This window comes from Budorcas taxicolor, chromosome 2 (genome assembly GCF_023091745.1).
Source record: "Budorcas taxicolor isolate Tak-1 chromosome 2, Takin1.1, whole genome shotgun sequence".
Lineage (NCBI taxonomy): Eukaryota > Metazoa > Chordata > Mammalia > Artiodactyla > Bovidae > Budorcas > Budorcas taxicolor.
The window spans coordinates 15378365-15509643 of record NC_068911.1 but is presented as its reverse complement, the minus strand read 5'-3'; the positions used below and the strand labels follow the sequence as shown (position 1 = coordinate 15509643).

The 131279-nt window shown below is 49.5% G+C and overlaps 8 protein-coding genes across 17 annotated transcripts; 5 read left to right on the top strand and 3 right to left on the bottom strand.

The window, feature by feature from the left end:
* The first annotated feature begins 27493 nt into the window (after positions 1-27493).
* Positions 27494-54102, top strand: ITGAD (integrin subunit alpha D). The gene is made up of 30 exons (XM_052661156.1): positions 27494-27539; positions 29148-29253; positions 31376-31479; positions 31614-31684; positions 31821-31935; positions 36299-36429; positions 37331-37476; positions 38257-38410; positions 38509-38659; positions 39213-39286; positions 40756-40885; positions 41010-41152; positions 41313-41453; positions 41528-41737; positions 42560-42690; positions 42810-42967; positions 44219-44373; positions 44603-44734; positions 46762-46835; positions 47072-47213; positions 49471-49584; positions 49696-49775; positions 49882-49965; positions 51891-51969; positions 52127-52234; positions 52334-52411; positions 52607-52720; positions 52862-52963; positions 53374-53484; positions 53908-54102. Exons 1-30 carry the CDS (start codon positions 27494-27496, stop codon positions 54022-54024), a joined length of 3501 nt encoding a protein of 1166 aa, XP_052517116.1. The 3' UTR covers positions 54025-54102.
* A 1248-nt stretch (positions 54103-55350) lies between these two features.
* Positions 55351-56022, bottom strand: LOC128043457 (cytochrome c oxidase subunit 6A2, mitochondrial). Its single transcript, XM_052635801.1, has 3 exons — positions 55864-56022; positions 55576-55712; positions 55351-55479 (listed from the first exon to the last, which is right to left on the bottom strand). The coding sequence occupies exons 1-3, from the start codon at positions 55934-55936 to the stop codon at positions 55396-55398; spliced, it is 294 nt and encodes a 97-aa protein (XP_052491761.1). The 5' UTR covers positions 55937-56022; the 3' UTR covers positions 55351-55395.
* A 13656-nt stretch (positions 56023-69678) lies between these two features.
* On the bottom strand, positions 69679-71625 carry KRBOX5 (KRAB box domain containing 5). Its single transcript, XM_052658123.1, is given in 4 exon segments — positions 69679-70269; positions 70271-70425; positions 70427-70551; positions 70554-71625. Coding segments are annotated over 4 exon segments (1092 nt in total). The 5' UTR covers positions 71101-71625; the 3' UTR covers positions 69679-70004.
* Positions 71626-71783: 158 nt separating this feature from the next.
* On the top strand, positions 71784-79201 carry ARMC5 (armadillo repeat containing 5). The gene is made up of 6 exons (XM_052658111.1): positions 71784-72290; positions 75004-75111; positions 75219-76005; positions 76872-77368; positions 77972-78104; positions 78207-79201. Exons 1-6 carry the CDS (start codon positions 71813-71815, stop codon positions 79021-79023), a joined length of 2820 nt encoding a protein of 939 aa, XP_052514071.1. The 5' UTR covers positions 71784-71812; the 3' UTR covers positions 79024-79201.
* Positions 79202-81568: 2367 nt separating this feature from the next.
* TGFB1I1 (transforming growth factor beta 1 induced transcript 1) lies at positions 81569-87687 on the top strand. Of its 8 annotated transcripts, none has more exons than XM_052636403.1 (11): positions 81569-81620; positions 82958-83058; positions 83183-83235; positions 83330-83472; positions 83745-83832; positions 83948-84053; positions 84171-84365; positions 85784-85957; positions 86237-86318; positions 86631-86779; positions 87004-87687. In XM_052636403.1, the coding sequence occupies exons 1-11, from the start codon at positions 81608-81610 to the stop codon at positions 87268-87270; spliced, it is 1371 nt and encodes a 456-aa protein (XP_052492363.1). In that variant the 5' UTR covers positions 81569-81607; the 3' UTR covers positions 87271-87687. The 8 variants fall into 8 exon arrangements, with proteins under 8 accessions (XP_052492363.1, XP_052492358.1, XP_052492360.1 ...); XM_052636399.1 differs by lacking the exon at positions 81569-81620 and adding an exon at positions 81867-81993; XM_052636398.1 differs by having other exon boundaries at positions 83948-84365.
* Positions 87688-93470: 5783 nt separating this feature from the next.
* Positions 93471-100088, top strand: SLC5A2 (solute carrier family 5 member 2). Its single transcript, XM_052636396.1, has 14 exons — positions 93471-93596; positions 94144-94215; positions 94292-94396; positions 95435-95599; positions 95910-96015; positions 96832-96912; positions 97064-97293; positions 97615-97750; positions 97986-98093; positions 98220-98370; positions 98483-98651; positions 98729-98944; positions 99645-99774; positions 99862-100088. Exons 1-14 carry the CDS (start codon positions 93471-93473, stop codon positions 100086-100088), a joined length of 2022 nt encoding a protein of 673 aa, XP_052492356.1.
* RUSF1 (RUS family member 1) lies at positions 99143-114846 on the bottom strand. The gene is made up of 13 exons (XM_052636405.1): positions 114557-114846; positions 114228-114342; positions 110303-110348; positions 108692-108724; positions 108505-108610; positions 105745-105846; positions 103383-103453; positions 103119-103303; positions 102980-103037; positions 101985-102055; positions 101163-101306; positions 100975-101052; positions 99143-100487 (listed from the first exon to the last, which is right to left on the bottom strand). The coding sequence occupies exons 1-13, from the start codon at positions 114836-114838 to the stop codon at positions 100390-100392; spliced, it is 1389 nt and encodes a 462-aa protein (XP_052492365.1). The 5' UTR covers positions 114839-114846; the 3' UTR covers positions 99143-100389.
* A 97-nt stretch (positions 114847-114943) lies between these two features.
* AHSP (alpha hemoglobin stabilizing protein) lies at positions 114944-120795 on the top strand. Of its 3 annotated transcripts, none has more exons than XM_052635895.1 (4): positions 114944-115097; positions 119881-119950; positions 120108-120182; positions 120436-120795. In XM_052635895.1, exons 3-4 carry the CDS (start codon positions 120108-120110, stop codon positions 120637-120639), a joined length of 279 nt encoding a protein of 92 aa, XP_052491855.1. In that variant the 5' UTR covers positions 114944-115097; positions 119881-119950; the 3' UTR covers positions 120640-120795. The 3 variants fall into 3 exon arrangements, with proteins under 3 accessions (XP_052491855.1, XP_052491856.1, XP_052491857.1); XM_052635896.1 differs by having other exon boundaries at positions 119822-119950; XM_052635897.1 differs by lacking the exon at positions 114944-115097 and adding an exon at positions 118889-119044 and having other exon boundaries at positions 119822-119950.
* The last annotated feature ends 10484 nt before the right edge of the window (positions 120796-131279 follow it).

Here is a 131279-nt window from a genome sequence, read left to right as displayed (position 1 = left end):
CAGTGTAACTTCGGAACTCCCCAGCTTGTGAAGCAATACACAGATGCTTCTTACAAACCCTGGGATGTACTGAAGATGACATCATTTGCATATCGTTGGTGACTGGAGAGCACTTTGAAGTCCTCTCTCAGGCACCCGCTGCCCCCAAATAAGGTCACTCTTATTATAATGCCACCTATCTCAGCATAACGGTCAATGTGGTGCCTGGTGCCGAGCTGGGAGTCAACACACAGCAGGCCATTCACTGGACAGATCCTACTGCTGCCTCCAATAAGGTGCTCGGGCCACGTGGATGTTTTAATTAGAAAAACAGAAGGGGAGGCAGTTGACCATGTGATTTGAGGGGAAGCCGTTCCTTCACCTCCACCCCAAATTATCACCCCATCCACCACAGGGTCCCAAACCCTTTTGAATCTGGAAGTTTGGGGATCTCCAGAAGGACCAGTTATGATGAAATTCATTAAGCTGGGCTCCAATTTAGACCTTATGAGAACTGGGTTTTAAAGTGCTGTCTTTCAAAATGTGCTCCACAAACCTCCAAAGGTTTCCTAAATGCTATTTTAGAGGGGGGAAAAAAAAGACAAGAAACAATTTTAAACCCGTGCATCTCACACATTTGATCCCAGTGACTTTCACAGAAATCCTGCCATATCCTTAAAATTGTGCTCCTAAAGCTTGTCCCTGGGCTCCAAGGACGGTAGTTTAACATTCAGGCAATGGTGCTATTTTCCTTTAATTTTCCTGTGTGTGTGATTGTTTCCCTTCATTATATGTGCAATTTTCATGGTTTCCATTGTGTTGTGTTCTATCCCAAAATCACAAAAATGGATCAATGGCTCAAAAATTATTCATCAAGGGATAAATATTGTGATTAAAAAATAAAAAAGAATTGGTGCAACTAGAACAATGTCATCAAAATCAATACTGAGCGAGATTGCACTTCACATTACTATAGACATGTATGAATGCTGGGTTGAGTGATTGTGAGTTGAGAAATTAAAATGTGTCTAGGAAATATAGCATCTGGAAATTGGATTTTATTGGATCAGGTATCTATTTGTTCATAGGTTGTTGTCCATTATGAAAATTTGTCCAGTCATACCATAATTTTTAAAGGATTTTTTAAGCAACCAGGAATTGGTTTTATTTATTTACTAATTTTATTTTTTGCCTGAGTGGTACGTGGGATCTTAGTTCCCTAACCAGGGATCGAACCTGCACCCCTTGAATTGGAAGCTCCAAGTCTTGACTGCTGGACAGTCATCCACCATAGTAGTACCATAATTTTATCAAAGCTGTTGTGTCATTTTCAAACAAAGTATAGTGGCCTCTCACATAAAGCCACAGAGATTTCTTAGAATGACTGCAACATATGCCCCATCTAAGATCAATTAATTTCATCTGAAGATAGAGAAGACAGAAAAACCCCAGATGCATAAATCAAAGTTGCTGATGTAGCAAAAGCATGTGCAAGTAACATAATTTCCAAGAAGCTTATAAAACCAACCTGTGAGGTTAACGTCTGTATCAGAAAGTTGCTTTTGGCTGCAAGTAACAGGAGCCCACAAAGTGCATAAAGGCACATACTGATAAAAGGACTTCACATAAGAGGTCCAGTAGACCCCTGGCCACTGAGTCTCAAAATCAATTTGATGTCACATGGGAGGGGCCACAGTGCACCTTTCAAATGCTCCCCAAGGCTGCCTGCACAGCCTCACTGTATGTCTTTGGTAGCCCAAGGTCTGTTCCTGTTCTCCTTTCCTACATTAGTAAAATGGGCTCCTTACATTGATGATAGACTATCTTTTTATTGCTTATTTTAAAAATTTTTGATTGCGCTAGGTCTTCATTGCTGCATACAGCTTTCTCTTGTTGCAGCTTGAGGGCTCAGTAGTTGTGGTGCATGGGCTTAGTTGCCTCAAGGCATGTGGGATCTTCCCAGACTAGGGATCGGACCCATGTCCCCTGCACTGGCAGGCAGATTCTTATTCACTGGACCAACAGGAAAGTACCGAGGATAGAGTATTAACAGAGGAAGACTTGTCTCTGCTCAGGACACTCTGCAGATTCTGCTGGAACATGTTTGAGAAAGACGATAGGTGGTGAACCCACAGAAAAGTCAAGGCCAGGCATCAACATGTAGTTCTGGGGAGTCCTTTAGTCAGGTAAGCTTCTCTTGTGGCTCAGCTGGTAAAGAATACCCCTGCAGTACGGGAGACCTAGGTTTGATCCTTGGGTTGGGAAGATCCTCTGGAGGAGGGAAAGCCTTCAGCATTCTGGCCTGGAGAATTCCAGGGCCATGGACTATAAAGTCCATGGGTTGGCAAAGAGTAGGACACAAATGAGTTACTTTCACTTTCACTTCGGTCAGGTAAGGTGCATACTGTCCCAGAAGCTGTGATTGATGGGGAGCAACCCTTTCCAACCCCTAAGAATACAAAGGAGGTGCAAGACTTTGTGGGGGTTTGAGGTTTGGAGGACTTATATTCCCCACCTGGCACAGTGCTTCCATCTCTTATACTGCCTGGTAAAGGAAGGATTGAAGGCAGGAGGAGAAGGGGACAACAGAGGACGAGATGGTTGGATGGCATCACTGACTCAAAGGACATGAATTTGAGCAAGCTCCAGGAGTTGGTGATGGACAGGGAAGCCTGGCGTGCTGCAGTTCACGGGGTCACAAAGATTCGGACACAACTGAGCAACTGAACTGAAAGTAAGGGCACGTATGGGACTGGGGATCAGAGGGATGAGCCGCCTTTGAGAAGGCAAGACACTAGTGAAGCAGATTAAAGCTCTGGGCATCCCCCAAGCAGGGCTTCCTGGGAGGTAGATGCCTCTGTGACTCTGGAAGGTATGAGGTGGGGACAGTCACAGAGACAGCAAGAGGGAGTACCCCTAGGATTTTTGGTCCCGGTTCTGAAAGGAGGCACAAACCCCATAAACCCGCAGAGAGCAGCAGTTCCTGGCACTGCACGCAGCGTTCCTCCAGGTAAAGTCTCTCACGAAGGATCAGCAATCATGGTAAGACCCTCCCTTCCTATTGAGGGACCAGTTGATAACTATGTGTCACCTACCCATGTCTGCTGTAGCACTAACTCCCACTTTGACTAAGGGTCTTACCCCTCTGCAGCAGAGGAGACCCTGCCCTCCAAACTCCCCTGCCCCTAATTCTGCCCCTGTGGCCTGTAGGGAGGAAGTGGGAGAGATTCCCTCTGACGCCTGGTGTACTGGTTGGGGTGACCGGTCTACAGTCACTGTTCAGCTCAACACTGACACCATCTGGAGGGAAACAGGCATGAACCACAGCTACCAGGGGGCTGAACTCAGAGAGTTCGTGAGCTCTGGATGTTAACACTTTGTACTGACAGTTGGACTGTTTTAAAGGAATTCACCCTACAGCTTAGAAAATGGGAAGCTGGGGGGTGGATGATCATGAATAAGCACTGGTGGGGTCAGGATATGTGGAAAGACATCTGGGTTTGCCTGCAAGAGCCTGAGTCAGTTCTCACTGTCCTCCACGTCCCGGCTCAGAGGATGTTGACACCCCTGGCAATCAGGAAGCTGATGCTATAGCCCGGATATGAGCCCTAGCAATGCACAATCAGTTGTGGTGCCCGCGTGGGATGGTGTGTTGTCAATGATGCTGGATTGCCCTTGAAATACACTGACTTGGTTAATGCAGAAACAACACTTCTTGTATGTTTTAAATAACCAAAGGATCCTGGGGCCATCCACTGGAGGGAGCTCCCAGCTGGTGAGGAATTGGCAAATTGATTATATTGGCCCCTCCCTCTGAGTGAGGTCTCAACATGCCTTGGTTTGTGTGGACACTGCATTTAATGTGACCCGAGCTTTCCCTGGTGGCCGCATAAACCAGAAAGTTACGGAATTAGAGAGGCTGAGTACCAGGGACAGGTACCCTCACTGAGTAGGCAGGGATGGGGGTCACATTTCAAAGGTCATGAAATGCAAGACTGGGCGAAGGAACATGACACTGAATGAAGGTTCTGTCTCCTTTACAAACTACAGGCAGAAATGTTGGTAGAAATGGAAGAATGAAATATTAAAATAGCAGATTAAATTACTAACAAGTACCCTTGGACTGCAAGGAGATCCAACCAGTCCATCCTAAGGGAGATCAGTCCTGGGCATTCATTGGAAGGACTGATGTTGAAACTTTGGCCACCTGATGCAAAGAGCTGACTCATTTAAAAAGACCCTGATGCTGGGAAAGATTGAGGGCCAGAGGAGAAGGGGACGACAGAGGATGAGATGGTTGGATAGCATCACTGACTCAATGGACATGGGTTTGGGTGGACTCCGGGAGTTGGTGATGGACAAGGAGGCCTGGCGTGCTACGGTTCATGGGGTCACAAAGAGTCGGACACGACTGAGTGACTGAACTGAACTGAAAACCACCTTGGTCACGTGATTAAAGGACTGTTCCAGCCTTTAATACATTTGAATAACAACCAGTAGGGACTGTCACCCCATCTGCCAGACTGAAGAACCCTGCTGAGACACCCAACGCCTTAAATGTATGGGAGTCATGAGAGATGGACATCACCTCGATTCTCACCGTGGATCATGGGGCGCTGCTGGGACCACCAAGCCGCATCACTCCTGAGAGAGGTGTTATCTACTAGAGTTTGTGATGGGATGCCCCACTGGGATGGGTGGATTGCTTCTCCGCTGGAATCCTGTCATCCTGCTGCAAGCTGGACCAGTTGAAATGCGCCCTCCCTGGCATGGAATGTACACCATGGAAGGAGGGAAGAAGGTGGGGTCCTGGTCTGGCATTACCCACCCAGCCCATCCATCTCCTCACACCTGACGGTGCTGCCTCCCCTGGCAAGTTCCTCCTCCTGCTCAAGTTCCTAAAGCTGCAGCCACATTAACATCCCAGGCTCAGGCCACAGGTGTAGTTCTCAGAGAAGAGGAAGGCCTCCCCACGTCAATTCCTACTATGTTTCTGTCTTCTTGACTTTAGTCTTCTGCTGCTCCTGTGGTTTCCGGTCATGGGATGGGCACCTGATGGAAATACCTTTCTACCGTGGGCCCTCTTGATACCTGGCAAAGGAATCAATCTGCTTGGTGGGTATGTGGGCAGCTGCCCCTCTCAGCTTGTCAAGACTGGCATGGTGAGTATCACCACTCCAGGGAGGGGATTGGAAGGCCCGAAAGCAGTTCATTAAGGAAGGACAATCCAGGACTAGCACTCTTTTCTTTTCCTTTTTATGGAAGTATATTTGATATACAACATTGTGTTAGCTTCTGATGTACAGCAAAGTGATTCAGTTATTTATGTAGGTATATATATTTTTAGTGGAGAAGGCAATGGCACCCCACTCCAGTACTCTTGCCTGGAACATCCCATGGATGGAGGAGCCTGGTAGGCTGCAGTCCACGGGGTTGCAAGAGTCAGATACTACTGAGTGACTTCACTTTCATGCATTGGAGAAGGAAATAGTAACCCACTCCAGTGTTCTTGCCTGGAGAGTCCCAGGGGCGGGGGAGCCTGGTGGGCTGCCGTCTATGGGGTTGCACAGAGTCGAACACGACTCAAGCGACTTAGCAGCAGCAGCATATATTTTTAGATTCTTTCCCATATAGATTATTGCCATATATTGAATATAGTTCCCTGAGTTGTACAGTAAATCCTTGTTTTTTATCTATGTTATATGCAGTGGTGCTTGCATGTATACTCAGTTGTGTCCAACTCTTTGTGACCCCATGGACTGTAGCCCACCAGTAACTCTGTCCACGGAATTTTCCAAGCAAGAATACTGGAGTGGGTTGCCATTTCCTACTCCAGGGAATCTTCCCGACTCAGGGATTGAACCCAAGTCTCTTGCCTCTCCTGCACTGGCAGGAGGGTTCTTTACCACTTGCACCACGTGGGAAGCCTGTACAGTGAGGTAGCAATGACTAACTCGTGTGTGACCTAGGAACTGTATCACTTTATACTTGGATGAAGTCACTGATGTGGAAAGTCTGAATCAGCCCTGGGCTTTTCTGCAGTGCATTTATGGGGGAGATGTGCCTGCTAAATTTGTATCACTGAAAACCTGAGTAACTGAAAATGAGATTCATTTGTTTGTAACTAATATTCATCCTGTTAATTAATGTTTCCTTTAAAACATTAATTAATGTAGGATCACTTCTGATGGAGTGCTGGCCTGAAGCAGGTGGTCTATGTGCACTTGGTTGGCAGAGAGTCGGGGGTGGGGGGAGGCCGGAGAGGGGATGAAGTTAACGAGACACCTTTCGACCTTGATTTGGTGCTGAAGGAAGGAGAATTGTGAATCTGATCACGTCATGGCCACTGTGTTCATCTTTGCAGTGCTGCGAGGAGAGATGGGTATTTCATATTAAAGTGACGTCAGGGAGAAGTATAGTCATTTGAGATTTTATTTTATTTTTTTAACTTTTGGCTGCCCTGGGCCTTCGTTGCTGCGACTGGACTTTCTCTATTGCAGTGAGCTGGGGCAACTGTCTAGCTGCCTCTTTGCTGTGGCTTCCTTCGTCGGGGAGCACGGGCTCTAGGGCACTCAGGCTCCAGAAGCTGTGGCACACGGACTTCGCTGCTCCTCGACCAGTGGAATCTTCCCAGAGCAGGGACTACATCTGTGTCCCCTACAGACAGGCTCTTAACCACTGGGCCACCGGGAAGTCTTGTTTTTATTTTAAATTGTGGTAAAGTGCACAGAAGGTCAGTTTTGCCCTCTAGCCGTTTTTAAGTGTAGAGTTCAGCGGTGTCAAAGTTCTCGCTCTTTGCTGTCCACCATCCATCTCTAGAACTCTTTTCATCTTGTAAAATCAAACCTCAATAGCCATTTACCCACAACTCCCCATAACCCCCCCTCTCCCCAGACCCTGGCAAACAACATTCTGCCTTCTGTATCTGTGGCTCTGACTACTGTAGGTATCTCCCATAAGTGGAGTCACAGCAGTGTTTGTCTTTTCTGTGACTGGGCTTGTTTCACTTAGGATAATATCCTTGAGCTTCACCCATGTTGTAGCAACGGTCAGAACTTCCTTCCTTTTAAAGGCTGAATAATATTCCACTATATATATCACATTTTAGGGACTTTCCTAGTGGTCCAGTGGTTAAGACTCTGTGGTCCCGATGCAAGGGGCCTGGGTTCACTCCCTGATCAGGGAACTAGATCCCACATGCCCCAATTAAAAGATTCCACATGCCGTGACTAAGACCGGGTACAACCAAATAAATAAATCTTAAAAATCAACAACAACAGTAAAACAATCGTTCAGTGGAAAGACAGAGTCCTTGTCTCTCCTCAAGGAATATACCTAATGGTCTGACACATATCTGAGTTGTTCTGCAGAAACTAAGACATCCACTCAGGTAGAGGACGGTGACCACAGGCTGACTAGAAGCATGTAGATTCCAGCTGGTTGCAACCAGAAGGCTGATGATTAAGATTCCTGAAACATCACCCTGCTACCTCACAACCAACCAGTTGGAGGAAAGTGCAGGAGCTGCACCTGTCGCTCCAGCTGTTGCCTTTAAAACCCTTGCCTGAAAGCCATTAGGGAGTTCAGGTCTTTTGAGCACAAGCTGTCCATTCTCCTTGCTTGATGCCCTGCAATAAATGCTGTACTTTCCCTCCACCACAACGCAGTGTCAACAGACTGGCTTTGCTGTGTGTTGGATGAGCAGAGAAATCTATCCAGTGGTGACACAACTTTAGCCCCACTCATATTCGTGTTGAATGTAAGTACACACTGGTGAAGGCATGTTAGCTAGGTTTTCATGCCTTTATCCCCACCCTCCACTCTGTTTTGTTGTTGTTCAGTTGCTAAGTTGTGTCTGACCCTCTGCGACCCCATGAACTATAGCATGCCAGGTTTCCCTGTCCTTCACTATCTCCCAGAGTTTCGCTCATGTCCATTGAGTCGGTGACACCATCCAAACATCTCATCCTCTGTCGTCCCCTTCTCCTCCTGCTCTCAGCCTTTCCCAACATCAGATCTTTTCCAATGAGTCAGTTCCTCATATCAGGTGGTCAAAGTATTGGAGCTTCAGCATCAATCCTTCCAATGAATATTCAGGGTTGATCTCCTTCAGGACTGATTGGTTTTATCTCCTTGCTATCCAAGGGACTCTCAAGAGTCTTCTCCAGCATCACAATGTGAAAGCATCCGTTCTTTGGCACTCAGCCTTCTTTATGACCCAACTGTCACATCTCTACATGACTACTGGAAAAAGCCATAGCTTTGACTATACAGACCTTCATTGGCAAAGCGATGTCTCTGCTTTTTAATACTGTTTAGGTTTGTCATAGCTTTTCTCCCAAGGAGCAGGTGTCTTTTAGTTTCATGGCTGCAGTCATTGTCCACAATGATTTTGGAGCCCAAGAAGAGAAAATGTCACTACTTCCACTTTTCCCCTTCTATTTGCCATGAGGCGACGAGACCAGGTGTTTTTAGACAACCAACTTTTTTTAAAGATTTTTTTTGGATGCAGGCCATTTTAAAAGTCTTTATTGAATTTGTTACAATATTGCTTCTGTTTTATATTTTGGTTTTCTGGTCACAAGACATGTGGGATCTCAGTTCCCTGACCAGGGATTAAACCCATGCCCCCTGCATTGGAAAGCAAAGTTTTAACCATGGACCACCAGGAAATTTCTGATAACCAATGTTTTAATTGCCAGCTCCAATTCTCTGTCAAACTAGTACTCCAAGGTGGGTATCTCTCTGCTCATTGTTGGACATCATGGGCTCCAGAGTGAGTTCCTTGGTATGAGGAAATGACAATTGGCCATCCATATTGATGCAATACTTTCTCTTCCAGTTCTTTCATAATGCTGCAAGCATTTTCATCTACCACCGAGTAAGCAAAGCCCAGTCCAGAATCAGAGTCTATTCTTGTCAGGACCCACCTGCTGCCCCCAGGGTTACCAGCATTCATCTGATTTACCGGCTATGTTTAGCACCTTCCCACCAGGGAAGTTGTCGCAACACTCTCTGCGGTCTCTGGTCTCCTTTGCTGGTAGACAGAACAATCTTTTGGACATTTTATGCCTTAGAAGGTGTGATACAAAGGAGTCCCCAAATGGAGTCATCTTTGTTAGGTTCCCACATCAGCAAACCAAGACTTAATACATAACTAATTACAGTTTCAATCTTCCCCAGGAATTTAACCTTTAACCAGCCAAACTGGAATTTCCTGGTCAGCATTAGGAATAAATCTGCTGATAAACTCCTTCTGTTCCCCCTTAGAAGGATGACCTTGCCTAAAACAAGGCTTTTTCTGATGATAATTTCCTTTTTTCTGTTCCCTCTCTGACTTTGAAACCTTTCCTTATCTGCAGCTTGACGGAGCTCCTTTCTATTGCTAGATGAGATGCTGACTGATTCATGAATTTTTTTCCATTTTAACCGTTTTTAATGAAAGCTATAGACAAGATGACTTTATTCCCGCATCTTCTCAATTGTTTCTTCCTTATATTTACCCTTTTCTTTTGCCACTTGGCAAGATTTGGCTTTATGTTCAAGGATCTTTGTGTGGTCCTTGCCAGTTTTAGACTGGTGATAACCACCTTGCTGGGCTGAATGCCCACATGGACAGTCCTGCCACTGGCCTTCCCCCACTGCACTTGTTCAGTATAGATGTTGTATTTCTTCCTGTAAACCTGGACTACTTTGCCAATTTGCTGCCTTTTGTAGTGCCCTTCTATAGCCTGAACTTCATCATCCTTTCTGATGGGTATGGATTGAACGTTGTACTTCTGTCTCAGCTCTTAGAGAGAGAAGACATCATCTTCCTGAGAATGTGGGAAGGTGCACTGAAATGCCTTTTTCAGTTCTTACTTCTGTCAGAAGTCACGAAGGGATTGAACTTCATTTTGGCCATTTTAGTGAGGACTTAGAAGGGAAGAGACTCATAAATCACTTTATAAAGTCATTTAGATCTTTAAATTTTACTTGTTGGAATTTTTGTTATTGAACAGGCACAAAAACAGGTCTAGATCCAGCCCATCTCTGCATTGATACTGTGCCCTCACGTCCCCTCATTTCTGGACCCAGTGGCCATATCAAGAGGTCACATGGGGATATCTGCTTGTCAATTACAGTCACTTTCCAAACTTGGAAAGTAGTTCTTCCAGTGGGCATAGACATATCCTGATTTAATTCATTCCTCCAATTTTCATAGGATCACACCCCTTATGCTGCTGCTGCTGCCGCTAAGTCGCTTCAGTCGTGTCCGACTCTGTGCGACCCCATAGACGGCAGCCCACCAGGCTCCCCAGTCCCTGGGATTCTCCAGGCAAGAACACTGGAGTGGGTTACCATTTCCTTCTCCAATGCATGAAAGTGAAAAGTGAAAGTGAAGTTGCTCAGTCGTTTCTGACTCTTCACGACCTCATGGACTGCAGCCTACCAGGCTCCTCCGTCCATGGGATGTTCCAGGCAAGAGTACTGGAGTGGGGTGCCATTGCCTTCTCCCCACCCCTTAGGAACATCCCTTTAATAGGCCAGCTTTCCTTTAACCTACCACCTGACCAAATGGACAGGCCATTGACCACTGCCTTTGAGGCATTAAAAACCCAAACGATGGTCCAGTGGCTAAGACTCTGTGCTCCCAGTGCAGGGGGCCTGGGTTCAGTCCCTGGTCAGGGAACTAGATCTCACAGGCCACAACTAAGACCTGGCACAGCCAAATAAATAAATAAATATTTAAGAAAACAAAACAAAAACCCAAACATAGGGACTTTTAACATGGGTCAACTCCTCCATCACTGCCTGGAAAACAGCATGCAATTCAACATACCATGCTGATCTCTTTTTACCTTCTTCAATCAGACTGGTAGCCTTCCAACAAGAATCTTGTCCATTTACCTCGGAATGGACACCCACAAACCAAAGAGCTCTTTGTCTGTCAGTGGAGAGCTGTGTATGGGGCACTGACCAAGTGACAGTGGAATCCATCAGCTCCTCACACAGTTCCAGAGTCAATCCTGGAGCAGGCAGGGTGGGGGAATGTCTCCCTGCTGGTGAGTATCTATTTCTTCCTTGCATTCTCCCCCAAACTGACCCCAGATAAGCAACTTCCATTTCACTATGAAACTATTCCAGATTGGGAAAGGAGTACCTCAAGGCTGTATATTGTCACCTTGCTTATTTAACTTTTATGCAGAGTACATCATGCGAAATGCCAGGCTGGATGAAGCACAAGCTGAAATCAAGATTGCCAGAAAAAATATCAGTAATCTCAGATATGTAGAGACACCACCCTTGTGGAAGAAAGCAGAGAAGAACTAAAGAGCCTCTTGATGAAATTGAAAGAGGAGAGGGAAAAAGCTGGCTTAAAACTCAACATTCAAAAAATTAAGATCATGGCATCTGGTCCCATCACTTCATGGCAAATAGATGGGGTAACAATGGAAACAGTGACAGACTTTATATTCTTCGGCTCCAAAATCACTGCAGATAGTGACAGAAGCCATGAAATCAAAAGACGCTTGCTCCTTGGATGAAAAGCTATGGCCAACTAGACAGCGTATTAAAAAGCAGAGACATTACTTTGCCAACAAAGGTCCGTCTAGTCAAAGCTATGGTTTTTCCAGTGGTCATGTATGGATGTAAGAGTTGGACATAAAGAAAGTTCAGTGCTGAAGAATTGATGCTTTTGAACTGTGGTGTTGGAGAAGACTCTTGAGAGTCCCTTGGACTGCAAGGAGATCAAACCAGCCCATCCTAAAGGACATCAGTCCTGAATATTTATTGGAAGGACTGATGCTGTAGCTGAAGCTCCAATACTTTGGCCACCTGATGTGAAGAAGTGACTCATTGGAAAAGACCCTGATGCTGGGAAAGACTAAAGGCGGGAAGAGAAGGGAACGACAGAGGACGAGATGGTTGGATGGTATCACTGGCTCAGTGGACATGAGTTTGAGCAAGCTCTGGGAGTTGGTGATGGACAGGGAAGCCTGGCATGCTGCAGTCCATGGGGTCACAAAGAGTCAGACACGACTGAGTGACTGAACTGAGCAGAGGAAACTGTCCTGGGCACTGCCACATTCATCAGATTGTTTTAACTCTCTAGGCCTAAGTCCCAGTAGGCATTGCTCATAGCATTTTGCCATAAGCCCCAGCTAGTTTCCATGTAGGGTTATCTCACACAGGGCTATCATAGGGAGAATCCGTCCCCACCCACACTCTGGCTTCTGTTATACGATGTTTGGGCTCAGGGAATCTTCCCGGTTTCCATTTAGCATGTCCAATTAACATTGCTTGAAGGGAAGATTTACATGTCTTCTATTTTACATGATACTAGGTAGGGGAAATACTCCCATGAGATTCAACATGGGAATACCACCCTGGAATATAATCAATAAGAAATGCAACTGGAAAGTTCCCTGGTGGTCCAGTAGTTAAAGATCCACCTTCGATTCGGGGGATGCTAGTTCAATCCCAGGTAGAGGAACTAAGGTCCCACATGCGGGTCAACTAAACCTGCAAGCCAAAACTACAGGGCCTGTACACTCTGGAGGCCATAGGCCACAATCAGAGAAGCCTGCACACTTCAACAAAGATCTCATTTGTTGCAAGTAAGACCTGACACAGCCAGACACATACATTTTTTTTTTAAACAAGACGACTTCCCTGGTGGTCCAGCGATTAAGACTCCACCTGCTAAGGCCAGGAACATGGGTTTGATCCCTGCTCTGGGAGGATCCCCCATGCTGTGGAGCAACTAAGCCCATGCGTCACAACTATGGAGCCCGTGCTCTAGAGCCTGTGAGCCGCAACTAGAGAGTGGCCAGCAATCACTGCTACTAGAAAAAGCCTGGGGGCAGCAACAAAGACCCATCACAGCCAAAAATGGGGGAAAAAAAGTAATCACTATAAAGACTGTTCAAACCCACCAATTCTCCTACAAACTTTTACCCTACATTCCTTTTGTTTTATTATTATTGTACTTCACTGTGCATTGCAAATATTGAAAGGGGTTTTTTTTGTTTGGTTGGTTGTTTTTTTTAACAAATTGAAGGTTTGTGGTAACCCTGTGTGGTATATGTTTATTGGCATCATTTTCCCAACAGCGTTTGCTCACTTTGTGTCTCTGCCTTACATTCCTAACTGCAGCCTCCATTAGGACTTCATCCACAATACTAGATCGGGAAAGCGCTCTCCTGCCAAAGATAGTATCCAGTGCCATAGAGGAAGACACAACTTCTTTATGTAAAGCCTGTTTCAGCATTCCAACTTTCATAATCCTATCAATCATTACATGCTTACATCTTCATCATCTAATTGCTGCCTGTGTAGGGGCTTCACCAATGGATGTGGCTTCCCTCTCAAGGAGCCCTGGAAACTTCTCCACCCTCTGACCACTTGGCCCAGTCTTGTGCCAAAGGCTTTTGGTCATCGGTGAGGGATTGAACCAAGGCCCTTTTGTCAGTCTTTAATCTGATAAACCCATCTAACCACTGTACCAAGCAACGGTTGGTCAGGTTTCTCATCATCATTTCTGCAATCTGACTTTTGCCTTTTCCCCTCTTTTCTCTTTTCATTATTTAGAGAATACTTTGTTAGTTTCTGTAATCAAATCCATGTAGATAAGACCTTACATATTTAATACAGATGGAAAAATTTATGTTTAATGTTTCTAGGCCAGATGGCTGCTGACTTTTTCAATTTATCCAAAATCTCCTAAGGATTTCCTTCTGCTGGGACGAGTCTCGTGACTCTCCCCTTTCTGTTTCCTCTTCATTTGTTTCCTATCAATATTTGCTTATTCATCTTAATTCTTAATAACCATTTAAAATTTTTCACTCTGTTGGGAAGTCCCTTGAATCTCCCCTTGGCCTCTTCTCATTCTCTTGTTAATTAACTTAATATTTTTATTACCATCTGTGAAACTGAGTCTTCCTAATTCCCTTACCAATTTATCGCTTAATGCAAAACTTTATTCCCCATTTCGTGCCCTCTAGGACTTAGTAGAGAACCTCAATTCTGTGCTAACTGAACACAAATCAGCCAGAGTCACATGACTAAAATTTGGCTGCCGTCGATAATGTCGTTCATGTACTTAAATTGTTATTGTAGATAAAATCATCAAGGTACAAACTCCGGTTGTTTCTCTAGGGCAAGATAAGCTAACAGACTCCCAAGTCATATGGACCTCCTGACCAGAGAATCCTACACCAGAGACATCCCAACTTCCAAAGCTATGATTAAGAAGGGTCGCAAGGGCTCAGTGGTAAGAAACCCTGCCACTGCAGGAGACCCGGGTTCGATCCCTGGTCTGAGAAGATCCCACATGCCATGGGGCAATCAAGCCAGGGCGCCACAACTGCTGAGCCTGTGCTTTAGAGCCTGGGAGCTGAAACTGCGGAGCCGTGTGCCTCAGTTCTTGAAACCCGCACTCTAGAGCGCCTGCTCCAAAACAAGAGGAGCCACCAAAATGGGAGGGCTTCACACACAACTAGAGAAAGTGAGCGTGTAGCAACCAAGACCCAACACAGCCAAAAATAAATAAATTTTTAAAATTATTTTTTTAAAAAGATATGTCATAAGAAATGATCGATCCCAGCCTCTTTGTTCCTTACGTTAGGAAATTAAAAAAAACCAAACCCTTTAACTCAAAGACCAGATTGGAGTAGATCTGAGGCTTGTCTGTCATTCCCAAGCAATAAATCCTTACCTTGCTGCAAACGCCTGTTGTCACAGCTTGGCTTTCTGCGCTGTGGGTACCTGAGCCCTTTACTTGGTTTCATCTGTAAGACCTATGAGGGAAAGCTGAGACAGGAAATTCAATAAAGCTTCCTGCACTGTTTTTCGGTTTTGCAACAATTGCATTATATGGGGTGCCCATGTGAAAGGGTCCCTTCTAACCACAGCATTTACCATGACCTAGGTAATGGGCATGTTCATCAGGTCGGTATCTCAGTCATCACAAAGCCCACCCCACATGGGTTACATTCATATATATCAGCTGCTTCATTTGGGGTGTTTGTTTGGCATCCATGGGCTTCCCAAGAGGCTTAGTGGTAAAGAATCTGCCTGCCAATGCAGGAGATGCGGGTTTGATCCCGCCACAACTACTGAGCCTGTGCTCTAGAGCCCAGGAGCTGCAGCTACAGAGCCTACATGCCCTAGTGCTGGTGCTCCATAATAAGAGAAGCCACCACAGTGAGAAGCCCGAGTACCACACCTAGAGAAAGCCCGGGTGCAGCAAAGAAGACCCAACACAGCCAAAAATGAATGAATAAAACAGTAGTGGCTGATCATGTAAGTTTAAGACTGCTTTGCTGGAACATTTTATAAGGAACCGCAAATGGACTTTAAAAGACTCTCGAGGTCAGGAAGGTCAAGACAAAGTCCAAGTAGTCCTTCAAGCTATCGGGTCACAGCTGAGCCTATACTGGGCCACAGCTGAGTCTATGCATCTCTCTCTCAAGTGTACTTATTTATTAGCTAAGCCTTTGGGTGTCTCAGAGCCACACGAGTACCTAAAAGGATATGTATGTCACTTGGTTGGAGATCAGACCGTATTTAACAGCTTGCCTTACTGCATAAAAATTTTCTGGATGTTTTGGCAGGTGACCTACTGTCAAATTAACTCATTCTGTGACCATCTTATGTGTGTTCCTTGTGACACTGGGATCTTTGAGTTAGGGGGCAGGAAACTGCTTGATCTGTTCCCACCATTTTTTGCAACTTTTTGGCTTCTGAGATTCCCAGCAGTCTTTATCTCTTGTGCTCACTAACAGAAACTGACAGTAACTGAAGACCTAGAACTGTGGACACCACCAGTAGTCAAAAGATTAGGGACTGGTGGAGGGGACTTTCCTGGTGGTCCAGTGGTTAAGAATCTGCCTTCCAAGGCAGGGAGCACGGGTTCAACCCCTGATCAGGGAACTAAGATCCCACCTCCCAAGGGGCAACTAAACCTGCTTGCTGCAACTAGAAGACCCAGTATAGCCATTTTTTTTTTTAAAGAAGGATTCTTAAAAAAAAAAAAAAAAGATAGGGACTGGGGAAAGGGTTGAACTAGCAGTCTTCAAAGAATGGGGACTGCAAACAGATTCCAAACAAATGGGGAACTAAAGACTAAACTGCCAAAAAAAAAAAAAGACTAAACTGCCAGCAGTTCCCAGCATGGAGTCTGAGGTCAGAATGAAGGGCTAACTTTAGAAGATACTGCAGGCTGGCCAACCCTGAGCCTCTTTTAATCTCTGGGAAATTCTGGAGCTGTTTGAGCCCAAGTGGCATCAAGGCCATGCCCCTTCTTGGGGGAGGGGCACTCATCCTTCCAACGCTGACCAGTTCATGTTCACGAGCTCCAACATGCAGACATTTCATTCTCAACTCAATTCTGGAAATCTGGACTCAGATTCTCAGCTGTACCGCTTCCTTTCACCTGTGGAAATCAAGGTGACAGAGAGGCACAGAGAAGCTTATGCTGTGTGCTCCAAACCAGACTTTTAGAAAGGGAATTGGATTTCTAACATCAAGCTGGCAAGTTCAGAAGTTACACTTCAAGTGATGGGGAGCCACTGAAGATGGATGAAGATGTGCACCTGGCTCAGTACTGTATTTTAGAGAGGTCATCAGTGGTTAGCAGACAAACGGAGAGTGGAAACTGAGGCTCTCGTCCATGGATTTCTAGGTAGAAATTCGAAGTCAAGTCCTCAGGTTGCACAGCAGGGATCCTGTCCTGGGATTTCCAGTTGGAGCCTTGATAAGACCAATGCCCCCTCCCTGGCAAGGTGATTTGTGCAAACACACTGCATCCTCCCAAAGGCAGAAAGCGGCTGATCCCAGCTCCCCTTGCTTGGAATGCTTCTTCCCCATCAGGCCTGCCTGGGATGAGAGTAAGAAGGCCAGGGAACCTCTCAGGGCAGAGCAGATCCAAATGACAACAGGAGATAGTTTCTTTTTGTACAACTTGGTGGTCTCCTGTTTCATTTCTTAGGACAGTCTGTCCGTTTGCTCCCTTCGTTATTTCCTTGCACTGACGTTTGAAGAAGCTAGCCTGCTGAGGGAGGAAGGAGAAAGAAAATCGCTGGGGTCAGTGTAGGAACCCCACCTAAGGCTGCCCAGGCCCATCTGGAGACCCAGTGACCAGCCTGGCCCCTCCCTGGGTGGCTGGTCTCACTTCTGCTCCACTCACTCCTTTGCCAGCATTATCCAAATTCTAGACCCTCAGAAGGGCTCCCCCAGACACTTCAGCTTGTCCCCTGAGTGGCCCCACCCAGAGAGTCACAAGTCAACAATACCACTGAGCCACAGAGTCACAGGCATGGTGTGTCCCGCTTGTGGGTCTCCTGCAAGCAAGTGTGACAACCCCAGCGCACACGCCAGCAAACAGCCTCCCAGCTTGCACCTGCCTGGGCTGAAGGGGTGTGCAGGACTGAAGGAGAGTGTGAAACCCTGGGCAGGAGGATGTCACCCAGGAGGCCCGTGGGTGGGACCAGCGGTGGGGGTGGGGGGACCCGGGTTAAGCCACCTGGGCCTGTTTCAAGTCACGAGTGCATAGATCTCACAAAAGCAGGGGTTTGCGTCTAGTGTTGATGACACACAATAGGGGCCCAATAACTCTTAGCTGAATGACAAGCGAATTTACAGAAAGTCATCACAGCACCCTGCCTGGAACATAGCAGCTGCTAGGAAGGTATTTGTTGAAGGAAGGTGTCTGCTCAAGCCTCTGACTTGACTCCTTAGCCTCACACACCATGTGCGCCCCTCCCTGGGCAGCACAAAAGCCCTTTTCCTTTCATCCAACTTTTCCCTGATCCCCAACCTCTGCAACGAGCAGGTCATCTCCTTCTGGTGGTTATAAATGCCCCACAGGGTGTCAATCTGTTCTTGGGATGAGGAATCATCCTGCCCGGATGCCAAGGGTTAAGCCCAAAGCCACGGACCTGTCAATGTGTAGCTGAAGCCTCCCCACCTCCATGACAGGAGGCCCAGGGACCCCCTCTCTGCCTCCTTGGAAACTCACACAGCCTCAGGACACAGAACCTCGGGGAAGCCCCTGATGAGATTCTGCCTTATATCAGGGTAACACTGCTCCCCCAATAAGGCTATAAGAACCTTGAAAACAAGGTCACATCTCATGTGTCTTAGGGGACCTGGGACAATCTTGAGGCTTTTTAAACAACACTGATCTATTAATTTGGCTGAACCAGGTCTACGTTGCAGAAGGTGAGCTTTTTTTTGTGGCATGTGTGATCTAGTTCCCTGACCAGGGGTCCAACCCAGGTTCTCTGCGTCGGGACACAGTGTCTTAGCCACTGGACCACCAGGGAAGTCTCATCTTGAGGCTTTTAAGAAAGGCTTCTGAGAACTTCAGCCTCCAATAAATGTAGGATGTGGTGCAGAAGTTAAAGCATCTGCCTGCAATGTGGGAGACCTGGGTTCAACTCCTGGGTTGGGAAGATCCCCTGGAGAAGGAAATGGCAACCCACTGCAGTATTCTTGCCTGGAAAATCCCATGGACGGAGGAGCTTGGTGGGCTACAGTCCACAGGTCGCAAAGAGTCGGACACGACTGAGCGCTTCACTTTCACTTTCTATTGACAATAATTTCACAATTATTATTATCATCAATAGCCCACAATAAGCACTCGATTGATAAGTGCTCCTAGTAGTGTCCTCTACCACTTGAGAGGGTGGCGATAAGACTTAAACTTGGCCGATGTTCAGCTCCTACGGAGAGAAAGAATTCCCCACGCCCCACAGCGTCATGGGCAAGGACCCCTTGGAGGTCGTGGTGTGGCACCTGCTGATCACGGTGTAGACGGCATACTTCATGGGCAGCTCCAGCTGGAAGGTGGCTTGGGGCTGTTATTCTCACTGGAAGAAGACGAGGATCCCAGCTGGCAAGTTCCCCAGGGGAGGAGACTGAGAGGGAGCGGGTGCTGCCCTGGGCCTGGCCCAGCTCACCTGCTCGCATTGGCGGCAAGAAGCAGCTTGTCTCCCAGGGTGGCCGTGGGGGAGACGTGAAAGGTGACCGTGAAGGTGATCTGGGGAGGAGGCGGAAATGGGAGGAGGTCACCAAGGAGTAGGACCGCGTGGGGGCCGGGGAGGAGGAGTGGGCAGAAACGAGGTGGACCTGGGCCACATTTACTTTATTTCATTCCAATCTTAGCCAGTCCTGACCACACATAAAATCTCTTTTCAAATATTTCTTTTTCATAAATCTTTTTTTTTTTTTACTCAAAACACACATCCTACTTTTCTTGCATACAGAGATGTTTTCTTTATTGCTTCTTTTAGCTTTAATCACATATATTAGAATTTCTAACCTTTACAAATCTTTAATTTTTACTGAAAATGAAAAAGTAAGCAATCGTGAACTGTCCGTTAGCATTTTGTGGATTGGCGGACTTATAAATACTTTTTTATAATTTCTAGAAACAGGTGCTTTCTCATAGAAAAGTTCTCAGCATGGCATCCAAATATCATAAGTTTTTATGTAAAAGGAAGCCAAAAGTATATAAACCAGTGTTCGATAATCAGTGTTTCAGAATTTTATCTTATTTGAGAATGATCTAGTCAATGACTAGCCATCACTTAGAGTTTCCCAGGTGGCACTAGTGTTAAGAACCCACCTGCCAATTCAGGAGCCATAGGAATTCCATCTTTGAACTAGGAAGATCCTCTTGAAGAAGGCAAGGCAACCCACTCTAGTGTTCTTGCCTGGAGAATCCCATAGACAGAGGAGCCTGGTGGGCTATAGTCCATAGGGTTATAAAGAGTCAGATGCGACTGAAGCGATTTTGCATGCATCCATCATTTGATTTAACTTAGCATATCTTTAAGGTTTCAGGTTACCAAAAAGATTTGGGGAAACTATTTTAAAAGTTCACCTAGAAACTTTTTGTCTGACAACCATTTAGTTCATTTGTTTAGATTATCTATGTAAATATTGTCGTACCAAGTTATTTTCCTTGCTGACAAATTTTGTGACAGAGAAACATGAACTTTTCTGATTCATAAATCCAGTTGGAATAAAAGTTGTATGTCTACATGATACATGTTGATCATTGTTGATCACTCTAAAGCCATGCTTGTTTTAATTTAACCAAAAACCATAAACCAGCTTTTATTTATTCAAGATTAATCCCAGATCATGTAAACTCGAAAGTCATTTGGGCAAGTTTCTGTTAAATTTAAACTCAAGTTAGTGCTTGTTTGTTTTTAAACCAATTAAATAGAGCTCTTCTACAAATTAATTTTAGTAATACCAACTGCAGGCAAAAAGTAGCACATATTTACAACACATATACATAGATATTTATGAACACACAGAAATGCAAAAAGAGACCTTGCAGTTTCAGTTTAATATTTTAGTCATGAAACAGGCATAAGAATATAAAATGTACTAGTTATAAAACAAGTGAGATCTAAGTCACTTTTCTATCAGATAGAGTAAGTTAAGATTACCAGCTGAGATGGCTAAAGCCTTTCAATAGTATCTGTGGAGAAACACTTAAAAGATTTTTTTATTACCTCTTTTTCATTCTGTCCTCTTTCTGATAAGAAGTTTCTCCCCAGTTTTTATTTCAAAGAATTGGCTCTCTGGTCCTAGAGAAAATGGGGCCGAAAATCTATATTACAAAGGCACAGAAAAAAGTCCAAGTTTTCTTCAAGAAATCTTGGGATTTATTTCCCTGTTATCAAAGTCCTAGAGTAATTATTATTTAAACTTTCCTTCTTTTCTTAAGTGTAGGACACATTCTGTCTCCAGTGTCCCAATCTTTCACAGTATTTGTAAGCATTTAAAGATGACAGACTTCCCTGATGGTCCAGTGATTAAGACTCCACACTTCCACTGCAGGGGGTGCACGTTCAGTCCCTGGCCCAGGAATTAAAATCCCATGGACCACTCAGTACTGCCAAAAGGTCTAAAAAATTAAAAATAAATAAATAAAAATGAAAAAGAAGACTTTGAGGGATGGTTAAGTTTTCTAGAGTTGCATTCACAGTTTTATAAAGATGTGTAAGATAAAGACAGCTTCTTTCACTTTATCAAGGATTTAGCTCAGGCGGTAAAGAGTCTGCCTGCAATGCAGGAGACCAGGGTTCGATGCCTGGGTTGGGAAGATCCCTTGGAGAAGGAAATGGTAACCCACTCCAGTATTCTTGGCTGGAGAATTCCATGCACAGAGGAGCCTGGTGGGCTACAGTCCATGGGGTCGCAAAGAGTCAGATACGACTGAGTGACAAACACTTCACTTCACTTAAATGACATCATAGCTTGATAAGCCCACCCAACTACATTATACCCGACTTGCTCTACTCCCTCTGGCTATATAGCTTTATTTTAGTTTAGGGGAGAAGGCCTAAAAAAAATTCCTATCAGCTTCTGAATATCAGCTTCCAATCTCTGGCAATTTTGAAAACATATTACTTTTAATTTTAGTTCCCACTTGGCTGTTTAAGAGAATAATGTAGCAGAAAAATCTCAGGGTCTCATCAACTCTGGATAGGAGCCCTCCTTCAACACCATTAGCTTGGTGGATTTTTGCTTATGGCCTTGTAGTCTCTTCAGAATGGAAAGACAATTCAGATAGAGGATTAGAATGAGACAGCAAATTAAAGGAGGAAAGGGACTCCCCTGGATGGTCCAGTGTTTGAGACTCCATGCTTCCACTGCAGGGGACACGGGTTAGATCACTGGTCAGGGAACTAAGATCCCACATGCCACTTGGCCAAAAGAAAAAAAAAAAATTAAAGGAGGGGAAAGGGGAGCAGTAGGATCCATCTCATAATCTTTTAAGTACACCTCATTTCTTCAATATTTTATTAGTTTCTTGCAACAAAACTTTCAAGGAAGCTATTTGAGGATTTCAAAGTATTCTTCTGGGAGCGTCTGTATACCAGTTACAATAGGTATTATATTCTGTTTGATTTAAGAACTATTACTTTTTTTAAAACACAATTTTTAAAGGTTGCACTCCATTTACAGCTATTACAAAATATTGACTCTATTCCCTGCTGTGGTAAAATACATTCTTGCAGCCTAATAGCTAGTAGTTTATACCTCCCACTCTGCCACCCTTGTATTGCCATTCCCATGTCCCCCACGCTGGTAACCATTAGTTTGTTCTCTGTATCTGGAGTTTTACCCTCATTTGCAGCTAGTCTTGCTTGAGCAGAAGGCTAATGTGGTCAGCTGACTTGTGTGGTCAGTTGCTCAGTCATGTCTGAATCTTTGCAATCCCATGGACTGTAGCCCACCAGGCTCCTCTGTCCATGGGATTGTCCAGGCAAGAATACTGGAGTGCGTTGCTGTTTTCTCCTCCAGGGGATCTTTCCCACCCAGGGATGGAACTCATGTCTCTCGAGTCCCCTGCATTGGCAGGCAGATTCTTTACCACTGAGCCACCATCTCATTACTTCCCTGTTGGCTCAGAGGTTAAAGCGTCTGCCTCCAATGCGGGAGACCTGGGTTTGATCCCTGGGTCGGGAAGATCCCTTGGAGAAGGATATGGCAACCCACTCCAGTATTCTTGCCTGGAGAATCCCATGGATGGAGGAGCCTGGTAGGCTACAGTCCATGGGGTCGCAAAGAGTCGGACACGACTGAGCGACTTCACCTCACCATCTCATTACATAGACATGATGGATTAAATCATTAACCATTGGTGATTGAACTCAATCTCCAGCTCTTCTCCCCTCTTGAAACTGAGGGATGGGGCTGGAAGTTCCAAACCTATAATCACGTGGTTGGCTCCACTGGCTACCAGCCCCCATATTTAGTTGCTTTCCAAAAGTTGCCTCATTAACATAACTATCTTTATCTCTCACTATCTTAGCACCCATAGCATCAGGCCTGGCAGAAAGTACTTCCATGGCAACGTGTGGGTGGCAACTCAAACAAATACTTGACTATCTTTTTGCCAGTTGCCCTAATTGTTGTTTAAAACTGAGTGAAAAACAAAAGGCTTCTGCTGATACAAGGGAGAATACAATTGAAGCAAAATTGAAAATTTTACAGTTGTTGGAACAGTCAATTAACCTCAAGCCTTGCTTGTGAAGAGAAGTCTGAAATTAAAGGTGACATACAAAATGTGATACATTCAAGAATGTTTCTAAAACATGAGGTGTGGTGAAGGTAGGGGAAATGAAGAGAACTTTAGATTTTTGGATTGAGGAGAATTGTCAAAAAATCATCTTTGGACTTCCTTGGTGGTGCAGTGGTTAGGAATCTGCCTGCCCATGCAGAGGATGCAGGTTCGATCCTTGGTCCCAGAAGACTTCACATGCTGTGCAGGGCAACTAAACGACAGCGCCTGCACATGCTGTGCAGCAAGTCACTGTAATGAAAAGCCTGCCCACGGCAACTAGAAAAACCCTTGAGCAGCAACAAAGACTCAGTACAGGCAAAAATAAATAAATTCATTTGAAAAACTTAAAAAAAATTAAATTATTTTTGTGGTTCCAAACACAGAGAGAAGTTCCCAGATCTGCAGAAGTGATGACGGGGAGCTGTTTATTACTGACCCCTCAGCACAAGAGGGAGAAGGCTATTGCTCAACTTGGCCTTGATCATCTTTGTAGGAAGTAAGTAAGTCAAGCCTCAAGTCAGCACTCATGATCTTCAGCCCCATTCCCGACAAGGGCATCACCAATGCCCTTCTCAGCATCTAATTAATTTCTTCTGACTGTTAAATGTCAGCTCAAGTAAATAAAGCTAATATTTTGTTTTGAAAACTATTTGATATTGTCTCTACAGGATTCCTCATATCCCTGGGGGTTCTGTTCCAAGACCCCCCCATGGTTGCCTGCAACCTTGTAGAGTTCTGAGTTACCTGTATTGTAAGCTTTTCCTACACTTACATACTTGTTGGGCTTCCCTGGTAGTTCAGATGGTAAAGAATCCACCTGCAATGCGGGAGACCTGGGTTCTGTCCCTGGGTTGGGAAGATTCCCTGGAGAAGGGAACGACTACCCACTCCAGTATTCTTGCCTGGAGAATCCAATGGACAGAGGAGCCTGGCAGACTACAGTCCATGGGGTCACAAAGAGTCAGACACTGACAGACTTTCACTTTCACTTTAGTACCTGCGATAGAGTTTAATTTATAAATTAGGCCCAGTAAGAGATTAACAATGTTTCCCCTACTATATAGACAGGACCTCATCAATCTTGTGCCCAGTGTTTATGGGGGTCTGTCCAAACATTAGATTTTTAATCTTTGATAGTATGATATTACAAAGAAATTGCTTTTCTTCTGTTATTGTTGAGCTCAGGCATCTTCACATATGCTTAAACCGCACTAGTCATTTGTGTTATTTCATTTTCTTCTGTTTTTTTTTTTTCCATTTTTCTTCGAATAGCAATATCTTTGTTACTGGTTTCTAAGAACTCATTTATTTATTTTTAGATTTTTTTAATTTGGATCATTTTCTAAGTCTTTATTGGATTTGTTACAATATTATTTATGTTTTATACTTTGGTTTTTTGGCAGCGAGCCATGTGGGATCTTAGCTCCCCGACTAGGGATCGAACCCTCACCCACTTCATTGGCAGGCAAAGTCTTAACCACTGGACCACCAGAGAAGTCCCATAAGTCCCACTTATGACTGAGGATGTTAACCATTTGTCATGCAATGCAAATGAAATACTGTATTTTATTGCCATCCAAACAGAGGTTAACAACAGTAACTAATAATAAAACAGAACAATTTTAAGTTTACTGTAATAAAAATTATGTGAATATGGTCTCCCTCCCTCTCTCAAAATACCTTATTATTAAGATTTAATGCCTTATATTCCCAGTGATAATGTTTACTGCAATGTCACTTATCCTGCAAAGGTGAGTGTAACTTCTTTATTGTGGCTTATACTTTTCATCTTCATGATCACTTTTGTCCCATATTAATGCTTTGTCTTAGAACTTCCCTGCAGGTCACATGATAAAGAATCTGCTTGCAATGCAGGAGACCTGGGTTCGATCCCTGGGTCAGGAAGATCCTCTGCAGAGGGAATGGCAACCCACTCCAGTAGTCTTGCCTGGAGAATCCCATGGACAGAGAAGCCTGGTGGGCTACAGTCCCCGGGCTCACAAAGAGCTGGACACGCCTGAGGGACTAGGCACACAATGCTTTCTCCTACGGTAACAGAACTTGTATTTGTTTGTTTCCACTTACCAATTTCTTTCCTATAAGTCTTTTGGAGTCATTTTATTTGGAACATAGCTTTTATAAAGAAAACATAATGGTAAAGCAATTTTTAAAATTCTTTTTATTTATTTAATTTATTTGGCTGCACCAGGTCTTTAGTTGTGGCATGTGGGATCCAGTTCCCTGACCAGGGATTAAACCCGGGCCACTTGCATTGGGAGCATTGGAGTCTTAGCCACCGGACCACCAGGGAAGACCCTAATTGCAGAGTTTTTCAAAAGCCTTTTCCATCTTAACTAGGGACTTACCATGCACCATGGCCGTAATTTTTGCAGTTGGAGGTGCAACAACAAAACTAACACAGATTTTTTTTTCTTTTTTCACAATTTCACAGGTAGAAGAGGTGTACTTGTTGTAGGTTTTAACAGCCTCAGCATATGATTTTTTTTCCTCCTTTACTTAGTCAAGAATGTTTACCTTTTCACTTAAAAAAGTACTTTACAGCTTCTCTTTGGCACATCTGAATTGCCAGTGTCACTCCTCTTGCACAATGGGGCCATTTTTAGTAAAAAAAAAGGTCACTTGAACCCAAGCCCTGGGATACCTCATCAATCTGATAACCGAGCTGGCTACTATTAGTAAGTGACTAATGGGCAAGATACGCTGGACCACTGATGATTCACGTCCTTTGCGGGTTGCGGTAGATGGTAGGAGAAAAGGGTGCAATTTCAAACATAAGAATTATTTCTAAAATTTCTTATTTCCTATTTTCTTGGAAATCGAACCAAAGGTAAGGGATGTACTACTGTACTCGACATTCAGTCTACATTTTAAGTGCTTCAAATGCCTGTCACATATATACATGAGATAGTATGCCCCAGTTAGGGATTTTTGTCACATATTTTAACCTTCTATGTCTCCTCCTGGGCTTTTACACATTGTACCTTTTGAGAGATATTCATTTATTGTGGAATATTAAAGACACACACAGGGAGTTCCCTGGTGACCTAGTGGTTAGGATTTGGTACTTTCTCTGCAGAAGCATGAGTTCAGTTCCTGGATGGGGAACACAGCCTGGCCAAAATACAAACACACGCACACACACGCAGATTCGGTTACCAAAGGGGAGAGGAGGGGAAGCAATAAAATTAAGAGTTCAGGATTAACATGTACACCCTACTATATATAATATAGCTAACCAACCAACAAAGACCTATAGAGAACTATAGTCAATATTTCATAATAACTTATAAGGAAAAAAGAACCTAAAAAAAATAGATATCTATGTATGTATAACTGAATCATTTTGCTATACCTGAAAGTAACATAATATTGTAGATCAACTATACTTCAATGAAAACACACGAGAGAGGGAGAGAAACCTACACAGAAAATAACAACCACCCATGTATTTAACCCTCCCCAGTATGGGGTCGCACAGAGTCAGACATGATTGAAGCGAGTTAGCAGCAGCAGCAGCAGCAGTAGCAGTGAAACAGATGTTAAAATTTTGTGTGCTGAATGTTAAATTTAACACGTTAGACATCCCCACCCCTCGAGAGGCCATTGCTCTTCTGATTTCCAGCTTCCTAGATTAATGTCACCTGTTCCTACGAAAGGATTCATATTATACAGTTCTGGTGTCTGTCTTCTTCCACTTATGACAAAGTTGAAATCCATCCACGTTGTTACCCATATCTTTGGTCTGCTCTCTTTTATTGCTGACTAGTAAGTGCTCTGTAGGAATTTACCAGTTTAGTTGTCCATTCTCCTCTTGCTGGGCTCTGCTTCTTTATTCTTAAAAAAAAAATTTTTTTTTAAGTCTTTTTTAGCCGTGCCACCTAGCATGTGGGATCTTGGTTCATCAACCAGGGATCAAGTCCTCACTCCCTGCATTTGAAGTGTGAAGTCTTAACCACTGGACCACAGGGAAGTCCCTGGGCTCTGATTCTTTAAACAACACCCTCAGCCATGCTCCAGCCCCCCACCAAGTACCCAGGCAGTGGTCTGCTCCTCTCCAGGCTCATGTCCATGCAAGGGGCCTTCTGCAGCCTTCTGTCCTGCCTCTTCCACTCATATGCAACCTGATTCCTGAGGCCCCAGAGAGCTCCCAGGACCCTGGGCATCAAGCAGGTCTCAAGGGCCGGGGGAGGGTGGTCTGGGGCAGCCAGGGAAGCCAACTCCCTGGACGTAGAATGGGAAGGAGTATGGGGGCTTTTCCCCAAGGTGTCTTTGGCCCCCGCCTTTCTATAAATAACCAAGTACTTCCTCACCGAGCCTTCCTCCTGCCACGTCAAGCCCTGACTCGTTATTTTAACTCCCCCGGAGACACTGAGCACCCTCCAGTGCTCTGCTGCCCAGCCCTCCCCTTTTTCTCTGATGAGCTGCTTGGGGATGGCCTTTGCAGTTGTGCTGTTCCTGACTGGTGAGTGGGGGTCCTCGGGGCTGTGAGAAGCCTTCTGTGGGTTGGGGGAGCGGTGGTCTCTGCCTGGTAGGGCAGGCAGGAGGAGCTGAAGGAAAAGGAGAGGACTCCTGTCCAGTCTGGTGTGGTGGGAGGAATGGCCTGGAATCTGGGGAGGGGCAAGAGCTGGGCAAAGCTGAGGGACGTGGGTTCACGGGTTATGCTTGGGTGGAAGGTGAGCTGCTCTCCAGGTTGCCCATGGCTTCTCTCTCCCTTCCTTTCCTGGGGGCCCTGGGGTGGGTGCTGGGAGTGAGGGGCGTCTGCCCCAGGGCCCCTGGGAGGGGAGGCCACACCATCCACAAGAGATGGGAAGACTTTAGTTCAGACAGCACTTCCTTGGTCCTGCACATCTGAGTCTTTCCAGCTTCTCTTGAGAAATGGGAAGGTCTGGCTGCTCTGGGTACCAGAGTCTGGGAATGGATGCCGCCTTTACCCCTGGGGCTCAGACCCGCCCACTTCACTCTTTGATGTCACCTGCCTGGCCCCTGAGGCGTCTGGGTCTGAGTCTCTTGGTATCCTCTACCTGTCAGATCACAGGGGCTGCTTCCAGACTAGGAATAGAATCAATCTTTGTGAGAAAGATGTCGGACGTGAGGTCCCCTTGCATGTGGACCCAGTAAGGACCAGCACCCTAAACATCTGGCCTCTGCCCAGAGCCCCAGGGTTCAGGTGTCTGGACCGTCCTTGTCACTGCCTGGCCTGATGCCTGGTCTCCTTAAAGCTTTCCTACTCTTGGGGTTGGAGTCAGCTCCTCCATCCAGAGACAACCAGGCTTCTAGGAGGGTTGGAGAGGAAAGGTGATTGATTGGTTGGGAGAGAAGGGATTGGAAAAAGCTCTTGAAATGTAAAGTGTCTTTCCCTGGGGCTTTCTAGCTTAGCCACTGGGATGAGTCAAGAATCGGGAGAGTGAGTTGGAATCCTGGCTGTGCCAGTGACCTGCTGTGTGGTTCAGAGTCAGTCAGTAAATGCTAAAGTCACCTGCTAAGGGATGGGCACTGTTCCAGGCACCAAGACAAGGCAGGTGGAGCTGTCCTTGTCCTCCTAGAGCCTGGCACCAGGAACGAGGACACGGAGAATACAAAATGACAAGTAATAAATCGCAGAATTCTAAGTCTGTTTCCCAAGCCTAATGGGAAGATGCAGTAGGACAGATTTAAGTGGAATGACCACACGCCCTAGTCGCCTGGAGCCAGTACCAATGTTCCTGGTGTAATTATTAATAGTGCCCCCTCCCCTCTTGGGAGGCCCAAGTTTAGACAATAAATTGTACGGTCACTTTATCTTTAAGGGATATTCCTGCTCTATCTAACCTACCAGGAGGTGACTGGCCTAATTTCAGGCTGTGGGTGAGGGGCATTTCTCTGGATGGTTGCCCTCTGTATTGTGATTAGACTATTTTTAAGGGAGGAGGAGACATGGGAACCACACAGGTGGCAATAATAAGAATGCCTTTCTCCCGGGCAGACGGGGAATCAAGGCTGAGCGTGGTGGGTGTCATGACCCCGAGAAGTCAGGGGTTCAAAGGAGAAGGGGCTTCTCTGACTGTTCTCCCCACCTCCCCGTATTCCTCAGGCCTGGCTTCTTATCATGGATTCAACTTGGATGTGGAGGAGCCCCTGGTCTTCCGAGAGGACATAGCCAGCTTTGGCCAGAGCGTGGTCCAGTTTGACAAATCTAGGTAGGCCCCGCCCACTTTTCCCAACACCGCCCCCTTGGCCTGCAGGCTGGCATTCTGATTGCTACCACCTGGAGGAAGGGCAGCATGGGCTACAAACCTGTCCACCACACCTGCATGAGGCGGGCAAGGTTAGGGTCTGCTGTACCTGGCTTGCCCAGCCTCTAAGGATCTGTGCTGTATTCCTGGTGTATGAAGGAGTATGACACTAAATAGCAAATAGGAAACACCAGGACAGCAGAGAGGGAGGGCCTGTAGAAGAAAGGGAGATAAAATCTTTTTTCCAAGAACAGGAGGGAGGCCTCATAATTTTATTTTGCATTGGGATCGGCAAATTATGTATCCACACTGCCTCCAGAAGGGCACATTCTTGGGTCCCAGAGACCGGGACCCAAGGAGTTGAAGTCACAGTGTGATGCAAGCATAACCAAAGTCTGGGAGCCACAGGAAGGGAGACATCAAACCCAGGAGAGAACTCCAGGAGGACTTCATGGAGGCGGTGGCACTGGCAATGACCCTGAGAGCACAGGAAGTTTCAGTTAGCCAAGACAGAGCACACAGAGGTCACTGAGTCCCAAATGTACATCCCTTCCTTCTCCCTCGACTGGCAGGCTGAGGACATGGAAGCAGACGTCAGGCCCTAGAGTTTTATTTTCTTTGTTTTGAAATATAACACAGAGATTGATATGCACGAATCTAGAAGGTCCAACTCAATAAATTTTTCACGTATGTGTATCCAGGTAACAGCCACCTAGAACAAGATGTAGAATCTCTCCAGCACTTCCCCCCACTGGCTTCCCTGGAGCCCCACACGACCACACAACACCCAACAAATCCAACAGCTTCTGTCCCACTTACCGTCAATTTGTGTTCAGGCCCTATTTTTTTCGAAAATGAAACTCTTGATTGCTGTTCACCAGTGCTTTAGTCCATGGGGTCGCAAAGAGTTGGACACAACTGAGTGACTTTCCAACCAAGTATATAATATATATTGGATGTCATTCTGATTGCTACAAAGCTACTGTTTTTCCTGGTTTCTGCTGAGTGATAATGAAAAGGTTGAGCTGACATGTAAGGAATGGGTTGGGGTAAAAAAAAAAAAAACCCTTGTAGGTCAATAGTTTAAGACTAAAAGTTTACCCGATTGTGCCAGAAGACACCAAATGGCTACATCTCCAACCACCTGATTCAGTGTCATCCTCAAGTCTTAGACAAACAAGGATTTCAGGTTTCCATAAGGGAATGGTCCTCTAGAATGAATCTTTAAAGGCCAGTTCAACAAATCTTGCATGGCTAATCAGTAAAATATACTAGTATTTGTCTAGTTCCCTCACCTGAATAGCGCGCTTGTTGGTAATGAGGACATTTTTCTCAATGAGAAATGAAAAAATTCTCCCCTCTCAAGGTGTTTTGCAAATAAACAGTTGCATTTATAAATGAATAGAAATGATATGAAGCAGTTTCTGATACAGCTGCTTTAAATTAAATTGGTTATCATATTTAAATTATCCAATTTGGGAATTTCCTTGTGGTCCAGTGGCTAAGACTTCATGCTCCCAATGCAGGGGGCCCAGGTTCAATCCCTGATCAGGGAACTAGATCCCACATTGCTGCAACAAAGACCCAGAGCAGCCGAATGAATAAATAAAATTGTAATTGTAAACAAATAAATAGTCCAATTAATTACAGAATTATCTATTGGCTTCAGAACATTTTTCCATTTAACTTGAGGTGACCTATTTCTTGGAATAATGGCTCTCTCAGAATGAGGGCTCTTAGGAGACAAACTGCACTGACTTGTGGTTGGGAAATGCTATTTTTTGTTCTGAATAGTTTTATTCTGAGTGAATGTTAAAACACGCACACACAATCTCCAAAACTATTTGCATATACAAATACACGTATATTTATATACGCACACATGTACCCAAACAGACAAACAGAAAGCCCAGCATGGCCGTTCAGCCTCTGTGGGTTACACTCAGGCCCTGATTTTGAGTAGCCTCACACAGGTCAAGGCCGAGGGCTCCCGTCGTGAAATCTCACTTCCCCATGACACTTCTTCACCCAAAGCACCCCATGCCCCCACCCCTCCTGCGACTGTCTGTCCTGGTTGTACCTCCAGACTCGTAGTGGGAGCCCCCTTGGAGGTGGTCACAGTCAACAAAACAGGACGTTTGTACGACTGCATGCCTGCCACCCGTCGGTGTCAGCCCATCTCGCTAAACAGTGAGTGACTCGCCCCAGGGATTGGGTCCTTCAACCTCCTACACAGGACTGCCCCCTCCTCAGCCTCCAGCCCGGACTGTCCCCCCAAGTGAAGGTGTACCCATGGGTGTAACCCTGTGTGTCTGCCCTCTCAGCCCCGTCAGAGGCTGTGGACATGTCCCTGGGCCTGTCCCTGGCGGCCTCCACCCATCTCTCCCAGCTGTTGGTGAGTGTTTCTGGGTCCCTGGAGGGTCTTGAGGGAGAAAGAGGTTGATGGGGTTGGGGGAGAGGAGGCTGGGGGTGAGGGAAAAGGAGGGGGAATGTTCTGGGGGCCCCTCACCCACACGGGCCTTTGCCCCCAGGCCTGCGGCCCGACCGTGCACAAAGCCTGTGGGGATAACATGTACATAAAAGGCACTTGCCTCCTGCTGGGCTCCCACCTGCAGGTCATCCGGACCATCCCCACCGCCCTACCAGGTAGGTCCCCCGGAGACGCCCAGTTCTGGGTGGAGCGCGTACTGGAACCACTCATGCGAGCAGAGCATGAAACTTGGGTCCCCACCTTCTGGGTCTTTGTTTTCCTGGGCCTCTTTTGCCCCAGGCCCCCTCCCAGAGGGCTCGGCAAGCTCAGCAGGGGCTGGGGGCACAGTCTGGCCCAACAGGAAGTGTAGTCACAGCAGGACCCCCTAAGCTGGGGAGCTGTGATGACTCTGACCGGGCAGGAAGGAGCCTCGGGGTGCTGCTGCAGGAAGCATGAGGGTCCCACATCAGCCAACAGGTGCTGGGGTGCCTCCTGGTTTCCAGAGGAAGGGTTTTGGGTGGTGAAAACATGAGGTGAGGACCATAGATCCAAGAATCCAAGAGGGAGGCAGTCCTGGGGCATTCTGCTAGTCTGCCAAGATACCCCCAAACTCACACTTCCCCTTACAAGGGCAGAAAAGGACCCGATCATGGCGAGTGTGAGGCACAGTTTTGCCAGCACTGATGTCTCCCACAGAGAATGGTGCCTAGGCGGGCCCTGCAGCTGTCTCTCTCTCTGAGAGTCGGTCTTTTTTTTTTTTCTTTCTTTCTTTCTTTCCTCTTTTTTTTTCTTTCTTTCTTTCCTCTTTTTTTTTTTTTTTTGTTTTCTTTTTTAAAAATTTATGGCTGTGCTCAGTCTTCATTGCTGCACACAGACTTTCTCTAGTTGTGATGAGCAGGGGCTACTCTCTAGCTGCAGTGGGAGGGCTTCTCACTGTGGGGGCTTCTCTTGTTTCAGAGCATGTGCTCTAGAGTACACACGGGCTCAGTAGTTGCAGCTCCCAGGCTCTAGAGCGTATGAGCTTCAGTAGTTGTGGTGTATGGGCTTAATTGCTCCGAGGCATGTGGAATCTTCCCAGACCAGGGATCGAACTCAAGTATCCTGTATTTCAAGGCAGATTCTTAACCATTGGGCCACCAGCGAAGTCCTCTGAGGGTCAGTCTTTACAAGTTCATCTTCTGTGTCCTTGGGCAAGTGGCTTCATTCCCTGGGCCTCAGTTTCCTCATTGGTAAAATGGAACTTAATAATTGAGGTGGTTATTGGGATTTAAAAGATTTAATATACATATCTAAGTGCTTAGACTCCAGCCTGGCGTGTGTATGTGATTGCCTTTATGACTAATTTTCTAACTGAAGACTATCTGTTTGGACCAGGAGGAAGGCACAGGAAGGAGATAAACAACCCCGTGTGTGGCATCAAAGGAAACAATGGGCCCCCAGTGAGAGCCAGGGACTGCACAAGGCACATGTTTTGTTGTTGTTGTTTACTTATCTGTTTATTTATGGCTGTACTGGGTCTTCGTTGCTACACAGGCTTTCTCTAGCTGCAGTGAGTAGGGGTCACTCTCTAGTTGTGGTGTGCGGGCTTCTCCCTGCAGCGACTTCTCTTGTTGCAGAGCACGGGCTGTAGAGCTTGGGCTCAGTAGCTGTGGCACACAGGCTTAGTTGCCCCACAGCATGTGGGTCTTACTGCCCTGACCAGGGATCAAACCCATGTTCCCTACATTGGCAGGCAGATTCTTAACCATTGGACCACCAGGGGAGTCCCAAGGCATGTGTTTTGGCCCAGAGAAAATACAAACCCAGACTTTGTGGGCTTTTAGCCAGAAGTGAAGCAGCAGCAGAAATAGCCCCCAGACAAAGTTGTGAGAGCAGAGTCTACAGAGGGGACAGAGAGAGTAGCAAAGACTCTAGTGAGTCCCAGGCCCCACTGGGGATGTCTGTGCAGCAGGGCAGGAGAGGTAGCTTTGAACACTAAGTGGTAAATGTCTTCTCTTAGATGTTTCTGGGGCTCCTGAGGTGTGATGTCTGATGAAAATGGGACATACATGTGTAAAACTGGTGCAGACAAGGCAGGTTTGAATAGATATGGAAGGACTGTGCGCCAGGCAGTGCTGGGTACTGGGTGCTGGGTGTGCATCCCCTTCTAGGTCCTCATAAGATCCTCATGGAGGCCAGGATGATCCCCGTTTTATAGATGAGAAGACTGAGGCTCAGAGAGGTGAGTTTCCACTTTAGGAAGTGGCAAAGCCCAGAGCTTGAACCAACCTTGCCTGATTGGCTTGGTTCTTTTTCCAGAAGGCAATCAGCTACAGCCAGGTGCCTGCTGTGGGATACAATAAAAACAGCAAGAAACAGAAGTGACATTGTAAGGGCACTGGCCACAGGCCTGGTCTGAGAGAGCATGTGGAGAGGGAGGGTGATTTTGTCATGGAGCTAAAAAAGTGGGTATGAGCACAAAATGTGGTTACAGAGAACACCAGCTACCCAGCTTGGGAGCACCTGAGCACACGCTCAGCCTGCCGTGTGGGTGGCTGGATTTCCTAGGAAGACTAGGAAGCAGGGAGGAAAGTGACCTTCCATTCTTCCATTTCTTCTCAGCACTGGTGATACTGGTTGAGCAGGCAGGGTAGGGGAGGAGTGAGGAGCTGGGAGAAGGCATTTTTGCTTCAGTGACTTGAGGCCGGCTGCCACAGCTCAGCCTCACACCTCAACGTTGTTGTGGCCTGATCTCCCAGCACCCCGAGACCAACACAGGATGTGGGGTGCTGGTAGAGGCATCAGCTGGGTTTTGCACCGAGACCACAACCCCCTACGTAAGTCTGGGGACAGCCTGAAATGTCTTATTTCTTCATATGCATATGCTGTGTCTCTCTTCTACTGTGTGGACTCCGCAAGGGCAGGAATGAGATTTTTTATAAAACTTTGGTCTTCAATCAGATTTCCCTAAAGATGGGCTCTGAGGCTCCCTTGAAAATATTCTCAGGAGCAACCCCCATGAGAGTATGAGGGAAGCAGGACTGAGTAGATGGACAGGGTAGACAGTGAGAGGCCTCAGTCGCCCCACTGGGAGCTTGGAGCATGGCTGGGTACAGGTTGCCCCCTGGAGCAGAAAGTGTAACCTTGGTCAAGACACCTCCCTTTTGAGTAGGGTGACACCTAGGGAGGAACTCCACTGGGAGCCATTGACAGCCAACTCCCTACAGCTGAGAATGAGCACGTCCATCCTGATGGGGGAGAGGTCTTGGGAGCACACCTTAGCATCTGTTCCAGGTGTGTCCTTGGGCACAGAAAAATGCCTGGTATATGGTGATGATGGTGATAACAACTACCCCTTATGGGGCGCCAAGGCCTGTCTTAAGTACTTTATGTACATATTCATTCCTTTTTCAAATTGGAGTAGAACTCCTTTACATTGTTGTTAGTTTCTGCTGTACTACAAAGTGAGTCAGTTGCATGTAATCATATATCCCCTCCCTCCTGCGCCTCCCTCCCGCTCCCCCATCCCACCCCTCTAGGTCATCACAGAGCACTGAGCGGAGCTCCCTGTACTGTCTAGGACACAGCATGGGAAGGAGAGGGTGGGACGAATGGAGGGAGGAGCGCTGACATACTCATTGTTTTCATCCTTGCGAAAATCCTGTGTGGGCGGCCAGGTGGCTACATGGTAAAGAATCCATCTGCCAAGCAGGAGACAGGGTTTCGATCCTTGAGTCAGGAATGTCGCCTGGAGGAGGAAATGGCAATGTTTAAGTATCTTGCCTGAGAAATACCATGGACAGACAAGCCTGGTGGGCTACATTCAGTCCATAGGATCACAAAGAGTTGGACACAACTGAAGTGACTTAGCATGCGTGAGCGAGCGCGCGCGCGCACACACACACACACACACACACACATGCACGCAGGCCACAGTATCCCTGACATGTGTAATCAATAAAAATTTGTTGACTAACAGAGTGAGGAGCCCACCCGGCCCCCATACTCTACTTCTTTCCCCCCTTCTGTAAGCCTTGTGGGAGGAGGGGAGAAACAGGGACTCTGCTAAAGGGAAAGGGGCTGAGACAGCAAATTTGGACCTCCTCTGTGGATAGTGTGGGGATTGGTCCCTGTGCCAAGAATGGCTCCCCGACTCTGTGGAGTAGAAAGGGTTTCTGGGCCCCAGGAAGTGGCTGGGACCCACACATGAATTTCTTTGCTTTTGACTGATCTGGGCCGTTGTTGCTGCTCACGGGCTCTCTCTAGCTGCAGCAAGCTTGCTGCGCGCGGGCTCTCTAGCTGCAGCAAGCAGCGGCTTCTCTTCGTTGTGGTGTGCGGGCTTCTCACTGAAGTGGTTTTTCTTGTTGCAGAGCACAGGCCCTAGGGCGCATGGGCTTAGTAGCTGTGGTGCACGCTTAGATGCCCCGAGGCATATGGAATCTTCCCGGATCGGGAATCAAACTCATGTCCCCTGCATTGGCAGGCAGGATTCTTAGCCACCGGACGACCAGGGAAGTCCCCTCAAACATGCGTTTCTGATTCCTCTCTCCCTCTGGGCAGAGTGTCCAAATCAAGAGATGGACATCGCCTTCTTGATTGATGGCTCCGGCAGCATTGACCAAACCGACTTTAAACGGATGAAGAACTTTGTCAGAGCTGTGATGGACCTGTTCAAGCGCACCAACACGCAGGTGAAGACTAGGCCCTCTGAGGCCTGGGGAGTGGGATGGGGGAGGGTCTACCTCTGGGAAGGTCAACTTGGGAGGCTGCTGGGCATCACTGGGGGCTGGATCAATAGGCCTGTGCCTTGAGGAAGCTAGAGTCCAAGGTCAAGTCATGGTTCCCATGCAGGGCCAATTGGAGACCTGACCTGGGAGGAGGTTTCCCCATCACATTTACTATGTCCCCATGCGCCACAGGAAATAGGTTTTTGCTATTTAAATACATTGAAAGGAATATAAAATAATTTTGCTGTGAAATTTGACTGAAGGTAACTTGGCCAAATAATTGATGATTTCTTTATCATGTTTTCCATATAACTCATGATTTCTTTATCTTATTATTTTATTTCCCAGTAACCAGTGTGTGTGTATATATGTGTGTGTGTGTGTATAAATTCTCGTTGCCCCTCTGTCCTTGGGATTTCCCAGGCAAGAATACTAGAGTGGGTTACCATTCCCTCTCCAGGGGATCTTCCCAACCTAGGGATCAAACCCACGTCTCCTGAGTCTCCTGCTTTGGCAGGTGGATTCTTTACCACTGAGCCACCTAGGAAGTCCATAAATTCTTGAGAAACAAGGAAATATAGACTTCAAATTGATTTTGTATATTATAAAAATTTTTTAAATCTAAATTTAACAAATATGGTAGTTGGCAAGGTTATTCTTTGTAAACCATGAAAGAAGCAATATTTAGCTTTGATTTTCCAGTTTTCTTTTTCTGGGTTTCAGTATATACTTGTCAGGCCTCAAAATCATGTGGAACATGGTTTGTAGGTGCAAAATTATTCCAAAATTTAAAGCTTACTAAAAACACACACACACACACAAAAACAACTCCTGAACACCAGGGCCCTTTTCTTGGCCTTCACAGTTCTCGCTGATGCAATATTCAAACCTTATGAAGACCCACTTCACCTTCAACCAATTTCGGACCATCCGGAGCTCTCGGAGCCTGGTGGATCCCATCGCCCAGCTGAATGGTCTGACATTCACAGCCACCGGTATCCTGAGAGTGGTGTAAGCTCCGACCCCTGCTACCTGCAGATAAAATGCTTCCCTGCCACTGTCTGGCGCTGAGTCGAGGATCTGGAGAAAGGGCTCACGGGGAAGCGAGGGGGCCACAGGCAGAGTCTTCCTGGAGTGTTTCTGGTCCCCTCACTGGTTGCAATCCCCTGAGCCAGGGCGAGGGCCAGACTCCTTTCCCCTTTGCCTGGCTTTGGATTGGCTGGACTCTGAGCCCACTTGGGTTTGCTTCTCGGTTCCCATCCTGGCTCCCGGCTTGCTACCTGGGTCACCGTTGGTGTAATCGGCTTTTTCTAAGTCTTGGAAAACTGCCAAATGAGGATAAATTCACAACTTGGTTGGAAGGATTAAACGAGATAACATGAGCGCAGTGCTTCTGCCCAAGAAGTCCGAGATAAACGGCTGTGGATTTTAATTAAAAAAAAAAAAAATGCAGCTCCTCTTTACCTCCCTGGAAGGGACTCAGGAATTATTGCCAAGTGTCTTCTTTGTGCTTTTCTCCCCACTCAGCTCCTTTCTCTTCCCCATCCCTCATCCATTCTCGCTCTCTACATACTACCACGTGCCTGCCCAATACTGGAGGCCAGGTGGCCCAGGACGAAAATGGCTTAGGTGCTGGGGCCAGTAGTGTCAGTAATGTTATGAAGCCATGACTTAACATGCCTGAGTCTCAGGGTACCAGGCCTCCCCAGTCTCTCCAGAGGAGCTTCTAGTCCTGCAAATGATTGCTTCCCAGAATCTCAGTAGAGTTACCCCCTCTTTCTTCCTTGACAGGAGAGAACTATTTCACAGTAAGAATGGGGCCCGTAAGAGTGCCAGGAAAATCACCATTGTCATCACAGACGGGGAGAAATTTAAAGACCCCCTGAAATACACCGACGTCATCCCCGAGGCAGAAAAAGCCAACATCATCCGTTACGCTATTGGGGTGCGTCCTTTGCTCCTGGCTCCCCCAGACTCAGCCTTCACCTCCCCCAGGCAGAAGGGCTGGCGGGCCCCTCCTCCTCATGTGCCTCTCTGCCGCAGGTGGGAGATGCTTTCCAGGCACCCGCTGCCAGGCAGGAGTTGAACATCATTGGCTCCATGCCTTCGGAGGACCACGTGTTCAAGGTGGACAACTTTGCAGCACTCAGCAGCATCCTAAAGCGGCTTCAGGAGAAGATCTTTGCAGTTGAGGGTAAATGGGGAGTGAGTTTGGGTGTCGGAACTGAAAGAGCCGAGATCCAGTTGTCCCCCACAGTCCCCAGGATCTGTCCCTACTCGTGTTGTTGTTGTTCAGTAGTTCCATCGTGTCCGACTCTTTGTGACCCCATGGACTGCAGCACTCCAGGCTTGCCTGTCCTTCACTGTCTCCCGGAGCTTGCTCAAACTCATGTCCAGTGAGTCGGTGATGCCATGCAACCATCTCATCCTCTGTCGCCCCCTTCTCCTCCCACCTTCAATCTTTCCCAGCATCAGGGTCTTTTCCAATGAGTCGGCTTTTCACATAGGTGGCCAAAGTACTGGAGCTTCAGCATCAGTCCTTGCAGTGCACATTCAGGGTTGATTTCCTTTAGGATTGACTGGTTCGATCTCCTTGCAGTCCAAGAGTCCTCTTTCTGGATCCCTACTCTAGCTCGCCCCAAATCGTTACCCAGAACTCAAGCCCCAAACCACATTCTCCTCTCTCTGCTCTGAATCCTCACCGTCTCTAGGTCTCTGGGAGCCTGAATGACCCATTTCCCCCACAGGAACGCAGTCGGGGACAAGTAGCTCCTTCCAGCATGAGATGTCTCAAGAAGGCTTCAGTTCCATCCTCACAATGGTGGGTGGAGCGTGTGCTTGATTAAGAGTCTCAGGCACCAGCCTGGGGCTGGGAGTCTGGACTCAGAATAAATAAGAAAGCAGACTCAACCCTCAAGCTCACTGTCTAGTCTGGGAGAGACACGCAGGCAGTGAATATAGGTGCTAGAAGCACAGCAGAGAATGGGATAGCTGAGGTCCCTGCTTTCCTGGAATGTGTAACTAGTGGGAGGGGATGATAAAAGACAAAGAAATGAAAGACTTTCAGATGATACTAAGCACTGCTGTAGAGGAAGAGAGGTGATCAGAGGAGGGCTAAGGAATAACCACGGAGGCTGAATGATGAGCAAGGGTGAGGCCTGGAAATATCTAGGGAGAAATTGCTCCAGGTAGAGGAAACAGCAGGTGCAAAGGTCCTGAGGTAGGAATGGGGTTCCTACACTAGAGTGAGAGAAGGGCCAGTGCAGCCGGAGCCGGGGGAGCTAGGGGCAGCATGGAGAGAGAGCTGGAGAGTTGAGAAAGATCAGACCACGAAGACCAGAGAAGTGACGATCAGTTCAGTTCAAAATAATGATAGAGACAGACAGTGGTCTGAAAGGAAGTACGTGTTCAAAATATTCAGAAGGATATTATCCAGAATAATTTTTATTGATATATTTACTTGGCTGCACCAGGTCTCAGCTGTGGCAGGTAGGATCTCATTCCCTGACCAGGGTATGAAACCTGGCTCCCTGCATTTGGAGTGCAGAGTCTTAGCTCCTGGACCACCAGGGAAGCCCCTTACCCAGAATAATTTTGAGGGCAATTGAGGGGGACCGAGAAATGGAACAAGGTTTGTCATAAGTTAATCAGTGTTGCTAGGTCACGGGTACTAATGGGTTCATTACACGTTCCTTTTGACTTTTGTATATGTCCTAAATTAGCCATAATCAAGAGTTTGAAAAGGCAATAAACAAAATATTCAGAAGAGGAAATGCCTAGCACTTTCTGAGGGAGCCAGGAACATCTCACAGACGTAACTTGGAGGTTGACTCCTCCAGAGAGAGGAGCTGAGTCCCAGAAAAAGGAGAGAGGAGTGTCCAGGTCAGAGGGTTGGTGTGTTCTGGAACACCGGGTAACTCCATAGACTTGATTGCGAAGGATACTAAGTGCCACCCTCGGGGGTTTGATGACAGGAAGTCACTTTGGTTTGCCAGCAGGGTAGTGGCCTAACATTTGGGTTTAAAAAGCCCAGCTCTGGACAGTAGATGAAGCAGAGGAGAACAAGCGAGGAGGCAGAAAGGACAGTGGGTGAGAGGCGCTGGGGTGACTCTGGCAGTGGCAGTGGGGATGGACTGAGAGATGTAGGAATCAGGGACACGAGGCTGCTGATGAGAGCTAGAAATGACAAGAGAGACTTCCAGATGAGTGGCGGAGTCAGCGGCAGGCATTTTTCAGAATAGGCTGTCTTCTTCCCACCTGCTCACCATGGAATCCTTTCTTTTCTCCCAGGATGGACCAGTTCTGGGGGCTGTGGGGAGCTTCAGCTGGTCTGGAGGTGCTTTCCTGTACCCCCAAAATAAGACCCCCACCTTCATCAACATGTCCCAGGAGCACGTGGACATGAGGGACTCTTACCTGGGTGAGACAAGGCTGTGTTTGGGGGCTGGGCAGGAGATGGGCTGCCTGGGAAGGACAGGGGCCCGGGGGTGGGGGATGAGGGGACAGGGGTGGGGAAGCTTTGGTGCTGACCCTGGCCCCTTCAGGTTACTCCACAGAGCTGGCCCTTTGGAAGGGGGTCCAGAGCCTGATCCTGGGGGCCCCCCGCCATCAGCACACCGGGAAGGTGGTCCTCTTCACCCAGGTGTCCGGGCAATGGAGGCCGAAGGCTGAAGTCACAGGGACCCAGGTTGAGTGTGCAGGGGGTCTCCAGGGGCAGAGAAGGAGGAGAGGAAGGGGGTGCAGAGCCTCTGGGGGAGGTGTTGGTGTCTGGGGAGAGGCAGGACCTGGCCCAGGGGGCATGTTCCTGGGAGAGGGCAGACAGGATGACTCCTGACTCTGCCCTCCAGATCGGCTCCTACTTCGGGGCCTCCCTCTGCTCCGTGGATGTGAATGGAGATAGTAGCTCTGACCTGGTCCTCATCGGGGCCCCTCATTTCTACGAGCAGACCCAGGGGGGCCAGGTGTCTGTGTGCCCCTTTCCCCGGGGGGTGAGTAGCTGATGAGACCCGGGCTGGGTGGGGCCTGGGTGTGGGTGAGCCCTGACACCATTCTCGTTCTGCAGAGGACTAAGTGGAAGTGTGATGCTGTCCTGAGAGGGGAGCCGGGCCACCCCTGGGGCCGCTTTGGGGCAGCCCTGACCACGCTGGGGGATGTGAATGGGGACAGGCTGGCGGATGTGGCCATTGGGGCCCCGGGAGAGCAGGAGAACCGGGGTGCTGTCTACCTGTTCCACGGAACCTCAGAACTGGGCATCAGCCCCTCCCACAGCCAGGTGAGGCCCCCCAACCTTCACCCCCTTTCCCGTGTCTTAGGTTCACCTGATGCCACCTCCTGTCCCAGTCTCAGCAGTGACCATTCCCCTGCTCCTTTTAGTGGTTTACTTCCCTGAATTGCTCCTGGCCCAGCTAAGCGCAAATGCTCTCTCTTCTCTCCTTTGACTCCAAACAGACTTCAAACTGGGTGGGCAGCTTAGTGGTTAAGAGATCACAGGCCCCAGGTCAAACACCTGACCAGCCCTGTGGTCTGTGTGGCTTTATGCAAGTGACTGACTTAGCCTCTGTGAACCTTGATTTCCTTCTGTGAAACATAAAAGGATGAGCAAATTCCATTGACTTCTTGTAAAGATAACTCGAGGACAGCACTAAGCTGTCCATTCCTCCAATATTTATGAATGAACGTACAGAGGACAAGTAAGTGAATCTGTTATGCTCTCTTCATGATGCTTTGATTTTGTCATTAATTTACATCCTCAATGTCCTCATTGGACCAAAAGTGCTCCCATCTCTGTCTGGGGACCCTGGGGACCTCATTTTGTTTGCTCTCCACTCTTCTCTTCCTTTTTTTAAAATTTTATTTATTATTATTATTTTATTTTTTGGCTGTGCCCTGTGACATGTGGGATCTTAGTTCCCCACCCAGGGATCGAACCTGTGCCCCCTTCACTGGAAGTATGGAATCTTAATCACTGGACCACCAGGGATGTCCCCTCCCTTCTCTTCAACTACTCTATTCAGTGTCCTTTCCAAATTTTCCTTCTCAAACCTTTCCCATCCCCTTCCCCTGACTTGCACTTTTTTTTTCTCTCTCCGGCCAGCGGATCGCAGGCTCCCAGCTCTCCCTGGGGCTCCAGTATTTCGGGCATTCGCTGAGTGGGGGTCAGGACCTCACGCAGGATGGACTGGTGGATCTTGCTGCGGGGGCCCGGGGGCACGCACTACTGCTCAGGTGACAACCCCCCCCTCCCAACTTGCCTGCCCCTTGTGTCTGATTCACCAAGCTGCCCCCTCCCTCGTTTTCCCCGCCGGAGGCCAGAAGCCGGTCCTCAGCCCCTCATGCACCCTCAGGAGCCTGCCAGTGCTGAAGGTGAACGTGACTATGAAATTCACACCCCCGGAGGTGACAAAGGCTGTGTATCAGTGCTGGGATGAGCTGACCACCACCGTGGAAGCTGGGCAAGCCACAGTCTGTCTCACCATCCACAAAAGCTCACAGGATCACCTAGGTGAGCTTCCTCCTGGTAGACCAGACCCTTACCTCCCAGAGGCGCCCTACCCAGCCCTCTCCTCAGGGCCAAATGGAGCCAGGAACCCAGATCTCACCTCCACGTCCACCCAACTGCCCTTCTCCCTCCCTCTTCCCACACCCAGGCCTTTAGGTTCCTTCTCCAGGATTCATGGGAGGTCTGCCCTCTTTTCCACCTTCCCAGAGGACAAGGCTTCTCCATCCCACCCTCTTTGAGCTGTGTCCACAGCTATTCTTGCTCCCTCCCACCCACTCTGCACCAGGTGTAGTTACCTTGATTGGTCCTGAACACAGCTCACCACTCCTCACCCACTCCCATGTTGTATTTATAAAGACTAAAACTCTTGCCCACTGTGACCCCGATGATTTGGCCCCTCTGCCTCTCCAGCCTCCCTTACTCCAAGCACTCCCCCTCCTTTTTTTTTCTGGCCACACCAAGGGTCTTGCTAGATCTTAGTTCTCTGATCAGGGGTCAAACTCCTGGCCCCCGGCAGTGAAAGCATGGAGTCTAGCCACTGGTCTGCAAGGGAATTCCATCCATACACTTAAAATTTTTTAATTTATATTTGGCTGTGCTGGGTCTTCCTTGCTGCGTGGGTTTTTCTCTAGCTGCAGTGTAGAGGCTTTTCTTGGTGTGGAACATAGGCTTTAGGGCGCAAGGGCTTCCGAAATTGTAGCAAATGAGGTCAGTTGCTCCAAAGCATGTGAGATCTTCCAAGATCAGGGATCAAACCTGTGTGTCCTGCATTGACAGGCAGATTCTTCACCACTAATCTACCCAGGAAGCCCTCCTCAGTATAATTTTTAATTAATGTACCAGCCTCCCTCTCCCTTCTGGTCTTAGCCACTGTTCCCCAGATATGGGATTTTCCCCTCCCCACTTTTCACCTGACCCCTGCTCATCCTCTAGGTTAGAGCTCAGACAAGGTCCAACCAGGAAGGCATCTCTGATCGCCAGATCTGAGTTAGCAAGCCCACTCTGGTACCACTGAGGATCTGGCCCTTGCAGGGATCACGCTGTGATGCTATGTCCTTCATGCTGATCTCCATTTCTAGGCTGCGAGCTCAGGAGGGCAGGGACCATATTTCTCCATCTTCTCCACCTGTATCCCAGCACCTGGCACAGTTCGTGGCCCACAGAAAGTGCTCAGCAAATCTCCATTGCATGAAAAAATGAAAACAGAACCTTCGCGTTTCTCTCACTTTTCATCTTCCGTCCCTTCTGCTTCAGGTGACGTCCAAAGCTCTGTCACATATGATCTGGCTTTGGATCCAGGTCGGCTGATTTCTCGTGCTGTTTTTGATGAGACCAAGAACTGGACTTTGACTCGAAGAAAAACCCTGGGGCTGGGAGAGCACTGTGACTCCATGAAGCTGCTTTTACCAGTGAGGACTGTGGGTTCTGGGAGAGGGAGGAAGGAGTCCAGGGCCAGCCTCTGACACCTCCACTCCCTCCTGAATGAGGCAGGAAAGGCGGGGAGTCTGGGGCAGGAGAGGAGAAAGTTGAGGCTGGGGGATCGGGTTTCCACGGTGTGGATGTGGTGGAGGAGAAATCCCACTGGGGTAGCCGGTAAGGAGGAGGAGAGCAGATTCTTTAAAGCCGCTTCTTCTCCAGGACTGTGTGGAGGACATAGTGAACCCCATTATCCTGCGACTCAACTTCTCCCTGGTTGGGGAACCCATCGCCTCATCTCAGAACCTCCGCCCCGTGCTGGCTGTGGGCTCCCAGGACCTCTTCACAGCCTCCGTGAGTCTTCCTAGGAAGTCCCAGGGACATGCTGACTCTTGCTGTGTCTCTGTGTGCTGAAGAATCTAGGCTGGCTCCCAGGTGCCCACGAAACCACATCACATCTAACATGCTTCCGCCCCATTCTCACAGCCTGGCCCAGCTTGGAGCCCTACCCACACCTCAGCTGATTATCCACTTTGCCCCAACATAAACTCTCTGGTTCTCATTCTGCAGACCCTTCGAACTTTTTCTTTTATTTTTTTAAACCCACATTTTAATTTATCAATTTTTTTTAAATTTTGACTGTGTCACTTGGCCCATGGGATCTTGGTTCCCTGACCAGGGATCAAACCTGCACCCCCTGCAGCAGAGTACGGAATCCTTTTTTTTTTTTTTTTTTTTGAGGTATAGTTGAATTGGGCTTCCCAGGTGGCTCTAGTGGTAAAGAACCTGCCTGCCAGTGCAGGAGATATAGAAGACGAGGGTTCAATCCCTGGGTTGAGAAGATCCCTTGGAGGGGGGCAAGACAACCCACTCCAATATTCTTGCCTGGAGAATCCCATGGTCAGAGGAGCCTGGAGGGCCACAGTCCATGGGGTCACAAAGGGTGTGACACGACTGAAGTGTCTTAGCACGCACACACACACATAGTAGAATTACAGTGTTGTGTTAATTTCTGCTGTATAGCAAAGCGACTCAGTTATACATATATATACATGTTTTTCATTTTCTTTTCCACTATGGTTTATCACAGGATATTGAGTATAGTTCCCTGTGCTATACAGTAGGACTGTGGTGTTTATCCATTCTGTATATACCAATTTGCATCTGTTAATCCCAGACTCCCAATGCAACCCTCTCCTTTCTCTCCCCCTTGGCAACTACCAGTCTGTTCTCTATAATCTTGATTCTGTTTCTGTCTCGTAGATAGGTTCACTCGGGTCATATTTTAAACCCCACATATAAGTGATATCAGGTGGTGTCTGTCTTTTCCTGAGTGACTTCACGACCGTCTCTAGTCAGATGCAACTTTTTAAATTGGAGGATAATTGCTTTCCAGTGTTGTGTTGATCTCTGCTGTATAACATGAATCAGCTGTAAATATACATATATTCCCTCTCTCTTGAGCCTTCTTCCAGCCCTCCCATCCCACCCCTCTAGGTCATCCCAGAGCAACAGAGCACCAAGCTGAGCCCCCTGTGTTATCTAACAGGAGGCATGGAGTCTTGACCATTAGACTGCAGGGGAAGTCCCCCAGCTTTTCTCCTTTCTACCTCTATGTCTTTGTCCATGTTGTCTGTCTTTCTTTTTCATGTTGCAGTTCCTTTCTGTTTTCAAGAGGAGGCCCTGTCAAGTGACTACAGGTACCTGTAATTGCTCATAGTGTTCCTAGTAAGGGCAGCATAATAAACAGATGAAGACATGGTTTGGCATTGATTTCTATATCTTTCCTGCATGTCATATTTCTTATTTAGGAAAACATCTTCTCTCCACCTCAAAGATCTCCTCTCATCCCCAGAGCCCCAGTCTTATCTCCTTCTCTTTTGAAAACCACTGCTCAGCACCTGTCACTTCTTCTCTGGCCTCCTACTGTGTCATGGTGATACCAGGCCAAATACCACGTGACTGGACTGATAGCCATCCGCCTCCACTTCTGTGGACCCCTCGGGGATTGTAGGTTCCTTGAATGTAAAAGCACCACCATGTCTAATTCACCTGTAGTTGCCACCTTTCCGAGTCCAGAACTTGTCTCATTAGCGACTGTTAATAATGTTTGCTGAACGCTTGTTCCAGTTGAATTTGACTCCTCAACTAAACATTACGTTCTTTGAAGCCAAGGATCTTGTCTTCTCTTTCTCTTATGTTCTAACTGCCCTTCTCACACTGTCTGCCCCACCTCCTTGCCAGAGTCTAGGACAGTGAGTGCTAGGACAGCGTCTGGCACAGGGTGGGCGCTCAGTGATGCTCAGTGTTGACGGGTGTTCCTAATGAGACTGGGGATGGATTGAGACACGGATGGGAAGAGAATGTACTTTTTGCTGCAGCTCCCCTTTGAGAAGAACTGTGGGCACGATCACCTTTGTGAAGGGGACCTCAGTGTCAGCCTGAGCTTCTCAGGGTGAGTGAGCTCTGTCTCCTTTCATAGCCATACACTAAAGCTTTGGAGGCTCCCATCCTCGAGGGATGGGAAGTCCCTGTGTTTCCCTTTGCCTCTCCTTCTAACAAAGAAGTGCTTTTGATTGGATGGTCATCAGCACGTAGCTCATGCGTTCCCACAGCCCTGCCCCCACTCCTGATACAATTCCAACCTATTTCCCTGGAGTCTTTCTCCCAATCTTGTCCTTCCTTGTTCAGGCTGGAGACCCTGGTGGTGGGGAGCTCCCTGGAGCTCAATGTGACAGTGATGGTGTCCAATGAGGGAGAGGATTCCTATGGAACGGTGATCAGCTTCTACTACCCAGCAGGGCTGTCCTATCGACGCACGTTAGCAATCCAGGTAAACAGCTCCCTCGGGCTTCAGTGGCTGGGACCTCTCTCCTGCTCCGGGTTATAATAGGTTCCTTTCATTTTTTCTATGATGAAATAGACAACACACACACACAAAGAGAGAAGTGCACAGGGGCATATGTATAGTTTAATAACAAAATATTAAGCAAAAATCTATGCAATTAACATCTAGATGAAGAAATAAAGCATTCCAAAGGATTTTTTAAAATAATAATAAATTTAAAAGATGGGGAGGATTTTCCTGGTGGTCCAGTGGTTAAGACTCTGTGCTGCCAATGCGGGGGCAGCGGATCAATCCCTAGTCGGGGAACTAAGATCCTACATCCTGCGTGGCAAAGTCCAAAGATGAATAAAAAGCAAAAGAAAGAAAAGAAAAGAAATAAAACACTTCTAGCACCTCCAGAAGCCCTTTATATAACTTTCCTCATCCTAACCTCATACTCTCTGCAAAGGTAATCACTATTCTGCCTTGTAATACTCAATTCCTTGAATTTCTTTACCACTCATAAATATATCCCTAGATTATGCTGTTGAGTTTTGCCAATATTTGAACTTTATATAAATGGAAACGTGTTCAGTTCAGTTCAGTCACTCAGTCGTATCTGACTCTTTGCAACCCCATGGACTGCAGCACACCAGGCTTCCCTGTCCATTACCAACTCCTAGAGCTTGCTCAAACTCATGTCCATTGAGTCAGTAATGCCATCCAACCATCCTCTTCTCCTCCTGCCTTCAATCTTTCCCAGCATCAGAGTCTTTTCCAGTGAGTCAGTTATTCACATCAGATGGCCAAGGTATTGGAGCTTCAGCATCAGTCCTTCCAATGAATATTAAGGACTGATTTCCTTTAAGATTAACTAGTTTGATCTCCTTGCAGTACAAGGGACTCTCAAGAGTCTTCTCTAACACCACAGTTTAAAAGCATCAATACTTCGGCACTCCACTTTCTTTATGGTCCAACTCTTACATCCATACATGACTACTGGAAAAAGAATAGCTTTGACTATATGGACCTTTGTCAGCAAAATAATGTCTCTGCTTTTTAATATGCTGTCTAGGTTGGTCATAGCTTTTCTTCCAAGGAATAAGTATCTTTTAATTTCATGGCTGCATCACCATCTGCAGTGATTTTGGAGCCCAAGAAAATAAAGTCTGTCACTGTTTCCCTTGTTTCCCCTTCTGTTTGCCATGAAGTAATGGGATCAAATGCCATGATTTTTTTTTTTTTTTGAATGTTGAGTTTTAAGCCAGCCTTTTCATTCTCCTCTTTCATTTTCAAGAGGCTCCTCGCTTTCTGCCGTGAGGAAACATCTTGTATGTTCCTTTTTTCTGAAACTTTTAAAGTACTGTTGATTTACAATCTTATATCAATTTCAGGTGTACAAGATAACAATTCAGTATTTTATAGATCACATTCAATTTAAAATTGTTATAAAACGCTGCTTATATTCCCTGTGCTACATAATATATCCTTGCATCTTATTTATTTTATGAACAGTAGTCTGCACCTCTGACACCTGATCTGTTTGCTCCTCCCTTCATTCTTCTCCCCACTGGTGACCACGCTTGTTCTCTACATCTCAGTCACTGCAGCGTGTCTGACTCTGTGACCCCGTGGACTGCAGCACACCAGGCTTCTCTGTCCTCCACTATCTCTGGAAGTTTGCTCAGATTCATGTCTGTTGAGTTGGTGATGCTATCTAACCATCTCATCCTCTTCTACCCCCTTCTGCTTTCCCAGCATCAGGGTCTTTTCCAAATGAGTCGGCTTGTCATATCAGGTGCCCCAAGTATTGGAGCTTCAGCATCAGTCCTTCCAGTGAATATTCAGGGTTGATTTCCTCTAGCATTAACTGGCTTTCCTTCCCTAGATGGTCTTAATTTGATTGTGGTTGATTTTTATCAAACTTTTCCTTTGTATTTAGTATTTTATATGTGTATCATGTTTAAGAAGTACTTCCTTACTCTATGGTTATAAAGACCTTCCCCTCTGTTATCTTCTAAGAGATTTATAATTTGCCTTTTACATTTAAGTCTTTCATTCAGTTGGGATTTATTCTAATGTATGGAGTGAGGTAGGGATCCAGTGTTTGCTTGTTCATGTGTTTGCTTGTTTCGTATGGGCCAGTTTTCCCAGAACCATTTACTGAGAGCTTCCCCTATGGCTTTGCAATGCCACCACTGTTTTGCATCAAGCCTGTATATGCATATGGCTAAGTTTTTTAAAAATTCCTTCTCCTCTGAAGCAACCTGGTCAGCGTCCCCTGCGCCTGGCATGTGAGGCAGTGCCCACCGGAAACGAGGCCCTGAGGAGCAGCAGCTGTAGCATCAACCACCCCATCTTCCGTGAGGGCATTATGGTCAGAGCTTCCCCCAATTCTCATTGCTCTTCTCCCTCTTCCTGACCCCCTTTCCTTCCCTCTCTCCACCATGGCCTTCCCCATCCTCAACCCTTCTTTCTTTTCCCTCAGGGCACCTTCATAGTCACATTTGATGTCTCCTACAAGGCCACCCTAGGAGATAAGTTTCATCTCAGAGCCAACATAAGCAGGTGAGCTCAGGCCAGGTAGGGTGTGTCCCTCTCTCTCCTGTTCCATGCTCTAGCTGGAGACTCTTCCTGGATACCTTCCCAACCAGGCACCCTTCTCTCCCTCCAGCGAAAATAATAAACCTACATCCAACAAGACTACCTCCCAGCTGGAGCTCCCAGTGAAATATGCTGTCTACACAGTGATCAGCAGGTACTTAATCCCTGTCCTCCCCTTGGACCTTCTTCCAAACCTAGTACCTCCTCCTGCAAGCCAGCCTGCACTTTTGAGGATGAGTATTTAAGCTAGCCCCTCTGATTTCTCACATGAGAATTCTTGTTGATCAGCCATGTACTTACAGCATAGCACCATAGCTTCCCTGGTGGCTCAGATGGTAAAGAATCTACCTGCAATGCACAAGACCTGGATTTGATCCCTGGGTTGGGAAGATCCCCTGGAGAAGGGAACAGCTACCCACTCCAGTAATCTTGCCTGGAGAATCTCATGGACAGAGGAGCCTGGTGGGATACGATCCATAGGGTCAAAAAGAGTCCAACACAGCTGAGCAATTAAGCACACCATGTCCCATAATTCTCCCCCTTTTTTTTTTACTGCTATATTTATTTGCTATTTATTTCTTTTTGGCTGCACTGGGTCTTCACTGCTGCCTGCAGGCTTTCTCTCGTTTTGGACATCAGGGGCTACTCTCTAGATGCTGCGGCTTCTCTTGTTGCAGAGCACAGACAGATGGGCTCCAGTAGCTGACACACAGGGGCTCACAGGCCCTAGAGCGTGCAGGCTTCAGTTGTTGTACTTCACGAGCTCGAGAGGGCAGGCCCAATAATTGTGGTGCTTGGGCTTAGTTGCCCCAAAGCATATGGGATCATCCCAGCCCAGGGATGTCCCTTGCGTGGGCAGGCGGATTCTTATCCACTGCACCACCATATCCCATAATTCTTGGTTCTCCTCTGATGAACTGACCTGCTGGTGGGACACACACACACCTTGCCACCCCTGTGCATCCTCTCTTCTCTCTCCAAGGTGCAGACTTCCTTTAACATGAAGCCAACTCTAGCCTTTGTGCCAAACACAAAGACGCGGGACTGGATCTACTAGATTAAGAGCTGAGGCTTTTCTGAATACTCTGAAGTGGGGAGCTTGTCGCCAACAGGATATGGTCTGTCACCACACAGAGCAGAGAAAGGTCAGGTTTTCTCAAAACTCAGGGGAGAGCAGAGATGTGCGAAACTGTAGGGATGGTTTGTAAGAGCACAAGCCTCAGCAGGCCACAGGAAAGGCAGGTGAAGGGCTGCTGCTCTGGGCTCTGAAAATGGTGGAGGGAGCAGGGACGGTCCAGGCCGGAAGCAAGACAAAGAGCCTCACCTACCTGGCTAAACGCCAGAGACTTTAGAGTTGGCCATAAGCTTATAATATTGCCATGGGACAGAGTTTGCTGCTGCTGCTGATGTACCAATTTTTAGGGGAACTAGAGAGGGGGGTCAAGCAGTGTCATTGCCCTTCCAAACTCTATGTGTGAATTTCCCCTTCTGTCCATGGGAAAGCACGAAAACTCACAATAAGAGCTTACTTTTATATACTTATGACATGCCAGGCCTTGTTTGAAGTACTTTACATGTATTTACATAATTTAACCCTTCTATTAGTGGCAATGTTAGTCGCTCAGTTATGTCCAACTCTTTGTGAGCCCCCAAGGACTGTAGCCCACCAGGCTCCTCTGTCCATGGAATTCTCCAGGCAAGAATACTGGAGTGGGTAGCCATTCCCTTCTCCAGGGGATCTTCCCAACCCAGGGGTCTTCTGCATTGCCAGCAGGTCCTTTACCATCTGAGCCACCAGGGAAGCCCAACCCTCCTACTAGGTCTAGGATACGGTTATTGTTATACCCCCCTTTTAAATATTTATTTATTTGGCTGCACTGGGTCTTAGTTGTGACATGCAGGACCTTTCAGTTGCACTTGTGAGATCTAGTTCCCTGACTGAGGCTAAAGTTGAGGCTGCACAGGCCCGTGGGGACCATCACTGATCCCCTGGGTCACATGCTGGGCCCCTTCCCCAGCACGTGCAACCAAGGATGGTCCCCGGGCTGTTTTTCACCCATAAGCCCTCTCTCTCTCCAGGCAAGAAGAATCCACCAAGTACTTCAATTTTTCAGCTTCGGACCAGAAGAGCAGAAAAGAAGCTGAGCATCGATACCGCGTGAGAGGCCAGGGAGTATCCACGTCTGTCCCTACCATGGGGATGTAGGGAGCCGGTGGGGGAAGGATGGAGAAGAGCTGGAAGCTGGAGCCAGGAAAGGGGTGGGACTTGGGATGCTCCAGGGACCACAGTCATGTTTTGTCTCTGTTTTCTGCAGGTGAATAACCTGAGTCAGCGTGAACTGGCCATCAGCGTTCATTTCTGGGTCCCCGTCCTGCTGAACGGTGTGGTCGTGTGGGATGTGGTGTTGGTGGCCCCTTCACAGGTGCGTGCCTGCCTTTCACCACTCCCCAGAGTCTGATCCCACAATGCCCATACCCTCCAACCAGCGGATCATCCTGTAGCTATTTCTCTCTTTCCCTAGAGTCTCCCCTGTGTGTCAGAGAGGGAACCTCCCCAGCAGCCGGACTTCCAGACCCAGATGCCAAGCAGTCTCGTGCTGGTGAGAAAGGTCCCACTGCAGGACCAGCTGGGCACTGGAGGCTCCCAGGAAATAGACTGCTTAGCTTCAGAGCCATGTTTATGTTCTCTGATGGTTTATCTATTCCCCATCCCCAAATCAGCTAGATTTCATTCTCTCTTGTGGTTCCTGCTTAAGTGAAGATCCTCTCCAACTTCACTCCTCTCCTGTTCCCAGGACTGCTCCATCGCTGACTGCCTGAGGTTCCGCTGTGACATCCCTTCCTTTGGCGTCCAGGAGGAACTTGACTTCATCCTGAAGGGCAACCTCAGCTTTGGCTGGGCCAGCCAGGTACATCCTTCCTTGACTCAGATGGGGCTTGAAGTGTCTGTGCCCCCCTCAAGCCGGGGTGTTTCTCTATCCCTGAGCTGCCTGCATGCCCCCCCTACCCCCTATAGAGCTAGTTCCCAGATCTCCCCTTTTCTTTTGCAGTTGCTGCAGAAGAAGACGTTGGTCGTGAGTATGGCTGAAGTCACATTCAACAGATCTGTGTACACCCAGATTTCAGGACAGGAGGCATTTTTGAGAGCCCAGGTAGTGACCGTGTGGTAGGCAGTGGCCGGGCTGGTCAGGGAGCTCTGGATGCTGAATCTGTGATGCTGAGTGGTTGGGGGGCGGGGAAGGGCTTGCCAGTTTGGAGAGAGGAAGAATGGATGGAGGCCCCTGGATGGGACAACCGTTCCTAAGCCCATGAGAGCTTCTGTACGTCACCTCTTGAGGCAGAGCCTGATGAAAGAAGGAAGGGAGTTAAGGACTGGGAAACTGAAGAACTCCCCTGGTGGTCCAGTGGTTAAAACTCCACACTTCCAATGCAAGGATGCAGTGGGAGAGGGTTCAGTCCCTGGTCGGGGAGCTAAGATCCCACATGCTGTATGATGCAGTCAAAAAAAAGAAAAGGGAATGTGTTGGCCTGATACTTTCTGACCCCGAAATCCCCAAATCAGGTAGAGATGGTGCTAGAAGAGTATGAGGTCTACAGCCCCATGCCCCTCCTTGTGAGCAGCTCCATGGGAGGACTGCTGCTCCTGGCCCTCATCACAGCCTTACTGTACAAGGTGAGTGTTTTCATCCCACTCCTGAGACCACCAGCATCCGGCCCTGCCCTCCCACAGACAGGATCATATAGAGGGAAGAACTCAGACAATGGAGTCAGGCTCTTACTCCTTGTTTAATGTCAGGCAAGTTGCCCAACCTCTCTGAGCCTGTTTCCTAATTTTTGAAATGATAATAATGCCTATATCACAGAATGGCTGAAACAACACAGACATGAGGCCAGCGTATGCAGAATCTATGAATGATGTGTACAGATCAGAGCTCGGCACACAGCAAACACTCAATCGGTGGTAGCTGTTGTTCACATAAGTATCCTAACACACAAATACAAGGCTACTTAGTTCCCTTCTGTCTCAGCTTCCTCCTACTCCCAACTTCCCATTCTGCCCTCTTATCCAGATTTTCTGATTTATTTCCCTTCATAGTGTGGCTTCTTCAAACGTCAGTACAAAGAAATGATGGATAACAAGCCTGAAGACACTGCTGCATTCAATGGGGAAGATATCCACAGTGAGGCTCCAGATCCACTTCTGTCCGAATAATCCACTTTCCCATTTATTTCTATTCCCATTGGCTGACCTTGGCTTCACCTACCAATCTGCGGGGACAGGCCCAAATAGCTTACCAGGTACCAAGTCATCTTCCCAAGGGGTCAAAAGATTTTTGTGTTTTCCCATATCCACCAGACTTCTTCAGTGATGACCCACTTTTCACAGAAGTGGGCATGATACCAGTATGAATTCTCTTATGTATAAGAACTGTCACATTAAATGAGGATGCTTATAAGATAACTATGCTGTAAGGAAGAGCTCTAATCCAGGAACCTCAGTGCTGTTCTGCAGCCCATGGGGTCGCTGAGAGTCGGACACGACTGAGTGACTTCGCTTTCACTTTTCACTTTCATGCACTGGAGAAGGAAATGGCAGCCCACTCCAGTGTTCTTGCCTGGAGAATCCCAGGGAGCCTGGTGCGCTGCCATCTATGGGGTCACACAGAGTCGGACACGACTGAAGTGACTTAGCAGCAGCAGCAGCGCTGTTCTAGGAGGGTGGGGCTGTTCGTGGGTAGAGATGTTTCTTACTCTCTCAGTTGACTGGGACCTGTGAGCATAAGTGCACTGTAAGCAGTGTTAGGAGAGGAGGCCAAAAGTAGTTCTGTGTGTGTGTGTGTGTGTGTGTGTGTGTGTTGGTCATGGGTTTCCGCTCAGGCTCCCTGGTAATGACAAGTGAGCTGACTGTCCTAGAAGGTGAATGAAATATCCAGAGCTTGAACCCTTGAATGGGGTCCCCAGAAGCTAGGAGAATCAGACTTCCAGAAAGGAAGCATCTAACTTCCCCCAAATAATACAGAAGACCCGTGAACGATGGTGTAGAGCATGACTGAAATATTCCAAATCCGGAATTAGCTCAAGAAGCCTCTCACATGGGGCTGTAGACCGTGTTTGAAATCACTGTTGTCTCCATACAGCAGGAACTCAGAGAGGCCCTCAGGGCGTGTCAGGCAACCTGTGGTACTTCAGGGCCTGCAGCCCTGAGTTCCCACCGGGCCTCTGTGAGCCGCCTGAATTTCAGTCATTTAATCTCTGAGCATCTCAAATTCCTCCTCTGGAGAAGAGAGAACCGAAATTATGCCTTGCTCCCAGGGTTATCATGAGAAATCAGTGTATGTGAAAGCCTTTTACAACCTAGAGCCCTAACCATGAATAGGTGAAAGGGGAGGGGCTATCTCCTACCTGTCCATCAAGGATGCTCTCGTGAGTCCCTGGGGAGTCAGGGTCTCCGGAAGAGCACGTGGAGCAGCCGCTGCACTGTGCGCATGCGCCCAGCTCGAACCAGCCCCGCCCCGTGGTCCCCAAGGAGCCGCGGACACACAGCTTCCGCAATTTTATTGTGTCTGGGGGCATCAGCCAAGCCTCAAGGCTTTTCATAGCCCGTGGGCAGAGGGTTGACCCGGGGATTGTGGAAAAAAGTGTGGTTGCCGTCTCCCCAGGAGAAGGGCTGCGGAGAGATAGGAAAGGGGAGCGAGATGTCAGTTTGGGGGTCCCCCATCCCCTGACTCACCCGCTCGCTCGCGTCCGCAAGGGGTCGGTGTACCTTGGTGCGGATGCGGAGGTGATGGTAGGGGATGAACGCCGGGGGCTCGCGGTGGCCCGAGTGGAGCCAGGAGTTGAGGGTGCAGAGGGCCACGCTCGGGAGCGCCAGCGCGAAAGTCAGGAAGCGCCAGGTGCGGGCTGCAGCGGAGGGTGGGGGAGGAAGGCAGGGGTGAGAGAGAGACGGGGGGGGGGGTCGCCAGGACCCTGGAAGGCCCCAGGGGCAGGGGGTTGGGGGGGAACCGAGGGACAAGGTCAGGAAGCCACAGGGTCAGGCCCCAGCTGCACTCACCTCCTGTCCCGCCATGCTCTCCCTTGGCCGCACTGGCCAAGCCCCGACTCAAGGACTTCAGAGGCAAAGCCATGTCGGTGGCAGAAGCTGGGGACAAGGACACTGTCCTTTCCTTCTCCTTCAGTGAGGCCTCGGTTCCCCTCCCCTCTGTTCCTGCCAATCACCTGTTGAGTCCCTTGCATGGGTGGCTATTTTTGGGGGTTTCTATATTTAAAGTGAGGCCTGACTGGCAAGAGGTCTTTCTCTCCAGGCAGCTTGCTCTACTGTGCCTCTTATTTTGGTAAGGGGACATTTAAAGTACAATAAGCCGTGCTTTTCTTAGTTGGAGGGAAGTAATTTTGCTCAATACTCTAGACCCCGTGATTGGCATACAGTAGGCCTTTAATAAATATTTGTAGAATGAATGAAGTGTCCTTTTGAATCTCAGGGTTTTTTCAGGTGTATACTGTATAATAATTTGTACCTTAAATGATCTCAGTGAAGTTTAAGTAAAGTAACAGAGGAAGTTTTAGTAACTTGTTGAACAGTTGAATGTTATATATAGTATTGCTAAATTATTCTGGGGCCCTCACTGAGCTATAATGGAATTCTTCCTACAGTTGCTTTTTCCCAATCGGACTTTGGAATTGCTACTGAGAAGACAGGGCCTTATTTCAGTTACAATTACTTGATTTCTTTGTCCACAGGCAGTCCAAATCTTAAACCTCCTCCCTACTCAAGATTACGGCTCTTGGTAAAAACAAAAATGGAGTATTTTTACCCGAAAAGGTCCTAGGTTCCTCTCTCTCCCCTCAGAGTTTTGCTGGTCATCACCAAACAATTCCCTGGGGATTCCCATCCCCTAGTCTCACCCTGGACGATCCCACTAAGAGCTCTTCTGTCTGGTGCTTGGCCAATGGCCCAAGGGCTGCTAGCATCCTCTGCTGTTGTCGCCCTCTTGTGGCACACATGCTCAAGTACACCTATTGTAGAAACTGATGAGACCATCCTGGCAATTTGTGATAATCTCATTACTACAGATTCTGGGCTTCCTGGATGGCCCAGTGAGTAAAGAACTTGCCTGCAGTGCAGAAGACACAGGAGACGTGGGTTTGATCCCTGGGTTGGGAATATCCCCTGGAGGAGGAAATGGCAATCCACACCAGTATTCTTGCCTGAAAAATTCCATGGACAGAGGAGCCTGGTGGGCTATAGTCCACAGGGTCACTAAGAGTCAGACACGACTGAGCAACTAAACACAGATGTGTGGGGAAAAGGCACTGGACCCAAATAAAAAGCATTGTTTAGTTGCTTTTCTATGTTATTGCTATAGAAATAACCACTATCTCATTGACTGGCAGGCAAAGCCACTGGGAAGACTTAAATTGGGTGTGGTCACTTCCTTGGTCACTTTGGTTAACTTGCCAAGTGTGTCCACATTGGAATGAGGACAAGGATAAAAGAATCTGAGTTTGGGGACTTCTCTGGTGGTCCAGTGGCTAAGACTGTGAGCTTCCAAAGCAGGCGGCTTGAGTTTGAGCCCCGATTGGGGAGCTAGATTCTACATTCTACAGATTTGATTTGCCACAACTGAGAGTTCATGTGCAACAGTTAAACAGATCCTGCCTGCCGCAACTAAGACCCAGTGCAGCCAATGAAAAAGAGAGAAAGAATCTGAGTCTTAGCATTAAAAAACCTGAGCAACCAGAAGTGATTCCTTGATTCAGTTAATATTTATTGAGCACCTACTGTGTCACACACTAGGCCAGAGACTCTGGGGGAGTCACACAAGTGACCTGATGTCGTGATGATCCCTAATGCCGCTGAAGCAGACGCCACATCGAGTGTGATAGGAGAGTTTGGGAAAACTTTCAGTGGAGCTGGGGCTCATATAATTAGGACTTTAGGTGATAGAAAAGGGGGAAGGGCTTTCTGGGAAGTCAGAAATAAAATAAGTACAAAAGCATGAAAAGCCATAGCCAGTAAAGCTGCAGAGATGGGGCAGAGCTAGGGTGAGGATCTCTGATGTTCGTGCTGGAGCATTTGACTCTTGTGCAGGCCACGCTGGGGGTGGGGCTTAGACACAGATGCTTTGAAGCAGGGGAGTGACATCAGATTTGATGTTGGAGCCTGGGGTTTAAGGGAGCACTATCATTGGTGGATTATACAGATGATGAACCAGAACGCAAGGACTAGAGGCAGGGGAGGCTGATGAGGAGTCTTCAGCAATAATCCAGGCAGGTGGCGACAACAATAGGCATGTAAGGTGGTAGTGCTAGCAACAGCAAGGAAAGGATGGACTTGAGAAATCTTCCCTGAGTAGAACAAAAAGGTTGGGGACTTCCCTGGTGGTCAAGTGGTCAAGAATCTGCCTTCCAATGCAGGGGACATGGGTTCGATCCCTGGTTGGAGAACTAAGATCCCGCATGCTGTGGGGCAACTAAGCCCGCACCTCACAACTAGAGAAGCCCCTGAGCACTGCAACTAGAGAAAGCCCGAGCACCGCTCTGAAGACCCAGTGCAGCCAAAACAATAAATCAATAAAATAAAAAGGATGTGGTGCCTGAAGGCACTTGAGTTGCAGCTGCAGAGCTACGGGAGAAACAGGAATCAAGGACTCGGCTAGTAAGCCTGGAAATGCGATGGGCAAGGCAATGAAGCATTTCTGTGCAGTCTGAATTCTCACCGGCTAACTGGACATTTTTTTTTTTTTATGCTAACAGCACATTGTTAGGAAAGCCAGCAAATAATTTTTATAAAACATAAGGGAAGTCATTTATCACTGATGTTGAGACATTGTTTAATATTATGTTTGTCCATACCAAGAAGACACGCTTTTCAGTAACTTACCTTTGCCTACCGCCTCTCTAAATCCTTCTGTAAACTGTGAAGTTTGAGGGACCAGAGAGAAGTTGTTCCTTTTCGATCTCAAAATGATGTTAGACCTCGGGACTTCCATAGTGGTCCAGTGGCTAAGACTTCACATTTCCCATGCAGGGGGGAGGGGCTCGATGCAGAGTGAGAGATCTCGATCCAACATGCCACAACTAAGAGTTCGCGTGCTGCGAATAAAGATTACACACGCCGCAGCTAAAAAAATAAAATATACCACACGTACCACAAGTGCAACAAAGATCAAAGATCCCATGTCCGGCTCAGCCAAATAAATAAATATGTATTTTTTTAAGTAATAAAATAAAGTAGTGAGTACTTTCTATGGGCCAGGGGCTGTTCTGACAATTAACCGAGAGAGAGGCTTTCCCACTTTACAGATGACTAAACTGAGGCACTGAAAGGTCTTAACCTTGCCAGTGGATCATTCCTATGATAAATGGCAGAACTGGGACCCAAAGGGTCTGGCTCAAGAGAGTTTCCTCCTAATTCCTCTGCTACAAATGCCTGTCTCATTAGGACACTTTTGAAATAGAAACTTCCTTTTGTCCATAAGTCCACCAAGTCTAAGACTAATACCTCTGCATTTTCTTCAGCACGTTTAGCACTCAGCATGTTTATTCAGGCTTTGCCAACACACCTGCATATTTAGACTCTACATCACAGTTTAGCTACTGAACAAGAGAAAACCACCCCAAGCAAAAGATGAGTCCAAGTTTGCTCTCCAAAAAGAATATGTGCAATCCTTTTATTTTTAATTCGGCTGTACCAGGTCTTAGTAGCAGCCTTAGGAATCTTTACTCTTCCTTGCTGCATGTGGGATCTTCAGCTGTGGCCTGTGGGATCTAGTTTTCTCACCAGGGATCAAACCTGAGTCCCCTGCATTCGGAGCACAGAATCTTCCCCACCAGGGAAGTCCTTGTGCACTCTCTTTTTTTAACTCGTGAACATTTTCTGGCTCATTCATATTCTTTCATCACGATATTTTAATGGCTACATACAATTCTTTCATCTCTTTTATTATTGAAATATGTCACTACTATAAAAAATGCTGAAACGAGCATCTTCACACCATGCACAGAGCTTATTTTTTGAAGCTCACATAGGAATCATCGTCAGGAGCATAGCTGATGCCCCATGTAGGCAAGGGCCTTTGGTCTTCATAAGGCAGATGTTCTTATAAAAATATGAATGGCTGCAGTTCAATTTGCTCATGTCTGAGCCTGAGCCTAGCTTGATGACCCTAGTCTGTTCATGGTCTTGGGAGCCCTAGGTAAAGCTCAGCAGCGCTGGGAATGCTCCTGAGTCAGCAGGGACATAGCCAGTGCAGTCAGCTCTTCTGACAATAAAAAGTGTTACAGGTTTGCAAGAACTTTGATCTAGTTAGCCACCTTAATCTGTTACTTTGTGACTATCCCAGCTGTCTCCTCCTATTGGGTTGGCCAAAAGATCATTAGGGTTTTTCTGTACCATCTTACAGAAAAAACTGATTGACCTTTTGACAAACTCATTACATTCCCCATCTAGCTCAGGCTTTCCTTCTCCCTTGCTGGGATTAGTTTGTTTCCTACTTGGCCTTCCTCCCAATTGCCTTACATAAAGCTGTCAAATATATTTCTTACTACAGGGCAGAGCTTCCTTTTCGCACAGCCTGGGACACGTACAAAATGTGAACAGTGATTTGTGAACCACACTGGGATAAAGGGTGGAGGCTGCTCCCAGCTGGAGGTGCCTGGCCCCATGCTTCTGGCCATCCCAGGCCCCACCCATCTGCCCTAGGATATAAAGCAGTGGTCTCAACTCTGGCTGCACAATAGAATTACCCAGAAGTTTTGCAAAATTCTTTTGCGTACATTGCACCGAGCGATCACAATGACACACAGGTGACTCAGACCGTAAAGAATCTGCCCACAGTGCAGAGACCCATGTTCGATCCCTGGGTCGGGATGATCCCCTGGAGAAGGAAATGGTAACCCACTCCAGTATTATTGCCTGGGAAATCCCATGGACAGAGGAGGCTGACGGGAGACCATGGGTCGCAAAGAACTGGACACAGCTGAGCGACTAACACACACATAAGGTTGAGAACCTTTGAACTAAAGGAGTATCTGTTGGCCCTCACTGCAGTGCTTCCCTTCTGAGCCACAGGTCCAGGGTATTAAGAAACTAAGATCATGGTCCTGAACTCGGGTGTGCACAGCTCTCAGTAGCTGGATTCAATGCCACATGATGATAAAATTTAACTTCACCAAATAGTCTAAATCTAAATGGTTGTCTCCTGGCTGAGGGTACCCAGTGGCCTTGTGGAAAGTTGAGAAAGTGGGTCCTGACAGAAGGCGGGTGTTTAGGTCGGTGTGAGGGGTGTGGTGGGTGAAGGCGGTACCCGGCTGGAGACCTTAGGACCAGTAGTTCAGTTCAGTTCAGTTCAGTCGCTCAGTCATGTCCGACTCTGTGACCCCATGAACTGCAGCACGCCAGTCCTCCCTGTCCATCACCAACTCCTGGAGTCCACCCAAACCCATGTCCATTGAGTCGATGATGCCATCCAACCATCTCACCCTCTATCGTGCCCTTCTCCTCCTGCCTTCAATCTTTCCCAGCATCAAGGTCTTTTCCAATGAGTCAGCTCTTTGCATCAGGTGGCAAAAATATTGGAGTTTTAGCCTCAACATCAGTCCTTCCAATGAACACCCAGGACTGATCTCCTTTAAGATGGACTGGTTGGATCTCCTTGCAGTCCAAGGGACTCTCAAGAGTCTTCTCCAACACCACAGTTCAAAAGCATCAATTCTTCGGCGTTCAGCTTTCTTTATATTCCAACTCTCACATCCACACATGACCACTGGAAAAACCATAGCCTTGACTAGACGGACCTTTGTTGGCAAAGTAATGTCTCTGCTTTTTAATATGCTATCTAAGTTGGTCAAAACTTTCCTTCCAAGGAGTAAGCGTCTGCCGGAGTCCAACTCCAGCAGCCAGGGATTCAACCTGAAGAGCTGAATGGTGTCAGCGAATGAGACAGCCTCTCATTTTTCTATGGACTGCCTGTTTATTCCAAGTTTAGGATTCTCTTTTATACTTTTACAAAAACATTAGGCCAGAGGTTTGACATTTTTGGTTCCCCTCTTCCAGATTTATTGTCTCCATAAATCATTGTTGCTCTTCAAACAGAGTTCCTGCTTCAATGATTCTCTCGGAATCAGCCTTATCATCTATTATCTACCTTTTCTAATGTGTCCTATAGTTAACTTGTGATTACATTGTTACTCATGCTACAGTCCTCAGTTTACTACTTATCTTCCTAAGCCTTGTTTGCCCGTAACATCCTGAGCTCACTATCTCTTAAAAACGCTTCTAGCTATAGTGTCTCTAAAAATTCCCAACTTCTATAAGCTATAGTGTTTGCTATGAAGACTCTACACATGGACATCACCAGATGGTCAACACCGAAATCAGATTGATTATATTTTTTGCAGCCAAAGATGGAGAAGCTCTATACAGTCAACAGAAACAAGACCAGGAGCTGACTGTGGCTCAGATCATGAGCTCCTTATTGCCAAATTCAGACTTAAATTGAAGAAAGTAGGGAAAACCGCTAGACCATTCAGGTATGACCTAAATCAAATCCCTTATGATTATACAGTGGAAGTGAGAAATAGATTTAAGGGTCTAGATCTCATAGATAGAGTGCCTGATGAACTACAGAATGAGATTCGTGACATTGTACAGGAGACAGGGATCAAGATCATTCCCATGGAAAAGAAATGCAAAAAAGCAAAATGGCTGTCTGGGGAGGCCTTACAAATAGCTGTGAAAAGAAGAGAGGCGAAAAGCAAAGGAGAGAAGGAAAGATATAAGCATCTGAATGCAGAGTTCCAGAGAATAGCAAGAAGAGATAAGAAAGCCTTCCTCAGCAATCAATGCAAAGAAATAGAGGAAAAGAACAGAATGGGAAAGACTAGAGATCTCTTCAAGAAAATTAGAGATACCAAGGGAACATTTCATGCAAAGATGGGCTCGATAAAGGACAGAAATGGTATGGACCTAACAGAAGCAGAAGATATTAAGAAGAGGTGGCAAGAATACACAGAAGAACTGTACAAAAAAGATCTTCACGACCCAGATAATCACGATGGTGTGATCACTCACCTAGAGCCAGACATCCTGGAATGTGAAGTCAAGTGGGCCTTAGAAAGCATCACTACGAACAAAGCAAGTGGAGGTGATGGAATTCCAGTTGAGCTGTTTCAAATCCTGAAAGATGATGCTGTGAAAGTGCTGCACTCAATATGCCAGCAAGTTTGGAAAACTCAGCAGTGGCCACAGGACTGGAAAAGGTCAGTTTTCATTCCAATTCCAAAGAAAGGCAATGCCAAAGAATGCTCAAACTACCGCACAATTGCACTCATCTCACATGCTAGTAAAGTAATGCTCAAAATTTTCCAAGCCAGACTTCAGCAATACATGAACCGTGAACTCCCTGATGTTCCAGCTGGTTTTAGAAAAGGCAGAGGAACCAGAGATCAAATTGCCAACATCCGCTGGATCATGGAAAAAGCAAGAGAGTTCCAGAAAAACATCTATTTCTGCTTTATGGACTATGCCAAAGCCTTTGACTGTGTGGATCACAATAAACTGTGGAAAATTCTGAAAGAGATGGGAATACCAGACCACCTGACCTGCCTCTTGAGGAATATGTATGCAGGTCAGGAAGCAGCAGGTAGAACTGGACATGGAACAACAGACTGGTTCCAAATCAGGAAAGGAGTACGTCAAGGCTGTATATTATCACCCTGCTTATTTAACTTCTATGCAGAGTACATCATGAGAAACGCTGGACTGAAAGAAACACAAGGTGGAATCAAGATTGCCGGGAGAAATATCAATCACCTCAGATATGCAGATGACACCACCCTTATGGCAGAAAGTGAAGAGGAGCTAAAAAGCCTCTTGATGAAAGTGAAAGAGGAGAGTAAAAAAGCTGGCTTAAAGCTCAACATTCAGCAAACGAAGATCATGGCATCTGGTCCCATCACTTCATGGCAAATAGATGGGGAAACAGTGGAAACAGTGTCAGACTTGATTGTTTGGGGCTCCAAAATCACTGCAGATGGTGACTGCAGCCATGAAATTAAAAGACGCTTACTCCTTGGAAGAAAATTTATGACCAACCTAGATAGTATATTCAAAAGCAGAGACATTACTTTACCGACTAAGGTCCATCTAGTCAAGGCTATGGTTTTTCCAGTGGTCATGTATGGATGTGAGAGTTGGACTGTGAGGAAGGCTGAACACCGAAGAATTGATGCATTTGAACTGTGGTATTGAAGAAGACTCTTGAGGGTCCCTTGGACTGCAAGGAGATCCAAGCAGTCCATTCTGAAGGAGATCAACCCTGGGATTTCTTTGGAAGGAATGATGCTAAAGCTGAAGCTCCCGTTCTTTGGCCACCTCATGCAGAGTTGACTCACTGGAAAAGACTCTGATGCTGGGAGAAATTGGGGGCAGGAGGAGAAGGGGATGACCCAGGATGAGATGGCTGGATGGCATCACGGACTCGATGGACGTGAGTCTGAGTGAACTCCGGGAGATGGTGATGGACAGGGAGGCCTGGCGTGCTGCAATTCATGGGATCGCAAAAAGTCGGACACAACTGAGTGACTGAACTGAACTGAACTGAACTGAACTGATAAGCTACAGTAAAATATGCTAACTTTACAACGTTCCTTAAATCTTTAACTTCTCAGTTCAGTCAAGTCTTCGCATGAGGTGGCCAAAGTACTGGAGTTTCAGCTTCAGCAGAAATCCCATGGCTGATCTACTTCAGAATGGACTGGTTGGATCTCCTTGCAGTCCAAGGGACTCTCAAGAGTCTTCTCCAACACCACAGTTCAAAAGCATCAATTCTTCGGCGCTCAGCCTTCTTCACAGTCCAACTCTTACATCCATACATGACTACTGGAAAAACCATAGCCTTGACTAGACGGACCTTAGTCAGCAAAGTAACGTCTCTGCTTTTGAATATACTATCTAGGTTGATCATAAATTTTCTTCCAAGGAGTAAGCGTCTTTTAATTTCATGGCTGCAGTCACCATCTGCAGTGATTTTGGAGCCCCAAACAATCAAGTCTGACACTGTTTCCACTGTTTCCCCATCTATTTGCCATGAAGTGATGGGACCAGATGCCATGATCTTCGTTTGCTGAATGTTGAGCTTTAAGCCAGCTTTTTTACTCTCCTCTTTCACTTTCATCAAGAGGCTTTTTAGCTCCTCTTCACTTTCTGCCATAAGGGTGGTGTCATCTGCATATCTGAGGTGATTGATATTTCTCCCGGCAATCTTGATTCCACCTTGTGTTTCTTTCAGTCCAGCGTTTCTCATGATGTACTCTGCATAGAAGTTAAATAAGCAGGGTGATAATATACAGCCTTGACGTACTCCTTTCCCGATTTGGAACCAGTCTGTTGTTCCATGTCCAGTTCTACCTGCTGCTTCCTGACCTGCATACATATTCCTCAAGAGGCAGGTCAGGTGGTCTGGTATTCCCATCTCTTTCAGAATTTTCCACAGTTTATTCTGATCCACACAGTCAAAGGCTTTGGCATAGTCCATAAAGCAGAAATAGATGTTTTTCTGGAACTCTCTTGCTTTTTCCATGATCCAGCGGATGTTGGCAATTTGATCTCTGGTTCCTCTGCCTTTTCTAAAACCAGCTGGAACATCTGGAACGGTAGTAGATGCCCGGATTATAAGGCGGGTGTAGCTGGAGTTGCTTGAGGGACTACTGGGAGATGAGCTAATGGAATAACTAGACTCCAGGAAGAGAATGGAGGGTGGGAAGCTGAAAAGGGCCGTGGAGGTGCTCGTCCCGCCTCTGATAACACCCATGTGCTTTCGGGGCTCAAGGCCCGCCGCATCAATGGGGCTCGTTGGAGGCGAGTGTTCAGAATCGCCCCCCTGCTCCGGGAAGAGGCGGCTGCCCGAGAGGCTGATCGTCGCCAGCTCTTATCCACGGAGACACCGCACCCACATGTCTCCTGCATGACTCCCGAGGGTGCAATCAGCTAGGGTTGTTCGACCCCAGCTCAAGGAAAGCCACCCGCTGCGTAGCAAGGGCCCCCTCTCCACATGGCAGAACCCAGAGGGGAGCGGGAGGCAAAGGCTGCGAGGCACGCCGCCAACTCTCAAGGCCGGCAGCCTCCGCCGGGCCTGCTGGGAAATGTAGTCCGCAAGGTGCCCCGGGAAAACGAGGTGCGTTGACCCCCTAGCCCCAAAGACCCCGAGACCCGGATAGGGAGGGCCTCGGGCATCCTTACTCAGCTTCCGGCAGGGGGCGCTCCACCCACGGCCGCCCTGCTTGCTTAGCACCTCCCCCCAAAACGCCCCACCTGTCCCCCAATCTTCCCAAGACCGGCTGAAACGGTCAGAGCAATGAACGCAACACAAAGAATCGCGGAGAAACGGCATCCCAGTCCCTAATTAGAATGTGAAAGGAAACGGCTAGGAGCGGTTTTTCCTCAAGCGAGAGATTTTTAGATGTCACCGCACCACGTTAAGCCATATCACCTCGGCCAGGGCTCGCTCTCCTGGGCGTCCCAATCGCGCGCGCTTTTGTTTCATTTGCTATACAGTCTATTACTGGAATCACTGGTGTAATAAGGTCCGTTCATTAGATGATAGTACCGGAGCATGGATAATTTCCAGACTTTGATAATGTCCTTGTTTTTAGAAAATACACATTATTTAGGAATATAGAGCGATGTTAGCATTTTGAACTGAGAGGAAATAAGAGAAAGGGCCAGGGTATCCTGAATCCTACGGAAGAAAATCGGCAAATCACCTGGGCAGTGATCAGCCCTTCCTAAAGTTGATCTGCCCCTGTCCCATCTGGGAGGCGGGGACTCAGCAGACATGGAGTTCCTGTCCTCCCGGAGTGTGACTAGCTAAGGGAGGGAGGGAGGGGTTGTGGCTTGGGGCTGCGGTGCTGTTCCCATCCCTAGTGCATGTCCAAAGCACTTACCAGACACTGTGGAGCTTCTAGGTGGGCGGGACTCTCGCTGCCAGCCTATGGCACACCCAGTACATAGCACCAGCCTCTGTACCGCCCACCAGGCTCAGAGGTGGAACCTGGGTCCCAGGAGTGGATGAGATCAGAGACAGAACTGGATGGAGTCCGAGCTCATGTCCAGAACTAAGCAGAAGCAGAGCCAGCTCAGGGGAAATGGTATTACTGACTCCCCCTCCCTCTGAGCCCACTGGGTGTCTCCACACTTTCTTGCTTCCCAAAATAGCCCTTCCAGGGATGTCTGCCAGGGGCAACTCCCCACCGAGGCTCACAGGGTCCAGTACTCACCCTCTGACCAAGGCACACGGGTTTGCCTTGCCTTGCCGAATCTGTAAGCTCTGTCCCTACTCCCTCGCAGATATGGAAAGGAGTGTCAATATTGGAGGGTGATATCTCAGATGGGGAGACAGGGGATTCAGAGGAGGAGGGAAGAGGAGAAAAAAATGATTGGGGGAGGGGGCAGGAAGGGGTGACAAAAAAGAGAAACTGCCTCCACTGCATGAAGAGTCTTGGTCACTCATGAAAATGTAGGTCACCCCCAAATGCCTTTCTGTAGCAGTCAGGCAAGTAATACAAATGAAACACACTGATTCAGGGATACAGGGAGCAGTGTGGACTGTCCATGTCCCAGGCAGATATTACTCGGCCCTGTCAATAGCTGTTGCTGGAGAGAACCAGTGTTGCTGAATTTTCTGATCCTCTCCCCTCTCCCCAAACCAGATATCTAGATTGTGATGTGAAATCTCCCGATTTAAATGTTGGCTCATGGGGATTCCCTGGCGGTCCAATGATTAGGACTTCCTGCTTTCCCTGCTGAGGGCATGGGTTCGATCCCTGGTCAGGGAACTAAGATCCCTCAAGCTGCAAAAGTGCGCATATGTGTACACACACACACACACACACAAAGTTGGCTCAATAGTTCACACACACACACACACAAACACACCATGAAGGCCAAAGCTAACGTGTTTGCCGTCTCTGCCCTGAACACTGGTGATGTGCCTGGGCATTATCACTGCCTCCCTCCCAGCTCAGGGCACAGTGAATGCTGAATAAACCCCAATTCCTGTTTCCAAGGCCCGGTCTGCCTCCCTGCTCCAGGCAGAACGTTTCTACAACTGAGAGGATGGAGCGCAGGGCTACTTACATTAAAGTGAGAACCAGCTTCAGTTGACAGAAAGGGATTTTACAAACAGATCCCCCTCCCATGTCCATCTCCTCCATGAACCTCACGACCATCTGCACCTACAATTTTGCAGAGAACAGAATCCAGCTTTGAGGAAGCTGAAGCCTCAAGGTCACGAGTAAGAAAAACAGGAGCTGATCATAACATCCATTTATTGAGTGCTTACTATGGATGTGCCCGGCTCAGGCCTCTCGCTCAAACCCTGGCTTGTGCTCTTTGAAATGCTGTCGGCAACAGGGAACATTCCAGAACCCTTCCCTTCATCACAGACCCAGATTGAGGAGGCAAGTGGCATCCATTAGATGCACCTTCATGAAGACTCTTAGACTTGCTGCAGGTGACGCCCTTTCTCCAGCGCCAGCACTGGGTTCGAGTCCATCTCCTTCATGACACCACACTACCCCAGGGCTGGGGCTATCTCCCTCATTTCTGTAACCTTCAGGAGGAGGCAAAAAGTGCGCTGGTGTGATACCTGCAGACTGACACCCCCAGTGACAGGGTGCTCAGCTGGAAGCAGAGTTGGCAGCCGAGTTTTGCCGAGTTACCTCCTTGACCCAGGTGTTTCAAGTCAGTGATCCCATGGGAGCTTACTACCGTCCTGGGAGGCAACCATCACCCTCAGTTTTACAAATGAAGAAACTGAAGCTCAGAAGAGGCAGACTTGTCCAAGGTCATGCAGTTAGGAAGAGATACTCTGTGCTAGAAGCTCACATCCCTTCCCTTTGGCCCTTATTCTCTGCGGTACAGTTCTATAAGCACCGAGCTGCTAAGAGGCAAGATTTCGGGACAAGGCACCAGAGGCATGGGTCTCATGATTCCTTGGGGCAGGCACTAGGCCTCCCCCAACCTCAAAAGGGCTACGTTCTGTGCCCCTCCCAGGAATACTGCCGGCTACAAGGAGAGCAGAGCCCCACAGTTTAGCCTCTGCTCTGGGCACACATTGTGCTGTGCTTCGAGAAGCCTCCCTCTGGCTCCCATAGACTGTTTTACCAACAGAAACACATTTGTTTACATAGGCAGCCCACCCCAGTGGTCAGACTACAGTGCTGTGCGCAGTCCCCAGTGTCTGGGCACACTAGATTGTCATCATTTCCTCCTCTTTGATGGGTCAGAGAAAGAACCTGGGAAACCTTCGAGGGAAGAGGCTAAAGGAGAGGAAGGGGCAGATGACCAACCTCTGGTCTTTTGCCCCCACCTAGAAATGCCACCAAGCTTCCTGGTCTGTTGCTTTGGTCCTGGGCCCCACCAGCTTCACTTTGTAGACAGCTGTCTTTCAAAGGGATCATACACCCCTGAGCTCACCTAATGGTCCCCAGTTCAACCTCTCTGAGCCCTGTGCTAGGACACACCCTTCCTTCTGGTCCCCTCTGGGGGTGAGGCCCTCCCTGACCTCCTTCTTCTCCACTGTCTTCCTCACGGGGGTTTTCCTGGCATGTGGCCCCATTCTCCTGAGCGGAGGGGGCCACAACTCCTGTGTAATTCGCCCCCTCACTCCCTGGACCTGTGAAGGGATCTGATCAGCGGCTGCCAAAGGTGCTTTGCATCTTAAAGCAACCTGGCCAGTTCAGTCCATCCCCAAACTCTCCCTCCCGCTCGAGTCCCATCTCCAGGGCCTCAGAGAACATGACCAACCCCACTTTTCTGTCCCAATTCCTCCAGCCTGGGCTTCCCTGATTCAGCCCACACATCAGCAGCCCCAGAGGAGCAGAAGAGGCCTGCTGAGAAATTCTGGTCCCCTCAGTCTCCTGAAGGACTGCACCAAAGTCAGAGCTGAAGTTTGGGCTGCAACTTAAGCCAGGGGTGTTGGCAGGGGCTGCCACCCTGGTGCGTCCGCTGTGCTGGCCCAGGTAAGGAGCTGGGGGCAAAGGCCTTGCCCCCAGCAGACAGAGGGCTTCTCTCCGCGGTGCGCCACCCGGTGGATGAGCAGGGGAGAGCTCTGGCGGAAGCTCCTGTCACACTGGCTCAAAGCCCAAGGTTTCTGGCCCAGGAGTGTTGGTGCCGCAGCAGATTTGAACTGTCTACAAAACTCTCGCTGCAGCTGAGTTTGGTGCGCTTGTTTCTTGCCTGTGTGCGAGCACTGTATTTAAGAAGCTTGGATTTGTGGGAGAGGTTTTGCCACATTCTGGGCAGGCGTGGGGTCGTTCGCTCACATGGACTTGCTGGTGCTTGGTGAACTGGGTGCGCTCTTTAAAGCCACGCCCACACTCAGGACACTTGAAGGGTCACTCTCCACTGTAGGTGAGTCGGTGCCTTAGGCAGTCGGAGCTGTGGGTGAAGTTCTTGCTCCTCCTCCGCGTGCGATCGCTGGTGCTTGAGCAGATAAGAGCTGCACCCAAAGCGGTCACCACACCAGACACAGAGGCAGGGCTTCTCACAGGTGTGGGAGCGCTGGTGCTGCGCCAGGTTGGAGCTGAGGCTGAAGTGCTTGCCGCAGTCCCCCGCAGCTGTAGGGCTTCTCCCACATGCGCGTGCGCTGGTGCTGGATCAGGCTGAAGCTAACACAGGAAGTCTTGCCACATTCGGCACAACTGTCAGGCTTCTCGCCCATGTGGCCCCGCCGGTGTCCGAGCTGCGGCCAACAACAGGCTCCTCGCACTCCAGACACTTATGAGGCCGGAGGCCTGAGTGAGAGTGACGGTGTCGCATGAGGTTAGAGCTCAGGCTGAAGCAACAGTCACACTGGGGACAGGGGGACGGTTTCTCGCCGGTGTGTACCCCGTGCTGCTTAACCAGATCTGAGCCCCGTCGGAAGCTTTTGCTACGCTGGAGACAGCAGTAGGGTTTATCACCGCCGTGGCTGCTTTGGTGGATTGAGATCGGGGAGGTAGTCAATCCACACTGCTGGCACTCGAAGGCTCCAGGAACCGCAGGAGAGTTGGTCTTGGCAGGAGTTTCTTTCTCCCCAGGGCCAGAGACTGACCTACCTAGGTACCGCAGGCCCAGCATCATTTCCCAGGCGGCCGGCTGCCCCGGCGACCCCAAGGGCCGCTTGCGTGAAACAACTCCGCAAACAAAAGCGGACCTTGGGATTTCCTGGGATCCAGACAACCGGTTCCCCCCCTGCGCGGCGCCGTTGGAGTCCTCCCTTGCCGTTTCTGGAGCCCGCGACTCCATAGCCGGAAGAGCGTCCCGTTTCCTAGATACCAATCACTCAACTCACAAGCACAACCAGAGCTGAAGACTCTCGGGACCCAGGAATCCGGCACCGGAAACGGAAATGTCCACTAGCTCGTGCCATTCTAGGAAGTGGCAGCAAACGGTCTCTGTGAGTTTAACCCTCTCGTTCACCTGGCGGAGCAAGTGGTCCCATCTGCAGGCGCTATCAGGAACTTGACACTTTCCTTTTGGCTCGAGGTTCAGACCCCATCGGCGCAGACTTCGGTGCCCCGGCCACGGCTGGGGGGCGGCAAAGCGAGCTGTCGTTGCCAAGGACACGCTGGGGGCAGAGTAGACACGTCACCTGGAGTAGCACCTTACTGAGACTCCAAGGTCGGAGGTACTGGTCCACCTGAGGCCCTTTAGTTTCCCATCGATCCTAAGCTAGACGTGTTAAACTTGGCGCAGACTACATATCCCAGCATGCACCGCACGCGCCTCTAGGTTTCTCACAACGATTAGATAGATAACCACTACGCTCCACATTTTTTTCTGCGACTGTGCAAGTCAGAGCACCAGGATCGAGAACTACAACTTCCAACCTGCAGAACAGCGGCGGCGCTATTTAAAAAGCGTCAGAGAGGCGGTGCCTGGCCACGCCCCTCTTTTCCAGTTCCGCTCCCTTGGACGAGCTGCGAGGAGAGGGGCGGAGCCTTAGGCCTGAGCCAAGATGGCGGCTGCGAAGTCAACCCCCACGGACTCGCTCTCGTTCTGCCTCGCGCAGCTCACGGCGGCGGCCGGGGAGGGTCTAGGTGGGGGAAAGGACACAGCTACCAGCGAGACACCCTTGGGCCGTGCGCTCTTAGCCCTCCGTACGCGCCACGTCAAGGCAGCCGGGGGAATAGAGCGCTTCCGGGCACGCGGCGGGCTCCGCCCCCTTCTCGCGCTGCTACGGCGAGCGGCTGCAGCGGGTCCCGCCCCGTCCCAGGGTGGCGCAGGCTCCGCCCCCTCGTCGGTCGAGTCAGCGGCTTCTTCTGGCCCCGCCCCTTCGCAGGGCTCCGCCCCCTCTTCTGCGTCACCAGCGACACCCTCGCCACCAGCGCGCCTGCGCAAGACGCTGGACTTGGCGCTCAGCATCCTAGCCAACTGCTGTACTGAAGGGGCGTGCCGAGCTGAAGTGCGCAGACTCGGAGGCATTCTCCCATTGGGTAAGTGCTCCGCCCTCACTTCCTAGAACGTTTCCACCCATACCTCTGTCTGGACCTGGGCGGAGTCTCGAGTTCTTTGTGCTGCAACCTGAAGGATTGTGCTTTAGGACGGCGCAGCGCCCTCAGTTTTCTTGTTGTCGAGATACGTGACGTCACTTCTCTTTCTATAAATTATATGCTAGCCCTCCTAGATCCGATAATTACAGCTAATTACCTGAGTATTGCTTAAGGATCACCTCTCTCGCATCTGGGCTCAGTTCAGTTCAGTTCAGTCGCTCAGTCGTGTCCGACTCTGCGACCCCATGAATCGCAGCACGCCAGGCCTCCCTGTCCATCACCAACTCCTGGAGTTCACTCAGACTCGCGTCCATCGAGTCAGTGATGCCATCCAGCCATCTCAACCTCGGTCGTCCCCTTCTCCTGCCCCCAGTCCCTCCCAGCATCAGAGTCTTTTCCAATGAGTCAACTCTTCCCATGAGGTGGCCAAAGTACTGGAGTTTCAGCTTTAGCATCATTCCCTCCAAAGAAATCCCAGGGCTGATCTCCTTTAGAATGGACTGGTTGAATCTCCTTGCAGTCCAAGGGACTCTCAAGAGTCTTCTCCAACACCATAGTTCAAAAGCATCAATTCTTCGGCGCTCAGCTTTCTTCACAGTCCAACTCTCACATCCATACATGACTGCTGGAAAAACCATAGCCTTGACTAGATGGACCTTAGTCGGCAAAGTAATGTCTCTGCTTTTAAATATGCTCTCTAAGTTGGTCATAACTTTTCTTCCAAGGAGTAAGCGTCTTTTAATTTCATGGCTGCAGTCACCATCTGCAGTGATTTTGGAGCCCCCAAAAATAAAGTCTGACGCTGTTTCCCCATCTATTTCCCATGAAGTGATAATGGAGGCCAAGAGGTTATTTGGTGACTTTGAAATGATTCTTAGTCTTCATGTTCATAGCAGGCATTCAGTGCCTGCTGTGTCTAGCCTTGTGCAGAGCTCTGAAATCCCATTTGATGAGCTAGACTTCAGGTGTAGTGCTTCAGAAAGTGGGCTCTGCAGTCAGCTAGACCCATCAGAGACTAGGATTGTAAAATGGGGTAATAATAACTACCTTAAAAAATTGGAATAGGGAGAAAATAAAATACAAAGACGGAGCACAGATACTCAACTGGTACTCCCAGTTATTAAAAACTAGCACGTTAAGAACAAATCCTGGAAATCCCTGGTGGTCTAATGGTTAGGACTTGGTGCTTTCACTGCTGGGACCCAGGTTCCATACCTGGTCGGAACTGCAAGCCTCCAGGCACAGCCAAAAACTAGAACAAATCCTAAGCCAGTGTTATAACTACAAATGGAATGTAACCTTTAAAATTTGGGAATCACTATACTGAACTGAACTGAACTGATATTGTACACCTGTAACTTATACAGTGTACATTTGTAACTTATACAGTAGTGCTTCTCAGGTGGCTCAGTGGTAAAGAATCTGCCTCCCAAATGCAGGAGATGTGTGTTCAATCCCTAGGCCCGGAAAATCCCCTGGTGGAGGAACTAGCCACCCACTCTAGTATTCTTGCCTGGAAAATCCCATGCACAGAGGAGCCTGTCACGCTGCAGTCCCTGGGGTCACAAGGAGTCAGACACAACTGAGCAACAGAGCACACAACTTATATAATATTGTGCATTATCTTCATTTCAGTTTTTCAAATAAGAACAAACCCAGAAGATAGCAAGCTTTTCTGTTTACCAGCTAAATTGGCGCCTTCTAGTGGCAACATTGTGAACACAGCGTTCTTCTTCATTGCCTGCCAGCTATAAACTTAGGCCTATTTTTATGAAATCTTTATTTTTTTTGATAAAGTAAAACATTATTTTCAGTTTTCATAAAATGTATCTGGACCATAATGTATTTGACAAGGGGCCTGGCACATTAAGTCCTCAATAAATACACATTTTGTTGTTAGTGTATAACCCCCATCATTCATTCACTGTTCTGTACTTTAAATATCTCCTGAATCCATGCCACTGCTTTGCCTTCTTCCATCACATGCCCAGAGACTGTGCTGGGCTGTGCTGGTATCTGGGTCAGCCCATCTTCTTGCTGTTGCGACAGCTTCTGGGTTGCTCCCTCTGCCTTACCGTTTCCCCCTGTAATCCATTCTCCTCATGACTGCCAGTTTAGGTCATGTCATGTCCATTCTTAGAACCCTGTATGGCTCCCAGTGCCCTCACATTCAAGTCCTCATCTCTTGACCTGACAAGGCGCTTCGTGAAGTCATAACATAAACACTAGATCTCATTTTTGGGCCTTTGCAAAGGGTGCTACCAAACCCGAAATGTCCCTTAACACTCCCATCCACCATCCACCTAGCAAACACCTACCTATCGAACCTTCCAGATCCCGCAAGTGTTAGGCCTATTCTGGAGGCCTTCCCTGACTCTGAGGCCACATTCTTTTTTAAAAAATTTACTTATTTTAATTGGAGGCTAATTACTTTACAGTATTGTAGTGGTATTTGCCATACATTGACATGAATCAGCCATCGATGTACATGCGTCCCCCATCCTGAACCCCCCTCCCACCTCCCTCCCCATCCCATCCCTCAGGGTCATCCCAGTGCACCGGCGCTGAGCTCCCTGTCCTGAGGCCACATTCTTGAGGTGATTAAGGAGAGAGACAAGAAGGAGTAGAACCCTCAAGAGGCCAAACTCTCTTGCAGTGACTATTCTTCAGTGTGTGAAGACAGACAGCATCCAGAACCGAACCGCCCGTGCTTTGGGGAACTTAGCCATGGAACCTGAGAGCTGCGGGGACATCCACTGTGCTGGTGAGCAGGCTTTGAGGGTGGAGCCAGCTGGGGCTTGGGGATGAAAGAAGGGATGGCGGGGTGGGGGTCTGTCCTCACTCACCCTCCATCTCCTCCCTCACCCCAAGGTGCTGTTCCCCTGCTCGTGGAGAGCCTGACGGCCTGCCAGGACTCCCAGTGCCGTCAGAGTGTGGTCCGTGCCCTCCGCAACCTGGCGGACTCACCCCAGCACCGCTTGGCCCTGGCCCAGCAGGGAGCGGTGCGCCCACTGGCTGAACTTCTGGCTGCAGCGCCAGATCCTGCACTGACCTTGGCCTTGGTCCGTGCCCTCCTGGAGCTGAGTCGAGGCTGCTCCCGGGCCTGTGCTGAGCAGCTCAGTCTGGGTGGGGGACTTGGCCCACTGGTCGGCCTGGCCTCCCATCCCAAAAGAGCCGTGCGTGAGGCTACCATCTTGATCCTCGCCAACTTGTGCGCCCAGGGCCTGGTGCGGCCTGCCCTGGGCAATGCTGGGGGCGTGGAGGTGCTGTTGGGTGAACTCCGGCGGCGCCGGGGCCTCAACGGGGCAAGCCCAGCCTCCCAGCAGCCCCTGGTGCGGGCTGTGTGTCTGCTGTGCCGGGAGGCTATCAACCGGGCCCGGCTGCGAGATGCTGGGGGGTTGGAGCTGTTGATGGGCTTGCTGCGGGATCCCCGTGCCAGCGCCTGGCACCCTCGTGTGGTGGCTGCCCTTGTGGGCTTCTTGTATGATACAGGGGCCCTGGGCCGGCTTCAAGCTCTGGGATTGGTACCTCTCCTGGCTGGGCAGCTGTGTGGTGAGGCTGGTGATGAGGAAGAAGAGGGAAGAGAAGCTGCTTCCTGGGACTTCCCTGAGGAGAGGACCCCAGAGCGGGCAGAGGCCGGAAGCTTCCGAAGCCTCCAGTGAGTTCCCACCTGATGCTATGGGGTGAGGCCTCTTCACTACCCTCACTCACCCTGCTCCCACCCATTCTGTCTTTGTAAGACTTTGATTCTGACTCCTAATACCTTGTTCTCACTGAACATGGCTGCCTTCCAGACCCCAAATACACCTCTTCTCTCTTGGAGCCACCTTTGTTTGACCTTGGCTCTCTGCAGATGGCACAGTGATAAACAACCCACCTGTCAGTGCAAGAGATGCAAGAGACCTGGGTTCAATCCCTGGGTCAGGAAGATCCCCTGGAGGAGGGTGTGGCCAACCACTCCAGTATTCTCACCTGGAGAATCCCATGGACAGAGGAGCCTGGCAGGCTGTGGCCCATAGTGTCGCAAAGAGACATGACTGAAGGGACTTAGCCTGCGTGCGTGCATGCCCGCGTGCTGGGCCTCTTTGGTTACTGTTCCTTGTGCCCAGGGCACTCCTCTGAGATGCCTTGATTAGATCTTATATTCATGGGGACTTGATTTAAAACATCAGCTCTTTCCTTACCACCTGGAAAGCTCAGCCCCCCACCCTGTGTTTCTATTCCCTTTTATTTTTTCTCCACGCATATCACTTCACACTGCGCTGAATAGAAACTCTAGAAGGTCTTGACCTTTTTTTGCTTTTGCCTCTCTGTAGTACCTGAAACGCGCTTAGCATACACTAGCCAATAGGCAGTCAGGAATTGCTGGATGGAGGCTGGGTGGGTGGGTGTTGGGATTCCCTTTTTCCCCTGTCCCCCTCAGGCTGCCTTCTCCTCTGGCCTCAGTCACCTCTTGGAGTACCGCTCGTTTGACCTGCTCCCTCCCCTCGGCTCTAGGTTCCATATCCTTTCTCCCCACTGCAGGTCCTGGCTGATCTCCGAGGGTTATGCTGCAGGCCCGGGAGACATCTCTCCCGACTGGTCCCCGGAGTGCTGTCCGCCGCCGCCAGAACCGGCAGATCTGACCAGCCCCACCTCGCTGCGGACGCCCCGCGCCCTGCGCCCGCCTGGCCGCAGCCCCACCGCCTCTGCCGCCGAGGAGCCCTGGGGCCGCGAGGGGCCGGCGCTGCTGTTGCTGTCGCGCTTCTCCCAGGCTCCCGACCCCAGCGGGGCGCTGGTGACCGGCCCGGCCCTGTGCGGCCTGCTGGCCTACGTGACGGGTGCGCCGGGCCCGCCGAGCCCCCGCGCGCTGCGCATCCTGGCGCGGCTCACCTGCAACCCCGCCTGCCTGGAGGCCTTCGTGCGCAGCTACGGGGCGGCGCTACTGCGCGCCTGGCTGGTGCTCGGCGTCGCCCCCGACGACTGGCCGGCGCTGCGCACCCGGCCAGCCCGCCGCAGCCAGCACCAGCACCGGGAGCTGGGTGGGTCCTGCGTGGGTCCTGCGCCCTTCTCACCCTTCCCCTCCCACTGCGCCTCACCTGCTCTCTCACCGCCATCCCTGGGAACAACAGCCACCAAGTGGCGGCCGGGAAGGATTCTCTTCTCCATTGACCCCACACAGTTCTTCAACCTCTGACTGTGTATTGGGGCCCAGGGACCCCAGCACCAGGCTTGGCCCAAACAGTTTAGAATCTGCCTCTCCTTCCTCAGTCTCTTCTCATTTCCCCGTATTCCTAACTTCTGCACTGTCCCTGACTCCACTGGGCAGCTCAGGCACCACGTCTTCCCAGGCTCACATCCTCTGAAAGTCCCCTTCCAACTCTGCCAGGGACTGCCCAGTCCTCTGTGCCCTGTTTTGGCCCTTGAGGGCCCAGAATCATTCCCTGACCATCCTACTTCCTGTTCTGGCCCTTAACCTTCGAGTTCCTAGTGTTGGGTTGCCATCCCTCCAGGGCCTGCGGTCATCACCCTCTGCCTTGCCCTGAGGTCACCCCCTCCTTCCTCTAGGGGACCCAGGGGCCTCTCTTGCCCACCCCTACCCCCACCCCAGCTGCCAACCTGACCTGCTCCGCCCGCTCGCGCAGGTGAAATGCTGCTGCAGAACCTGACAGTGCAAGCTGAGTCGCCCTTCGGAGTGGGGGCCCTCACCCACCTGCTGCTCTCTGGGAGCCCGGAGGACCGTGTGGCCTGCGCTCTGACCCTGCCCTTCATCTGTCGGTGAGAGAGACGTGGGTACCTCGCAGGGGCAGGGGGCGCAAGATTGCTGTTCTCCAGCACTGCCCTTTTCCAGCTTCTAAAGATTCTCTTTTTCCCTCAAAGGAAGCCCTCTCTGTGGCGGCGGCTACTTCTGGACCAGGGCGGCCTCCGGCTCCTCCTCTCGGCGCTTACCCGACCCGCTCCGCACCCGCTCTTCCTCTTTTTTGCCGCAGATTCCCTTTCCTGCCTCCAAGGCCTGGTGTCTCCCACGGGGAGCCCAGCTGTCCTACCTGCAATCCCCTTGGACCTAGACCCACCTTCCCCTTGCCTCTATGAACCTTTGCTGGGCCCAGCCCCCATGCCAGCTCCCGACCTCCACTTCCTGCTGGACTCAGGCCTCCGGCTCCCTGCCCAGCGAGCCGCCTCAGCCACTGCCTCCCCCTTCTTCCGGGCCCTGCTGGCTGGCAGCTTTGCCGAAGCCCAGATGGACCTAGTGCCCCTCCGAGGACTGTCGCCCAGCGCGGCCTGGCCCATTTTGCATCACCTGCATGGCTGCCGGGGCTGTGGGGCTGCCCTGGGGCCTGTCCCTCCGCCAGGCCAGCCCCTGCTGGGCTCCGAAGCCGAGGAGGCTCTGGAGGCCGCTGGCCGTTTCCTGCTGCCAGGGCTGGAGGAGGAGCTGGAGGAAGCCGTGGGCCGCATCCACCTGGGACCCCAGGGTGGCCCAGAGTCAGTGGGGGAGGTGTTCCGCCTGGGCCGGCCACGGCTGGCTGCCCACTGCGCACGCTGGACCCTGGGGCCGGGGCAGTGCCCCCGGAAGCGGGCCCTGGCTCTGGTGGGGCTTGTGGAAGCAGCTGGTGAGGAGGCTGGGCCCCTGACCGAGGCCTTACTGGCTGTGGTGATGGGGGTGGAATCGGGGGGCAAAGGTCCCAACCTAGACTGATGTACCCTGGGAGGAGACCCAGGGATGAGTTAGCTAGGAGGAGGTCTCTCTCAACGAGAGGAGGCTGCGCAGAAGGAGTCACTGTCGCGGGCCCATGAGAGGATGGACCTGGAGCCCGGGTGTCTGAAGACTCAGGAGTGAGAAGCCAAGGCCAGGGTCTGGGCATGGGGCCCTTGAGGTGGAGAACAGCCCAGGGCCCCAGGCACCTGGCCTGGCCCAGCTTTATGGAGTTGAAATTAAAAGCTTTGGAGTCGGCTCCCCCTGTTGTGTGGTGTCTCTGCTTCCTTTCCTGTGGGAGTACCCGCACGTCTTAACCCATCCAGCAGGGTTGTGTCCAGGTGTCTGTGTCTCAGTGGGCTTCCCTGGCGGCGCAGCGGTAAAGAACCTGCTGCTCGTGCAGGAGACGCAGGTTCAGTCCTGGGGTCTGGAAGATCCCCTGGAGAAGGAAATGAGAGCCCACTCCAGTATTCTTGCCTGGGAAATCCCATGGACAGAGGACCCTGGTGGAGCTTGTAGAGAGTCAGACATGACTTAGCAATTAAACAACAACAATTGTGTCTCAGTACAGACCACCCCTGGCATGCAGGAGTTTAATAAGTAACAATGTGCAGGTTCCTGGAGCCCTGGGATATGCTGCAGTTGCCAGGCTGCTCCTGAGGATGTGGTTTTGGGCCCCAGGGGAAGCCTGCTTCCTGCTCAGGCTACTTCATTGCTCAGACAGCCACACAGCTGGACACAGACCTGGATCGGGGCTGAGGGGATGTGTGGGTGGGGATGGATGTCCAAGACCTTGGCACTGTCGTTTCATCACCCATCACCTATCGTGGACCTTCTGTCTCTGGGTCCATTCTCATCTCTTGGACCAAGTGTCCTGCTGTTCTGAGGGAAGACCTATTGTGTTCTTCAAGTCCCTGAGGCCACTAGTCATGCCCAGAGGGAGCTGGAACCCTAGGCTGGCATTGCTTTGTTTGCCCAGGCAGGGTCTCCATCAACCTGGCTCCCAGATCATTGACCACTTAGGTGGCGTTGAACCCTGACTTTGAGGACAGGGCCTGGACTGGGGCTGTCCACTAACTTCTGGGAAGCCCCCCTTGCTACCTCTGAGAGTATCCAGGTCTTTGTTCTCATGATGTCCTTTACAATCACCCAGAGAGCTTTTTTTTTTAATGGAATATATAAATATTTATTTAAGGACTTACTCATTTCTCTCTCCAGCTTTTCTTTCTTTCTTTCTTTTTGGCTGCCTGGCACGGCTCGTGGGATCTCAGTTCCCTGATGAGAGGTCCAATCTGTGCCCCCTGCAGCGGAAGCTTGGAGTCCTAACCACTGGTCCACCAGGGAATTTCCCAGAAAACTTTTTTAAAAGTGCTGATGCCCGGGCCCTTTCTAACTGAATTGGACTGAGGGGAGAGTGCCTTGGGCATCAGTATTTTTTTTAATTTATTTTTAATTAGTGGATAATTGCTTTACAATGCTGTGTTGGTTTCTGCCATACAACGCATATCAGCCATAAGGATACGTATGTCCTCTCCTTTCCAGCAGAGCCCCCTCCCCCGGCATCTATTTTTTTAAAAGCCCCTGAGTTGCCATTCCAGTGCTCAGTCGACCTGTGTCTGAGTTGAGACCCACAGTCTGTCTGCTCCACTGCTGTGTCTGTCCACACCTATCTCTAGTTTCCCATTTCCAACTTGATTTCTCAGTCCAGGGAAGCCTCTTGTTCCTTTGTGGCCGGAGTCTGTGTCTTGCTTTCTTCTCTATATTCATCAGTATCTTGGGAAAGGGCTCTTAGGGGACAGGTCTGGGTCATCTCGGTGCAGGGGACAGTTGGCTGAGGTCTGGCTGCCTGGAAGCATTTCTCCTGAGCCTGCATGGGACTTGGGCCTCAAGTTCTGTATACCTGTGTCTGTATGTCTGTTTCCAACTCTATGGCTTAGAGTCTGTGGATGGGTTCATCATCTCTGTGTCTCAGAGATTTCTTTGTATCCAGTTTATGTGCCTTTTGGGATCTCTGTTTATGTCATTGTCACAGTCTCTTAGGAAAGATCTCTGAACCTGGGACCTGACAGATCCTTAGAACATCACCACCGCCTCCAACTCCAAAATTCTGTGTAGAGCAATCTTCTGGGAATAGCAGGGGGTGGGAGAGGAGTTCTGTCTAGGACTCAAGGTACTAACTTTGGGGATGGGGGGAGGTGGGCTTGGGGGCCTCAGTCCGTGTCCAAGAGTCTCACTGAGCAGAGGATCCCGGGCTTTTTCTGGAAGAGCCACTTCTCTTACTCCGACTCTGGCCGCCTGGGGCTCCTTACAGCTGAGGCCAAGGCTGGGGTGTGGCCGTCTGCGCAGTAGGCAGGCGGGCTGGGCCTGGGTGGGCCGGGGCCCTCCCTCCCTTACAGGCCCCCACCCCGGGTTCTCCCGTTCTCACCGCCCCCCCCCCCCCGTCCCCCCTCCAGCCTTATCCCAGCGGGTCCTGGCTTCCTTACATGGTCACGGCTGGGCCTCCAGCTCCCGGACGTCCCCCGCCCCCCGCCCCCACCGGACACGGCCCCCGCCCTGCTCGCCCCGCGCGTTCTGCCCGCGCCCCGTCATGGAGGACCTGGGTGAGTGGGGTCCGGGTCCCCTTGTCCCCAAGCCCCTCACCACTGCTTGAACCCGCTTCCCCATCCTGGGGCCCCCTAGCACTCCCGGCATCTCTCCATCCCTGCCTCCCGGTCTTCTCGCTTCTGGTCTCTGCCGGCGCCTCCTTTCCGACTCCACGTCCCCCTTCCTGCCGCTCCCTTCCTGCCTTTGCCAGACTGGTCGCTCCCTCCCTTCTTCCTTCACTTCACTCCCCCGTCGCTGGCTGCATACGGATGGGCAGGGAGGTGCAGAGCCTGCAGGCGCCTGGGCTCGGGAGCTCTGGGAAGGGAGGAGTTAAAAGGACCTTGGGTCCAGGGACTGGGAAAGTAATCGGGAAAGGAGGAGACAATGACAGTAAGTTCTGGAGAAGAAAATGGGTTTGCCCTAGGGTTTGGGGAACGAAAGAGTTAAGGGCCGTTAAGTATGGTAGGGTCAGGTCCTTGGGGCAGAAAGTAAATATAATAGATGAGTGCCGAGATGCCAGCGAGAGAGGTTAAGGGTTCCATCAAGGCGCTCAGAGATGCAGAGTAAAGGGGCAGGGACTTCTAAATTCTGAAAGGTAAAGAGTTCAAAGGTTCTGGATCTGGGGATGGAGACGGGGGGGGCCGTTGGGTTGTGTGTGTTGGGGTCGAGGGGGGTTGCTGTCTGTCCCTCCGACTTGGGGCGGAAAGGAGGACTCACGCATCTCATCCTCCGTGTCTTTTGGAACTGGGGCGGGAAGGCTGTGCGCTCTGTGGGAGAGAAGGAGTTCCAGCACGCTGCGGTAGGGGGTGCTGCTCGGAATGAGTAACGGGCACTGGTACTGAAGAAAAAACCAATCAGAAAGCAGGTCCCAGCAGACTCACCAATGAGGTGCATAGGGCGGAGCCAAGTGGCATCTGGAGAAGAGCCAGGGCTGGGAGGGGCCTGTTTAGGCGTAGGGGGTGTGTCAGAAAGAGCATCCAATCAGAAAGCAGGTGTCAGGCATACAGCCAATTGAGCAATTTGGGGTGGAGCCAAATTTGCCTCCAGTAAAGAGCCAATTTTGACTGCATTACCGAAGATTCAGAGAATTAGAGTCAGGTGGCTGAGTTTGTAAATGACTCTCAGGATAAGCCACGTGGGATGTTGTGACCGTAAATAGTCCTTGCTGCCCTTCCACATCTCTGCCATGGTCTGCCTTGTATTTCTTCTGATTCTTGACCTTTACTCTTAATACTCGCTTCTGTCCTCCTCAGACACTGCCCACTTAGAACACTTATTCTCTGATCTCTTAAGGCCCTGTCTCTGCCTTAACCTTGACCTCTCAACCTCTCACCTTGACGGCCTCTCCCTGCAGATGCCCTGCTCTCTGACCTGGAGACCACAACCTCACACATGCCAAGGTCAGGAGCTCTAAAAGAGCGGCCCCCAGAGCCCCTCACGTCTCCTCTGACACAGGTGAGCTCAGATGCTGGGGAGAGGGACAACCACTCAGGCCAGGTTTGGTGAGAGGAAAGGAAACCACGGCCTGAGTAGGGCAGAGTACGGGCGTATCATCCCACACATATGTCCTTCTCTATAGATGGGGCCTGGGGAACCTTCAGGAGCCTCTGGGGACAAAGACCATCTGTACAGGTGAGAAGACTGGGTATGGGGGGATGGGGTGGCCAATTGAGACTCAGGCTTGTATTCCCCACCCCTGAACCCAAGCTCCCACCCTCTTTCCCAGCACGGTATGCAAGCCTCGGTCCCCGAAGCCTGCAGCCCCTGCCACCCCTCCATTCTCCTCTTCCTGCGGTGTCTTGGGCACGGGGCTCTGTGAGCTAGACAGGTTGCTTCAGGAACTTAACGCTACTCAGTTCAACATAACAGGTACCAGGGTTACTGGGACAGGCCTTGATGGAATGGGGGGCAGGGCAGGGCTGGGCAGAGACTAAGGGGGGTAGCCATTCCCTTCTCCAGGGGATATTCCTTACCCAAGGATTGAACCGGGGTCTCCTGCCTTGCAGATGGATTCTTTACTGTCCAAGTCACTAAGGAAGCCCATAGACTTCCCAGGGTAGCAGCTAAAGGGATGCGAGCCCTAACTGGGAAGGAGGCTAGCACATGGCCCCATGCCCAGTGCCCTTCTCTCCTCTCTGCAGATGAAATAATGTCTCAGTTCCCATCTAGCAAGGAGACAGCAGCGGAGCAGAAGGAGGACCAGTCTGAGGACAAGAAAAGGCCCAGCCCGTGAGTCTGGCATAGCTGGCGGGGTTGGGAAAGAGGTAGTCAGTTCTGGATGCTGGAGTTACTGGAGGAAGCATTACCCTGAGACTCTGAGCTGACAAAGTTGTGTTCTTCACAGCCCTCCCAGCCCCTCCCCTGTTCTCCCAAAGCCTTCAGCCACCTCAGCCACCCTGGAGCTAGATAGACTGATGGCCTCACTCTCTGACTTCCGTGTCCAGAACCATGTGAGTCACTCAGGGAGTGCGGGGTGGACCACTGTGGATTTATGGCTCTCAACCCATCTGAGACCTTCTCACACATGCTGCCTTGCTGACTCAACTCTCCTGTCCTCACGACTGCAGCTGCCAGCCTCAGGGCCCACCCCACCACCAGTGCCAAGCTCCATGAGTGAGGACGCCCCCTCCCCACCAGGGCCCACCAGCAAAGGCAGCCTGGACACCATGCTGGGGCTGCTTCAGTCTGACCTCAGCCGCCGTGGCGTTCCCACCCAGGCCAAGGGCCTCTGTGGCTCCTGCAATAAACCCATTGCTGGGCAAGTAAGTGAAGTTCTGCAAGTAAGGGGGTAGAGACCCATGTGTGCCAAGTCACTTCAGTCATGTCTAACTCTTTGCGATCCTATGGACTGTAGCCCACTAGGCTCCTCTGTCCATGGGATTCTCCAAGCAAGTGTACTGGAGTGGGTTGCCATGCCCTCCTCCAGGGGATCTTCCCCACCCAGGAATCAAACCTGCATCTCTTATATCTCCTACTTTGGCAGACAAGTTCTTTACCACTAGCACCCCCTGAGAAGCCCAGAGACCTATAGACTCATTTCACTGAGAGCCAGTGGGTATTATTGTTATTCATATTTTGCGGATGAGGAAATTGAAGCTGCAAGTCAGACAGCAAGTGAGTAGCAGAGTAAGGATTCCAACCCAGGTTTTATTTATTCTAGTCCTACTGTGTGCCATTATGCTAGCTCATTTACAAACCCCCATGTAACTTTTTAATTAATCAATTTATTTCATTTCTGGTTGCACTAGGTCTTCATCGCTGTGCGTGGGCTTTCTCTCCTTTCAGAGATTCAGGCTACTGTCTAGTTGTGGTGTGCAGGCTTCTTATTGAGGTGGCTTCTCTTGTTGCAGAGCACAGGCTCTAGGCACAAGAACTGCAGTAGTTGCAGCCCATGAGCTCAGTAGTTGAGGCTCATGGGCTTTACAGCATGTGCTCAGTCGTTGTGGTGCTCAGGCTTAGTTGCTCTGAGGTATGTGGGATCTTCCTAGAGCAGGGATCAAACCTGTGTCCCCTACATTGGCAGGCAGATTCTTATCCATGGCACCACGGGGGAAGTCACCCCTCTCAGTTAATCTTCACAAAAGCCTCATTGGCTCCACCCACCATCTCTTGAGGACCCACAAAGACTGTTTCTCCTCCACCAGTCTGGTTTGGGAGCTCCAGTTCTTGGCTTACTGACTGAGCAGATGTTATGGGCAACTGTGCCCAGTGGTTGCTCTAGATCCTCCTGCTAGATAAAGTGCCCTACCGCCATCCATTTTGGTGAGAATTTCCAATCTCAGCAGAGCAGGGTGACATTATGAATTTTCTAAGCACTGTCACCTTCATGGGCCCCTTCCTCCACTAAAAAATATATAAATTGCATTTTATGGCAGTTGGAGTGAAGATGAATACATTAATATTATATATTTAGTCATTTTCTCCTAGCTATTTTTTTTCTTCTAATTTTAAAAGAAATTACAACATTTTTGTGGCCTACAAAAAGTATGGTGGGCCCTAGGTACTGTGCTGGAAGCCAGCTTAAATCTCCATCGCTTTGGGACTGAGTTACTTGGACATTCGATACTTCATCCTGACTTCTCAGAGATAAGATGTGAAAAGTGCCACGTAAACCTTGGCTCACTGGACATCTGGCAGCCCCAGGGCCACTCTGATCCCCGTCTCAACCCCCAACTCGCAGGTGGTGACGGCGCTTGGCCGTGCTTGGCACCCTGAGCACTTCGTTTGCGGTGGCTGTTCCACCGCCCTGGGAGGCAGCAGCTTCTTCGAGAAGGATGGAGCTCCCTTCTGTCCTGAGTGCTACTTCGAGCGCTTCTCTCCGCGATGTGGTCTCTGCAATCAACCCATCCGACACGTGAGCCCCGCCTGGACCAGAAGCCCCTCCTTTGTTTCACCCAAGGAGCCTGTGGAATGAGTCTCATCCACTTACGCGATTCCCATCCCCACCCCAGGCGCTTCCAGGGTTCTCTTCCGCAGCTCTTTCGACTCCGCGCTCTTTGATTCCCAAGTTCCTGCTTAGGTCTCCCGCAGCTTCAACTCATACTTCAAGCCACTCATTTAGGTTCAGGGTGGAAGAGGAAGGGGAGAGGAAATGGGGGGAGGCACGCTGAGTGTTCCCTTTCATTCCCTGCAGAAGATGGTTACTGCCTTGGGCACCCACTGGCACCCGGAGCATTTCTGCTGCGTTAGTTGCGGGGAGCCCTTCGGAGATGAAGGTGAGAGCTTGACTCCCATCTTGAAAGCCGCGGGTCCGCTCGACATCCCGCCCCGCTCCCTTTGGGCCCGCCCACTGGACTTCAGAAACCCTCGCGGGCCTGATTTTTCTCCTGCTCTCTCCTGGACCCGGCCTATCCCACCTGCGGATTCCCATCCCACTCGCTCCCGCTCTGCCCCCAACCCAGACCCTGTCCCTCTCCACCGACTGCGTCCTCTCACTGCGCCGCTTCCGGCCCCCCAGTCTCAGATGTTTGTGGGCTCCCGGGGCCACCTCGCACCCTTCTTCCTCCTTACTCTGTTCCCGCTCCTAGGTTTCCACGAGCGGGAGGGCCGCCCCTACTGCCGCCGGGACTTCCTACAGCTATTCGCGCCGCGCTGCCAAGGTTGCCAAGGCCCCATTCTGGACAACTACATCTCGGCGCTCAGTGCGCTCTGGCATCCGGACTGTTTCGTCTGCCGGGTACGCGACTTGTGAGGGGCGGGACCTTGGAGAGAGGGGCCAGTGGGGCGGGACTAGGATTCGGGGCGGGGTTCATCGGAGCGGGGTCCCGGGGAGGCGGGGCTTCACGCTCGCTGGAGATGAGAGGGGCTGCGGGAGTCTCTGGGGGCTATTCAGTTCCAAAAGAGGATTTTTTGGTCTGGAGGTTGGCCCTGACCTATCCTTTCGTGGTTGCCTTTCCTCAGGAATGTTTCGCGCCCTTCTCGGGAGGCAGCTTTTTCGAGCACGAGGGCCGCCCGCTGTGCGAGAACCATTTCCACGCGCGGCGCGGGTCTCTGTGCGCCACGTGTGGCCTCCCGGTGACTGGCCGATGCGTGTCGGCCCTGGGCCGCCGCTTCCACCCGGACCACTTCACCTGCACCTTCTGCCTGCGCCCGCTCACCAAGGGCTCCTTCCAGGAGCGCGCGGGCAAGCCCTACTGCCAGCCCTGCTTCCTCAAGCTCTTCGGCTGATCGCCTGCCGGGCTCGCCCCTCCCGGAGAGTGCAGCCCCAAAGACCTCGCCCTTCCCCCCACCTCAAAAGATCTGGCTTTCCAGACCCCAAGGCCTTGCTGTTGGAGCTTCGGGCTCCACCAGCCCGGCTTCTTGAGGCCCCACCCTACTGGAGGGACTGGCCCCGAAGGTACTGTACGTACTCCGTGGGCGAGTCAGAAAAGGCTCCGTGAACCCTTAAGGCCACGTGCCTCCCAAAGTGGGTCCGTACCCTGACCGATCCCACGTGAGCCCTTCACTTTGTTCCCAGCCTTGAGGGAGCCCCCCGACTGGAGGAGGGCCCTTGCAATTCTCACGAATCCAAGGCCAGGCCAAGACGTCCCTCTGCCCCCGCCCCTCACTGTTCTGTGCACTTTTTTCTATCTACATAAACACACATTCCACGTCACATCGGTGCTGTGTCTCTGCGCGGGAGTGGCTCGCGTCGCGACGCCCCGCCCCTTGTACTGCTCTGGCCGCCGCATTGCGGCGGGAGCCGGACCTGCAGCCTCAGCCCTTCAGATGAGCCTGAGGCTGGAAAGGTCCGCCAAGTGCGCAGGATTGTATGGATGGCGGCCCGCCAGCCGGGATGGGAATTCAAGCGGAGCCCCATCAAACCTTCCTGTCCCACCCTTCAGCTCCCTATACTCTTGAAATAAGCACTTAATCTGTACCCACTCCCTTCACCCTTGGCACCTTGTCTGGTCTCCAGATTTCCCCCTCCTTTAATAATTTAATTTTTTTTTTTTTCACTTTTTGGCCACACCGCGTGGCATGTGGGATCTTAGCTCCCCCACCAGGGATCGAACTTGCACCCCCTGCATTGGAAGTGCCGTTTTAACCACCTGGCCACCAAGGCAGTCTCATCCTCTTCCTTAAAAGACCCTCAGAGATGGGGCTCCATTCAAAAGTGCCAATTTATTCCCACCCTTTGGATCTGAGCATTAAATTTCAGCTTCTCTCATACTAGTATTGACTTAGAACATCTGGTTTAGGCAGAAGATGGCACTTAGGGTGGTCAGGGCACTGACTGAGGGAAACTGGGAGCTGTATGAACTAGAAAGAGGCTTCTAACTCAGCTTGAAAGTCAAGGAGGGCTTCCTGGAGGAGGTGACACACGAACCAAGCCCCTGCAGAGAAGGGTGAGACCAGGGGTTCTTAGGTGTGGAGAGGTGCAGGCTGTATCTGAATCCCCAAACCCCAGTGGTCTTTCTAAGCCCAGTATCTTAGACCCTACAGTTTCCTAGGAAGGGAGCCTAGATTCCGGCTCTAACTACAGGGACCTTTGAGGCTAGAAACAATGGATCCCCAAAGGCCCTTCCAGCTCAAAGAGGGGCTAACAGCCAAGGAGAATAGCTGTGGTGTGGGCAAGAGCCAAAGGTGAGGTTCTCTGCCTTGGCTTTGGGCAAACCACCTTTCCCAGATTCTTTCCTTTCTGAAGCTCCCCTCCTGGATCTTCCTAAGCCTCCGGCTCTTCCTCTTTCACAAATCCTCCCTGGAGAGTGCTGTCCATCCCTCGGCTTGTAACTGCCTCCTAGTCTTGAGCCATTCATTTCCCAAGAGTTCATTGACTACGTATTGTGCTAGGGTCCATGCTGGGTGCTGAGAAACATGTTCCTTGGACTCCTGGTCTCGTAGGAAAGACAGATGGGGGGAAAAAAAAGAAACCAAATCGCAATGACAAGTGTGATAAAGTACAGAAACTCCCCTGATGGCCTAGGTAAAGCTGGTTCTTTTCTCTAGTTTCCACCCATAGCACCTCCCTAGTCCCTCACTTACCACTAATGCAAACAGGTATCTTTTGCTTGTTCATTTATTTATTTTTTTACTGGCCTCTGTAGTTGCAGCAAGTGGGTTTAGGTTCTCCTAGGCATGTGGGCTCTTAGTTACCCGACCAGGGAATGGAATCCTTGCCCCCTGCCTTGGAAGGTGGATTCTCAAGCACTGAGCCACCAGGGAAGTCCCATGCTTGTTTATTTCTGAAATGAAGGCGAGCTTCTGGGAGCTTGTCTGTCAAATGACACATTTGTTTTGCTGTTATCTGTCCAGAGTCCAAGTTGCTGTCTCATTTCAGTTCAGTCGCTCAGTCGTGTCTGACTCTTTGCGACCCCATGAATCGCAGCACACCAGGGTTCCCTGTCCATCACCAACTCCCAGAGTTCACTCAGACTCACATCCATCGAGTCAGTGATGCCATCCAGCCATCTCATCCTCGGTCGTCCCCTTCTCCTCCTCCTGCCTCCAATCCCTCCCAGCATCAGTCTTTTCCAGTGAGTCAACTCTTGGCATGAGGTGGCCAAAGTACTGGAGTTTCAGCTTTAGCATCATTCCTTCCAAAGAAATCCCAGGACTGATCTCCTTCAGAATGGACTGGTTGGATCTCCTTGCAGTCCAAGGGACTCTCAAGAGTCTTCTCCAAAACTACAGTTCAAAAGCATCAATTCTTCGGCACTCAGCTTTCTTCACAGTCCAACTCTCACATCCATATATAACCACTGGAGAAACCATAACCTTGACTAGACGGACCTTTGTTGGAAAAATAATGTCTCTGCTTTTGAATATGCTATCTAGGTTGATCTTAACTTTTCTTCCAAGGAGTAAGCGTCTTTTAATTTCATGGCTGCAGTCACCATCTGCAGTGATTTTGGAGCCCAAAAAAATAGTCTGACACTGTTTCCACTGTTTCCCCATCTATTTCCCATGAAGTGATGGGACTGGATGCCATGATCTTCGTTTTCTGAATGTTGAGCTTTAAGCCAACTTTTTCACTCTCCTCTTTCACTTTCATCAAGAGGCTTTTTAGTTCCTCTTCACTTTCTGCCATAAGGGTGGTGTCATCTGCATATCTGAGGTTATTGATATTTCTCCCAGCAATCTTGATTCCAGCTTGTGCTTCTTCCAGCCCAGTGTTTCTCATGATGTACTCTGCATATAAGTTAAATGAGCAGGGTGACAATATACAGCCTTGACGTACTCCTTTTCCTATTTGGAACCAGTCTGTTGTTCCATGTCCAGTTCTAACTGTTGCTTCCTGACCTGCATATAGGTTTCTCAAGAGGCAGGTCAGGTGGTCTGGTATTCTCATCTCTTTCAGAATTTTCCACAGTTTATTGTGATCCACACAGTCAAAGGCTTTGGCATAGTCAATAGAGCAGAAATAGATGTTTTTCTGGCTAGCAGGTGGTAAGTACTTGAAAAATGTTTGCTAATGAAAGAAGGAATGAAGAAGGAAGGAAGGAGGAAAGGTGAGAAGGAACAAAATAGAGAACTAAGACAAGGTGGGGAAGGAGGTACACGAACCACAGCATCAGAGAAGGCCTCTGTGAATATGTAATGTCTACGTTGAGACTCTGAAGGCTGAGCAAAGAGCCTGAGGAGAGCACCCCAGGCTGAGGAAAGAGCAAGTGCAAAGGCCAGGAGGTAGTAACGAGCTTGGTGTATTGGAAGAAACGAAAGAAGGCCAATGTGGTTGATCAGAGCGAGCAGGGGAGAGTCATAGGAGATGTGGTCAGAGAGGAACAAGGTGCCACGTCACGCAGCGCTCTGCCGGCTCTGATGAGGGCAGGTGTGTGCGTACTCAGTCACTTCAGTCTGTGACTCTCTGCGACCCCATGGACTGTAGCCTTCCAGGCTCCTCTGTCCATGGGATTCTCCTGGCAAGAATACTGGTGTGGGTTGCCATGCCCTCCTCCAGGGGATCTTCCCTACCCAGGGACTGAACTCATGTCTCCAGCGGCTCCTGCATTGCCGGTGGAGTCTTTACCACTGAGCCACCAGGGAAGCCACGGAGATCTAATTTTAAGTGCCTACAACCCTAATGTGTCCTCTGATACTTGCCCCTAGATTTCTTCCTGACCCTTCATTTTAAAAAATAATTTTATTTGGCTGTGTCGGGGCTTTGTTGTGGCTCATGAGCTTCTCTCTAGTTGTGGTGCTCGGGCTCTGTTGTCCCATGGCATGTGGGATCTTATGCCACCCGATCAGGTGGGATCTTGACCAGGAATGGTACCTGAGTCCTCTGCATTGCAAGGTGGATTCTTACCCATTGGACCACTTGGCCAGACACTTCAAATTCATCACCTGCTGAAGCAGATGCTGTGGGTGCCCTACCTGTATCCACCTGGTCCATCTGGGAAGTCATATGCAGACACTTCCCAGACCCTCAGTGTCCCCAGATGCTTCCTGAGTTTTTGTCTGGAGGAGGGCCTGGGTGGGTGGGTGGGATTCTGTAACCTCAGAACCTCCAACCAGTTAGAGATAGGGAATGGTGAATAACTCTCCCAGCTCTGTGGTTCCTGGGGGTCAATTCTGAGATGAGTTCCCCATAGTGTCTCAGAGGGTCCCCACTGGGATTGTCAAAGTGGTAACTTCTTCAAAAAATATTTTATTTGTTAATTATTTATTTGGTTGCACTGGGTCTTAGTTGTGGCATGCTGGATCTAGTTCCCTGACCAGGAATTGAACCCAGATCCCCTGCATTGGGAGCTCAGAGTCTTGGCCACTGGGCCACCAGGGAGTCCCACAGTGGTAACCTTTTCATCAACACATCTTTCCTGACTTTCTCCTTTCTTTGTCTCTCTTCCTCATTCCTTCACAGCCCTGACTGTGATCAGCTCCCCAATACAGTTCTTGCACCCCAGTTCTCATCTTAGAGTCTGTTTTTGAAGGGACCATGATGAAGGCATTCCTTAAACAACTCACCACCTTCCCCTAAAATATTATTCTCTGTTCTCATTTCCACCATGAACCCTACTACCATAATCAGACACCCAAGTCTGGTCAATTCTTCTAGAAAGAGCAGCAGGTATCTATTTATCAAACCATTCCCTTCTCGCCTCCAGCCCTGTGCTGAGCAGTGGGACTCCAGGGATGAATCCGATCATCTCCTGCTCTTGAGGGAGTCGCTGGTCTATTGGGGAGACAGATCTGGATCCAGGCAAGGTCCACACAATGTGCTCAGAACTGTGTCAGGAAAGTCAGAGAAGTCTTTTCCGAAGAGATGCCATGGGCTGAGTACTGAAGGCTGAGTAGGGGTTGGCCATTTGGGAGGCAGGGGGTGTTCCAGGCAGAAGGCACAGCTTATAGAAAAGTTCAGAGGGTATGAGAATCCAGGGGCTGGGGAGGGCAAGGGCATGGGAAGGAAATGTGATTTCATTCTGGGTTTGGTGTAGAGGATGGAGGAGAAGGGTGGGCAGGGGTCGGGGCGTGGCAGGCCTTAACCTTTGGATAAGAGGCTCCTGCCTCCTCCCGGGTGTGATGGAGAGCTCTGGAGGTTTCCTGAGCAGGGGAGTGACACTGTCAGATTTGAGTCCGAAAATAATTCCTTGGGACTTCCCTCGCAATCCAGTGGGGCAGGACTCGGGGCTCGGGTTTGATCCCTGGTCAAGGAACTAGATCCCGAATGCTGTAACTGAAGATCCTACATGCCACAAGGAAAACTGAAGATCCCATGACACAACCAAAAACATAAATATTTCAAAAAGAAAGAAAAAGGCTTAGTGGTAAAGAATCTGCCTGCCAATGCAGGAAACACAGGTTCGATCCCTGGTCCAGGAAGATCCCACATGCCATGGAGCAACTAAGTCTGTGCGCCACCATTACTGAGCCTGCGCTCTAGAGCCTGGGAGCTGCAATTAGTGAGCCCACACACCGCAACTACCAAAGCTCAAGTACCCTGGAGCCCATGCTCTGCAACAAGAGAAGCCGATGCAAGAAGCCTGCGCACCACAACAAAGAATAGCCCTTGCTTGCTGCAACTAGAGAAAAGTCTGCACAGCAACGAAGACCCAGCACAGCTAAAAATAAATAAATAAAATTATTTTTTAATCAATTTTTTAAAAAAGAAAATGATTCCTCTGAATTAGTTTGAACTGGGGGGCTAGCTCAGCCAGGTTCCCTAGGTCAAAGCTGAAGGATAGGCATTTTTAGCCAGTGAAAGAAGTCATTTTGAGCCCAAGTCTCTGGAGAATAGGCAGGGGCTAAGGCCCAGGAAGGGGAATACCCTTGAATTTGAAAGTGTCCAGCTCCCCAGGACCACAGCCTCAGCCTCTGTGAAGCCTGATTCAGCTAAACAAAGCCGGGTAGCGGGGGAACTTGTCGGCTCACTGCCCCCAGGGTAACCATTAATCCTTCCCAGGGGGGAATCCAGGGGCTAGTGCCCCGAGGGGCAGACCGTGGGCAGAATGGAGGAGCACACAGAGGCAGGCTCAGCACCAGTGCTGGGGGAACAGAAGGCTCTAATTGACAATCCTGCTGACATCCTAGTCATCGCTGCTTATTTTCTGCTGGTCATTGGTGTCGGCTTGTGGGTGAGACGCTGGAAGATGCTGCTAGGGCCCCATTTCTGGAGCCTGGGGGGAAGTCTCAGGGAGCCCTGTGTGTGGCAGGGGAAGGATGCCTGGATCTTTGAGGGAGAAACCTGGTGTGGGACAAGTAATTCTTCTTTTGATAGCTTCAGGGCGGCCCAGGCCACACTCATTCATGCCTTGTCTGCCCACTTTGGGGCTGGACTAGTTTTAAGGGGTCAGTGGCTTTTCATCAGGACAGCATTCTAAATGAGGTCTCTATTCCCCTGTCTACATAACAGGTGGCTGAGCAGAAACCCGTATCCAGGGCCCACAGGAAAGTCAGGCCCCATCTAGCCACACTCGGGCTTGGGGAGCTGGATGCTGGGTTAGGGCCTGGGTGGATCTGTGTCTTGGGAGGAGGCTGGGGGTGGGGTCGGGGGGAATCATCAGGGGAGCCGCACGCTGGTTAATATTCAGCCTGGAACAAGGCTGAGGAATGTGTTGAGGAGGCTAATGAGGTCCAAAGATGTGCCCCGAACCCAGGCCTCTCCCCACTCCCAACCCCCAGTCCATGTGCAGAACCAACAGAGGCACCGTCGGCGGCTACTTCCTGGCGGGACGGAACATGGTGTGGTGGCCGGTGAGAGAGGCGGGGCTGTGGAGCGGGAGGAGGCCTGGAGAAACAGCCTGGCTCACCCCCACCACTGGCCACCCAGGTTGGAGCCTCTCTCTTCGCCAGCAACATTGGCAGTGGCCACTTCGTGGGCCTGGCAGGGACCGGTGCGGCGAGCGGCCTGGCAGTGGCTGGATTTGAGTGGAATGTGAGTCCCTCCTTTTGGCCAATAACCGCCCCCTCACCCCGGAAACACCTGGAAGGGTCACACCTGGAGAAGCTCCAGGTGGAGGTGTGAGACCAGAGTTGGGACTTCCCAACTGTGCCGTGAGGCTAGCCTTCAAGTGATGCTCAGGCAGCCAGCTTGGAGGCAGAAGCAGGTGGGAGATCCTAGGATCAGGGCAAGGGTAGGTCTAGAGGTGTATTAGCTGATCATATCAGCATTGAGGGTAAGATGCTTGAATTCATAGGAACGAGTCTGTTAGTAAGCAGTGTTGTCATAACAAAGTTGATCATAGTATGGCTGTAAATAAAACTGATCACACGAATAATAGTGTTCAATACTAGGATACGGCAGGCGGTTTGATTTGCTTTTGCTATGTGAGCCTAAACCAGCCACACCCTCATTGGCCTCGATTTACTCCTCTCTGAAATGGGGTGAACAGTCTCAAAGTTGGTACAGGGCTTCTTCTGACGCTCTCCAAAGCGGTGGCCTGTGAGCATCTTTAAGCCAAATGAAAGCCCCTCGCAGAAAAAGGCAGGAGAGGAAGCTCTGGGACTGAGGCTTGCCTCGGAGACTTGGAAAGATCAGGGCTTTGAGCTCAGGACTTCCTGGAGGAGGAGGCCTCTGAGCTGAGCCTTGAAGGACAGGTTTGGGTGGGTGGAGAGGAGAAGGAAGGCAGAGGCTGGGGTTGGGCTGAAGGGTCTGTACTTGGATTCAGGTGCTGGGGGTGGGAGGAGGAGGAGTCTAGGGGTCATCTTGGGAGAGATGGCCAGGGGTCATGGCCTGGGGAGGCAAGAAGGGCTGTAGTTAAGGGCCCAGCGAAGTATCAAGAGCTTATCCAGAAGGCCCAGAGCCCAAGGTCATCGTCTGCATTTGTGTCCTCTGGGGCCCTGGTGCAACCTTGTCTTGGAGTAGCATGTTCCCCAAGAGAGGAAGGTTCCTTAGACCCCTTGGGGGCGAGGACGGGCTCAGAGCAGGATCTCGGGCGGGGAGTCACCCTCCGATGTCGCGCTGTGCCCACAGGCGCTGTTCGTGGTCCTGCTACTTGGCTGGCTCTTCGTGCCGGTGTACCTGACCGCGGGCGTCATCACCATGCCGCAGTACCTGCGCAAGCGCTTCGGCGGCCATCGTATCCGCCTCTACTTGTCCGTGCTCTCGCTTTTTCTGTACATCTTCACCAAGATTTCGGTAAGCACGCGTGGTGGGCGGAACGGGCCCCTGGACGGGTGGGACCACCCAGTGGAGGTCTCTAGAAAGCCCCAGTTGAGGAACAATCGCTGTAACAACCGTAATGGAGGCAGGGCCTGGAAGGAATCGGTTTCTGAGGCTACAGCCATAGTGAGAGGTATCAAAAAATGAGGGCGCTTTTGAGGTGTGGCCAAAAGTTTGGCCCAAAAGTGACCCAAAAGTTTTGGGTCGTGATTCTGGGCAGGAGGTGGATCTGGGTCCCCACCCTGGCCCCTGGATCCTGACCTGCGCGCTCGCTCCTTCTCCCAAGGTGGACATGTTCTCCGGGGCAGTATTCATTCAACAGGCTCTGGGCTGGAACATCTATGCCTCCGTCATCGCGCTCCTGGGCATCACCATGATCTACACTGTGACAGGTGGCGGGGGCGGGGTCTTAGGGAAGGGAGCCGCGCTAGGGGCATGGACTGTAGGCGGGGCTTAGGGAAGAAAACCTTCCTAGGGATGTGGAGTGTGGGCGGGGCTTAGAGGAGTCACCAAAGGTAGAGGGCTGGAGAAGTTAAGTGTGATGTGAGCAGAAGGATGTAAACCTTTGGAAAGCAAACTACACCTCCCCCAACCCAATCCTCTACCGCCTCCCCCTCCCTCCCCCTCCTTCCGTCCCCACGTTCCTTGCATTGGTCCGAAAGTTCATAGCTCCCAGCCCCTCTTGGGCCTGGACAGCAAGGAAGATTTAAGTTTTTATTAACGTCTGGGAGGGGAGAGTGGACTTGGCCAGACTCCAGGATAATTCACCAATCCCAGTGCTGGCCCAGGGAGCCCGGGGTAGGGTCTGAGGCCTGACGCTGGCCCAGAGTGGGCGGGGCCTGGTGCCAAGGCCGGCTGTACGGCCCGGCCCCTCGGGATGGGATGGAACGGAGAACTGGAGCTTACAGGATCACCTCCTTCTGTTACACAGACGAGAAAACCTGGACTTAGAGGAGGGCCTGTAGTGGAGGTCCTACACGGGGTGCACCTGGCATCCGTGAAGCCCCAAACTCAGCCCCACTGTGCTCACCCAGCCCTGCCTCCTGACGTCAGAGTGCAGGAGCTCCGGGAATGGGCCATCATTTTGAAATCTGCCCTCCAGGAAAATTAATTGGAAAAGGGGAACCCTTTTCCAGTTCCCGCAAAGACAGTCTATGTACTAGAGACAGCCTGTCTGGGCTGTGCCCCCTGACCCAGGCCGGTTGCAGGAGGGCTGGCGGCGCTGATGTACACGGACACGGTGCAGACCTTCGTCATTCTCGCGGGGGCCTTCGTCCTCATGGGTTACGGTACGGGCTCAGCCCACGGGGGAGGGGCGCGGAGGGCGCAGCTCTCAGAGCTCTCTTCCCGGGAGCAGGGACATCGCGCGTCTGGGCCGGGGTGGTCCGAGGGAGGGCCTTGTCGCGGGCGCCGGGTCCCCTGACGGCCTTGCCCTCACAGCCTTCCACGAGGTGGGAGGGTATTCGGGGCTTTTCGACAAATACTTGCGGGCAGTGACGTCCCTGACGGTATCCGAGGACCCGGCCGTGGGCAACATCTCCAGCTCCTGCTATCGACCCCGGCCGGACTCCTATCACCTGCTCCGGGACCCTGTGACGGGGGACCTGCCATGGCCCGCGCTGCTTCTGGGGCTTACTATCGTGTCCAGCTGGTACTGGTGCAGCGACCAGGTGAGGGGTCGGTGCTGCGGCGGGATGAGAGGCCCGGATAGAACCTGCGGGGGTGCGGAGCTGAGATGGGTGGAGCCTGAACCCACCTGGGAAGCCAGGTGGAAGGCGTGGTCCGAGGTGGGGGGCGGGCGGGAGGCCTGCCAAATAGACCTACCCAGATGGAGGCGGATCCAAGGGGCAAGGTCTGTTCTTGGAACTGAATTGTCCGCCTCGAGGGGCCAGCGGCGGGGCCCGGATTAGAGAGGCGACTTGGGACAAGGCCAGAGAGACGGCGAGTTACCCGGGACTGGACGCAGGCCGTTTGAAAGCACCTCGTCGCAGGTCATAGTGCAGCGCTGCCTGGCTGGGAAAAATCTCACCCACATCAAGGCGGGATGCATCCTGTGTGGCTACTTGAAGCTGATGCCCATGTTCCTCATGGTCATGCCGGGAATGATCAGCCGCGTTCTTTACCCGGGTAACGTCAGCAACCCCGCCCCGCCCCCGAATCCTGAGCCCCATCCAGCCCCTTTCTTAGTGGAGGATACAAGTGCCCGTCTCCCATTTCCCTTCCCGTCCGAAGATTTGGGCCACCAGTCCCGCCTTCCACCTGGGAATCCCATCTCTCCGCTGGGATTCCCGGTCCCCACTTCGGCGATCCAAAGTTCCAGACCCCGCCCCGCCCTAGCCACGTGGTGCCCTCCTTCCCGCAGACGAGGTGGCGTGCGTGGTGCCCGAGGTGTGTAAGCGCGTGTGCGGCACCGAGGTGGGCTGCTCCAACATCGCCTACCCGCGGCTCGTCGTGAAGCTCATGCCCAATGGTGAGGGCGGTCCCCGGTTGCCCCCCATGCCCACAGGCGCCAGTGTGAGGCGTCACCCCTCGCCCGGCCCGCACCCTCCGGGCGCCCCCTCGCGACCGCAGGCTCACGGCTCCAGTCCGCCCGCAGGTCTGCGCGGACTCATGCTGGCGGTCATGCTGGCGGCGCTCATGTCCTCGCTGGCCTCCATCTTCAACAGCAGCAGCACACTCTTCACCATGGACATCTACACGCGCCTGCGGCCCCGCGCGGGCGACCGCGAGCTGCTGCTAGTAGGACGGTGGGCCTGGGTTTTCCATCTCCAGCCCCACGACTCGGCCCCTGGGGAGGGGCAGTAGGGACAGGGGGAGACCGGGTCCTGGGTGAATCCTCCTGATGGCCGCCCACCGCAGGCTCTGGGTGGTGTTCATCGTGGCCGTGTCAGTGGCCTGGCTGCCCGTGGTGCAGGCGGCACAGGGCGGGCAGCTCTTCGATTACATCCAGGCGGTCTCCAGCTACCTGGCGCCACCGGTGTCGGCCGTTTTCGTGTTGGCACTCTTCGTGCCCCGCGTCAACGAGAAGGTGAGCGTGTGTGCACACCGGGCGCTGGGGCCGGACTTGGACGCCCGAGGAGGCTGACGCGCTCTCCGGCCCCGCAGGGCGCCTTCTGGGGACTGATCGGGGGCCTGCTGATGGGTCTGGCACGCCTGGTTCCCGAGTTCTCCTTCGGCTCCGGGAGCTGCGTACGCCCCTCGGCCTGCCCCGCGCTCCTCTGCCGCGTCCACTACCTCTACTTCGCCATCCTGCTCTTCGTCTGCTCCGGCCTCCTCACCCTCGTGGTCTCGCTGTGCACACCGCCCATCCCACGCAAGCACGTAAGTGCAGGCCTCCCGTGGGTGGCTGTGGACCCTCTCCACCCTGAGGCTGCAGTCTGCTTCCCACGACTCCCAGTGGGGAGGACCTGAATGTGTGTAAGAAGGTTTGGTGAGGACAGACCAAGGCGTCCAGGTTGAAGCTTTACTTGCAAAGCAAGCACAATGTTTTGATTCAAATCAAGTTTATTTGAGGTGGTTTTGAGGTGGCCTGAAGATCTGGGGCCCCCCAGAGTTTCGGCCTCGGGGGTGGCCGGGAGGGACTGAGTACTACCCCAAAAGCCCCCAAAGGGCTTGGTTTTGTGCTGTGGGAAGGTGGGTGCCCCAGAGCAGAGCTGATTGGGGCCCAGAAGGAGGGGTAGGACTCCACAGGTGCAGAAGGGGCAAAGGCAGCAAGAGGAAGCCCTCGTAGCAAACACCCACAGGGAGGAACACCGTGTTGGCAGGACTGGAAGACTAAGTACTAGAATTGAATTGTGACATGGGGGTGATGAAGCCGAGGGCAGAGCAGGGCCAAAAGTTTTTAAACACTTAGTTGAGGAGCTTGGGTTTAGCCTGAGGGCAGCCATGGAAGGTGGTCCCGGGCTGCTGTGCAGGCTGGACAGAGACGCGAGGGAGTGCTGGTATGGACAGGAGACCTCCTGCTCTGGGGCAGGCTGTGGGGACGGCACTCCCACTCGGCCCCTGCTCCCTCCTTCCCCAGCTCCACCGCCTGGTTTTCAGTCTCCGGCACAGCAAGGAGGAGAGGGAGGACCTGGATGCTGAGGAGCCAGAAGGTCCGACCGCAGCCCCCGTGCAGAACGGGCGCCCTGAGCACGCAGTGGAGATGGAGGGTAAGGCACTGCCCCCGGGAGTTGGGGCGGGGGTGCTGTGGGAGCCGAGTGTCCTCAGACTCACTGTCAGGCCTCATCTTCTCCCAGCGCCCCCGCCCCCAAGGCCAGGCCTGTTGCGGCAGTGCCTGCTCTGGTTCTGTGGCGTGAGCAGGGGTGGGGCGGGCAGTCCCCCACGCCCTACCCAGGAGGAGACAGCTGCTGCAGCCAGGCGGCTGGAGGACATCAGTGAGGACCCACGCTGGGCCCGCGTGGTCAACCTTAATGCTCTGCTCATGATGGCCGTGGCCACGTTCCTCTGGGGCTTTTATGCCTGAGGCTCACTGTGTCGGATACCCTGAGTCACAGCCTTGAGGTGACTGGGCATGGGGAGCCAGCTGCAGTGAGAAGGGCCTGGGGCCAGAGAGTAGCAGGGAGCCCCTGGGACCCCTACTCTCTGCCTTGTTTCTGCCTTGGGCCCAGTCCATTTGACTGGTAGCCACACCCTGTGAGGCCTTGGCCAGCTGGCCACTGTGGTTCCCCTAAGAACAAATAAAGCTGCCTTGCTTAGTCCTGCTGCAGCCAGAGTGTCCTTGTTCCAGGCCCCTGTCCTGAGACCTGGGCCTCCAGCGGGGCTGCTCACAAGACCTTCTTTTCTGGGCACAGGAGCCACATGGCCCTCCACTCATCCACCTCTAGCTGGTGCTTCTCAGTGCTCCAGCCCGCATCCTGTAGACCTGGGGAGAGGGAAGAGGGGTGGTGAGACTCTGGGCTAACCCTGGGGAGAGGGGTAAGGCGCAGCATGGGCTGGGTGTACTGCTCAGGCTCCCCTTGCCTCTGTGGGGTGATCTCTGGTGTAAAATGAGGCTAAAACCTCATCTGGTTGCTGTATAGATTCATTAAGCAGCACAGGGAAAAGGGCTAGAATGGAGTCGGGGCTAAATGAAAGATCATCGTCGGTAATTTGTGAGCCTTCCCCCTCCCCCCGAAACCACCACCCCACTCCTGTTCTCCAGTGCCAACTGGGCTTCCATAGTCTGTCAACACTGAGTGCCTCACAGACCGTCCTAACCTACCCGTCCTGCAGACAGGGAAACTGAGACCCAGACTTGAGATCACAGAGAGAAATCCAGGTCTTCCATCTCCCAGATAGAGCGGTAGGGATGGGGCTAGGCAGGGCCTCTGGGGAGTAGGTCCAGGAGCCGTGGAGCAGAAGGATGTTACCTTTCAAGAACTTTGGGAAGAGCTTGTCCAGCACTTGGTGTGTCTCCCTGACAATAACCCAGCTCTCTTTCTCAGGACCTGGACAGGGGTGAAGAACCAGAAGCTCCTAGGTGTCCCAAGCAGAAAAAGGCTCCTTCCCCTCTCCACCCTGCTTTAGTCAGAAGAAGCCTGGACTGTGAGGCATTTACCTGCCCGTACTTGGTTCCTCAGTTCCTCCAGCTCTTCTGGGAGGGGTCCATCTCCCCGCAGGGCTCCAAGCACCAGCCCGTGAGTGGCAGCCCTTAGAACAGCCTCAGGTCCCGCCATCGGACTCAGGACAACCTGTACCTGGTCTGGAGAGACCCAGGGACAGACTGGTACAAGGGAGGGGCCAACTCCAAAACTCTCTCAGGCCTACCAGCCTACTTCATCCCTGTCTGGCCCAAAGGCCTTGGCCTGACATGAAAGGCCAGCTCCCACCCTTTCCTTTCCAACTTCATCTCCTGTTGCTCCCCAGTGCTCTGACCAAGCTAAAATGCCCAATTTCCAAGATACGACTTCAAAGCAGCTCCCTGAGGTGGGCTTATTTTGTATGTCTTTAATAGTTAGTGAGAATAAGCATCTTTTAACATACTACCAGCAGACCATTAGTGCCTGCTTCCTCAAGAGGTGACCTGAATAGGAGATGAAAGAGGTTCCTCAGGGAGAACCAAAGGTCACAATCTCATTTGTGTGTGCTGCAATGTAAAAGTGCTTTTATATAATTGCCTTTTTTGATCCTCACAAAAACACTGCAGATAATAAGGCAGGTATTATTAGCTCCACTTTACAGAGTGGTCAAGGGAACTCTATAGGGGCACGCAGCTATATAATTTGAATGGATTCAATCTCAGCTTCAAGCTCCCTTGAGGACAGCAGGCAGACTCCAAACTGTCCAGCGTGTATCCAGAGCTTGGGGCCCAGGGGCTGGAGGAATGAGAGGCTGAGCCCAGGAGGGTGAGTCTGAAGCTGGGAGAACACAGCACACTTACTTCGTGACTGGTCCCAGTGAAGGAGGTAGGGTTCTTGGTGCCCCTCAACCAGGTGCTGCAGCTGAGAGACACTGAAGGAAACAAGAGTGTGCAGTCGGTGGTGGGGGAGAAGACAAAGCAGGCACGACCATCCAGTCGCTGCACAGCCACCTAATCGTTAACCCAAACGGTCCTGCACCTCTTTCCCATCCGCCCCTCACCTGTTACCCTCCCCCACATCAACCCTTCCTTTCTTCCCGCATCCAACAAACACATCAACAAACATGTCTTCTTTGTCTTACAAGAGTCACTTGAGTAGCCCTACACTCAGGCAAGTAAACATCCACAGAGCAGAACTACTTTATTTGGTGGTTCAGAAAGGCCGATCTGGGATTTCTCTAGTGCTCCTACTGCAAGGAGCATGGGTTCAATCCCTGGTCAGGCAACTAAGATCCCACATAGTCATGTTATACACCGCCTGCCCTCAAGCACCCACAGTGACACCCCCGCCCCCTCCACTGCCAATGGAAATGAAGAACCAGAGAGGTAGGGCTTGGTCAGGGGAGGCCAGTGATAATCAGAGCAAGGAGCACAGGCTTCCCTGGTGGCTCAGTGGTAAAGAATCTGCCTGCCAATGCAGGAGACATGCGTTCGATCCCTGATCCAGGAAGAGCTCACATGCCACGGGGCAGCTAAGCCTGTGCGCCACAACTACTGAGCCTGTGCTCTAGAGCCTGGGATTTGCAACTGCTGAGCCCAAGTGCCGCTACTACTGACGCCCTCGAATCCTAGAGTCCGTGCTCTGCAACAAGAGAAGCCACCACAATGAGAAGCCCCCGCACTGCAACTAGAGAGTAGCCCCTGCTCTCTGCAACTAGGGAAAAGCCCATGCAGCAACGACCAAAAAACCCAGCACAGCCAAAAATAAATAAAATTATTTAAAAAACAAAAAAAACAAGGAGCATATGGCGGGAAGGGTGACAGTGGTGATGGGTGGGAGACGTTGGGACACTCACCTGGACGTCACGCAGTGTAGGGGGGCCCCCAAGGATAGAGACACAGATGACCAGAAACCTGTGGGAAGCTGGAGTCAGGATGCCCGGGCAGAGGAAGGAGCTAGGAGACATAAGACTTGAGCCCAAGGGGTTGGGTCACCTGTCCACAGTGGCTCCATCCGATTGGCTGATGTGGGGCCCAGTACCTCTCCCCGCTGAAGGAAGTGCCTCAGGACCAGCCAGAGCCGCTGTTCATTCAAGGTCTCTATGACAAGGGCCCGGACCGCTCGGTAGTTGGCGTAGATGTGCAGGGCAGTGAGGAAGAAGAAACAGCCGAGGCTTAAGCTGGGGCGAGAGAATGAGGTGGTCTGTGGGAGCAGAGGCCCAGCTGGGCACCTCCTCCCTGCCTTGGATCCCGGCTTACCTGGGGCTATCGGACACCAGGGGCAGCATCAAGAGGCTGACCAGGAGCCCTGCCAGGTTTACCAGTGTCTCCTGGAAAATGGCAGAGGGATTTGGAGCTGCAGGGCTCCCCTCCAGGCCAGACTGAACATCCCTGAGTGCCTTTCACCATAGTTCTCCCTGCCCCAGACGCTACCTATACTGATATGGGTGCCTAGGAAATTTTTAACGTTTTTGATGAGTGAGCCATCCTTTGAGATACAATCTGCTTCTCTGTCCAGCTAGATGCAATGCCCGTGGAACATTTCTTTGTTTTGCAAACATCATTTGTGTAGCCCTACACTCAGGCAAGTAAGTATCCACAGAGTAGAAAGACTTTATTTGGTGGTTTAAAAAGGCCGATCTGGGATTTCCCTGGCGGTCCAGTGGTTAGGACTCCCTGCTTACACTGTAGGAGCCGTGGGTTCAATGCCTGGTCAGGGAACTAAGAATCTACATGCTGCATGGTGTGGCCAACAAAAAAAGAGGCCGATCCCCCCCAGCCCCTCAGTATGCAATAACAGGCAGACACTTCTGCAAAGGGGTCAATGAACCACCTAGGAAGAAATGCACAAAATCCCAACCTCCCTGGAGAATCAATGTTATCAGACCCCACTGATGGCCGAAGGTGGCCTGACTGAGCCTACCTTAGGGGAAAAGACCCATGGCCATGACCCCCGACTCATCAGGAGGGAGGAGAAGTCTGAACTGGGGTTCCTGCCTATGGGGGTCCCTGGGATAGGTGGTCCTGGTGCAGAGGGGTGGGCTGTGGGTGTAAACTGGGGATCAGGGGCCTTGGGAGCTCAGGAACAGAGGGCCCTCCCCGGGGTGGGAACAGTCATCTCCAGCAGCCACATGGAGTGGGCAGCAAAGCAACAGCTTCAGAAAGCAGGGGCCTGGTCCCGGGCTGAGCACCAGTCTCGGGTGCCCCAGTGACCTTACCGCCTCTGTGAACTGAGGAAGCCCCGGGACCCTGGAAAATAGGCCTGAGGGTGGAAGGGGCTGGAAGTTAGAAAGAGAGCAGGCAAGACAGCAAGCACGGGGCTGGGAGATCCTAAAAAGCAGGGCCTGGTGTACTCACTCCCTAACAACCTTGGAAGAGACAATGGGGAAGAACTCGTTCAACCATTTCTTGAGAGAAGGGACAAGCCCAGGGGGACCCAGAGAGAATCAACCTTTCTGGGTCTTTTTTGCCTCAGCTGTAGAGTAGCAACAATGACACCCTGCATGAATCCATTGTAAGGATTTCATGAGTTCAGACAAGTGAAATACTTGGCACATGGTTAATGCTTAAAAAATATTAAATTGTGTTGGGACTCCCCCGGTGGTCTAGTAGTTAAGACTCTGCTTCCAACGTAAGGGGCACAGGTTCAATTCCTGGTCAGGGAACTAAGATCCCAAACACTGCACAGCATGGCAAAAAAAAAAAAAAAGAACTTGTACTAATATTAAAAAGAGTTAGTTTTAATTTTTTAAAAAAATGAAGTTCTATTTCACAGAATAATATAAGAGATGGCCAGAAAGTAGGACTGGAGAGAACAGAGGTTTCTTTTTTTTTTTTTGCCACGCACCCCCGACTCCCTCCACCACCCCCACCACCCCCACCACCCCCACCACCCCCACCAGCATGTGGAAGCTGAGTTCCCTGTCCAGGGATCGAACCCACGCCCCCTGTAATAGTGCAGAGTCTTAACCACTGGACCACCAGGGAAGTCCCGAGAATAAATATTTCTAAATGGCTTCAGTGTCAAAACCGTGTCATACTTGTGACCTCCCTAGGCCTCACTTTCCACATCTGTAAAACAGAGACAGTAATAGTATCTATCTTAGAGGCTTGGTGTGAGTTAAAGGATTCACACAAGCACTTAGCACAGGAGTACAGAGAGATCCCATTCCTTAAGGGTTTGGCTGTAGGAATGTCCCCATCCCCACTCCAGGCTCCTCTGGTCAGGCGAGGGGCTGGGCGGGAAGGGCCTGCTACACTGCCAAGCAGAGGCCTCAGGCCAGTGACTCCAGGCACCTCACTTTCTAACTTGCCAGGAGCTTTAACATTTGGGCCTCACGTGCTCAGAACACGTACCTCACAGGGTGAGGCTCTGCTTAAAGAGGACGAGGTCCATGGCAGGGGCTCACTCCTGGCCACAGGGCAGCAGGCAGGGCCTGGACTTGTTGCCACAGAGTCTGAGCCCTCACACCTGATGACCTGTCCGAAGACTCCCACGCTTCCTCCCGCCTGTCTCCCAGCGCTCCCCCAAGCCCTCAGCTGTGTCACTTCCTGTTCCCACACTGTGCCCCGCCCTTTCCCTCCGTGCACCCCGCCCCTTCCCTCGGATTCCAGCTCTCACCTGGCTGCCATCCTTGGCTGACACGTCGGCCATGTTGTTTCTCCGGGCCTGATGCATGGTCAGTGCGGCCCGAGTGGCCCCACCAGCCACACCCACGAGGCACTGGGTGGGGAAAGGAGGAGTTAAAGTCAGAGGGGCTGTGAGCTGCGACAACACAAGCGTTTCTGGGGGTGAGCAAACAAATGGCTCAAACCAGTTTGAAAAATGTAGGCCTCAGGCCACCCCACACTGAAACCCTGAATGCTGTCCTTTCTCACCCCGCATTTCCACTAGGCCCACCTCCCCTGTCTTGTTCCAGGAGAAAACTAAAGGTGTGCCTGCCACGCCACCCTGTGGACCCAGCTCCAAGAAACTCACTTTCTTCCCCCAAGGTGGAGACCCGAAGGCCATTCTTAATCCAGAACTTCCCCAGCCTCCAATGTCTGCTTTAGCTGCCTCCTCCCCTGGTGGAGCTCCCAGGTCCAGCTCCCAGGCCCAGCCTGGCTTGCAACTTGGCGCTTACATTCTCCCTGCCTGGAACTAACTCCATTTTCTTCCTGCCCCAGTCGAGGCCTAGCCAAGCCTTCCAGGCCAGTTCAAAACCCACACCAGTGGCCCTGACCACCTAGGGCTCTCCCTCTGAGATGGGAGAGCTCATCGAGTAGGACCACTGAAGGCTTTCACTCATTTGTCAAATATCTTAGATGTCAGATAAACATTTCAGTGCTGTGGTAGACTTCAGATACAACTGCTGCCCTCCTGAAACTTAGAAATCAGATAAACAAATAAACCAGTAAACAAATAAACCAGTGATGACATGGTCAGCATCTGTTCAAAGGTAAGAGGAATGCGGTATGAAAGGAGGCTGCGGTGATGGGTGGGGACCTGATCACACAGAACCACAAAAGCCTCATTAAGGTCTTTATACCAAGAGCAACAGGCAGGGCGGTGACCTGATTTGATTTCTACTCTAATAAGGACGATGGGGTTGCTCTGAGGACTGAAGAGGGGTGAGAAAAGATTCAGAGAGATGACCTCGGGAAATTACTGTGCTTTTTTTTAAGCAACAAGGACCCACCAGGTGACATGGAATGCATCATAAAAGGACTGGAGAGATTTAAGAGGGGAAAATACAGTCTTGAATGCAGGCTTAGGTGAGGGTGACAGGTGGGAGGGTGACAGGGGGAGGAGGCGAAGGCATGGATGACAGCCAGGCTTCTGGTTGCTGCATCTGGGGGATGGAGGTGCCGCTGGTCACTGGAGACTGGAACTCAGAAGAGGGGTGGGAAGAGGGGAGGGGGAAACTCACAGCCGTGTTGGAGTCCCTTATTTAACAGATGAAGAGACTGAGGCCCTCAGAGCAGAGCTCAATGCAATATTTCAGCAGAGGTCACAATCTGTTTTTCCTCTAGGGTTTCCTGCCCTCGAGGGGGCGGGGTGCTCACAGCGTTCAGTCCTGGGCCAGGGAGCTCAGCAGCCTCCACCTTGAAGAGCTGTCGGCTCCTAAATGTCAGTCATGCCATGTGGAATAACACACCTGATTTTGAAGGGATGGTTGGGCCTTTGTGATAGATCTTGGATCTTTTTTTTTTTTTTTTTTTGCCACACCACAAGGCATGTAGAACTTCCCTAACCAGAGATCGAACACCAAGCCTCCTGTGGTGGAAGTGTGGAATCTTAATCACTGGATTGCCAGGGAGATCAATTACGTGTTTTCCTGACTCTTTACTCTGCACCTGGTACTTAACTCTGTGGGGAAGACAGGCTGGGCCTCAGGTTCCGTCTTCGGATGAGGCCAACCTGAAGAAACCACCAGGGTGAGCAGCCTGGCAGAGAGGAGGAGCCCAGGTTCACCCCACTTGCCCCTGCAGCCCCGCTATCTGGTCTGCGCTCTGTCTTGCCACTGACTTTGACCTGCAATGCTCTTTCTGCCCAGAATGCTCACCCTGTAGCTCACACTCATTCTTCAGGGCCCACTCTCAGGGAAGACCTTCCTACATCCCCTGAGCAGGCCAGAGTCCCTGCTGAACCCTCCTGCAGCCCCTATACTCCTCATCTGGAATACCTATAACTATCATTCAATAAATATTTAATTACTTGTAGCTTTCTTTCATGGAAAGGCAATGGCAACCCACTCCAGTACTCTTGCCTGGAAAATCTCACGGACGGAGGAGCCTGATAGGCTGCGGTCCATGAGGTCGCTAAGAGTCGGACACGACTGAGTGACTTCACTTTCTTTTTTCACTTTCATGCATTGGAGAAGGCAATGGCAACCCACTCCAGCGCTCTTGCCTGGAGAATCCCAGGGACGGGGGAGCCTGGTGGGCTGCCGTCTATAGGCTCGCACAGAGTCGGACACGACTGAAGCGACTTAGCAGCAGCAGCAGCAGCTTTCTTTCAAAGATGGGAGGGCCTGTATTCTGTGCCAAACATGCAGCAGGCACTCTAAATATTTTATGGAAAGAACGAAAGGTGGCTAGAGGGCTGGTCTCAAGGTGTTGACAATGGATCCCCTGTTCTATCTCTTGCTCAGAGGTCCCTTACCCACCCCCAGCTCCAGACACCACCTTAGACCATCTCAGACTTTAGAGGGAGTCTGGCTGGAGAGGAGGATCAGAATATACCACTGGATCTGAGAAGAAATATCTGAACTTTTTCACTCTTCTAGAAGTGCCCTGAACACAGGGCCCAGGCTGGGCTGCCCTCAGGGCTCCAAGTGAGCCCCCACAAAGCACCACCAGGGCAGCAATCTTGGGTATAGGGGTGCCCCAAGATGGGTACCTTGGCCAGGTTGCTGATGCAGACGGTTATGGTGAAACAGAAGGGCAAGATGGGAGCCATTATCTCGAGGAACATGGCGATGTCGTTGAGGATGTCAGCAAAAAGCCTGGGGAAGGGATAAGGGGTCAGAGGTCAGAGACCTTCATGCTAGAAGACTCCCCTCTCCTCAGTTCCAGCCCCTTCTCACCTCCACTGCTTGGCATTACAGTCCATCTTGCTCCTGTGGAGGAGAAGACATTGGTCAACAATTTGGATTTAAGGGGAAAACATCCTGTGGGCCGTGTGGCCATCCTCAGGACTTGGGAAGGTCCAAAGGGCTCAGAAGAAGAACCCACACCCCAGCCAGACTTCTGTCCCCACACCCTGTCACTGCTGCCTGAAATGCCACCATCAGCAGGGAGGACCTTCAGTGGTTACTCACATTCAGTAGTCACTCACATTTCCCCCTTACTAACCCATGAGGCACTGAAGGAAAAAACTGATTGTCCCGTGGCTGCTCCCCATCCCCTGACCCTCCTGGGAGAGAGGCCATCCTTGGGTTCCTCTGCTATCTGCCCTCCTCTCTTCCTCCTGCTTCAGAGGGTACCCAGCAATAAGCCTGCATATTCTGTAAGCACTACATTTAGCGTAAACACTACCCTGCGTGTTATAGACAACTAGCCTGGAGAGGGGTACAACTTCCCTCGGATCACGTGGAGAATGGGGATGGAACGGCCAAGAGAAAGAGCCAAGCTCTGACACCCAGCCTAGAACATCTCTATTTTGCGACACCATGGACGGTTCCCTCCTCTGCAGGTGGAGTGACTCCTGGACCCTTGTACAAACCCCCAGGGACCCCTTCTCCAAGATCCCAGTGGCAGGAGACATTATAGCCCTCAGGCGAGCTCAGACTTTACAGCATTAACACTGACCCTGAATTTGAAATCTAGACAGAAAAAGAGCATTCCTGGGTAAGGCATGGGGTGCACATGGGGAACTCCTGAGGGAACTAATACATGACAAAGGCAGGACTAGAACACGGGGGCGCCGATGCCTCAAAAAAGCATAGGCTTTAGGTTCAAATCCCATCTCACCAGTTACAGGCTCTGTGACCTGGACAAGGTACACATTCAATCCTACTCTACACAGTTGTTAGAAGGATTAGAGAGGATATACAGAGAGCTGGTGAGACCCAGTTTGGGTTGGTAATTGCAGCTGGCGTTTGCTGAGCACTGATTACGTGCTAAGCACTTTAGATACACTAGCTCACTGCACCTCACAACCACGACTGACGGCAGATATTAAATCATTCCTGAGGTCCTCCAGTACTGACCGGAAGAGGAAGCAGGCAGCACAAGGCCCTCAGTCCCTTCTGGATAGATGGTGACATGTATCCCACGTGGGACAGGGATTCTGATGACCTCCCCAAGCCCACTCTCCACAATTCAACCACGTGTCTAGGCCACTACACTGCAAGAGGGTCATTCCTTTTGAGCTGAGCACTGTCCCACCCAGGCATCTCTTTTAACAAACTAGCAAAGGATGCTCAGAGCATCCTGGCTCTCTCTGTTTTTCCCATGATGGCCAGCAGAGGGGCCAATCAGTGCTCTTAAAGGCAGATCTCATCCCGGCAGTGGCTCTGTGGCTTCACTGCTTGGTGACCCCGGGAAGGCACCTGTACTGGGTACTCATTACACTCATTAGCTCTGATGTACCTGCTAAATTTCCCCTCCCTTGGAGATGGGTAGGAAAGAGGGGGAGCTGAAAACACAGCCAGGGCTGAGACAGACATGACTCTGGATCAGGAAGAAAAACTCACCCCATCCACCAGGCAAAGACGATGCGGCCCAGCATACCAGTTGAATCTGGGGGAAAGAGGCAATGGTAAGGAACAAGCAAGAGCCTCTGGTGCTCTGGGGCCTGGCACCAAGATGGCTTTCCATCTTGGGTCACTGTCTTTGGGAGCTTAGTCCGGTTTAATAAGTTCTAGCTGCATGATGGGGTCAGAAGTGCCTAGACTCAGTAGCCCCTCAGCACGTACCCCAGAGCACTAGGTACCCATACACATCAAGAGACATGGACCAGAAGGATTCTTTGCAGCACTGTTTATAACAGCTAAAAACTGGGACACCAAATGCTCACCAATAGGAGAATGCATAAATGAATTCTGGCTCATTTACTCAGGGGCATATTAGACAGCTTTGAAAACCCAGTGGACCACAACTACTCACTCAGCATGGATTGATCCTAGTATCATCATCCTATATGAAAAAGTCAGTCACGAAGACTACATACAGCACAGTATGCTGTTCATAAAAGAAAAAAATCCCTGATGCTTTCGTAAAAGAAAAGACCCTGATGCTGGGAAAGATTGAAGACAGGAGTAGAAGGGGGCAACAGAGGATGGCATCACTGACTCAATAGACATGAGTCTGAGCAAACTCTGGGAGATGGTGAAGGACAGGGAGGCCTGTGTGCTACAGTCTACGGGATCGCAGAGAGTCAAACACAACTTAGTGACTGAACAAACGCTCTTCATAAAGCTTGAAGACAACTGAAACTAAACACTATAGTGTCAAGGTATATATATCAATATGGTAAAGCTATTTTTTTTTAAATAAAAGCAGGAAACGCTCTGTGGAAAGTTCAGAGGTTATTGTTGATATTCTAGCTATTAGGTTGGGCAGTGGGTTCACAGACGGTCATTAGAGTATAAATAAATGAAAAGGATTTGAACTGCAGGTTGGGGACAAGAGAGCTGGGAGTATAGAGCAGAAGGAGAGGCTTCCTCAGGCTGGGGTGAGTCAGAGAAATTTCTGGAATCCACTAGACTTTCATTTGCACAAGGGTTTACTGGATCCCCACTGTGTGCCAGGCACTACGTGAGGGTCTGGCCGGGAGGTGTATGTGTGGCAGGGTGTAGCGGACCACAGTGAACCAGAGTCATGGTTCCAGGCTCAAAAGCAGACAGCCACCATGATGAAGGACATACACACCTGACAAGGGGACTACTCTCTTGGAGGCCATCTGCAAAGCCCTTGTCAGCTGTGGAGGCTGGCTCTAGGGTACAATAATGACACACATCCTCGCTGTCTTTCAAAGTCTACACTGTACACCACTCTAGGAAACTTAATTCCCACCTGGTCCTCTTTGCCTCACTTACAATTGGCTGAGCTGCAAGATCTAAAAACTTCTGAATCCTAGTAAGGGATCAGCTGTCCACAAATTGTACTTGGCTCCCTCTGAAAACTCTAACTGGCAAAAGAGTGTGGCGGTTTAGAGTGGGACACAGGGGCTTCCCTGGTGGCTCGGTGGCAAAGAAACCACCTTCCAGTGCAGGAGACATAGGTTTGATCCCTGGTCTGGAAAGATCCCATTACTGAGCCTGTGTGCCTAGAGTCCATGCTCTGCAAGAAGAGAAGTCCGTGCACCAGAACTAGAGAGTAGCCCCCGCTTTTCACAACTGGAGAAAAGTCTGCCAGCAGCGAAGACCCAGCACAGCCAAAAATAAATGATTTTTTTAAAAACAGCTGCTAAAAAAAAGAGTAGGAGGTGACATATGTACACCTATGGCTGATTCATGTTGATGTTCAACAGAAGACAACAAAATTCCATAAAACAATTATCCTTCAATTTTTTAAAAATGTAGGACACAGAAGTCAGTCAGTGTGGGTCCAAATCTTGGCCCTGTGACCATAGGCAAATTGCTAAACCTCTCTGTGCCTCAGCTTCTCCCTCTGGAAAAGGAATTCGTAACAGCATCTACCCAGTATGGCTGTTGCAGAGATTAAGCTATATATTACATGTCAGTGTGCAAAATGACTGGCACACAGCAGGCTGTCAAAATACTGGCTGCTTGTAGTATTAATATCACTAGTTAAGACAGTTAACATTATGTTCCATAAAGAGACCTGTAACTAAAAATGACCGTATCAAAAAATTCCAAGGGAGTTTTTTATGTAAAGCTCTGCATGCAAATTTCTCATGTTTGATGGAAACAAGTATGTAACATCCTTTCTAATGAATGGGGCTTCTTTTAATATCAACAACAGGCTTTATAGTAAGGGAATATTTTTTCATCTTAAAATGGTCTTGTTTTTTCTTAATAACCTGCCTGAGCTGAAGACATATATAAATATGTTGGTGATTAGACTAGAGTGCTTAGAAATGACACAAAACTACTGACCCCAGCACCCACTGTATTCCAAACACTTAAGCAACAGGAGTGCAATAGAAAAGATCCAAATTAAACAATGTGGAGGTATGAAAACGTACCCTACAACTAAAACTCCTGGGTTCAAATCCAAGCCCCACCACTTACTGGCTGTGACCCTGGGCAAGTTACTGTTCTATGTCTGTTTCCCCATCTACAAATTGGACACAATGACAACACCCATCTCAGAGCTGTTGTGAATGCTGAATCAATGCATTTAAAGACTGGTATACTGAGACTTCCCTGGTGGTCCAGCAGTTAAGATTCTGCCTTCAAATGCAGGGGACGCAAATTTGATTCCTGGTCAGGGAACTGGTATCCCACAAACCTAAGCCTGTGAGCTGCACCCACTGAGCCCTCAAGCTCTGGAGTCTGTGCTCGGCAACTAGAGAAAGCCTTCATCTCAATGAAAAGCCAGCACAGCCAAAATTTAAAAAAAAACAACAAAAAACAAAGACTGGTACATAAAAAGTACCGTGCAGGAACTATTATTAATATTATTAAAAGAAGAGACAACTCAAACAAGAGCCACAGATCACCACCACTTTTCCACTGACATGTACTCTCAGAGAAAGAGCTTCTTTCCAGAGGTGACTCACATTTGGACAGTTTGGTTAATGCTAAGGGTACAAGCAGGAGCCTCTAGATTCTTCAAAAGATCCAGGGAGGCTCACCAGAGCTGTGGCCAGGCTGACGGTAGGAGCAATGAGCCTTGGGTCTGATTTAAATCCCTACTGGGAACAACAGTGAAACACAAAGGATGGAAGAGACAACCAAGGGCCCTCCTGATGGAAAACAGTTCCCCCCTTCTTTTCTGCTTCACTCTCTAGAGGGCATGGCACCAAACTGTTGTCTCTGTGCACGCCCCACCCACCCCCCCACAATGGTTTTTCAAAAAGCAGTATACATTTAACAGATGGTTACCATAGTTATTATTTATAGATCATCTACTTTCCCAGAGGATCCAAAACACCTTTCATTCTTACCCAAACTGCCTTTCTGCCACTCAGGACCTATTACAAAATTGTTTTTTTTCTAGAATTAACTAATTTCCCACACCCCAGGCAGTTGGCAGTTTTATTCAGTAATTGAACTTGTAGGTAGTCCTCCACAGATGAGGAGTAAACGGGCGGGGAACGTTTTGCTTAGGGATCTGGGCTCCAGATGATTAAGGGACACTGAACAGCATGTATGGGGAACAAAGTGCAGCTTCAAGGCTGGGGGGCGGGATAAGGGTATTCCTGCCCTGTGTTATTCACCAGTTGTCAACAGAGACAACACAAATGTTTTACTCAGTTGAATTTTGCTTTCTAACGGTACAAGGCACTCTTCGAGGAACCGGGGAGACTTGGCTCCTGGATTTAATCAGACAGGAATGCATAAACATACTCATCACAGCTCAGAGTTAGATGTCAAAACACTAGGAGAAGGGAAAAGGAGGGGTTCGGCTTCCCCGTCGAAGGAAAAAGAGGACAGAGATGATGGCAGGGCTGAGACGAGCGATAGGTGAGACTCCAGGGGCCCAGCTCACCTTTCACGAGCCAGGTGGCCGTGGCAGCTGAAACAGAAGCTTTTGCGTCCCCTACCCCTATGCCCAGCAAGACTGCGTGGGTGGCCAGGGAGCCTGAGAGGCTGGAAGCAAAGGCCTGGAGAAGAAAATAAGTGGGGTGAGGAGTAAACGCAGGTGCATGGAGGTCTGAGATCTACCGTCAGCCCCACATCACCGGGATGTGTGGCCTGGGACGTGTCACAGCTCGTCTCTGGGTCTCTGTCCAGTCTCTAAGTGGGAAGGGACAGGTGGCGCTCTGTCTCCCCTGCCCCGGCTACGCGTCTCTCCTTTCCCCAGTCGTCCAGGCTGACCTGCACGGAATCCCACAGCTGGTAGGGCAGATAGTCCGGGCTGACGCTATCGGGGAAGCCCTGAGGCAGGAACACGGCCAACAGCCGGGAGAGAGGTGGGGAGGCAGTCCCGGGAGCCACCCCTCCGCCCCCATCTCGTCCTCCGGGTTTCGCTGTGAAGGCTCCGGAGAACCCCCACCAGCTGCGCCCCCAGGCCTCCCACTGCAGGCTCCCGTCGGGGGCGGCACGGCAGCCCCGGGCCGCCCCGGAGCCGAACTGCTCGGAGCACAAGACATCAGCCATCCCGAAACCCTCCCTCAGCCCTGCACGATGGGAAACGTGGCCACAGGACACTTCCGGCTCCACTACGGCGGCTGCAGAGGGACAATCTTCCTCCGCGAAAGGGCCTCCTGTTTCTGCCTCTGCTTTCAACCAGCGACATGGTTCCTTTCCAGCCTCCCGGCCCTGCCTCGACCTCCCGGGGCTGGTCGTTCCTCGTCCTGGTTCTTTATAGCATCTTGTCTGGGGCCGCGGGAGCCCTTTGACTCGCCAGACCCTGGAGGTACTGGTTTTGCTGTGACCCGCGACTTCCGGTTATAGGGACAAGGGAAGAGGGCGTCCCTAGGGAATTGCGTTGCGACCCAGTGCAGCCACAGAATTTTTAGCTGTGTGACCTTGGGCAAGTCAATGTCCCCTCTAGGCCTCAGGTGACTTCTCTGCTGTGAGGCCAGAGACTATATTTTACTCCTGTTCCTAATACCCTACACATAGTAGGTGCCTGAACGATATTTATGAATCAATGAATGCATGCGTGGTGAGAACTTGAACCAAATGATCGCTGAGGCCCCGTTAAGCTTCCCTTTTGGTTGGTTTGTGGGTTTTTTGTTTGTTTTCCTTCTGGTGTCTCTGACCCTCCACTGGAAATTTTCTGCCCTTCAGCCTTCCAAATAAATAAATAAAATAAAATATGAACTTCTTGTCATGACCCACAGAGCTCTGTAGATTAGGCCCTGCTCCATTGCTCAGACTTTACCCTTTACTGATTCATCCTCTCACTGCCCCCACTAGAACATAAACTCCCAGGGGAGAAGAACTTTGTCTTTGGCACTGAACTTTGTCTTTGTCCCAGGGCCTGACACAGATCAGGCGCCAACTACCTTTTTGTGAAATGAATGAATTTATTTTCTCAGTAGCCCTTGTAGGTATTATTTTATTTCTAATTTGAACAAGGAAACTGGAGTTTGCATACCGAAACTGGAGTTTGATGGGGCTTCATCAAACAGATGAAGACAGAGCTGAAAAGCGTCAAGTGTTCACCTAGTCATTCAACAGTTATTTAGTAAGAAGCTGCTACTCTTCTGGGCTCTGAGTCAGGAGTCCAACTGGAGGCTAATGGTTTTAGAACTACATCATCTTTTTTTCTTTTTTGGCTGGCCACGTGGCTTATGGGGTCTTAGTTCCCCAACCAGGGATGGAACCTGGGCTGTTTGCAGTGAAAGTGCAGAGTCCTAACCACTGGACCGTGAAGGAATTCCCTATTTTGTATTCTTTTTAAGTATTATAAAAATAATGGAAGGATACATTCTTACTGTAAAATAATTCAAACGATAATGTAGATGGAGAAGGTCAAATTCTCCCTTGACATTTATCCCTCTTTCCATTTTCAACGAATACCAGTCAATGCCCAGAAGTAAGCATTGTTTGCCATTTGAGAGAGAGAGAGAAATATAGTTTAATGTTTAATGCCCACTGCCATACTTTCAGCCTGATGTAGCCTGCTCTAACTGTAGTTCATTTAACATCTTCGATACCTTTCATATCAGCACATGTGTAGCTATCTCATTATTTTAATAGTTGCAAGTCATGGCTTGGTATGAATGTGCCAGTTTCTATAAAGATTCCCCATAATTACTTTACAATGTTGTGTTAGTTTCTGCTGTACAACAGTGTGAATCAGCTATAGGTACATGTATATCCCCTCCCTCTTGATTCTCCCTCCCACCCTCTAGGTCATCACAGAGCATTCAGCTGGGCACCCTGTGCTATACTGCAGCTTCCCACTAGCTATCTGTTTTACAAATGGTAGTGTGTATATGTCAATGATACTCTTTTGATTCGTCTCACTCTCCCCTCCCTGCCCTATGTGTTTTTTAATTTGAACAAGTATTGTTAAATTATCCCTCTAAAAAAGCCATACTGGTGCTTCCCTGGTGGCTCAGTGTTAAAGAATCTGCTGCCCATGCGGGAAACATTTTGATCCCTGATTCAGGAAGATCCCACATGCTTTGGAGCTACTAAGCCCATGTTCATAAACAAAAAGAAAAAGAAAAAAAGCCTTACCGACTTACACTCCTACTAACAGTGTATGAGAACACTCATCATAGTGAAGATATGTATTTCTATCTAAAAAAGTTCCCTTTGGCACATTTGCATTTTAAGCTCCACTCTTGTATTCTGGCCACAGATAACCACGGACAATGCTTTCTGCCACTATAGGTTACTTTTGCTTATTCTAGAATTTCGTAGAAATGGAATTCCACTGTATATGTCTCCTATGCTTGGCTTCTTTTGCTCAGCCTAATGATTGTGAGATTCATCCATGTTGTCATGAGTACAGCATGTTTCTTTTTATTGCTGAGTATTCTGTCGATTAGTCTGTTTCTTTTTCTTGCTGAGTAGTAGTCCATTGTATGAATATGGCACAATTTGTCTATGTACTCACTGATTATTAGACATTTGGGTTGTCTCCAGTTTTGAGTTATTGTGATAAAGCTGCTATGAACATTTGCACTTGCATGTAAGTACTTTTGTAGACTTGTATGGTCATTTCTTATTAACTCTATTTGGAGTGGGATTGCTGGGTTATGTGGTCAATGTATGCTGAACTTTATAAGACATTGCCAAATTATCTTTCAGACTTTTCATTTTACACTCCCACTTGCGATGTATGAGAATTCTAGTTCTCTCAGATCCTTACCAACACTTAATCAGTCTTTTAAACTGTTAGTCATTGTAGTTGGTATGTAGTGGTATCACATTGTAGCTTTTATTTGCATTTCCCTGGTGAGTTGAATATCTCTTTATGTGCTTATTGGCTATTTGCATATCTTTTTTGTGAAGTGCCTGTTCCAATCTTTTGGCCATTTAAAAGGCTGCATTATCTTATTATTGAATTATCAGAGTTAATTTTATATTCTGTATACATGTTCTTTGTCAGGTTGCATTGTGATTATTCCTCTTTGTGGCAAAAAGTCCTTTCTACCCTAAATAAATAAAAACACATTCACGCAAAAACCTGTACACAACTATTTATAGCTATTCTATTGATGCTTACCAATAACTGCAAACAATCCAAATAGCCTCCAGTGGGTCAATGAATAAACAAGATCTAGTGCATCCTTGCAATACACACTTTAGCAATGGAATGGAACAACTAACTCACTGTTACTTGCAACAACTTGTATGGAGCTTAAGGGCATTATTCTGAGTGAAAAAAGACAGTCTCAAAGGTTACATGCTATATGATTCCATCATAGTGTGTGTTAGTCGCTCAGTCATATCCAGCTCTGCAACCCTATGGACTGTAGCCTGCCAGGCTCCTCTGTCCATGGGATTCTCCAGGCAAGAGTACTACAGTGGGTAGCCATTCCCTTCTCCAGTAGATCTTCCCGACCCAGGGATCGAACGTGGGTCTCCTGCACTGACATCCTCAAAAACACTAAACTGTAGTGATGGCAAACAGATCAGTGGTTGGCAGGGTTTAGGGATAAGAGGGGACTACCACATAGCTCAATCAGTAAAGAATCTGCCTGCAATGCAGGAGACCTGGGTTTGATGCCTGGATTGGGAAGATCCCCAGGAGAAGGGAATGGCAACCCACTCCAGTATTCTTGCCTAAAAAATTCCATGGACAGAGGAGCCTGGTGGGCTACAGTCCATGCGGTCACAAGAGTCGGACATAACCTAGCGACTAAAACACCACCAGAGATCAGAGTGGGGGTAGCAGGAAGGAGTTTTGAGGGTGATGGAAATGTTCTGTATCCTGATTGTGGTAGTAGTTACATGAATCTATATATTAAAATCCATACATTGTATACCAAAAGGAAGTTAATTTTGCTGTATGTTAATTAAGATAATGGAATAAACAAAAAGCATATCAACAAACTGAGTGTACAGGTGCCTGTGAACATTGGTTTTTGTTTTTAAGATTTTTTTATGTGGACCATTTTTAAAATCTTTATTGAATTTGTTATTGCGTTTGAATTGCTTCTGTTTTATATTTTCATTTTTTGGCCTCCAGACATATGGGATGTTAGCTCCCCCACCAAAGATTGAACCAGGGATGAAGTCCACAACCCCTGCATTGGAAGGCAAAGTCTTAACCACTGGACCACCAGGGAAGTCCCTGAACATTGGTTTTTGAATGGAGAAAGATGTGACAGAAAATACATATCTCTTTAATCCTGGCTACTTTGTTGGGGGAAGGAGCAAAAATGATCCACTTTTTCAGTGTGTATTTTTATAATGTTTCATTTATTTCAATTAGTATATGGTGATTTAGAAATTTGAAAAAAATCTATTAAAATGGAAAACATTAGGAAAATATTTTTAAAGATGAAAAAGGGTATTTTTGCTTTGTCAAGTACCTGATGATATGGTAGAGAATAAGACAAATGTGTGTCCATTCCAGTGGAACTCAGCCTGGTAGCGTCCAGTCCTCCCATCTTACAAATAGCTCATCTGCAAAATTATGACTGTTATTGGAACTGGACTGATGGAAGCTTTTATAAGAATACATACTTTGTGAGGTGTTCTTTGTTTTTTTTTTTTTTTAATGCCATGCTGTGTGGCTTGCAGAATCTCAGTTCCTTGACCAGGGATTGAACCTAGGCCACAGCATTGAAAGCCCTGAATCCTAACCACTAGGCCTCCAGGGAACTCCCAAGAAAAAATACCTTAATACTGCTTGAAACAATGCCTCGCACAAATCATAACTGTAATGTTAGCTGCTATGAATATATCATCTACGAATTGGAAGAATAATTGCCATCACTTATAGGGGGATGATTTTTAAAGTGCTTGTCTTGCAATGGGGGATCAGTCACTGTTAATTTTGTTAGCCTTTGGAACCTGGCTTCTGGGATGTGGCGGGGAAGGCAAGGCTGTCCCTGGTGTGGTTTTCTGGGTCTCCCCACTTATCTCTTCTCTTGGCTTTGCTATCTTCCTAATTTCAGGGAAACCTCTCCCTCCTTCCCCTCCCCTGGTTGACATATCACCCTCCCTCAGGACCAAAATGCAGGGCGTTTCCCTCTTTGGCTGACACTGGACCCCTTGTCTACATCTAGCTTGGCACAGAGGGACAGCCAGAGCCTGAAAAGTGTGGCTGAGACCTACACAGCACCGTTGGACTTGAAGGTGAGCCAGCCAGGGAGAAATGTGATCTCAGGGCAGTTCAGGGCCAGAAAGGCGGTGCAGGGGAAGTGACCCTGCAGGGCACAAGGGATCCTCAGGGGGAGTGAGGAGATTGGGAGAAAAGGATACTTAAATTTCATCTCTTTCTCTAACCACGCAGATGGCCCTTATACAGACCAATAAGGATCTCATTTCCAAAGGAATAAAGGAATTCAACACCCTGCTAAATCAGCAGGTAAGCCTGGTGCTCTGTTTCAGAGGACAGGCCTGAAGTGTTGGGAGGTGGGCGAGGACAGAGAAAGGAGAATAACTTGGAGCGGGGCGGGGTAATGGTGGACCAGATGGAAACCATGAGAGACAGGGAATACAAATCAGAGAAAAAAGGAGGTCAGAGTTTGTGGTTATTCCTGAGTCACATGTCTGAGCCGGGTCTCCTTTGCCAAATTCTGATCGCCCCCCACCCCCACCCCACCCTATGTCCCCTCCAGGTCTTCAGTGATCCTGCCATCTCTGAAGAAGCCATGGTGACTGTGGTGAACGACTGGGTGAGCTTCTACATCAACTATTACAAGAAGCAGCTGTCGGGGGAGCAACAGGAGCAGGACAAGTTTCTGCAGGAGTTTCGGCAAGAGCTCGATACCCTGTCTGCCTCTTTCCTGGAGAAATACAGGAACTTCCTGAAGTCCTCGTGAGCAGCCCCTCACACGCTGCCTTTCTCCTAGCCCAGAGACCCAGGCTGCAAGTCTAAGAAACCCTTAAACGCTGCCTCTGTGTTCTAGTCCTCGGGCTCTGCTCCTTCATGGTATTGCTGCACCCTGACACCTCAATAAAGACCAGTTCTGGTTGTGGTGGTCTTCCTGGCTCGTTGGCTCTTCTTTGGTTCTGATCCCTGAATCGTGAAGACAGTTGGTCCCGTTTCCCTCAGCCCTGCTTCCTAAATATGGTCTTGAAGATCAAACTTCTTAGAGCAGAGGTTTGCAGCCTTAAGTAACCACTGGGAAGTACTAAAATAGCCTGAAGGAGGGGCCAGCTGACAGAGCGTAACAGTAAGTGCTGAGGGACAGGGAAGGGGACCAAAAGAAGGAGATAGAGGCTCACCAGAAAGCATGGTCCTGTGACATGCTGTCTAGGAGAAAGTTTTTGGAACCTCCCAGTCTCGTTTATCTTACACTGCAGCATGTGACAAGAGAATCAAACTATGACAAAGTACGAGACAACCTCACTGTAGAGGGTTGGGGAATGAAATGTACTAATGTATCGGACTGTGGAAATGACGGAATCTATAAGACTAAGCCATAGATAACTGCATACAAGCACTGTGCCCTAGTACTGGTTAATAATTCTGATACTGTTGCACATGCTCATTGGAAATGAACAATAGGCGTAAATACATGGTGGATAATGGGAGTTGAGTTTCTCAATGTAGTGGGAATTTAAGGATAAGCAAGGTTGGGGGGTGGTTAGAATAATCTACGTGGTAATGGATTGGAGTTAGAAAGATCAGCACAGACAGATGGTGTGATGATGGCATATAGCCGGTGGGTTAAGTTGCTCTTTTCTCTCCCTGTCCCCTTCCTCCTTTTTTAAAAAAGATTTATTTATTTGGCTGCACCAGGTCTAAGTTGCAGCATGCAAACTCTTAGTTGTGGCATGTAGGATCTATTTCCCTGACCAAAGATCAAACCCAGTCCACCTGCATAGGGAGCTCGGAGTCTCAGCCACTGGACCACCAGGGAAGTCCCTCCTCTCCCTTTTCAAACAACTAAGTAGACATCCATAAGGGAACAAAAGTGCCTCTGCACACTCCATCAAGGAGCCCAGGAGGTTTCTAACCCACCTGTGTATCTGAAAATTAACAAACAGGACCCCAGTAAGGGCTGCAGATCCAAGGGAGATACAAATCTCCTCTATCTCCACTGGTCACAAGGGGGCAGGGGGTGGAAGGGTGAAGCCTGGAGATGGCAAACTGGGAAGAGACCAAGAGACTCTTCTGGAGAGAGAGACTTTGTGGAAGTCCAGACTGCCTGGAGGGGCCGTCAGCATGTCCTTAGATCAAGGTAAGGATGAGGCTGGAGGCGAGAGGAAGGAACTTGCCAAGGCGGCCGGTCTCCCCAGGGCGACTCCACCAGGGTTGAGGTTTTCACAGCAGCAGGGTTGCCCCCCTCAGGCAAAGGAGGTGGAAAGCCTTGACCCCTCTCACAGAGTGGGTGGGAAGCGCGAGGGGTGAGTGACTGCCTCCCATTCCTAGCTGCGCACATTCCAACTGGAGAAACCCATTTCTCTCCAGCAGTACCCAGGTTTCTGAGGAGGGATCTCCATAACTGGGGGGAGAGAGGGGAACATGGGAGGAAACATAAGAACCAGGGCTTTTAATGGTTCGCTTCCTGCTGTCTGCTCCAGTACTTCCGCAAGAAGTCTGCCCATGAACCAGTTGGAGAACCTCACCCAAGGAAACCCCTACAAACTGTGGGCACCCCAAGAACCCCAAGAACCCCAAGGGCTAAACCCATACTTCCTTGTACTCTGAGGCCGGCTCCCAGGCAACCTCTGCCAGAGTGAGCCCTAGTAGACAGAGGGCGCTCAGGCCAAGGGGGAAAATACAAACGGGCTGTAGCGCCACCTTCTGGAAAACAAAAGAAAGGATTCTAACAGCCTGCCTGCTGAGTTGTTAAGAACAGAAGACTTCAAAGCTTAGTTAAGGAGGTTTCTGCTATTTGTAACCTGAATTCTAACCTGAAAGTAGAGGCACATACCTACAAACGCTATTTAAAACTCGAGGAAAAAAAAATAAAACTCAAGGAAATATGATGGACCTAGAAATTATCACACTAACTAATTATCACACTACATATAACATGTCAGATGGTGAGCGCTGCCAGGATGAAGAAATCAGTTATAAAGGAGACAGTAGACAAGGAGTGTGGGTTGTTTTTTTTTTTGTTTTTTACTGAGTGTTTAGGTAACACCAGCAAACAAGGTGACTTTTTTTTGTTGTTTTTTGGCCACACTGTGAGGCATACGGAATCTTAGTTCCCGCACCAGGGATGGAACCAGTTCCCCCTGCAGTGGCATCGCTGAGTCTCAACCACTAGACCCCCAGGGAAGTCCCACATTTGAACACAGATCTCAAAGAAGATAGGGTTGGATCCAGGAAGTTATCTGAAGTGTATGCTTCAGTGCAGGAATGGCCAGCACAACAGCTCTGAGAAAGGTGCTCGTTTCAGAAAAATCAAGGCTCCAAAGGAACGAGGTATGTCAGAGAGGTGTGAGCAAGAAGGTGCATGATGAGAGATGGTGTTAGAAAAATTTGAGGAACCAGGTGGCTTCCCTGCTGCTGCTAAAAGGAAGTCAGAGGGAATCCCTCATCCAGACTATGGTCCTCTTCCACACTTTTAATTTTGTTGCAAGGGCCTCCCCTGAATTGATTGGCTCTTTAGTACAACCTATTGGTTTATTTATGGTGTCAATAATGTAAGAGTCACCTTGGAATTATGAGGCCACATACAGGAGACCCAAGTTCAATCCCTAATCCGGGAAGATCCCCTGGAGAAAGACATGGCAACCCACTCCAGCATTCTTGCCTGTGAAATCCCATGGACAGAGCAGCCTGGTGGGCTACAGCCCAAGGGTCTCAAAGAGTCTGACACAACTTAGCAACTCAACAACAACTCTGCCTTCTCATCCCACAAGGTACACAAACACCCAAACACACGCACACATCTAACCATGGTCTTCTGGGCTGTTACTACCATGCCTTTTCCATTCCCAGGCTTACTGATTAGGTGAGGAGTAAATACAACTCCAGAAGTTCAGAAATCAGAAGATGATTGCTTCTTGGCAGGAAAGCTATGACAAACATAGACAGTGTGTTGAAAAACAGAGACATTACTCTGCTGACAAAGGTCCATATAGTCAAGGCTATGGTCTTCCCAGTGGTCACGTTCGGTTGTAAGAGCTGGACCATAAAGAAGGCAGAATGCCAAAGAATTGATGCCTTCGAAATGTGGTGCTGGATAAGACTTCTAAAAGTCCCTTGGACAGCAAGGAGATCAAACCAGTAAATTTTAAGGGAAATCAACCCTGAATATTCATTGGAAAGGCTGATGCTGAAGCCGAAGCTTCAGTATTTTGGTCATCAGATGTGAACAGCTGACTCATTGGAAAAGTCCCTGATGCTGGGAAAGATTGAGGGCAGAAAGATAAGAGGGTATCAGAGGATGAGATGACTGGATGGCATCACTGATGCAATGGACATGAACTTGGGCAAACTTGGGAGGTGGTGAGGGACCGGGAGGCCTGGCGTGCTGCCATCCATGGGGTCGAAAAGAGTCAGACACAACTGGGCAACTGAGCAACAACAGCAAATACAACTCACACCAGCCAGATGTATTATCTCGTCTCTAAGAATGTAGAAATGGTACCCAGAATTCCCAACTCAGTAGCCTCTCATGATAAGTGGAGTAAGCCAGACAGAGAAAGACAAATCATATAATATCGCCTATATTTGGAATCTAAGAAAATGATAAAAATGAACTTCCATATAGAACAGAAATAGACTCACAGACATAGAAAACAAACTTATAGTTACCCAAGGGGAAAAGGGGGGGACAAATTAGAAGTTTGAGATTAACATACACACACTGCTGCTGCTGCTGCTGCTGCTGCTAAATCGCGTCAGTCGTGTCCGACTCTGTGCGACCCCATAGACGGCAGCCCCCCAGGCTCCCCCGTCCCTGGGATTCTCCAGGCAAGAAGACTAGAGTGGGTTGCCATTTCCTTCTCCAGTGCATGAAAGTGAAAAGTGAAAGTGAAGTCGCTCAGTTGTGTCTGACTCTTAGCGACTCCATGGACTACAGCCTTCCAGGCTCCTCAGTCCATGGGATTTTCCAGGCAAGGGTACTGGAGTGGGGTGCCATTGCCTTCTCCGCATACACACACCACTATATATTAAGTAGATGACCAACAAGGACTTACTGTTTAGCACAGGGAACTATACTCAATATTTTGTAATAACCTATAAAAGAAAATAATATGAAATAAAATATGTACATACACATATGTGTATAACTGAATCACTTTTCTGTACACTTGAAACCAACACAACATTGTAAATCAACTTTTTTAAGCCTTTCATGATAGATAAATCTGGGCCTCCATATTGGTATGGCCATTTTCTTTCACGTACCAAAATTATATAAATACATATATATAGTAGCTATAATTATGGATATCATTATCTTAATTATATCATTATCAATTTGCTGTTTCTGGGTGGGGACAGATGGCAGAAAGTTCCTTACTGTTGTCTTGTTGACATCATTCCAAGAAAGTCCTCTACTTCTTCTATTGCCTGTATATTTCAAATATTTGCAGTTTATTTTATGTCATTATGGAGACCTGGGTTCGATCCCTGGGTTGGGAAGATCCCCTGGAGGAGGGCATGGCAGCCTACTCCAGTATTCTTGCCTGGAGAATCCCCGTGGACAGAGGAGCCTGGCAGGCTACAGTCCATGGGGTTGCAAAGAGTCGGATGTGACTGAGCAACTAAGCACAGCATACTCTAGTAAATTAATTAAGAAGAAAAAGTGAAATGATGGATGACTCATCTAGGATCTTTTTTTATTGTTGTATAGTTGCTTCACAGCGTTTAGTTTCTGCAGTACAGTGAAGTGAATCAGCCATATGTATGCATATATCCCCGCCCCTCTGGATTGCCTTCCCATCACCACAAAGCATCAAGTAGAGTTCCCCACACGATATAGCAGGCTCTTACTGATTATCTATTCCGTGCATAGCAGTGTATACTTGTCATTCCTAATCTCCCAATTCCTCCCACCCCCCTCAGTAGCCATACATTAGTTCCCTACATCTGTGTCTCTATTTCTGCTTTGTAAATAGGTTCCTCTGTACCACTTTTCTTGATTCCACACACGTGTTAATATACGGTATTTGTTTTTCTCTTTCTGACTTATTTCACTCTTTACGACAGTCTCTAGGTCCATCTATGTCTCTGCAAAGGACCCAATTTTGTTCCTTTTGATAGCTTGCTGCCAAAAATCTTGGCTACCTGTCTATTGAGGCCAAATAGAAATATGTAGATAGAGTTTGGAGGAAATAGAAGAGAGTAGCTTTATTTTGCCCTGGCAAAAGAGAAACGTGATAGGCTAGCACCTCAAGAACTGTGTCCCCCTTCCTGGGGAAGTACGTGGGGTTTTATAGGTGGAAACTTGTAGTCCAGGGTATGTGATAAGGAACAAGGTGGTGAAGGTTTTGCATTCTGCAGCCATCATTATAAAGCAGTCACTTTTGGGATCATGTGGCCTGGTACTTGGGTCCAACAGCCCCGTAATTGGGTCCATTCACCTCTGGCTTATTGGCCTGCAACCTTCTTTCTGAAATGCAAACAGCTATAAGTGGTGATCTGCTAGAGAGTGAGGGAGAGGGAATACCAGGTGCAGGAGGTAATTTATATAATACTAGGGATGATAGGAGGTAAGCTTTGAGATGGACAAATCTAGTTATACACACTACAGATTAGTAACTGTTAAAATAAAACTTAGATTGGTTAGCTCTTTCAGGCCATTTTATGTTTCTTCTCTAGCCTGTTCACTCTTCTCCTTATTTTCCTTGTTTTTCAGGAGGAAAAAAAACAACTCATTTCTGTTTTTGTTGCAGCAGGCTGAGTAATATTCCTTTGTATATCTGTACCACATCTTCTTTACCCATTCCTCTGTTGATAGGCATTAAGGTTGCTTGCATGTCCCGGCTATTGTAAATAGTGCTGCAGTGAACACTGGGGTGTATGTGCCTTTTTGAACTGTGGTTTTTTCAAGGTATAGCAGCAGCAGCAGCAGCAGCAGCAGCAGCAGCAGCAGCAGCAAGGTGTATGCCCAGTAGGGATATCGTAGTTCTAGTCTTGGTTTTTTAAGGAACTTCTGTAGTATTCTCCATAGTGGCTGTTACATTCCCATCAATAATGCAAGAGGGTTCCCTTTTCTCTCCACCCTCTCCAGCATTTATTGTTTGTAGATTTTTTGATGATGGCCGTTCTGACCAGTGTGAGGAGATATCTCACTGTAGTTTTGACCACCCTTATGGCAGAAAGTGAAGAGGAACTAAAAAGCCTCTCGATGAAAGTGAAAGAGGAGAGTGAAAAAGTTGCCTTAAAGCTCAACATTCAGAAAACAAAGATCATGGCATCCGGTCCCATCACTTCATGGGAAATAGATGGGGAAACAGTGGAAACAGTGGCAGACTTTATTTTTCTGGGCTCCAAAATCACTGCAGATGGTGATTGCAGCCATGAAATTAAAAGACGCTTACTCCTTGGAAGAAAAGTTATGACCAACCTAGATAGCATATTCAAAAGCGGAGACATTACTTTGCCGACTAAGGTCCATCTAGTCAAGGCTATGGTTTTTCCTGTGGTCATGTATGGATGTGAGAGTTGAAGAAGGCTGAGCGCTGAAGAATTGATGCTTTTGAACTGTGGTGTTGGAGAAGACTCTTGAGAGTCCCTTGGACTGCAAGGAGGTCCAACCAGTCCATTCTGAAGGAGATCAGCCCTGGGATTTCTTTGGAAGGAATGATGTTAAAGCTGAAGCTCCAGTACTTTGGCCACCTCATGCAAAGAGTTGACTCATTGGAAAAGACTCTGATGCTGGGAGGGAATGGGGGCAAGAGGAGAAGGGGACGACAGAGGATGAGATGGCTGGATGGCATCACGGACTCGATGGACATGAGTCTGAGTGAACTCCAGGAGTTGGTGATGGACAGGGAGGCCTGACGTGCTGTGATTCATGGGGTCGCAAAGAGTCAGACACGACTGAGCGACTGAACTGAACTGAACTCCAATAATTTAGATAAAAAGGAAAAATGCATGGTGCGTAGCTAAGGGTAGTATCTGGAGCACACTTAGCTGATTCTCACTTTATACCGTGGAAAAAATCTCTTTTAACTAGATAGAGAGCCAAGTGCTATATATAGACATAGAAACAATGGAACTGATTTTAATTAACTGACATAATAAAGTCATTTTACTGTAAATAGAAGATTAACCTAAATATAGGAATGTGAGTGAGTGAGTGAAGTCGCTAACTCGTGTCCGACTCTTTGCGACCTCATGGACTGTAGCCTACCAGGCTCCTCCCTCCATGGGATTCTCCCGGCCAGAGTACTGGAGTGCGTTGCCATTTCCTTCTCCAGGGGATCTTCCCGACCCAGGGATCGAACCAGGGTCTCCTTCATTCCAGGCAGACAGTTTAACCTCTGAGCCACCAGGGAAAGCCCATAGGAATGTAGTAAACTGATAATAAACTGGAAGAGCATTCAGCCACACACAGTATGGATGAGCCTTAAAAACAGTGTAGAGACTGACCCCTGACTACAGACTCAGAACACAGGAGAGACTACAGCATATAATTTCATTGATAATAAAGGTATAATGATATCCTGCTTGATGCAAGATGACTTGTCCATGATGATCACTTCGCGCAGGGAGTGGCAGATGACAAACAAGTGGTTATAGACCATCAGAGTCAGAAGAAAGATATCCACTACTGCAAAGTATATGTAAAGATACATCTGGCTGATGTAACTTCCATAGGTTATAACTTTTCTCTGTCTCTGTATATTCACTAGCACCTTTGGAATTGTGGTGAAAAAACAGATCGCTACAAGGGGCAGATTCGAGAGGTAGAAGTATGTGGGTATGTGGAGGTGGGAGTCTGCACTGATGGCTGGGATGTTAAGCAAATTTCCAACACAGTGATTATGTACATGGAGGAAAAAAAGCTCAAATAGGAGGGACTGCAGTTCTGGTTCTTTTGGTAGTCCCAGAAGAAATCTTGAAAATTATGTGACGTTGCCTGGTACCATATGGTGGTGGTGACAACCAAGAAACAAAAAGTAATGACTAATTTTCACACAAATAGACATTGCTAATACATTTGAATTGCTACTATTTATATTAGGCAGTCAAGAAATCAGCATATTTATTTATACGGATCTTATCCTCTTTAAGGGCTTCCCGGATGGCCCAGCAGGTAAAGAATCTGCCTGCAGTACAGGAGACAGGAGACATGGGTTCAGTCCCTGGGCTGGGAAGTTTCCCTGGAAGAGGAAATGGCAACCTACTCCAGTATTCTCGCCTGGAGAATCTCCATGGACAAGAGGAGCAGGTGAGCTACAGTCTATGGGGTTGCAAAGTCAGACATGACTGAACAACTAAGCAAGCAGGCATGAATACTCTTCAAGGGACCTCCCATGACTTCTCTGACAAGGGATTCCTATCCCACACTCAGATTTTCCCCAAAGAGATCAAATATTTCAAAGTTTAATGAGAAATGCTTTCATGAATTTGAGAAATAAATGCTGGGTACCAACTATCTTCTAGGCAAAAGGTATAGGCACTGAGAGCAAAATTCCCTAGAATATAATGATGGTGAAAAATATAAGTAAGTAAATATTATATATCATGTCAGATGGTGACAGGTACTATCACCTGTGAAGAAGAAAAAAAGAGTAGATATAAAAATAGTGGAAAGGGTGTTATTTTTTAATAGGAATTCAAAAAGCCCTGCAAATAAAAATAGAGAACTCAAGGAAGACTGAATATAAGACATGAGGTTCTCAGGGGTAAATGGTTGCCCTACAAGGACAAGAGGGGCTTCCCTTGTGGCTCAGATGTTAAAGACCCTGCCCGCAATGCGGGAGAGCTGGGGTTCAGTCCCTGGGGTTCCCTCTGGAGGAGGAAATGGCAACTTGCTCCAGTATTCTTGCCTGGAGAATCCCAGGGACAGAGGACTACAGTCCATGGGGTTAAAGAGTCAGACACGACTGAACTACTAACACTTTCACAAGGGAGAGAGACTTAGCAAAAACTCTGAAAAGGGGGCTTGTTTCAGATATCCAAAACTCAAAATGGGGCCAGTGTGCTGAGAGGAAACAAGAGGGAATGTGATGAAAGATATTGTCAAAGGATGTGGAGAAACCAGGTGACTTTTCTGCTGCAGTGAAACTTCAAGACATAGGGAGCCCTCATTCATATGCCATCCCTCATACCTCATCAATTTTGTTTCCAAGGAGTCATGTGGGTGGTGATGATGCTCTTATTTCCATCTGTTGGTTAGCATTTTGGCATCTGTACTAAACGTCAGATTTTGGAGCTTATGGGCTGGGTACCACTGCCCTGAGAATTGCTCATGCCCCACAAAACACAAGGGCACACACACAACCAACGTACAACACATACACACACCGAGCATGTTACCACTTTATGATTTCCTGGGGTCATGTTATTACCAGGATCGTCTCACCACTGCCACAATGATTAGGAAATAAATGATACAAGGGAAGCTGTGGACATCTGATTATTTTTACCCTGAAGAATATAGAAACAGTAACCCAATTCCATTTGGAAAGCTAACATGGCCATGGGGTTCCATATTTATATGACCAGTTTGTGTCTTATATTTGAGGAAACAAAAGAAGCATTTCAAAAACAGAGAGAGGGAAAAGCCAATGACATATGAAAAGAAAGATCCAAAATGCTCAGGAGATTTCTGAGAGATTGTGACAGGGAGAAAGCTCCTCCGGTTCTGGAGCATTCTAATCCCATTATAGCCCCTTGACATGCAGAATAACTACTAAAGCAGGAAAAAGAAATTATCCTCAAGGGAAAGGAATGATACCTCACAATGTTAAGACATCTTATCAATTGAACATGCCACTAGAAAAATGAGCAAAGGGAATCAACCCTCAATTTACAACAGAAAATTACAACATGCAATATTGGGGATTGTAAAAGATGAAATGGCAAAAGACTTTCTAAATGGTTTTAAATGCAAAACTTTCAGATCAGGAAACCATCTTTAGAATATCAAATCTACCATGTATTAGCTGTTGGTCTATAGATAGCCAAGAAAATCATTTAAAATGTGAGTGAAAGTGAAGTGAAAGTGGCTCAGTCGTGTCCGACTCTTTGTGACTCCATGGACTATATAGTCCATGGAATTCTCCAGGCCAGAATACGGGAGTGGGTAGCCTTTCCCTTCTCCAGGGGATCTTCCCAACCCAAGGATTGAAACCAGGTCTCCCACATTGCAGGCGGATTCTTTACCAGCTAAGCCACCAGGGAAGCCCAAGAATAGTGGAGTGGGTAGCCTATCCCTTCTCCAGGGGATCTTCTCAACACAGGAATCTTTACTCAAATGATGGGGACAGTGGTATCTATGTACTGATTTAGGTGACATATGTAAAAAGCTTAATGTAATTCCTTCCTGTGGATGAAGATGATGATGAAATGAGGCCAAATTTTTTACTCTACCCCTCA

Coding starts and splice junctions, on each gene's coding strand:
- LOC128043457 (XM_052635801.1), bottom strand. CDS start 55,936: ATGGCTTTGCCTCTGAAGTCCTTGAGTCGGGGCTTGGCCAGTGCGGCC. Junction 55,713..55,863: donor AGAGCATGGCGGGACAGGAG/GTGAGTGCAGCT, acceptor CCTCCGCTGCAG/CCCGCACCTGGCGCTTCCTG. Junction 55,480..55,575: donor ACCTCCGCATCCGCACCAAG/GTACACCGACCC, acceptor ATCTCTCCGCAG/CCCTTCTCCTGGGGAGACGG.
- SLC5A2 (XM_052636396.1), top strand. CDS start 93,471: ATGGAGGAGCACACAGAGGCAGGCTCAGCACCAGTGCTGGGGGAACAG. Junction 94,216..94,291: donor GGAACATGGTGTGGTGGCCG/GTGAGAGAGGCG, acceptor CTGGCCACCCAG/GTTGGAGCCTCTCTCTTCGC. Junction 95,600..95,909: donor ACATCTTCACCAAGATTTCG/GTAAGCACGCGT, acceptor CCTTCTCCCAAG/GTGGACATGTTCTCCGGGGC.
- RUSF1 (XM_052636405.1), bottom strand. CDS start 114,838: ATGGCTGATGTCTTGTGCTCCGAGCAGTTCGGCTCCGGGGCGGCCCGG. Junction 103,304..103,382: donor CTGGTGTCCGATAGCCCCAG/GTAAGCCGGGAT, acceptor CTCTCGCCCCAG/CTTAAGCCTCGGCTGTTTCT. Junction 103,038..103,118: donor GATGGAGCCACTGTGGACAG/GTGACCCAACCC, acceptor AGCTTCCCACAG/GTTTCTGGTCATCTGTGTCT.
- AHSP (XM_052635895.1), top strand. CDS start 120,108: ATGGCCCTTATACAGACCAATAAGGATCTCATTTCCAAAGGAATAAAG. Junction 120,183..120,435: donor ACACCCTGCTAAATCAGCAG/GTAAGCCTGGTG, acceptor TGTCCCCTCCAG/GTCTTCAGTGATCCTGCCAT.
- TGFB1I1 (XM_052636397.1), top strand. CDS start 81,873: ATGGGCAGGGAGGTGCAGAGCCTGCAGGCGCCTGGGCTCGGGAGCTCT. Junction 83,473..83,744: donor TACTCAGTTCAACATAACAG/GTACCAGGGTTA, acceptor TCCTCTCTGCAG/ATGAAATAATGTCTCAGTTC. Junction 83,833..83,947: donor GACAAGAAAAGGCCCAGCCC/GTGAGTCTGGCA, acceptor TGTTCTTCACAG/CCCTCCCAGCCCCTCCCCTG.
- ITGAD (XM_052661156.1), top strand. CDS start 27,494: ATGAGCTGCTTGGGGATGGCCTTTGCAGTTGTGCTGTTCCTGACTG. Junction 31,936..36,298: donor CATCCCCACCGCCCTACCAG/GTAGGTCCCCCG, acceptor CCCTCTGGGCAG/AGTGTCCAAATCAAGAGATG. Junction 44,735..46,761: donor AGGACCTCTTCACAGCCTCC/GTGAGTCTTCCT, acceptor TTTTTGCTGCAG/CTCCCCTTTGAGAAGAACTG.
- ARMC5 (XM_052658111.1), top strand. CDS start 71,813: ATGGCGGCTGCGAAGTCAACCCCCACGGACTCGCTCTCGTTCTGCCTC. Junction 72,291..75,003: donor CGGAGGCATTCTCCCATTGG/GTAAGTGCTCCG, acceptor ACTCTCTTGCAG/TGACTATTCTTCAGTGTGTG. Junction 78,105..78,206: donor ACCCTGCCCTTCATCTGTCG/GTGAGAGAGACG, acceptor TTTCCCTCAAAG/GAAGCCCTCTCTGTGGCGGC.